General features: G+C 46.4%; 3 protein-coding genes and 1 long non-coding RNA gene across 5 annotated transcripts in view; 1 reads left to right on the top strand and 3 right to left on the bottom strand.

Moving 5' to 3' along the window:
• The window catches only part of CELSR2 (cadherin EGF LAG seven-pass G-type receptor 2), a 139329-nt gene extending 97454 nt beyond the window's left edge, over positions 1–41875 (bottom strand). The window contains exon 1 of the mRNA XM_029574255.1: positions 37334–41875. Coding sequence (XP_029430115.1) covers positions 37334–40961 — 3628 coding nt within the window. The 5' untranslated portion in view covers positions 40962–41875. The remainder of the gene's footprint in view (positions 1–37333) is intronic.
• Positions 41876–53619: 11744 nt separating this feature from the next.
• LOC115073688 (myosin-binding protein H-like) lies at positions 53620–87517 on the top strand. 2 transcript variants are annotated; one of them, XM_029572318.1, is made up of 11 exons: positions 53620–53986; positions 54387–54521; positions 61857–62024; positions 67464–67552; positions 69926–70121; positions 76010–76149; positions 77903–78062; positions 81020–81156; positions 84034–84220; positions 86018–86059; positions 87343–87517. In XM_029572318.1, the coding sequence occupies exons 1-10, from the start codon at positions 53635–53637 to the stop codon at positions 86026–86028; spliced, it is 1575 nt and encodes a 524-aa protein (XP_029428178.1). In that variant the 5' UTR covers positions 53620–53634; the 3' UTR covers positions 86029–86059; positions 87343–87517. The 2 variants fall into 2 exon arrangements, with proteins under 2 accessions (XP_029428178.1, XP_029428179.1); XM_029572319.1 differs by lacking the exons at positions 53620–53986; positions 54387–54521 and adding an exon at positions 58572–58754.
• LOC115073691 lies at positions 78059–90497 on the bottom strand. The gene is made up of 4 exons (XR_003852086.1): positions 90116–90497; positions 86683–86788; positions 85311–85520; positions 78059–80303 (listed from the first exon to the last, which is right to left on the bottom strand). It is a non-coding gene; the product is annotated as an uncharacterized LOC115073691 (long non-coding RNA).
• Positions 90498–95449: 4952 nt separating this feature from the next.
• ADORA1 (adenosine A1 receptor) lies at positions 95450–142309 on the bottom strand. Its single transcript, XM_029572320.1, has 2 exons — positions 141666–142309; positions 95450–96313 (listed from the first exon to the last, which is right to left on the bottom strand). The coding sequence occupies exons 1-2, from the start codon at positions 142004–142006 to the stop codon at positions 95656–95658; spliced, it is 999 nt and encodes a 332-aa protein (XP_029428180.1). The 5' UTR covers positions 142007–142309; the 3' UTR covers positions 95450–95655.
• Positions 142310–144179: the final 1870 nt, after the last annotated feature.

Below are 144179 nucleotides of genomic sequence, written 5' to 3'. Positions count from 1 at the left end.
GCTAAAGGTCTCCTAAATTTCACCTTTTGTTCAGTAAAGAGCTTTGTTTTGGGGGGCGGGGGGAGGTGAAATGGTGAAATCCATTACTCTTTAGGTTGGGAAAAATACTCCAGGGCTTCCCTCATTATTCCGGCATCCAGTGTTTCCCTCATTATTCCGGTATCCAGTGCTTCCCTCAATATTCCAGCATCCAGTGTTTCCCTCATTATTCCGGCATCCAGTGCTTCCCTCAATATTCCAGCATCCAGTGTTTCCCTCATTATTCCAGCATCATGTTTCCCTCATTATTCCGGCATCCAGTGCTTCCCTCAATATTCCAGCATCCAGGGTTTCTCTCATTATTCCGGCATCGTGTTTCCCTCATTATTCCGGCATCCAGTGTTGCTCTCATTATTCCGGCATCCAGTGTTTCCCTCATTATTCCGGCATCCAGTGTTTCCCTCATTATTCCGGCATCATGTTTCCCTCATTATTCCAGCATCCAATGTTGCTCTCTTTATTCCGGCATCGTGTTTCCCTCATTATTCCGGCATCCAATGTTGCTCTCTTTATTCCGGCATCGTGTTTCTCTCATTATTCCGGCATCCAGTGTTTCCCTCATTATTCCGGCATCGTGTTTCTCTCATTATTCCGGCATCCAGGGTTTCTCTCATTATTCCGGCATCGTGTTTCCCTCATTATTCCGGCATCCAGTGCTTCCCTCATTATTCCGGCATCGTGTTTCCCTCATTATTCCGGCATCCAGTGTTTCCCTCATTATTCCAGCATCGTGTTTCCCTCATTATTCCAGCATCGTGTTTCCCTCATTATTCCAGCATCCAGTATTTCCCTCATTATTCTGGCATCCAGTATTTCCCTCATTATTCCGGCATCCAGTGTTTCTCTCAATATTCCGGCATCCAGTGTTTCCCTCATTATTCCGGCATCGTGTTTCCCTCATTATTCCGGCATCATGTTTCCCTCATTATTCCAGCATCCAATGTTGCTCTCTTTATTCCGGCATCGTGTTTCCCTCATTATTCCGGCATCCAGTGTTGCTCTCATTATTCCGGCATCCAGTGCTTCCCTCAATATTCCAGCATCCAGTGTTGCTCTCTTTATTCCGGCATCGTGTTTCCCTCATTATTCCGGCATCGTGCTTCCCTCATTATTCCGGCATCCAGTGTTTCCCTCATTATTCCAGCATCCAGTGTTTCCCTCATTATTCCGGCATCCAGTGTTGCTCTCATTATTCCAGCATCCAGCGTTTCCCTCATTATTCCAGCATCCAGTGTTTCCCTCATTATTCCGGCATCGTGTTTCCCTCATTATTCCGGCATCATGTTTCCCTCATTATTCCGGCATCGTGTTTCCCTCATTATTCCGGCATCCAGTGTTTCCCTCTTTATACCGGTGAGTGCTCTCTGATATGTCTGTCCAGTGTAGCTGAGTGCCCTTCCGCGCCTGCCCGGGTCTCCTTCATCAGCCTGCCTGCCCGTTGTGCTTTCTTACAACACTGGGATATCGTTTGGGAGGGCTCTGGGAATTTCATACTCCTGATGAAGGGCCACAGCTTTGCTTCTTGCTTTCTTCCCCTCTCCCCTTTGAAAATGTCTTCAGAAAAGGTTACCTGCACTTCGGTTTGGTTTGGGTAATTTTTTTTTTTCCCAGCTAAGTATAAGCGGATATTTTTGAAAGTTGAAAGTGCACGTGGATGTGCAAGCTCCTCCCCGAGCCTTGCTGTTTCATCTAAGGTTGATTATTGTAACTCTCTGGCTCTGAGCATTACTGAAGTTAATCTGCACCGTATCCAGCAGCCAGACTTAATTCTGCAGCCTCTAACTACGCTCGTGTTACTCCCCTGCTCCGTGAACGCTGCTGGTTGCCCATTCGCTGTACAATCATCTTTAAATTAATTTGCTTAACATTTAAGGCGCTGTCTAAGGGTAAGACAGATAATCTTCCACAATCTTCTCTTGGCTTATGAACCAACTCGCACTTTAAGATCCTCACAAAAGGAATTGTTGAGGATCCCTTCTCTGCCAGAGATTATTCTCAAATGGGTCAGGGACGCCACTGTTCAGTATCATTACTCTTGTACACTGGAACGGAGAGCAATTTTATCACTTTTAAGGCCTATTCTGTGTCTATAGGAAAAGGCTTAGTCAATGAAGTCCTTAGAAAGCCAATTCCATCTTGGCTGCTTGTGCAGGTTTCTGAATGATCTGCATGATCTTGAATTTGTATTTAGGGATACTAGGATTCTAATTTGTTTTACTGTTGTATTTTTCTGTTTGTTTAGAGTAGGTTTGTCTATTTGCTGATTGTTTTTCATGTGTGTAAGTTACAGGCTTTTATTTCTTACAGAATGTTGGTTTGCATTTTATTGTAAACCATTTTGAAGATCTCAGAAATTGGTATAAAAAATAAACTTTACCATGTATCCCCCAGGACTAACTCTTTTCCCCTGTGGGTAAAGTAGCATGCACAGTGGCGCTACGGCGATACATTTACCCACTCTGAACGCTCTGAATGCTTCTGAAGAGGGTCGTCCTCAAAGCCTATGCCTGCATAAATCTGTTATTCTATAACAGGGTAGGGCAACTCCGGTCCTGGAGCACCATAAACAGGCCAGGTTTTCAGGATCTCCACAAATACACCTGAGATAAATCCCCATACAATGGAAGCAGCGCATGCCACTCTATCACATGAATATTCAATGTGGGTGTCCTGAATACTGGACCCATTTGCAGCACTCAAGCAGCAAAGCTGCTCACTCCTGGTCTTGAAGGTGCCACCTACCTGTGTCATTTTTAGGAGTAGCTAAGGATGTCTTACCTGAATATAGGTCTACAGCGGCAGCGAAGGGTTCCTTACCTGCACAGGTTTAAAGGGATAGCAAGGGTCGGATTCCCATTAGCAAAGCAGGCCCTTGCCTAAGGGTACTTAATGTTCGGAAGGCGACGTCCCATGGGAGAAAAGTCACCCACAGGAAAAGGTAACCCTTTGATTGAGGAGCATCTTCCCCGCTTCAGCAATTTCTCTCTCTTTTCTCCCACCCCCATCTTCTCCCACCCACTCAAGTACCTAAGGTCCCTCAAAAGATAAATCCAATCCCGGGGATTGCTAAGAGTTCTTACCTCTTCATATGTGACTAATTATTCTTATTGTAAAGGTTGAAAAGATTTGAAATCTAATCCCTGCAATATATATATATGCAGGATATTTTTAAACCTGTACAGGAAGAAATCTCTATCTTAGAAGGAATGTGCTGGGAACAAACAATTGTCTTTGTTACAAAAATAGCTGCTAATTAATGTTTTGATTTTCACCCGTCATGAGTCTGGCTGACTGGCTACCGCAGAGTTAGGCGATGGGGGTCCCCCTGCTGGTGAGGCTGGAATTCACACCCATCCCCGGTACACAAGGAGCCCCAAGTTCCACATTATGACTGCACATGCCTTGCATGTGCACATAATACTTTTATTCATTTTAACAGCTGAAAGTTACAGCCCTGGGGAGGGTGTGGAGGGAGTCTCAATGCCGGTGCAACAGCCACACCAAGTGACTGGATCTAGGGCTCTGTGATTGAAGGGTGCTTGGTGTGTGGCCCCCGCCGATGCCGAGATACTTGTACATTTAGATGTATATAAAAGTTTCATCTTTAACTTATAAAGATGAAAAGTTAACCGAATCCTGCTCAGAAGCACATGCTCTCTATTCATACAAAAAGGAGTAAAATCTTAGCAATTAATTTACAGCAAACCTGAAATATCCATCATACGCCTTCCCATTGTCCTTCTGCTGATGAGAGTCGCCGATAGCCAGCGGGTGTTCTGAGGTGTTTGCTCTGTGTCTGAGCAGAGAAGTACATCAGTGTCTGAGGATCGCCTGGGGCATCACTTGATGGTTCCCCAGCACGCAGGGGGCAAAGAGCATGAGCGCCATCCTTACAGCAGCAGTGCAACGAAGGCCGGGTCTACGAAGCAAAAACACAGCTCAGGCGTGGCGGGGATGAATGGCGTTCCCTCCAAGGAGGGGAGGGCGCACAATGAGCTGCCACATGGATTGGTCCTGGGTCTGGTTCCATTCTATATTTTCCTAAGTGACATTGCTTAGGTGCTAAAAGGGATGGCTTGTCATTGTTTGGTAGAGAACACTAAGATCCCTCCCAGACCCTCAGAAGTCCCTCTGTCCCACACTGAGAGGAGTCTCTCTCCCCTCTCATCTCTTGGGCTGGGATTGCTCCCTCCCTCCCCCTGCTAGGGCTCACATAAGGTGAGGATTGCTCCATCCCTCTCCTCTCCATGCACGAGTTGGAATGTGGTGGCCCGGGGGGCATCTCTTAGCCTCATCTGAATGGAATGTTCCTCCTTCTGATAACATCACAGAAACGCCAGCAGAAAAGCAGCTTTTGGAGTGAGCATTCCCAGTCTGCTTTTAAGTCGTGCCTTCTGCAGGTGTGGTGAAAGATCCCACATCATCTGAAGAGGTTACCAGCATGTGAGTCATTGCCAGTGCTTCTCCGCTTGAAGGGGGTGTTTTTCAGGACTAAAATCCAGCCCTTCCTTCTAGTTCAGACCGTGCAAGACCGGGCTCAGGAGTTGCTACTTTACCCAGGCACGTGGGGCAGCTGGGTTAAGGGTCAACCCTAACACGGCCAAAGAAAGCAAAGGCTTATTTGTCTGGGCTGGACAATTGTTTAGCCACAGTGGTTCTCCAGGAATCGTAGCCCGAAGGCGAGGCTGCACCTGCTGCAGGACGGCACTCACCCAGGCCGATTCGTCGCCTTCTCCCACTTTACCCCAGACGACTTTTATGTGCTCGGCTTTCCTCGTGTTCTCCTGCATCAAAGAAAGAGAGTTCTCCACGCTCCCCACCCAAAGGCCACACACGTAGGCCTCTTTTGGGATATATTGACCATGAATAGTCATCAGGCATATTTGCATGCATGTGGTCCGAGATCTCTTTATACAATTTGGTTATCTTGAAAAGCAGACCAGAAGTAAACCCCTCTTCACCCCCCCCCCCCCCCACCCAACATATTTACCAATTAAATCCTAGGATATCTACAAAATTGCCGGTGTGACCTCATTTGTGCAGGCGGTCAGTCCTACTGGGTGAAACCGCTAAGCGCCATTACCCCCTGCTCAGCAAGCAGCAGCTGATCTTCCGGCAATCCAAAGGGAGTGCCACAGGCCAACAGGACAGACAAAGAAGGTCCAGCCATGAAAACCTGACTAGCCAGGAAATAAGTTTCAAAAATATTTTTAAAAACCAGCAGCAGTCTACTGTAAGTATTGACCCCTGTGGGACCCCACGTGTCACCTTTTCCCCACTGGAATATGTGACATTAATAAGTGCCATTAAATTATGGCACTCACCCTGCGGTCAGTTCCTTCTCCACTCACACATAATATCCCCCACTCCTTCTCCTAATCTCAAAAGATCTGGCTGGCTTTTTTTTTTTTTTTTTGCAGACACCAAGCAGCACAAGCAATCAATGTCTGCCATCCCCCCCCTGAGACCTGACCTCAGGTGACATCTCCCCTGCCCTCTTCCTGAGAAATGATTTTTAACAGCTGCAGAAGGAAGCCTCGATTTCTTTCATGCAGGCTCTCAGCTCGGCGACCGTGTCCGAGGCCAGCTGTGATCCGCTCACCGAATCCGGCTCGTCCCGGCAGTAACTGGGATTTTACACGCCTGCGTGGCCTCCCGTCACCACGGCTAACGGCCGGATTGCTCTCCTGCCCTGACCCACACACATGAAAAGGCCAAGACGGCCTAGAGTGAAAGGTCACCCAAGGACAACTCACCAGGCTGCTGAGCCACGCTGCAGAACTCAAGATAACCCTTCTGCGGATCCTGGAGGATGGGACATTCATTAAATTAAAATTCGCCGTATAAAAAGAGAGAGTTTCAGTAGCCGCGCTTGCCCTTCACTTCCTTACCACTAAGGATCCTCCGCGCTTCTTCCAGGCCTTCCCGAATTATGTTACGGTCTGGACCTCTCCCACCGCCACTGGCAGACGGATCCATGGCTCTGCTACCCTTTTTAGGAAGATGCATTTCCAAATATTACGCCCCAGTCTATCCCTCTTGGAGACACTCAAAGTGACCTCTTGTGCTAGAACCTTCCGCAGAAAAATGCTCGAATTCTTCAGTATTATTTCTGCGTTTGAGGCCTTTGAATGGCCCTATCGTATCCCTCTTCCCCAATAAGCCAGAATCAAACCTCACAGGGCACCCTCTTCTGAGAGCCCTCGCCTGCTCCGATAGCACTCTCTGATCTTTTGGAGGTGCACCCTCCATAATGGGGCACCGTGCTCCAGGCGAGGTCTCGGCCATTATAGGAACAAAAAAGGGCTTATTGAGGCTACATGTACAAGGCCGTGCCAGCCAGGGGCAATTGCTACAACGTGTAGTTTGGGGGAGACCATTACTCGGTGGAGGGGGGGGGGGGGGTGATGGGGTGGGTGCATTGATTTTACTACGCACAGTTTACAGAATGGGGAAATAATATGGGGGTAAGGGAAGTAGGAAGTGGAAATATTTTGGAGAAGAGGAGGCACGCTTACTCCATTCTTAAGGCCATCCCTGCTGCCTGCTGGTCCCCTCCCTCCTCCAGTAATGCTTTAGTTTCCCACCAAGCTCAGCAGGGATGATTGGTGCTCCCCGCTGAACTGAACCAGATGAGTCTTAGTCCTGATCTCCTCCGAGGGCTCTCTGCAGGTCATGGCCGACACCCGTCCCGATTAGGGCACCCAGAGGTAACAAAGGAAACTCCGAAACAGGAGCATCTGAAAATAAAGTGACTCCCTCCTTTGGTGCTGGGAATCTGAACAGGAGCAAAGCAAGGGCAAGGGCCAGGAAGCAGAAGACAATGGAAAAAACAGGGGCAGAGAAAGAATAGACGTGCTCTGACAACTACGTCACCAATCCCATTCCACAATTACAGGAGTCGCTAGAGCAAACCAAGAGGGGAAAAAAAAAAAGAGAGGTTAAAGGCCTCCCTGTGCACAGATCCATGCACGCACCCACCCATTCTATAAGGGAGAGAGCTACCTGGCCTGCTCACCTGTCCAAAACTGGTTGTCAAAAACACACTATTTGTGTCTTCCCCCCGGCCCGTTCTGTCCAGCGAGCAACAAGTGCCATGCGGACACTGTGGATGTCAGGGAAAGCCATTAGATGCTGTAAATGATTAACCTCCTTAATCCCAGACATGGCAGGAATTTGGTCCTTGTGTGTTTTACTGAAATTGTTTCTCCTGCTGCCAGGCATGAGCGCACACTAAGAAATTCCTTCCTTCCTTCCCCCCTCCCTCCAGCCAATAATCCTCCACTCCCTGAAGCTAAGCATGGTCAAATATTTTCTCCCAGAGGCATTTCAAGACGTTTTAACAGACCACACAGCCAGCAACCACGATGGCGTAGACTGCAGAAAGAGACATCTGCCAGGCCACCAAGGGACACTGCCCGGCAATCCCGCTCTTCTCAGACCCTCCTTTCCCTAAGCATGCTGGGATTTTTTTTTTTTTGTCAGTTCTGCAGTTGTCAAGGGGGAAAAAAAAAAGGGCAGAACTACAAATCCCAGAATCCTCAGAGGCTTAAGCTATAAAAGCCAGGATTAGTCTGAAGCGATTAGGAAACAACTTTTGGGGGAAAGGAAACTTAAGTTAGAAAACTGCCCACTGGCTGCGAGGCACAAAGTTAGAGGCATGCACGCCCGACTAGACAGACAGACAGACAGAGAGCTGGCTGGGAGCGCCATGCTGAAAGGGATACCTCCTCCTCAGTTCCCGCTGGTACTTTCTCCCAAGCACCGTTCAAGCCTAAGCAGCCCATCAAACCCTCCACCCCCCCTCCCCTTAAAGGTACAAGGGCTTGTGGCCCTCAGGGCGATGCAGTATGGTGTCCCCAGCCTAGCGCACAGGTTTACTCGTGGTTGGGTGTGCAAGAACAGCGTCCGATGCAGTAAGGAGATAAGCGTGTAATCGATAGCGCCCGATGCGTGTAAAGTGCATGGAGACGAAGACATTATCTATTACTGCCCAATGAAGGAACGCCCGCCCAATGCACACTTTTTAAACGAAGGGAATTCAACTCCAGCCCCGGAGGTGGAGTAAAGTTAATTCGCAGTCAAAGGCTCATGAGAAACACTTAAAAATGTGGTCCCTCTGTGTTGTGATAAATGTGTCTGTGTCCTCCTTAGTATCATCCTGACTCTTGAATTTACTGCTTGCGGTGAAAAAAAAATAAATGCACATTGATTTAATCAAAAAGAAACACATCTTTCTTACGACTGCAAAAGTTGGATGCCTGTGGCATTGGGCACCTGATATAATAAATTTCAGCACTGAAATCAACAACTCGGCAAAATAATCAAAAAGAAGTGAGATGAAAGCAGACGCTCATATTGAGCACCCATTACAACTGTGGGTGCCCGGTGCAATAAACTCCCTTGAGTACCAGACACACACAATTCTCCCTTAGTGCACCCTTTTGTACCCGGCCCCGATTTCCCTCTCATTTAAATACTGTATCGGGCGCACAGGGGATGTAGCTGCACGTGTGTTGGGAAAACTGGCGCCCAATAAGAGCGCGCATCTTATTGCATCGGCGCGTCAAAGCCCTGTAAAACAGAATTGCTGATAGCCTACCCTGGCTACGTCATCAGTCTGTGCCAATCCTCGACTTGATGTCACTCCCCTGGCGACTCTCATCCCTTTGCATGTGGTTCAACTTTTTCCCCCAAAAAGAAAGCAGCTGACATGGCCTTCGGCACCCTGCACTGCCTCTGATGCGGCCTCTGCCCTTTTTCCCCCCAAGCAGCTGATGAGCCTGTGCTGAGCCCTCGCAGGCTTCCAGGCTGTTAACCCCAAAAGCTGCTGCATCTTCTGCTGCCGTTACGGTTCTTCCTTCCGTTCTCCGACACAACCCAGAAAACATGGCTGGACAGGGCTGCAGCTGCTCCTGCCCTCTATCCCAGTTCCCACTCTGAACCCTTCCAAGATCCGACTCTGGGTCCTTTCCACACGGCCTGCCTCTCTTGGACCCAAAGGGGCCACCTTTTGTTTTCAGTCCAAACAGAAAGCCAGTAACACAGATGGTAGAGCAAGAACCACAAAGATAGGAAACAGTAGGAATACATGGAGAGAGGTAAACAGTGGAGTGCCTCAGGGATCTATACTGGGACCAGCACTTTTTAATACATTTATAAATGATCTGGAAAAGGGAACCATGAGTGAGATGACTGGATTTTCAGAAGACACAAACTTATTCTGAGCTGTTAAATCACAAGCGGATTGAGAGGAACTTCAGATCCTTGTGAGTCTGGAAGACTGGGCATCCAAATGGCAGATGAAATTTAACTTGGACAAGCGCAAAGTGATGCAGTTAGGGAAGAGAAACCCACACAGTTGTTACACAATGTTAGGTTCCATATTAGGAGCTACCGCCCAGGAAAAGGATCTGGGCATCGCTGTGGATAATATTTTGAAATCCTCGGCTCAGTGACGGCAGTCAAAAAAAGCAAACAATGTTAAGAATTATTAGGAAAGGACTGGAGAATAAAATGGAGAATGTCATTAAAGCCTCTCTATCGCTCCATGGTGAGATCACACCTAGAACTGTGTGCATTTCTGGTCACTGCAGCTCAAAAAAGATATAGCTGAACTGGAAAAAATACAGAGAAGGGCAACCAAAATGGTAAATGGGATGGAATGACTTCATTGTGAGGAAAGGCTAAAGAAGTTAGGGCTGTTTAGCTTGGAGAAGAGACAGCTGAGGCAGGGGGGTTGGATATGATAGAAGCCTTTAAAATCATGAGTGAAATAGAACAAGTAAATGTAAATCAGTTATTTACTATTTCAAAAAATGCAAAGACTAGGGGACACCCCATGAAGCAGCACAATTAAAACAAATTGGAGAAAATTCTTTTTCACTCCATACACAATTAAGTTCTGGAATTCATTGCTAGAGGATGTTTTAAAGGCAGTTAGCATAGCTGGGTTTAAAAAAAGGTCTGGCAAGTTCCTGGAGAAGTCCATAAGCGGTTATTAACTAGATAGACTTGAGGGAATAGCCACTGCTCATCACTAGGCGTTAGCAGCAGGGGATCTATCTCTACTAGTTGGGATCTTGCCAGGTACTTGTGACCTGAACTGGCCACTGTTGGAAACAGGATAATGGGCTTAATGGACCCTCATTCTGACCCATGGTTCAACCTGTAAGGTCACAGCATGACCTAAGATAGTTATCAACAGGTTGCAAATCTGAACAAATTCATCGATCCAATACGTTTTCTTTCCTGTGACAGCGTCATACTTGCAAGTCATCGCTACTGCATTCCACCAAAACCAAAGCTGCTGTTTTGCTCCAGCTGCAGGATGCTGCTTCTTAAAGCAGCTGCAGCTCTTAAAATGGTATTCGAAGAAGCCAAGAAACCCCCAAATATTAGCCACATCTACACAAGAAATGTGATGGATGTTTCTATTTCTAGTTTGTGGTAAAAATGGGTTCTGTGCGCCGAGGGATGGTAAAAACCTACATTTCCACTGAGAGGACCCGGTAGGGATCCTGCTGGACAGGGGAGGGAAGGAGAGCGCCCGGAAGAGACTGCAAGCAATGGTGCAAGTGAAGCCAGTATTTTTCCCCAAAAGGGAGCGGAGGGGTCAATTTCCGTGCTCACACAGCTTGCTAATTAAGTCTATAGCTGGCCCCAAACACACACAACCCCTGGCATCGTTGGTGGCAGGCAGCCCGCCACATCTATGGAGAGCCACCCTCTTCCCCTTACTCCTGCGCCTAAGGGCCCTTAACAGGTAGATCGTGCCCTGTGTATAGACACAGTGACGTTAATATGAGCTTGCATGAAACATACCGAAAAAACCCCTAAAGGTTAGCAAAGGTAGCACCTGGCCAGAATTTCTTCTCTGGGCACCTCCCCTGTTAGCTCTCTAAGCCTCTCCATGTCCTACCAGGAGTCTGTATTCTGAGAGCTCAGATTTACAAATTATTTATTCCTGCAATTGTTTGCTGAAGCATCCACCATCCCTCCAGCAGGTCAGCAATCCCCTTCCCCCTATCTCTCTCCAACCAGGGTCTGCCTGTGGTATTGTTCCACTCACAATACGCCAGAGACCCGTTATCTGAGACCAGACATCACTTCACACTCCTCCTCCCAACCCTTATTAAAAAAAAAAAAAAATGCTCCATAAAGAGCTCCCCAATCCACTGGCCGGGATGGGGCTGGGAGTTACAGCCAGGGCCCAGTAGCTGTGGTGCTGTTCACAGGAGCTGCCATGCTGCCAGGGATGGCTCAGAAGTGTTCCCATGAATCCACGGAAAACACAGGAACAAAAAGTGCAGGAAGTGAGGCAGGAGGGTCAGGCATGAGGATGCAAAGCCCTGCTTATTTAATAACGCTCACTCATTTTCATCCTGCTGTCAGCTTTCGTAATGTAATATGCAAAGTCCAGGTAGAAAATGTAAGAATCATAAGAGCATAAAACCGTAATTCCTGGGAGGAGAAAAATCCTCTCAGGTAACCAGAACCTCTCAATGAAACATTTAAATTAGGCAATATAAATACCCCCAAGGTCTCCATGCAGAGGAGGGGAGGTTCTAGAGTGAAGGCTGATGGGATGAGGGTGAAAAGGGAGGGTAGTGGATGACACGGTCATTATCTAAATTCAGGAATGCATGGGGATAAACACAGGAGGATCTCCGAGGGACTGGTGGGGATTGTAACGCTGAATAGACAGTGTGGCTGGGCAGCCTAGATATGGTCTTTTCTTGCTGTAATGTTTCTAGGTCTGTGCTTTTAACAAAGTAACCCAGAGAGAAATGTAGCTATAAACTTAATCCTCCTTGTGCTGATTGCAAACTCTTCCTTAAGGAGTGGAATTCCTCAGAACATGGCCCTGACTGCTGTAACCCTTGGTGCTACTTACGTTGGAAATGCTAAGCGAAAGAGGCCCTGTAGCCTGTACGTCGGCTGAGGCGAGGAGTTCCAGAGGCGTGGCGCAATCACGGAGAAAGCCCTTTGCCTTGTTCCGCGGGGGCTGGCACCCTAAGAATGCGGGCAACGTGTAGAAACTCTCTGCGAAGAGCCTTGCTCAGCCACGGCGTCCACGACTTTTAACTAATGCACCTCAGTCCTGCCCTGCAGCACTCTGGCCCCTGCCACTCCATTCTGAGGACCCCACACACAGCTCTGCCAATCATAGGCACGGGGGAGGTGAGCACTACCTCCACCAAATGCTCCAGATACTAGTGCCGAACTAGGACCCCTTTTGTCACACACCCCCCCCCCTCCACATCCACTACCAATATGCCATCCCAAGGTAAACTACACCTGTTCTGCCAATGCATCGCGACCGAGACCCCCACCCACAGTTCTGCCAATGCACCTCAGTCCTGCCCTGCACTATCATGGCTTGCGCCACCCCTTCCTACACAGAGTGCCACTTGTATGACATGATACCATTTTCCATAAGGTTAAGTGTACCAAACCCATCACACAGCACCCATGAGTTACAGACATCCTCTACCCTCCCCCCCCCCCCCCCCCAAATAGAATAGCTGCTATTGATTTTTTCGTTACGCGTGCTGCGTGCCTGCATTTTTGGCTCGCTTTGCTGATAAGTTAGCTCCCTGTTTGGCCGAGCACCGGAGAAAACCTGTTACGCCGGCGAGACGCGTCCTTACGCCGAGGTTTGCCGGTGAAATGATCTCTGTGCACAGCGACTCGTGCTAACCCGGGATAAAAGCAGCACCCCAGGGCCCCTCACCGTTTTTGTTCCTGCTCGTGCTACACGCGTGCTGGAGACCACGCCTGCCGTTTCCCTCCGGCACCTCGCGCTGACCCGCAACCCTCCCCTCCCCCACCCGTGCACAGGGACCGAGGCCTATGAAGCATTTTCCAGTGCCCGACCGTCCTGTGCACAGCCATCACCACCACCGCGCCCCCCCCCCCCCCCCATCCCGTCCCTGCCCCGGAGAGCCTGCCGAGAGCCTACCCCCACCCAGTTATTGTTCCAGTAAAACTAAAACTGACCAGCGGTCATGCACCTACAGCTGTCAGCTGATGTCTGTCCTTAGCAACGTGGACTGGAATAACTGGGCAGACCGGATGGGTCGACTGTGTGACAGTGGGGGTGGGGGGGGGTGGGGTTCCACCATCTTGTTAGGATATTACAGAGCGAGAGTGACAGAAAATGACGGTGTCCTAAACTGAGAGGAGGTGCACGGGGCTCCCAGTTCTCTCTCCCCCCCCCCTCACCCTCGCCTACACCAGGACAAAGAGGGAGTTAACCCTGGCCCCCTCCTCCCCCATCCTGCTTTAGAGCCTGGCAGTTGCTACAGCAACAGCCTCCAAAAACAAAGCATTCCTTCAAACCATTTTATCCCCTTTCACTGGGTCCTGGGAGAGGGGGGAAGGAAGAAACGAAGATAAAGAGCCGGGTTGGGGAGGGGGCAGGTGTTGGGAGGCTTTGGCTGGCTTTGCTTGCCCTCGCCGATCCACACCGCCGGTCACTCAGACTGCCCGAGCCGGCTACCCCCATTTCTACCTCGGATTATTAATTAACCCTCCCCTCTCTATTAATGCACTTCATCTCTTTGGCCACTCCCTCTGCTAGGGTTGCCACCTTCCCCCCCCCCCCCCCCCCCCCCCAGAGGCAGATCCAGTCCTGCTTTTGTTCCATTGCATGCATGGAGTTGTAGTTCTGGTTTTCTAAGGCAACTCAATGGGAAAATCAGAATGATGAGCCCCGTGCGTAAACTGGATTCACCAGTTCAGTCGACCTCGGGGGGGCGGCAGCAACTTCTATTTCACACATTGGAGGCACTATTTCCTCCCCTCCCCCCTGGAATTTGATGACATCATCCTTTCTGCTATTATACAAGCTCCATTGTGGCTACTGACTGGCACGCACCTCACTCCTCCATGGGAGAACGGGGCGCAAAGCTCCGGATGGGCAATGCGGAGCTCACACGACCATACTGCTCCAGGAAAATCCTGGGTACTTGGCAGGCTGTGTTTATATATATCTATATCTCTCTATATATATCTATATATAATATACGCACACACACAGTTATAAGCTAAACATATCGTTTGCCTTTAACAAGGAAAACAATTCCATAATATAACCAAGAGGTAAAAAAAACCCCTCAAATACAAAATACTGTTAGCATCAAACCCTCAATACGATGAGGGAGAAAATGAAAACAACAAATATTAATAAAGAAAAGGAAATTTAAACTGCAACAGATGTCAAGGCCAAACAAAAGTTGAACCTGAAGTGGATCACAACAAAAACAGTACAATGATCAAACACAATGTCATCATAATAAAACAATACATCAATAAAATGCAAGGGCATTATATCGGACCAATATCAGAATTATCCAGGCGCACTCGCCCCCTTCAGTATGATACCTCTGAAGAAGGGATCCGTGTGGGCTGGAAAGCTCACCTGTACATTATTTTTGGATAATTCTTCTGTCAGTTCAGTACAAGATATCACAGCCTGCTCAGAATCGGAACTAATCATACAGCATTGGCTATTTGATGAGATCAACTTGAGAAAAAAAAACCCCACATCCTGCACTTCAGAATCCATTTCCTTTGTGCCACAGTCATTTATATTATTTTAAAAAAGGATTTGGATCTAACCTAGGTATCTATGTCAGAGCTGGTCTTTTTCTTGGAGCTTGACCTTGACATCTGTTGTAGTTTACATTTCTTTTTCTTTATTAATGTTCATTATTTTAGTTTGCTCCCTTTTCATATTGAGGGTTTGATGCTAACTGTTTTGTATTTGAGGGTTCACCCCCCACCCCTTTTTGGTTATATTATGGAATTTTTTTCATTGTTAAAGACAAAAGATATGTTGTTTAGCTTATTATTTCCAGTCAAGTTTGTATTCTTGACAATAACTGTATAAGTTAAATAAAACTTGCTTTCTAAAAATGATACAACTGAAAAAAATAAAAGAGCAAAAGTGAACAGATGGGAGCTGGGGAGTCACAAAGCATCCCCCAAAAATCTGAGTTTCACATAGTGGTGTCAATAGTCCGAGGAAGGTCACACACACTCAGTAGACTGCATGGGGCCAAAGCACTAGGACCACAAGCAACAGAACTCCAGGTAGGAGCTCACATCCTCTGCACCAATGGCTCTCTCTGTGACCTTTGGGCCTTGATCAGTCCAACTGAGATAGATTTTTCTCCCTTCCAGAAACTGAAGGAAATTTTAACTCCGTGGGCCAAAGACAGGCTATTTCTAGACTTGGGGGTGGGCATTTTGCAGTATTTAAAGCTCTAATTGCGATTGCTCTTTGAATCTGACCCTACAGCGAGGCTCCAGCGGCAAAAGGGAGTTTGCAGAATCCGGTCCTGTAAGTTGCCTCCGTGAGGATGTTCCAAGGTCCCGGCCGTGCCCGTCCTGGCTGCTTGTTACCAGCTGCACTTTTGGGTTTTCACTCATTCTGGCACTGCACAGTGGAAATGCTCCTCTGGGGTGGGTGGCAGCATATTTTTTTTGGCACCCGGCTGCAGGAAAGCTTCAAAAAGGTGTGTGCGTGGGATGGTAGTGAGGGAGCGAGGAGAATCTCCAAACCTTGTGCAGAAACCATTGGGGTAAACTGCCCTCCTTAAGGGTTATATTTAGGGACGGGTTTTCTGTACAGGATTTTGCTTGACCAAATGAATAAGGGCTCAATTGCTAATAAATCAGTTCCATTTCTCACCCCGGGTTTTTGCCAGCTGGACAACAGAGATGCTACTCCAGTCCGGCCTCTCTCACCCATACGCCTTTGTCCTGCAGGCCGGGTTGGGCTGATAGGAGATAGAAAGCCTTTTTACTTTTTTAATTTACCTCGCTGGCCTGAGCTAAGATAGTTAGCTGGACCCAGACGAGCACCAGCTACATCTGTGTCGTGAATAACTGAGAATCAGGAAGAATATCTGAGCAGCAGGAGTGAGGGAGGAAGGAAGGATCCACTGAGTGGAGAGAGGGGGGCAATAAAGAGAGAGAGGATGGGAGGCAGGCTGAGATACTACAGAGTGCGACCGATTTTACCACAGGAACCCAGAATATTCCTGCAAGAAAAAATTGTGAAGCAGGACCACAGCAACAGCTGGCCAAACAAGGGCCCTCGCCTGCCACTCCAGGATGCTTTTTGGAGGGTAAGGGGGCAGGGAGCAAACAGGTTCATATATTAAAATAAAAGTTATAATCATGGAACTTTAAACCTGTCGTCGCATCCATTTTGGCAGCTACACGTGAACCTCGCTGACTTTCTAGTACACGCGGGAAAGCGGAGAGTATGTGTGTGTCTCATTATTACATCTGCACACGTTCTCTCCGTTTTCCCGCGTGTACTAGAAAGTGGGCTTTTTGCCCCAGGGGTCAAAATGTCTGAATTCTGGAGCAAAAACATTTACGCCTCTGATCACCCCCACTACTAAAACTGCTGGGAAAGAAGCTTGAACAGCACTAGAAATATGAGAGTGGAGGACACAGACACACACACCCACACACACAAGCGCTAGCATGAAAAGGATGTCACATAATAGGTGGAAGAGCCGCAGCCTCTTCAAAGGGAGAGGGCAAATGTCAGCTCCCCCCACAAAACAGGGGCAGGCTGCACAAAAGGAGGAGAGAAAGAGCTGAAGACCCTCACTCTCTCATCTGGCTAATGGTAAATTAATGACAGATCCAGCATTCAAAAGCAAAGGCAGAGGAATGTCATCTCTGCTGGAGGTCCCTGCCAGTCCAGGAGCCTTCCATGCAAACGGCCCCCAACGCATGACGGGAGTCTGGGGCCCAGTACCACCAACCAGCAGAGATAGGATTAGCCAAGACAGTGCCAGAATTCAGTACGGCTGCAGATCACCTGCTTTTTGGGTTTTTGTTTGGGTTTTTTTTTAAAGAAATTCACATTGTCCTGCGTCCTGCTTAAGCAAGAGGAGGTTGCACGGTACTATCGGCAGAGCAGTGGCAGGCCAGCAGGGCAGGGACGTGGCGACTGTGCGCTCCCCGACCTCTCGTCCTCTCATCCGCTCTTTCACCTTAGTGCGCGCTTCCTTTGTAATCTGGACACATAAGAGTGGGGGGGGGGGGGGGGGGGGGGGAGAGACTGGAGGAGCAGCCACGGGGACAGGGAATGTGTGTTTATTGTGAAACCACCGTGCCAGCCCGCTGGGGAGGAGATGGGCGGGTGGGGAGAAAGAGTTGCTCTTTTAAATTCGGTAATGTTTGGTATTGCTCTCACCAAAGAGAGTGCGCATTGTGTTCTGGGGGCAGGGCGGCGGTAACCATCCTGGAATTCGGGAATGCTTGGGACAGATACAGGAGAGGGTGGTGGGTAGGAAGGGAGGGCGCTGACCACACATGAAGTAGAGTCTGCATTGGCACAGTAGGCAGGCTGCAACCGGGCTGACGGGGTGGGCTAAGAGGTCCTTACCTACTGACCAGAGCCGGTGCTTCCATTAGGCAAACTAGGAAGCCATCTGGAGTGCCAAACCTCGCTGGCAAAATTGCCAGTATAAGTCCTGAAGACGGGGAAAGCCCAGCGGGGCTGCCAGCAGAGTCTATTCACTGGTGGCTGAACAGGGAGGAGGCCTGGAGGGCGGGGGAGAGGAGAGGAGGGGGGGTGGGCAAGGCTGTAAGGGTCACCCAGGGTGCTTAATACCCTTACAGTGGCCCTGCTGCTCATTACTGCTGTGTTACTGTTACAACCTCCGAAGAGAGAACATGGCGAGGGGAGGGCAGGCCGCGCCCCAGAGTACGTATCCTTCCTGCTCTGAATCTCTGGAGGTAACCTAAAAGATTTCAAGTCTCCATCACCTCCAGAGAGTGTGCTGGAGTTGTTTTTGTTTCTTGTTTTCATTCAATTCATTAAATGAACTTTCACTGCTTACAGATGTTGATGTGCACTGCCCAGCCAATCCAAAATAACCTGGAGCCCAGGAGGTGGTAGGGACAAAGAACCAGCAGGTGTGATCGTAATTAAAGGGGCATGCCTTTCATTGCAAAGTAGCGTTTATAAACACAAAAGAAAATATTTGGGGGACACTCAACAAGGAAACGAGCACTAGGAAGAAGATCAAAAGAGGAGCTTGTAAAGCCATGAAACAGGCCAGTTGCTGTTTTGAATCGAGCCGGTATCTTAGCTTTAACCTCTGACAAAGCAGCTCTTCCGAACATTTTCGATTAATCCCTTACTGGAACTAGTTAAGACTGCGCTACATTGTAACAGTGCAGGACTGGACAATCTGTCACACAGGACCATAAACAAACCCCATCATCTGCATTTCTCTCCCCTGTGTTTGCTGCTGTCACCTACCATGGCTAAGCCAGTCTCTATGCTCCCACTCTCTCTCCCTACTGGGCAGACTGGGCTCCTTATTTACCGTTTTCTACTCTGTTACTAGGGGCAAGAGATACTGAAGAGTTTGTCCCATTTTGGGGTAAATGAGAAGAAAGCTTAGTACATCTGGAGCTGTGTTCCCCACTGTTCCCTGGTCCCTGTCCTGTCCTACTCGCTAGGAGGTCAATATTCAAAGGGTTTGTTCAGGTAACTTCTGCAGTTACCCGGATAAAACCAGAGATTAGCATATTTTTCCTCCCCTCCCCCCACCAACTAAATTTTGTCTGGGCAGCTCATCATCTGCACAAAACTTACTCGGCTCCATTCCCAGGGGACGGTTTCACTTTGTCCTAAATTCATCTGGGTAACTTTATCCGAGTATAATGCATTGAATACCAGCTTAGACTGAGTTACCTGAGTAACTTTATCCGAGTATGATGCACTGAATACCAGCTTAGACTGAGTTACCTGAGTAACTTTATCCGAGTATGATGCACTGAATACCAGCTTAGACTGAGTTACCTGAGTAACTTTATCCGAGTATGATGCACTGAATACCAGCTTAGACTGAGTTACCTGAGTAACTTTATCCGAGTATGATGCACTGAATACCAACTTAGACTGAGTTACCTGAGTAACTTTATCCGAGTATGATGCACTGAATACCAGCTTAGACTGAGTTATCTGAGTAACTTTATCCGAGTATGATGCACTGAATACCAGCTTAGATTGAGTTACCTGAGTAACTTTATCCGAGTATGATGCACTGAATACCAGCTTAGACTGAGTTACCTGAGTAACTTTATCCGAGTATGATGCACTGAATACCAGCTTAGATTGAGTTACCTGAGTAACTTTATCCGAGTATGATGCACTGAATACCAGCTTAGACCGAGTTATCTGAGTAACTTTATCAGAGTATGATGCACTGAATACCAGCTTAGACTGAGTTATCTGAGTAACTTTATCCGAGTATGATGCACTGAATACCAGCTTAGACTGAGTTATCTGAGTAACTTTATCCGAGTATAATGCACTGAATACCAGCTTAGACCGAGTTATCTGAGTAACTTTATCCGAGTATGATGCACTGAATACCAGCTTAGACTGAGTTATCTGAGTAACTTTATCCGAGTGTGATGCACCGAATACCAGCTTAGACTGAGTTATCTGAGTAACTTTTCCATTCCCCAGCTTTCCTCACTATAGACCCCTCTGTGTAACTTAGAACAATCAGTGAAACCTGAAAATACAGATCTGAATCCCACTAGTATGGATTTGCCAGAGAGTATGACACTATCAAAAGCCACTTACACATTCTTATTTCCATGGTTTTCTCTCTAAATTGAACCGCTCTGAAGGTAAAAATCTTTATTATTGCTATATTTCATCGAAAGCGTGGATGTTTCAAGATATGGCAGAGATCAGTGGGTCATGCGACGGATAACCCTTTGATGAACGGCAGTACCAACAGTGGCTCACAAAACAGCCAAGCATGAGAGACATCACGCTCCTGCTGTTCATCCCTCCCTCCCCACCCCCCATCAAGTCCGGGTTACTGCAGGTCCTGGCCTTGTTTGCCCAGAACACCTCAGCCCTGACCAGAGGCAGCGTCAAAGCACTTCAGAGCTGCCAGACACAGGCTCAGTAAACACTTCCCTCTGGAAGGCTGGGGCGAGCTCAGCGGCTTTGTCCGGGCATGATGCTTAGCCTGGGTCGGTGAAGGAAATGGTGGATCCAAGGAAGGCAGAGATGGGGGGAGGGATCATGGACGCAGAGGCGACATTCCTTGAAAGCTAAATTGGGTTTCCCTGTTAGCAGGAAAAAATTCCTGGGCCACGTAGCATAGAAATTAGTCAAGCATTGCTCCATCAAAAGTGTGAAAGGCATCTCTGGAAAATAACTGGTAGAGTGTTTTGTACAGTGAAAGCATTTCCAGAAAGGCAGTAGGACAGGCTACCAAAATGATGCAGGGTCTGCACCAAGGGCCAGAGGACAGAGACATTTAAATATCTGAAAGATATTATGCACAAGCAGCAAACCGTTTTCAGAAGAAAGAAGCTCGTGGGTAGAATTAGGAGAACATCAGGAAATATTTTTTCACAGAAAAGGGTGATGAATGCGTGGAAGAGCTTCCCAGGGGAGCTGATGGAGACAGAAGAAGTGATGAAGTCCAAGTCAGCCTGAGACAAGCACAGAGGACCCCTAGTTGTGAAGAACTGAAGGAAAACCAGAGATCAACTGGGGACTATGGTGTTGTATCAGAAAGTAAACTGGGTGGACTGGATGGGCCCTTCAGTCCTTCCTCATCGGCCATAAGAATCTATGTTTTGTATTGTTTTGAGAGAAAGAGAGGGGATCTGGGACATGTAGTCATAGTAAGTAGGCAACAATACCAGAACACGCAATGGGCATCACGTGCCGTCCAGCTCGCAAGCCTGTGTGTTGAAAGCCGGAGCAAATGGTCATCTCTTCACCTGTCTGACTGGTAGGTATTTTTCATATACTGATTATGCAAATGTTCCAAAACTGCAAAACTACATCCTACCACCACCCCATGGTGAAACCCTAGAGCCTCCTCTGGTTTGGGGTAGGTGAGGAAATGTGTAGGTGCTGTTCCCCAGATCAGAAACGTGGTGGTGGGTGGATACTATCTGGCAAGGTTACAGGTACCTAAGCAGCCAGGAGTTTGGGCTACAGCCTCACTGGCTTTTTATAGCTGTTTAGATTATTACAAAGCTGGGTGGTAAGACTTGGAGGGTGGGAGGGCCTGGGTGTTAGATTAAATATGGGAATGAAAGAACTACTTAAGATAGCAGGAACCACAGAGGAAGGCAACAAAACTGACTTGGATAAGGAATGATATCCTACACGTGATCAAGCTTCTGTGGCTAACAGCTGGGATATATCCTCAACAGCTTAGACAGGAACTATGGAACTAGTGCAGTACCTTAGGGATCTGTACTGGAACCTGCGCTGTTGAACATATTATCCATAAATGATCTAAAAAAAGGAAATGAGTGAAGTGATCAAATCTGCAGACCATGCAAAATTATTCAAAAAGAGCAGCAGATTATTAGAAACTGCAGAAGGACCTTGTGAGGTTGGGAGACTGGACATCTGAATTTCAGGTGAAAATTAAATGAGGAAAAGTGCAAATTGATGCACACAGGAAAAAATAATCCTCAAATTCAGGTAGACAATGCTGGGTTCTGTATGAGGAGTCACCAGCCAGGAAAAGGATCTTGGAGTCCTTGTGAACAATTCATTGAAATCCTCAGCTCAGTGTGCGGTGGTGGTGAAAAAAAGCAAACAGAATTAGGGATGTGCATTTGACAGATCCATTTTGGTGGGTACACAGATACCTCACCAACTTTCTAGTACACACGGAAAAGATAATAATGAGATACATGCATATGCTCCTTTTTCCCGCGTTGTACTAGAAAGTCGGCGAGGTTTGAGTGTACCTGCCAAAACAGATCATCCGAATGCACATCCCTAAACAGAATGCTAGGAATGATCCAAAAAAGAATGACAAATAAAATGGAATATATCATATTGCCTCTGTATTGAGCCTTGATGCGACTACACCTTGCATATAGAGGGCAACCAGATCTACAGACATAGTGAAACTAGAAGAGGTGCAGAGAAGGGCAACAAAAATGATAAAAGGAATGGAACTGCTTCCCAATGAAGAAATGTTAAAGAGGTGAGGACTGTTCAGCTTGGAGAAGAGACATAACAGAGGTTTATAAAATCATGAGTGGGATGGAACAGGTAAATACAATGACAGTTATTAGACCCTTTCCAACAATACTAAAATAACAGGACACTCCATGAAACTCATCAGATTTAAAACAAATCAAAGAAAGTTCCTTTTTCCCTTAATGCACAATCAAGCTGTGGAATCGGTTACCAGAGGATGTGGCCAAGATGACTGGCAGAGCAAGGTTTCACAAGTTGCTGGAGGAAAACTCCTTAAGGCATCATTAGCTGGGCAGACTACAGGAATGAGTAACAAGAAACAGAACTATGTTTTGGGATCTGCTGGGAACTTGAGACCTGGACTGGCCACTGTTGGAGACAGGATACTGGGCTCAATGGACAATAGTCTGACCCAGCCTTCTGATCTTCCTATAAATCCCACGTGGACAAAGTTCATCTTCTCCTGTCAGATGTGTGTATTACAAGCCTATTCACTGTCTGAGATGTTTCTCTTGGGTCTCATGAAGGGAAGTGGATGAGGGGACCTAGGTTGACTTCTTGGGTGGCGAGGGGTCTGTAAGCAGTACTAACGTAAGCCACGGATTAATTAGGGGCATAAGTGGAACCCGGATAACATTTGATCTGAGTTGGGAGGGAATGGATTCTCTTTCTTCTCCAGCAATGGCAACCACCCAAACTGGCCAATCCAATTTTTGTAGGATGGTGAGCAGACAACTCCGGGTCAACTGGAACAGGTTGGACCAGCTTGCACCTTTTGTCTTGTTTATCTACTCCCTGCATGCAAAGGGACAAAATCAGAACAGGTTCAGCCTGTACTGGATGATTTGAAGACATCCACAACCCTACCCTAAAATCCTATCCTATCCTATGAGTGCTTTAAGTTGTACCCCACTGGCCAACTTGACCACTGTTTATAAAACCAAGATGACCACTGAAGTGCTGCTGTGAAAATCCTCAAACTGTAAATAGGCCAAAATGCTAAACATTACAGGAATGAAGGAGACATATCTATATCTGGATTTAAATGGAGCTTTTCCATTTTGTAATTTGGAAAATCTCAGACACTTATCTCAATAAGATGTAGGGCGATTGAGTCACCTTTTCCTGCCATTTATTTCCTGCATGGTTAGCTTCGGTGCTCTAAATTCTCATTACAAAAGCAGCATGGGACACTTCCAGCAGAGAACAGGGTGAAACTGGAACTCCTGAGTGGGAGTACTGTGTCCAGTTCTGGAAGCCACAACTTCAGACAGACAATCTAGAAGCCACTGAAATGCTCAACATTAAAATATCACAAGATGAGGATGGGACTGACGGACCTAAGCGGGTAAATAATTTGAGGTGAAGAGGGAGAGTAGGGAATATGTTAAGAAACATTGAAATACCACCACCGGTATAAATAAGACAGAACTGCCAGGCAGGATGCAGCGGAAAAGACATTTTAGAGCAAGGGGTCATGATCTGAGGCTGCAGGATCACTGGTGGACGCATGGAACTCCCTGCCGAGGTAGGCAGTGGGGGCACAACAGAACCAGAATTCAAGAAATCCTGGGACAAGCACACAGGGGCCTTTGTGGCTGAGAAGCAAAGAGGTAAATCCCAGGATTGGGTAGGGGCTGTGGTACTGTGGTAGGAAGGGAGACTGAGCAGACAAGATTGGCCCTGTGGTTGGGTCATTATCTTCTGTCATATTCAACGTTTCTCTGTTTGTAGTATGCGTGGTCTCAAACGCTGCACGTGCAAGAACCGGTTTGGGGTAAATTAAAAAAGACGACACCATGGTTTGCACACGCCGTCCCTGTCCCGCATCTGCTGTTTTTCCTCGGTGGCGGATACCCCCGCATGCCACGCTGTGCAGGCTCAGACGTGCTGCCAAGCCTTCCACCCCCATTAGCATTTTGTTTCAGTTTAATTTTTTTGGTTGCACTGTAATCTCTGCTGCAGCAGGAGCAGAATCCACTGATGGATACCAGTGCTCTAGCACAGAGACCTCTAACTAACCCACCCTCAACACACAGCTCTGCCAATGCACCTTAGTCCTGCTCTGTAGCTGCTATTCTAGTACCGAGACCTCCCCCCGCACACATGCACAGCTCTGCTTATGTACCTCAGTTCTGACCCACAGCACCGCCTGCTATTCCCATACTGAGACCCCCTCCCCCCTCCACACACACACACACAGCTCTGCCAATGCACCTTGGTCCTGCTCTGTAACTGCTCTTCTAGTACAGAGACCTCCCCCCCCCCCCCCCCGCACAAACGCACACATGCACAGCTCTGCTTATGTACCTCAGTTCTGACCCACAGCACTGCCTGCTATTCCCATACTGAGACCCCCTCCCCCCTCCACACACACACACACAGCTCTGCCAATGCACCTTGGTCCTGCTCTGTAACTGCTCTTCTAGTACAGAGACCTCCCCCCCCCCCCCCCCCGCACAAAACGCACACATGCACAGCTCTGCTTATGTACCTCAGTTCTGACCCACAGCACTGCCTGCTATTCCCATACTGAGACCCCCTCCCCCCTCCACACACACACACACAGTTCTGCCAATGCACCTTGGTCCTGCTCTGTAGCTGCTCTTCTAGTACTGAGAGACACACATGCACAGCTCTGCTTATGTACCTCAGTTCTGACCCACAGCACTGCCTGCTATTCCCATACTGAGACCCCCTCCCCCCTCCACACACACACACAGCTCTGCCAATGCACCTTAGTCCTGCTCTGTAGCTGCTCTTCTAGTACTGAGAGACACACACATGCCCCTGCGAGTGCACCTCAGTGCTTGTTTCTAAAAGCTCAGAAAGCTGGCAGGTGAAATCATTTCATTCGACCAACCTAAAATATTTGTGACTAGCTTTGGAGCATTAAACTCCCCCCCGAGCAGGTGAACGTACAGCGAGCTAGGGCTGAGGAGGTCTGCATGCACCAGTTAATTGCTGGGTACTGTTACTGCGATACGCTCCAGCAAGGGAACATTTTCCAAACGGCGCTGACTGCTGGGTTTCAAACAGCACTTTAAAAACCTGACAGCTAAAATCAAGAGAGATTACCACAGGACCCCCACCTAATCGCTGTAGATTAGAGGCCAGGGCAGAGCAGGCTGGGGAGGGTTGAAAGCATTTAGCTAGTAGCACATTATCCAATAACTTGTTAGTGAAAAGAGGTCCGAGGAGGACACTCTGTCCCTTTCCCTGACTCCTCTCCAGCGACAGGGGGTGTCAGAAGAGGGGGAGGGGGGGATGGAATATTCTCATCCTGCAAAAAGGCGGGGGGATGGGGGAGGGGGATGAGGGGCTTCCAGCACAAAGGGATGGGAAGAAAGGTGCATTTGGCCCATAACAAAGGGGAAGGCTTGAAAAGCGGAGGGAGAGAGAGAGAGAGAGAGAGATCCTACCCTTCCCCCCACCCTGCTTGAATTCATCTCTTTCATCTCTGCCGACTGACAGCCGGGACAGACAGAACAGCTCTCACATCGCCTTTTCCAGCCTTCCCAATGCACGAGCTAATGATTTCTTTTAACCAGTCAACATTTTTACATCCCTGCAGAGGCCAAACCTTCTCAGCCCAGGCTGGCCAGAGACAAAGAATTTGCAACCAAAAGAAAGTGACAGAAAAGCGCTCTGGGCCATATACACCCCCCTGGCTGGAAGAGTGGCTGTTTTGCTTCCCTCGGCCTGGCATGTTGAGTGATAGTAATTGTAATCATTTCGAGATTTTTAACCTGCCGTTCCAAACAATGTTCAAGGCAGCTTACGACATGTTTAGAGTTCAGACACAAAGATGTTGCTTGTGAATGGGCCAATGGCTTTTTTTTTATGGTCTTTACAGCCTAAATTCCTGATCGTCTATGGCCGCAGAATCCAAGATTATGTTGGACAAATAATGCTTGTTCATGTTCAAGTATATTTACTGATATATGTATATAATGTATATTTATCATTTTATGTATGTTTTATGCTGTACATCACCTACGTTTTTTTTTAGGCACTTAATAAATTTAAATAAAAGATAAAAAAGATAAAGAATCCCCAAACCTGAATCTCAAGGGCCGCAACCTAGTGGGGTTTTTCAGGATTTCTACAACGAATATGCATGAGGTATATTTGCATGCCCTGCCTCCATTACATGCAAACAGATCTCATGCATATCCGTTGTGGAAATCCTGAATACCAGACTGGGTTGTGGTTCTCAAATATCGAGTCTGTGACTTCCTGGATTAAGGAAAACAAAAGTTTGTACCAGTTCAGCGGTGTCCAACTCTGGTCCATAAACTAATCTGGTTTTCAGGATATCCACAATGAATATGCATAAGAAAGATTTGCATTCAAGAGAGGGCAGGAAGGGGGAAAAGCTGAGAAATGAACATATGAAGATGATTTTAATTAAAAAAAAAAATCTAAAAAAATATATTATAACCTGAAACATCAAAAGCTGGAAGAAACTAAAATCTAGAGCTAGCATTTTCTTATTGCTTTTGGAAAGCTAAGTCAGGAATCTGGGATAACACAGAACTAGCAAGCAAGGAGCTACACTGGGAGAAACAGGCTACAGGTAACACGTGCAATAAGCTATTATTATTATCAATTGGATAAAGTAGGTAATACAGTGACACAGCAAGAGATGCCAACAGGAAGTACAAGTCCAAAGAGCATCTGCACAAAACTACTACTAAATTAACTTTGGTTTGACTAGAAGACCCTTCCCCATCCTTAATCTCAGATACTTTCATCAAAGAGTGCTCCTGCTAACCACCAGTGCTACCCTCTTCCCACCACCTCCCTCCCAAACACTGCCAGTACCACCTCCTTCCCACCACCACCACCACTACCAGGGCTACCCCCTCCCTACCACAGCATCACCCCTCCCCACCACCCAGCCTTATCCCTGCCTCAGCATCCATGCTACCCTCACCCCAGGGCTACTGCTACCTCCTCCCTGCACAGGTCATCCTGATAGCGAAGGCGAAATTCAGCAGCCACCTCCCGAACAGGGCAGGATCAATAAACGCTGGAGTGATTTAGAAGCATAATTAATGAGAGCTATTTGTGGGGAGAAGGGGATGGATGAAGGTTTGGCATCTCTCATTCTGCAAAGATCCGAACATTCACAGAGACAAACATGGCCGGACTCAGATACTCAGGTATCATTTCAGGAATTAATATCGCAAATGAAAGGGCAATATGACTTCTTTTCATAAAGTTTGGGATAAATTCTTTGCTTTTTAGGGGAATGACTAAAACCTTAATACATTTGTAACTGAATGATTTGTTTTATAACTAAACATGGCCAGTAAGATGATTGATTGTCTATTAAGAGCACTTTTTTTTTGGGGGGGGGGGGGTTAGGAGGGGGAGAGAAAGGGAAAAGGGATCAAGCTAGAAGGGGATTTAGAAGTGTTTTAATCTGTTGCTTTCCTAATCATGTTTTGCTGCATGAATTCATAACCAGTTCTGTATTTAATTAGTCAGATTTGGCTCTTGCCTTTTCATTGATAGCTCAAGGTGAGTTACATGCAGGTACTGTATCCCCAGAGGGCTCACAATCTTACAATTCTTGTATGGCCTGTCTTCCTAATGCTTCCCTTCAGGCTCTCGTCCGTGCTTCATGCACAACCTCTGCTGTTTTCCTTCATTCCTCCATAGGCACTGCTTCTAAAGGCCATGCAGTTCATGACAGGATCATTCTCGTCCAATCAGGAAAATAGAAAATCCCAGCACGGCATAACAAAGTTTGTCTTTTTGCGTGCAACGCTAAGATCTGCAGCGAAAACCTTTCAGGGAGTAGACAGAAATGAGACTTGATCTAAGAAGGCTCAAGGATTGATTGTGTGGCAGTTAAGAGTCAATGCAAAAAAAAAAAATTGCAGAAACGTGCATTTGGAGTTCTGCTACTCAAGGGGCGAGATAATGATGTGCTCTCACCAGGAGAGAGACCTCATGGTGATAGGATTTGATGACCTTGAGGTAGTGCAATAGTGGGGTAATGCTGTGGCCAGACCAAGAGAGAGATTCAGGTGCACAGGGAAAGTCATAAGCAGTAGAGAGTGCAGGTGATAATGCCTCTGTGCGGGTCGTTGGTGAAGCCTCGCCTATAAGATTGAGTCAGTTTCTTGAGGCTTCACCTCTGAAAGGATATAGAAAGGGCGGAGGTAGTCGAGAAAAGCTACCACAATGGTACAGGGTCTACATCAATTCTAAACTCAGTTCTGCATGGTAAAGAAAAACTTTGCACCTTTGTAGCTCCTGCAATAAAAACAGATTACAAAAAAAAAAAATCATAGTCAAAATCAACCTTTAGAAAACTAGATGCGCTCCTGAAATTTTCACCTAATGTCACGGTGCAGGCTACCAGACACAAGCAATCCACACTATCAGCATATCATACAACAGTGCATTGTTCTAGGAGCCATATTGGTCCTGGGCATCGTGCATGCTGTGATACTTTGCATTGGACCAGACTAGAGAAGATTTTGAGATCATCAAGCCCCTTCATCAGGTGGCAGTAGTCAGTGCTGTCATGGCCGAGCTGGTGGCACAGCGGTAGAACTGGGAACTGTCATGTGGAGGGTGCAACTCGTGGCCCAGGTCTTCCGCTCTGTAAGTCAGCAGGAGATGAGGATGCAGCAGAGGAAGTGAACCATCGCTCAGTGGCGACTTCCACAGTCTGTGCTTAGGGGGCCACATTAGCCAGGTGCCCAAGGAAGCTACAGTTTGTGGCCCCTGGCTGAGGATTATCACTGCAGTGCCTGGGCTAGAATTCGTCAGTTCAGCCAGCTAGTTTGGCCATTGCTAGCAAATATGTGCAGGGTGCAAAGTGAAAATGTGGCAGATAGAATAAATGCTAACACTAGGCTACGTTCTGTTTGGTTATCTTACTCTCCTGTGGCACACAATGAGCAGTAACAGATAGCCTTCCTCATCTTCCAGCATGCTTGCTCCTCATCCAATAGCTGCGGTTAACACGAGAATCCAGAATCTCCATCTCTTTTGCAGATGTGAGGCCTTTTACTGGAACTGGATGGAGCTTTTGTTACTGACCTTGGAATCCTCTGGCAGCCACCCCCTATCAGATTATCAGGAAGAGCAGAGCTCCCATTACCTTTCAGCTTGGCAGAGGATTGTTTAGCTGCACAGCTTAGTTTGCTTTCTGAAAAGCTGCTAATTATTTAAATAAATAAATATATATATATATATACATATACTTTAAACACTCTTTGCACTAGGCCACAGTCTGGGTTTATTGAGCATTTTTTTTAACAAACAGGGTTCTTGATAATGGTTTGGAATTTGGTACTTCAGAAACGCACATGGCCCAGCGGCTCTGCCGCTCACTGCCACATGGAGGAGCCCAGTGGGGGTCAGGTCTTCTGCTCCTCGGGTCGGCCAGGGCCGAGGATGCAGAACAGAACAGAATGCAGAGGTGGCGCTCAGAGTCACTTGGGGGAGGGGGAGGGAAAGAAGGAATGAAATCCCAGTCGGTGCACAATGACGACCTCCCGGGGCCAGATTTGGGGGTCCACGACTGCCGCGGTTCAACAGAATTAGGTTCCAACTGCTCTGGTAGCCCAAAGGGGGCAAAAGAGAACTGCTGGCTGGGGCGGGCAGCAACCTCCAAGATGGATGGCCTTGCAGTCCAAAGACCAGAGTAATAGTTTCAGCTTGGATATGGTGTCCCGCCCAGGGCAGCTTCCAATAAATATAAAAAAAATAAAGCAAGCGATACATAAATAATAGAAAATGAAGCAATGTTTAAAAAAAAAAAAAAAAAATCAAATTAAACAGAAATCAATGCACTACAAACTAACTCCACACCTCCAGAGAAGGACAAAAAATAACTGAAGCCACAAAGCCATGCATGGTGTTAGCACAGCGGGCAGGTAAGATAGGTGTCCTTTGATCTTGCCTCCCTGGGATGGGGCTTCTCCCCACTTCCACCCTCTCAGTTTATCTTGCATTCAGAGTGGCTTTACCCTACACGCATCATCCTTTCACTAGCAGCTTCCTTTTGACATCAGTTCCTTGGCGGCTGAGCTCTGCTGCTTTCTCCAGTCTCCCTTCCCCTATGGTGTTATTATTATTCTGCCTCTTGTTCCATTCTTCCCCGGGTCCTGCGCTGACAAAAGGGCTGGCTCGGCTCCCAGCTTCGGCTTTAAACGCCCTGCACACCGTGGCCGGCTGCTTTCTTCCTCCCGTCGCAGGCCCAGGGCCAGGAACTCGCGGCTAATCCTGACAATTTCCGCTGGCTCTCCTCCAGCGAGCTGCATCCTCGCTCTCCTGTCACCTCCGTCTCCTGCGGCCACCCCCCCCCCCCCCCCCCAAAACCCATCTTTTCATTTCTCAGCTTTTGGGGTTTTGTTTTTTTTCTTTTCTTTTGCTGCTAGACAAAATCCTCACATTTCCTCCCCTCCCCACCCCCCCCAGGTTCCTCCCAGCACGTGCGCCCGAGCAATTACAGACTGGGCCGCTTGTGCAACTGGCACATTAATAACACGCCAGCAACACGTTAGAACCCTGCACTCTGGCATGGAGGAGGCTTATTGTGCTTGCCCTGGCAGTTGCCAAGGAAGGATTTTGGCTGCAGTTTGAAACAAGGGAATGCAAGAGGGTTTCTTTTTTTTCTACCTATTGCCCTAGATTAGGTTTATGAAGGACGGCAAAGCTGATGGAACTGGAGTTCGGACTTATTCACAGAACAGAACCAACATGAGGAGGCGTAGTGCAAGCTCCGCCCCCTGCCTTCCACACACACAGCACGGGCTGCAGACGTGCAGGCCCCCCCCCCCCCCCCATACACCCACACTCTCCCTTAATGCCCCGCCACATCACAGTGATGTGGAGCAGTGTGAACTCAGCAGGGAACTCAGCAGCAGCAACTGCAAGAAGGAAAAAAATGACTTGGGCCCGTGACGCCCTGGCCCTGAAGGAAGGAGTTTGCGTGCACGTCTACCTTGTGGCTTCACGGAGGGCCCCTGGAAAACCAGAGCCGTGTGTCAGTCTTTAGCAGGGGAGAGGACCTTTGCCTGCTTCCTGCCTGTGAAATACCTTAGACTGATATAAGCGCATGGTACATACGGGGCTGGGTGGGGCGGCTGAAGTGACCCTTAACCTTTACATATGCTGTGGGCTTCTTTAAAGACCACACCCAATCCTTGGACTCCCTAGACTTTAATGGTGTCTGATTACAGACCCTGGGAAGAAGGGAACCCAAAATTCCTATTTGGTACCAAACCCATCTGGACTCGACCCACAGCAGGAGAGAATGCCGGACCCCTCTCTTCTCACCGGCTCCCTGAAAAACGAACCACAGGCACATAAACTATCACCTTTATGATGGCCTGGCCCAGTGTGCTTCAAACTTCAGCAGGCAAATCCCACACGCAATGCGGTCTTCACTGTTAGCTCTTCAGCTCAGCGACTGTAGCTTTAAGATCCCTCTAAATAAGAAGCTAGTGACACCTTCCTCGCAAACTGCAATTAACGACAGAGAGCACATATGCAATTGTCCAGGGGATACCCAGCTGCCAGTCCCATAATCACCTCTTCCATCCCCACCAGCAGACAGCTCTGTCTACCCTACTGCCCCCACCACCACTCCCCGCGCCGGGACGACTCCCAGCAGGTGCTGGGAGCAGGCCGCACGCTGAGATTTTAATTGGCAGGACTGGAGGACAGCTGCTCCTAGGATGGGTCCCAGCTTGCACAAACCTTCTCCAGATTGATCTGTCTTGGGAAGGAAAGTGTTGGTCTCTCCAGTTTAGAAGCACAGGGGGGGGGGGGGGGGCCCTGCCAGTCACCAGCAGCAGTGGGTGCTTTGAACATGAAATAAAAGGTGGAACAAATAAGCAGATCTTCACGAGAGCTTCAGTTCCACGTTTCTGTCCAAGGAGAATCTTCCCTTCCCTTCCCTTCCCATGGGGTCTCCAGTGCACGTGAGATTGAGCGAGGGAGACACAGTTTGTTGCTATAAATACGGTATCCATGGGTTTGTTTGTCCAAGTTGGGCTCCTTTGTACTGGAGGTAAACAACCGAAGGTTTGTAAACACAACTGACCTACAGAGACTGAAGGGGGCCCAATGGAAAACACACAGGACAGCACCGGCCTGTTTCGGGTACACTGAGATCCTCCTAAACAGCTCTACTCAATACTACTGGCCTGTTAAGAGTTTGTTTATTTGCTCAGCTTGTAGTCTGCTGATCTACAAATCTCAGCAGATAACACAGATACATAATCATAACACAAAAAAAACGAGACAATGCAGCAAACAAACAAATTATTTATAAAACCATAATTAACCAGCATAGCCTAGATCTAAGAGAACAAGCAAATACACTCAGCATGGAGGCTACATAGCCGACAACTCGCTGTGTGAAAGATCCACAGTTACACAAGCCAGAGCCTCCAGATTGAGTGGCAAACAGGAAATGCAAGAGTAAAAAGATGAGACTTAAGAAGTTTTCCGAATCAGAGAAGATCATTTTCCCCCGGGTAGATTATTCTATAGTCCAGGGCCAGCTGTACCAAAAATCTGTTCTCTGGATGCAAGCAGGCAAATACACTTTACAGATGGAATCTCACAGCAGCGAGTAGGATGCTATCCCCGCGCCTCAGAGGCAAGATCAGATTGTGATGACTAAAATCGGATGATCAATGCAGTCGTGAAAGGAAACAGCGAGAGGCATGAAGTGCAGGGGCGGAATCTTCCAGTTCCAGGCTGGGTCAGGGGACGGGGGCAGGGATACAGAGCCTGCCACCTCTACAGCTGCAGGGCTCGGGGGTACGGGCATAGGGCCTCTCGCCCCCTAGAGACGGCTGGAGGCCATGGACACAGATTCACGGAGCCTGTCACTTCTAAATTGCCAGATCAAATGAAGCCCCGCTCACTATTGACCTGTTTGGTTCCCATTTGGTAGTCGCTCATTGGCTTATCTGTAATAAATTGACACTGAACACTGTTGGGTTCCTTTCAGCATAATTTACTTTCAAAATGTCTCGGAACGAGCGGTGCCCACTTCACAGCGGCGCTCGCCCACGCCTTCAGCGCCCCCCTCTATTGGTGTGCATTATGAAAGCCATCGTACCATCTGAGGGGGGAGGGGCGGACCCACACACCGAGCTCGCTGCTGTCGGAGCGACGGATGAAAAGGAAGCCGCGTTTCCCATTGCCTGCAGTGTTGGACGTTTGGGCTGGTGTTGGGACAGCCGATCTCACAGCAGCTTTCGGACACACTGGTTTCTGCCCGGGCCAATGTCCAGGGGGTCAAGAGCAGAGTGGACAGGAACAATAGGCACATCACCTACGATATTACTCTGGGGTGGAAACATATTTCCAAAACTTAGGTGCCAGCCAGCCTTTTTCAGAGCCAAGGGAAACAATTTCTTGTAACCTTTTAATTATTTTTAATTTTTTTTTTTTGGTGCTTTTCCCTCCCTCACAGCATCTTTCCCCCCTTCCGCTTCCTTTAGCCTCTGTTAGCCACTTTTTCTCACCTCTTGAGTGGGCAGGGGGCAGCCTGGGTCATGGCAGGTTCTCAACAGGCCCAGGCCAGCAGCAGGCGACAATTTTCAGGAACTCGGGCGACCCAGGACCTGGGATTTTTCCATCCCTGATATTTACTCAGTCAAAATAAAAGATTTATAAACACAATTCCTGTGTCCAGGACACGGCACCGAGCTTTGTGTTGCAGGAGATCCGGATTTGAAGCTGCCATCCTTCGGGGGACCGGACAGGCCTGGGCGTGGCATGGAGGTGGTACGCAAAGGCCTGGAAGGAAACGCAGCTGCGGCTACGCTGGCGGTACGGAAGGTGCACCTGAAAGGACCCTCAGCTGCCCTCTCCACCTGAAGTTATTCCTGGCTCCTATGAGCAGGTCAGTGCATGGAGGGAGAGGCTATGGCAGGAGCTTAGCAGTACAGTTTTCTGGGTGGGGACATTCAGGTCACAGCGCTCCACGTACCACAGTTTCCATTAAATCCTCCGCCTCCTGCCATGCTCTACTGATGGTCTCCTTCAAGCCCTAGGCTTCCTGTGGCACCTGCTTGCTCACCCCCTTGTAAAGAGCTTCTCAACAGTCAGGACGTGGCTCAATGCGCCGCCTGACAACTCCTGGTCTTGTGAAGGAGCAGCACAGCAAGGGAGACTAGGGAGATGTGGAAAGTTTTTAAAACAAGAAATCCACCCGGCCTCGTGCATTGATCCAAGAAGGCTTAGATTTGGGGCCGGCTCTGTGACAAGCCCATGCGGAAGAAGACCCGTCCCCATTTCCGGAGCTGGTGGTCCCTGCTCCTCGGGGCCAGCTGGGGGCTGGGGACGCTGCAGAGGTAGCATTCACGCCACGCCCCCCCCCCACCCGCAGAAGAGGGCGTCCATGCCACTGCTCAGGAGAGACACCTACTGGCCGACTCGGGCGCATACGTTTACCAAATTCCAGCAGCACTGCCCGACGTGTCAGAGGTGTGGAGAGGGGATGGCAGAAGAAGGCAAAGGGAAATCCCCACGTTGCTGTAAAAAATGAGGGCTCCTGGTGCCAGATGCCAGCTGAGCCGGAAGCCCGAAGCAGCAGAAGAAAAATGCCATGTTAAAGAAAATTCAAGACCTTTTGCCTTAGGTATACTTTTTTAACAAATGAAATTCCCAAAGTCTCTTTTAGATTGTAAGCTCTACTGAACAGGGACTGTCTCTTTTTTTTTTTTGCCTTGTTACACCCACGAGATGCAGAAAGCTTAGGATTTAAGCAAAAAACCACACACACACATAAGGCCTCATTTACTAAGCATTTTTTCCATAGACACAGCGTGGGAGAAAGCCTTAGCAAATCGGGCCCATAATTTGGTAAGTGACAAAACCAACAGCTGTGGATCAATTTTTTTCTTTTAAAACAAGTGTTTTTTTGTTTGTTTGTTGTTTTTTTTAATAGAGATGGATGATAACAAAAATTGTGTTCAGATGCGATTATTCTAAGAAGGATTTGTGTTAAGCATTATCTACATTTAAAAACAAAAAAAGGGCAGATCTCAGATCGGCTGGAACAAATAATCTTAATGAAATGTCACTGGCTTGATAATTTGATTTGCACTTAAAAAAAGAAAAAATTGGCCAATAATGGAAGGTACATAACAGGTCTCCATCGCTCGCCCTGTATGCCTGTTTACCCCATTCTCTACTCAGTTTTTTACATGAATTTTGGTTTTTAAGCCAAAAAGCATTCTTCTAGATTATCTTATTTTTGTAAAAGGCCCTGATATTATGCATCTGTTCCCAAAATGAAAGCAAGCAAGAATGCATGCAGCCACCCCTAAAGTGCAACCTTTTAAAAACAATAACCTAATTCACAGATACTAAAATGAGAGCAGAAAGGAAGAACAGACTTGAACTGTCAGTTTCTCAGCGTCAAGCCCAAGGTACTTCAAGATCCCTCACAAGCAAAAAAAATATATATAGACTTCCAGGGTCCTTCTGCAAATGCTTCATTTAAACAGGTTTGTGTATCTCTGGGATGTCCTTACTCATTCTTAAATTTGCCCCAAGTGCAAATGCTATTTACTGCACGATTCCTCAAATAAAAGTTTGTACTATGGCCCAGGTATACACATGGTCTGCATATCTACAAGTATGCATTATTCAAACTGAAAATCTGCATGATTTATGAATCCTTGTATTGATAGCAAAATTACTTTGGACAACATCACATAACTGAAAGCAGAATGACCCATTATCCTCTGGTCATTCCCTATATCTGTTCTTATGCTCAGAGGAGAGGCCTTACAGGCATCATTCTGTGAAGAATGGTCAAAGCAATTTCCCCACATCAATCTCCATTGCTTGACCTGGCTACAAGTACATGCAGAGTTCCATTTTTAGCCGGACTGAGGGGCAGGGGGAGCAGTGATTTGTGCAGGATTGGAAAATTAAGCACGTAGACTGTATCTTCAAATCCACACACGTTATTCGCCTAGAAACTTTACTTACATAAAATAGCAGGAGTAAAACGTCAAGAGTACTTTGTAGCTGCGGGCAATTTTCAAAGGGATGGTATCTGTGAACTTTTGCACCTAGGTAGTTTGAAAATTTAATGCGAGGATCTGTATACAAAATGGATCTCACTTGCCATCACTGGAACATTTGTCATCACAGCACTCAAAAAAAGCAAACACACAACAACAAAACTAGAACAAAACCAACAACTTTACAAACTCTTCAGCTCTACCAAGGAAGCATGTACCCACCTTAAGTAGGTCCCTCAAGGGCAGCAAGCCGTAACAAATGATCTTCACCACATTAAAAAAAAAAAAAAATCAGCAGTCATCTTGGTCACAGCTAGTAGCCCACCCAGAACTTTCCCACATCCACACTCATCAGGCAACAGCACCCCATGGTTGTGATATCCAATGTCAAATCTTCCCAATCCCAACTGTCAATGTCTACACCAAAACAAAGAAGCTGATCAGCCACCTGCTCAGTCCCTGGTCTTCCCCATTTCATTTTCTGGTCGCCAGGCACTTAGTTCCACAGTTACATCACTAGTGTGCTGTTGATCTCATCTCCAGTCAACGTTATTTGGCCAACAGTACATTTACCTAGCAACAGCTATCGCACACAACTAAGAGCTGAATGTACATAATTCAGAAATGGTCCCAAAGCTGGAATTCGTGGATTGTAAACAAAATCTTCATCCCCCTTTTTTTGGAAGGAGTGATGAGGGAGTGGAGACAGAGGTTTGACCCGACAGTTTTCGCCTGCTCCTTTTGGGTTTACAGTACAATCAAAATCAGCCCCTACCGGAGCTATGCACCATAAACCTTCACTAGCAAATACTCGGGGTTTTAACCGCCCCCCCCCCCCACTCCATATTTAGCCTTCTTCTGCCCCCCAACCCACCAACTCTGAGCCATCAGGCCAACTCCATAACATTAGTTTGAAGTGAGTTGAACTTGATGCTATCAACTAGACTATGTAACAGTATAAACACTCTTTGAAAGCTGCTAATCATTGGTGGTTCTTTCCGAGGTAGATGAAGAGCAGGAAGTGAGAGGAAGTGAGGTTACTATAGTGTTACCAAAAAAAAAAAAAAAGAATACAAAATATGCTGAGCAACAGGGAACAAGAGGTCAATGCGGAAATAGCACCAATTCATGACTCACTCACTCAACTAAAAAAGAAACCCAAAAAAGACAGAATACTGGCAATCTAAAAGCTACATTTCTAACACTATCTTGAAAAAGCAGACAAAGACCTTACCTGAGACAGAGACCTTCATGACCGCCTCCAGAGGCCTGTTGTTATCCAGAGCCCGACTCAGCTTCAGCTCCCCAGTGGTGTTATTCAGAAGGACCAAATTCAGCTCATTTCCTTGTTCAAAGCTAAAGGACAATGTATCAGACACATCTGGATCATAGGCCGGGATCTTCCCAATGGACCCATTAGGAAAGCTGCTGGACTTATTGGTGATGTAGTTATTGAAGATTATCAAGAAGTTTTTCAAAACTGGGATGTTGTCATTTTTATCCAGTAGTCGGATGTGGACAGTAGCCCTACTCACCAAGGGAGCTGAAGTGGCTTGGACTACAATGACATATTCTGACTTCACTTCATAATCCAGGTCCATGAGTGCTGTCAGCTCACCAGAAAAGATGTCCAGCTGAAAGACCTCAGGAATGTTACCTTCAACTATTTGATACATGATCTGTGCATTGGTGCCTTCATCTGGGTCCATGGCTGTGATCCGGGCCACCACCAAGCCTATCGGGCTGTTTTCTTCTACAAAAATGTCAAACTCATCCAGTTCGAAAACAGGGGGGTTGTCATTCACATCTAGGACAGTGATCTGAATGTCAATGGGCATTTTTAAGGCTGGTATTCCCTTGTCCACAGCGAATGCCTTCAGCTCATAGAGTGGGACATTCTCTCTGTCCAGTCTCCTCAGGGTCCGGACAATGCCAGATGTTGATTCAATGAGGAAGTCTCCATCGCCATCATCTCCTCCCTGAAAAGTGTAGGAGACTCGTCCATTCAAACCAGAATCTCGATCAGTGGCTGAGACCTGAAGAACACTAGTGAAAGCTGGCACATCTTCATACACAGAACCCTGGTAACTGTCTCTGAGGAACTGAGGGGGATTGTCATTCACATCATTGACTAGGATCTCCAGGTATGTTGTGTCAGACTTTTGAGGAATGCCATTGTCTTTGGCAGTGATAGCCAATGTGTAAGATACCTGGTCCTCATAATCCAAATCCATCTGGGTGGTGACAGCACCAGTGTCTGCATCAATTTTAAACTGAGGGATGCTATCCTCCATGAAATAGGTGATTCGTGCATTCTCACCGGTATCCTCATCTGTGGCACTGATGATCACCACAACAGTACCCACGGGCCTGTCTTCATTGATATTAACTGTGTAGTGGGAACTCTGGAATACTGGACGGTGAGTGTTGGCATCTGTGACGTTAATAAATGCTTGGGCAGTGTCAGATCTTGTCCCATCTGAAGCTGTGATCATCAGTACATACTGTCTCTCCAGTTTGTAATCAAGAGGTAAGGCCAAGGTGATGAGACCTCCACCACTTTGGCTGGTAATGGAGAAACGATTTCTGGTATTGCCACTGGAAATCTGATAGGTAATCACGCTATTAATATCCCGGTCTATGGCAGAGACGGTTAAAACACTTGTCCCCACAGCTGCATCTTCATTCAGCCTCATATAATATTCTCTCTGTGTGAACTCAGGATTATTGTCATTGACATCCAAGATGGTGATACTGACACTGGCTGAGGAGGTCATTGGAAGGCTCCCATGATCCCTTGCTTCCACCCCAAAACTATAAAAATCCACTGTTTCTCTATCTAGTTCTGAAGTTACCACAATCCATCCATTGTTGCTGTTGATTGTGAAAGGGAAATTGGAACCTGTATCTACCAATTTGTAATCCAGGCGCGCATTCTCACCAGAATCGGCATCAATAGCTTGAATGTGTATAACAGAATAGCCTATGGGCACGTTCTCCAAAACAGTGGATTGGAAAGGGGTACTGACAAAGATAGGGGCATTGTCATTGACATCTAAGACTTGGACAGTCACTAGTCCGCTGATATTGGAGAGAGGTGGCCTTCCACCATCTTGTGCCCTAATCCTGATGGTGTATTCCTTGGTCATCTCATAATCCAACTGACTGACAACATCAATATTGCCAGATTGTGCATCAATATAGAATTGCCCACGGGTGTTACCACTCATAATACTATAGTGAACCACAGCATTGGTTCCTTTGTCCCGGTCGGTGGCAGTGACCTGTAAAATGCGAGTGTTGGGTGTCACATCCTCTGTCACCTGGACTGTATAACGTTTTTCACTAAATTGGGGACCATTATCATTGTCATCTTCCACAGTGATTTGGACAGTGGCAGTAGTGCTACGAGGTCCAGGATCTCTGCCTTGATCACTGGCTTCTACCAGTAACTGGTATGACTCAATGCTTTCTCTGTCTACCAAACCTTTGGTTCTGATGACCCCTGATCTTGGGTCAATTTCAAACACCTCATTCACTGTATCATTGTTAAGGATCTTGTACATAATGTTAGCATTGAGGCTGGCATCACCATCAGTAGCCCTGATTGTGAGCACTTCATACCCAATCTCTAGGTTCTCCCGCACACTCTCTTTGTATTCCTGTTGCTCAAACACAGGGTCGTGGTCATTCGTGTCACTAACCGTGATGGAAAGGGTGGCCATGGCAGTGCGTCTGGGGGAGCCATGGTCTGCAGCAGTAACTCGGAACACATGGGTGCTTTTGGTTTCTCTGTCCAGTTCCTCCACTGTGGTCACAACCCCAGTCTGAGGGTCAATGACAAAAAAGTTGTTGGACCTGCTATCAAATAGGGCATCCATAGAATAGTCCAGCCTGCCCGCTTCTCCCTCATCAGGATCAATGGCTTTCAGTAGGATGACAGGTGTGCCCGCTGGCTTGTTCTCTGGGACGGACACCTGATAAGTAGGGGGTTGAAACTGGGGGCTGCTATTTATGTTTCTTTTTCTCCTGCTCCCACCCCTTGTGCCCAGCCCCACAAATTTCTTAAGATGCGTTTCAAAAGCCACCATACCTGGGGAAATTAAACCCAATCTCCAGTGGATCTGAAAAGGACTGCTGTAGCCTGTTGGCCCCTCCCCTTGATTCCCTTGCCAGCCATGTTCCGGACATCGGTAGCAATGAAGTCTTAAGTGCCGGAGATCCTCCAGTGGGTTAAGGCAAAGCTCCTCGGCAGTGAACAACTTCCCATCCTGGTAAGAGAATTCAAGTGTCCCTAAAACTTTACAGCTTGGTTCACAGTCTCCCCATGGAGCTGGCACCAATCGGGGCAGGGGCACCAGAGGAACCCCCACTCCCAGGCACAATGTTTGCTCTGTCAGGCTGCTGTCTTTGGAGCCCAGCAAGGTGAGGATCTCTAGGTATCTAGGCTGGTGTGCCCTAGAGTGATGGCTGCACTGCGTCCTGCTCCTTGACACCATAAGCTGGGCAGATATAAAGCTACCAAGAACCACCAGGGATGAAGCTGGAAAGGCCTGCCCTTCCCAACAGCTCCAAGTCAGCAGGAGAAGGAAGGGTGGGGAAGAGCACTTGGCTTGCTGGCGGGGCACGGACCAGCGTCTATGTAGTCTCCTAGTGGAGTCCACAGAAGGCCCCTCTCTAAGTGGACCCAACAAACAAATCCCATTCCAAGAGGTGCTGGAGGGGGACAGAGGGGGTGCACTGGGCCACAGGATAAAGCTGTGCAAGGGGGGCACCAACAGAAACAGCAGTGCCCAAGACAAGGGCAGGACAACAGGCATGAAAGAGAGGCTTAGGTGGCACCTGAAGCCTGGGCGCAGCATCCCTTCCCACAGAGCCTGGCCGGCTTGGTCAGAGACAGCAATGGCAGCCTTTCTTCCTGGCCGAGGGCCTCCTCCTGTGCATGATGCCAGGAGAGCAGCACCCACTGCTGGGAGGTTCCTGGAGCCCTGGCCGCACTAGGGAGGAGGAGGATGTCCCAGAACAGAAGTGGGAGGCCAGGCAGATGATGCACCCAGCCCCCCTTTCATGTAGCCTTAGAGCCTCCCGGAGAATTCACTGCTTTGTGAGAACCTCCCAATGGATCAGAAGAACCTAACTGTACTCCTAGAAATCGCCCCTTGCCTTGTGCAGCACCTCGGAGCCCTGACCTCCTGCGGCACCGCGGAGCCACGCAGTGCCACGCAGTTCCTCTTCCCTGCACCCAGGACCCCCACACTTCCTGCAGCACCTGGGGGTCCCCCCCCCCTTGCAGCTCCTGGGACCCACGGCAACCTCTCTTCCCCGCACCTGCTCCGCTCCCGCTGCGTCTGTTGGGGCTGATCCGCAGCTTCCCTCTTTACATTGATCCGATCGGCTCCGGTCTCGGTGTATTTCCGGGAATTGCTCGGTCGTTCCTGCTGCCTTTATTCCGCCTACAGGTGCTCCGCTCCCGGTGTAGCTCCGGAGCTTGCTGCACGGTCCCTACTCCCGGTGTAGCTCCGGAGCTTGCTGCGCTGTCTCTGCTCCCGCTGTGTCTCTGAAGATTGCTCCGGTGTCCCTGCCCCGGGGTCCCTACTCCCGGTGTAGCTCTGGGGATTGCTCCGCTGTCTCTGCTCCCGGTATAGCTCTGAAGATTGCTCCGGTGTCCCTGCCCCGGGGTCCCTACTCCCGGTGTAGCTCTGGGGATTGCTCCGGAGCTTGCTGCGCCCTCCCGGTGTAGCTCCAGCACTGCTCTCCTTGCATTGATCCGCTCGGCCCCTGCACCAGCCCGCAGCCTGGAGCGTCTTAAAGCGGCAACGTCAGCGCAGGAGGGGCCCACGCTGAGCTGCAGGAGGCGCAGCCCATGCTTAGCTCAACTCTCTAGTCCACAGCACCCAAACGGATAAAGAAATTCCCCCGTTCGGCGTCAAAACGGCAATCGCGAGGATCGTTCCAAATGCTACAGTTTTGAAGTTTCAGACATTAAACGCTGTTTTATGTCAAACGCTGACTGCATGCATTCAAATCCTCCAAAACTGATTTAGCCTTGCTTTGTAAGCGGGGCACTGTCAAATCAACATTCAATGCTAATTCTGGGAGGAAAAAGAATAGTTTAGCCAAATTTAGAGGGTAGATCTCATGTACTGGCAAACCATAATATAATTCAAAAAAATAACATTTAAAGTTCAGTTACTTCCACCTCAAGTTTGTTTTGGAGGCTTGTAGAAGCAAAAAAAAAAAAAAAAAAAGCTAATTCCTATACAGGTATTTATAATAAACCTTGAATGTGAAAATTGGCAGGTTTCTTCTCTACATAATTTAGTTTTGGCAGCAAGAGAATGAAAGACAAGAGACATCTCACCATCAGTGTCTGCAACAATGTACAAGACACTTCACCTGTTTCATTTTTTGTGTAGGTTGATTTTCTCAATTTCATAGTCCATTTTGCAAAAAAATGTTGTTCGGGACAGAGAACAATTGCTTTCATGCCAGGGTCCCAGCACAGCATCTCCAGAAGACGGATAAGGTGGTGTAACCCGCCCACCCCACCACCTGCAGGAGGAGGGTGCCAGAGATGCCTTCCCCTGCGCTCTGGTGGGCCAGCTCCGGGCTCACCATTATAGCCACGAAGTGGTCACCCAAATCTCGCAGAGAAGCCCCGCAAACAGATCACGGGGGGGGGGGGGGGGTGAGAGGGGCACGGAGCTGGCAGCGTCCGCCCAGCAGGGCCCGTGCAAGAGGCCGCTCCAGCACAGCACCCATCTGGGCCTCTTGGTGGTGGCACAACAACATCCTGTGCCCCGTTGCTTTCCCTGTGATATGAGGTGACAGACAGACGGATAACTTTGTACAAGAATGCTTGGAAGGGGGGCTTGTTCTTGAACGTGTGCAAACTGGGCAACTCCCTGTGAAGCTTTTAGTTTTTATTTAGCCAGCAAGAGGATTCCCAGGCAATGGGGTTATCCGTGACCTTTCAGGCCTGCGTGGGCCCCTCCGCATTCTTCTGCCTTAGAATTAAAACCCGATTATACACAGTCCAAATGTCTATGACTTTACTGCTATTTGTAGCCAACAATAACTGCCTGGGCAGAATTAACACTACTAATGATTTTTTGTTCTCTTTGGAAACTCGGATGGCTTGAAATATGCCGGAGACAGGTTAAAAGCCCAAATCAAAGCGACGAGCGTTCTCATGTCACATCCTAGAGGCCAGGACAGGTTGCCTTGCTGGTCGTGGAGGTTTCTCCTGCCCTGTTCTGGGTTCCCAGTTAGGTTCCAGCCTCTTGGCTTTTGTTTTTTTTTGGAAGCAAGAACCTGCCTTGCACCCTTCCATGGGTCTGAGCAGAAAGGCCGAGGTCTTAAAGGGGCACTGCCGCCGCTGGAGCCTGCCAGACAAGGCAGCCTGAAACCTTGGCACTGGCTGGGGCGACAGAAGAATCTCTTACAAAAGGCGGGTTTCACATTTGCATTTGAATTGGGAAGCAGAAGGCCCCAGAACGTGTCTGAAAGGGACGGTGCTCTGGCGAGGGAGTCTTTTTCTGAAGCCGAGTGTCTGATGGGTTCAGCCAAATTCCAGAGCCTACTAATTTCTGGGGGAGGGGTCGTGAAGACCTTTGAAGCAAACAAAAAAAAAAAAACCACATAAAACATATAAACACAAAACATATATAAATGTAAATATATATGTGTATGTAATTATGTATATATGTAAATCAGGCTGGCAGAGCACTGCCAACATGCAGTGCCAGGAATTTCTTTGCCCTCACTATGCTATTTGCTCCTTCTCCCTTTCATGATAGACTGAGCCCTTCCTAAGCACTGTTACTCCCCTCCCCCTATTTACAGTCCTCCCTGACAAAAGAAATGGACTTTTATTTTAAATGTACAGAGAAAAATATTTGGGGGAGAGGTGAGTGGGACCAGGTTTGTAGAGGTGGGGACAGGGTGCATGTTGTATAGGGGTGGGCAGGGAGGGGCAGGAAGGGCACCTTTACCTCCCCCGCCCCCCTCTCATGGGGTTGCCAACTGGCTCCAGATTTTCAGGACAGGTTCTTCCGGTTCTGGTCTTACCCCATTGCATGCTGGGATTTGGGCCTTACTTTTCTAAGGAATTACAATAGGGAAATTAGAACTATAATTCCCTGCATGCAATGGAGTAAAACCAGGACTGGATCAATCTGTCCTGAAAATCTGGAGCCAGTTGGCAACCCCCCCCCCCCCTCCCCCCCCCCTTTGCTGCTGGGTTCCTCTTTTGAACAGCACAGCAGCAGTCCTGCAAGCTTCCCTCTCAGCAGTGTTGTGAATTTGGTTTGATAATAAAAAAGTTGGCTGACTTGCTGTAAGCCGTGCTCTTTTATGATAAGAGTTCCTTTTACAGGAGATGTTTTACCTTCCAGTCTTCCTCTGGGGGCACACCAAAACTCCCACTCACATACTCAGGATGTTACAGAGGCCTCCTTTAAACTATTTTTAAAAGCCTCTAAAATTCGATTTATGGTCTATTTTTCAGCGCTTCAAAGTGAATTACATTCAGGTACTGTAGGTATTTCCCTGTCCCTAGCGGGCTCACAACCAAACAGGCCGATGCAGTATCATGCGCTCAGGCTAGCACACAGGTTAACCCGTGGTTGGACGCACTAGGCTAACACCCGATGCAATAAGGGGATTAGCGCATCCAAGACACACGTCCAAACCAACTGCTATTAATCAAATTGACTTAGGGAATAGCCACTGCTATTAATTGCATCAGTAGCATGGGATCTTCTTAGTTTTTGGGTACTTGCCAGGTTCTTATGGCCTGGATTGGCCTCTGTTGGAAAGAGGATGCTGGGCCTAATGGACCCTTGGTCTGACCCAGTATGGCAATTTCTTATGTTCTTGTGTTCTAATATCGCTCATCATATGTAAATGCCATGTTGATGAGGCTATTAGTTACTACCCCGATGTTAAAAAAAACCAACAAAACGTGCACCCAATGCACACATTTTAACCCTCAAAAATTAATGTTGTTCAGGATAGAGCTGGTGCTGGAGCTGGCATTAAGTCTTGAGACGTCCCAAAACCTGAACAAAAAAGCAGAAAATTCTGCTTTTCTGTGGTTCCTCTGACTTAATATTGTTGTGATGCTAAGTAAGAGGAACCATAGAAAGCAGCAACATGGAAGGAAAAAAAATTCTTCATGGCGGTCAGGTTAGGAAAACAGACGCTCGTAAAACTGAGCGTTCATTTTCCTAACCCGCACACAGCCACCTCTCCGGGGCACCCAATGGCGAGGATGCGCTAGGGATGCACAATTTATTCCTAGCACGTCCATTTTCGTATTGCATCAAGCGCCCAAGAGAGGTAATTGTGCGCACGGTAAAAAAACGTGCACCCAGTTTAGATGCACTTTCTTTTTTTTTTTAACTTTATTGAATTTCATTCGACACGGTGAACCATACCACCCTTCTAAAACGACTTTCGGACATCGGGATAACAGGTACAGCTTTCAAATGGTTCGACTCTTTTCTCACGAACAGAGGTTACAAAGTAAAGATCAACAACAAGGAATCTCCGCTCATCAACACTACAAGAGGTGTTCCTCAGGGCTCTTCTCTGTCTCCTACACTATTCAACCTATACCTTCTCCCCCTTTGCCAGCTGCTTACGAATCTTAAACTCAAACACTATCTCTACGTCGACGATGTCCAAATCCTGATCCCTATAACCGAATCCCTTACAAAAACACTGAAATTCTGGAACAACTGCCTCAAAGAAATCAATGACCTCCTGACTACCTTAAACCTTGTACTCAACACGTCCAAGACAGAAATGCTCCTTATATCCCTCAACCACAAAGATAGCCTATTCACAAGTCACAACAACACCCTGGTCAACCAAGCAAGAGACCTAGGAGTTATAATCGATAACCAACTAAATCTAAAAAAATTCATCACCAACACAACCAAAGACTGCTTCTTCAAGCTGCAGGTATTAAAAAGACTCAAACCACTACTGTATTTTCAAGACTTCAGATCGGTACTCCAGGCCATTATATTCTCCAAATTGGATTACTGCAATTCCATTCTGCTAGGCCTCCCCGCCTCTTCCACCAAACCACTACAGATGCTACAAAACTCGGCTGCCAGAATTTTAACAAACTCCAATAGAAGAGACCACATCACACCTATCCTGAAAAACCTACATTGGCTCCCAGTAAACTTCAGAATTCTACACAAATGTCTCACCATCATCCATAAAGCTATATACAACAGTACACCCATCGACTTACACAACCCTCTCACGCTGCACTTCTCTACCAGACCCATCAGAGAAGCATACAAAGGTACGCTACACCCCCCCCCCCCCCCCAGCCAAATTCACACACCTTTCATCCACTAAAGATCGAGCCTTCTCGGCAGCAGCACCAACCATCTGGAACAACATGCCCACAGACCTTAGACAGGAACCTTGCACACAAACTTTCAGAAAGAAACTCAAGACATGGCTATTTCTACAAGCCTTCCCCGATCTATGACATCCCCTACTGCTACAACTAGGTATAGGATACCATGTATAGTGGATTACATTCAGTCCTGAATACTAGAGTCTATTATAGCCTTATGTATATATCTGTATATTATTTATTTCTGAGACTAAATACTACCTATTTCTATGCTAGCCACTACTCTGGCTTTTCCTCCTCCCAGTTCAAGTACCCCTGTTTATTGTAACTTTTCACTCTCTCCCTCTCTCCTAGCCTATTGTTCACGAAGTTGTTAATTTTAATGTTATTGCACCACTGTTTATTGTAAACCGATACGATATGATTGGTATCATGAGTGTCGGTATAAAAAAAGACCTAAATAATAATAAATAATCTAGACAGCAAAAAATAAACTTGTCACTGCAATCAGGGCAGATACAGAAATAAAAGTTATAGTATTCAAGAAATTATTATCATGAAGAAAAACAAAAAAAGAAAACCAATACCATAGACTCAAGCACAAAGAAATAAGAGAGAACCAAGGATCTATGAGCGCTCAATAAGAAGCAATAAGAGAACAGGAAAGACCAAGGAACAGAAAACAAAAACAACAGATATCCTTCAATACGGGAGCCAAGTTAGCAAGCAGCGTTCCCAGCTACAGTACATGAATCACGGGAAAACCTCAGCTGAGATGGTTCACTGTATGCAATGCATATCTCACATTGTTCATTTAGTGGATTATTATCTGGGCTCCTAGCTGCCGGCTTCTTGACACGTTTGCAAGAAGCTTCTTCCCACGTTGTTGAGTAGACCTGGTAATGTCAGGATACATCCATATCTTTGATCATAATACTGCGTTTCCTATTTCTCAGAATTAGCCTTACAATGAAATCACGATCAGAGGGAAAAACAAAACTAGCAAATAAAGTACCACGGCGTGCAACTTGATCATTTCCAGTGGTTTCCAAGAAAGCTGAAGGGTCAGGAACTGCAGTGGCCAGCGCTTGCTTTTCCGGATCCCTGTCTTCTTTTTTCTCAACAGAGGTGTAATACATTTTGGAAATAGGTGGAATTACGTCCAAAGACATTTTTAAGACATCTTGAAGATACTTTTTAAACTGATCCCGAGGGGATATAAGATTGATATGAGGAAAATTCAGAACTCTTAGATTAAAATATCTGAGAGCATTTTCCAAATTCTCCAACCTTTTAGCATTCACCACTTTGAACTGACTGCAGCTGGGTTATCCGATGATCCAAAACCCTCAGTCTTAGAAGTATGAGAAGAAACTAAGGGGTCCAAAGTATGAATATGATGAGTATATCAGACGTTACTGGGGCCAACAAGGAAATAGATTTTTCTAAGGATACTAGGGCATTCCAGACTGAGTCAAGAGTAACTGGAGGCTTGACCAATTCAGATTTGTAAATGCCGCTTACCAAACTTTCCTGGTGGAAAACTTTCATATTCCCATGGAACCCCAGCCAGTTCCTCTCGTCCAACAGGACAAGAAGACAAAGCTAAAAGCCACGATGTTCCGCTTCTTCCGCCAAAACCTGTTGGTCCAATGGCGGCAGCACAGAACCTGCAAATCTGGCATCTTCGGTATTCATGGCGCCAGGAGAGGAATCCTCCCCATCAACAGACAGATCCGAAGCTGATCCCATCCATCGTAGCGGCGGCCCCAATCCCAAAATCGTGACATGCAAAGGAGGAGAGGGAGTTACCGGTGCTCAGGGATGTTTGCATGTCCAGCGGTGCTGGGATGTGCTCTGCTCGAGCACCGCAGAGGACCCAACTCCTGGAGATAACCCATCCGTTGGGATGAAGAAACCCTCTATTCGCTGCTGCATAGTCCGGGTAAGGAGGAGGCTGAGGTACTCTCCCTTATCCTCCCTTTTCGCTTAGTGTGGGGCATTCTCCAAGAAAATTATTAAGGCAGCGAACGGAGCTTCACACACCGCGTCCTTCCCTTAAGGTGCCATCTTGGTTCTCCCGTCCTTGGATGCACATTTTTATGTGCCCTTTATTGTACCGGCCTGTAAGTATGTACCTGAGGCAATGGAGGGTAAAGTTACTTTCCTAAGATCACAAGGAGTGGCAGTGGGATTTGTACCCTTGTTCAGGGGCGGATTGGCCTATTGGGGGATCGGGCATCCCCCGGTGGGCCGGTCGCTCTGGTCATGTGGTCTGCCGAGCGTGGCCGCGACAGAGCCGCGCTTGGCAGACCACAGGGTAGCTCTTGAGCCGGCCTGGGCGGAAAATCCCTGGGCCGATCTTTACCCGGAATCCGCCCCTGCCCTTGTTTGCCACCCACTACTCTAACCACTAGGCTACTCCTCCACTCCTCCATGATTTCCTTAAATATTTTTTCTTTTCAAAATACCAGCATGCTGTTGGAAGTGGTAATAATGTGCCTTGTGAAAACCGAGGCATCAGATGCAGGGGACATCTGAAGTATGGGATATTTTCTGAAGCCGTACACACATAATTGATAAAAACCTTTCTAAATGTGGCAGAAAAGTACAGACTGTGCCTGATCTGGACTATGTCAGAATTGCCCCTGATGTGTCCTATTCCTGCTGCAGCTTTCCATGAAAAGTCACCTCCACACCGGCACTGCCGCCTCAGGGGACTCTCAGCATCTCTGAGGTTTGGGAGAGGAGGGAGTCCAGATCATCACGAAGGGTGACACCTGGTGGCTGCATTTAGAGTTCATGCAACAGGGTTCCCGGAGGAGGGACTGCCAGAGCTATTCCATGGCTGATGTTTGTGAATTTGTCACGATAAGCCAAAGCAGGTCTGTTTTTCAGCATTTCCTTCTTGGCTGCATATCTCAGGACACTGGCAGGCCAATGCAATAAGACGCACATAAGAAAACTGGGCGCCTGTTTTTTTTAACGTGCAGAGGCTCGTCTCCTGGGCACCCAATGCAATAGTTAAATGAGCTGCTGCATTAAAAAAAGACGCGCCAGGAAAGATTTGTGCGTCCACAATTGCAAAGGGCGCTCAACATGAGGGTCTGTTTTATCCCGCCTCAGTTGATTTTTGCTCATTATACATGCACAATATACACACCTGGAATGTGTATATTGTGTATCCAGATTCATTTCTTCGAGATCAGGTTGTTACATTATTCCTTCAATCTTGAACACCACAAGCAGTAGATCTAAGTATCCTGATACTTAGAAGGAGGAACCACACAGAACAGTATTTTTGCTTCAGGAGCCCTTGACTGGCAGAATGCTTAACGCCAGCTCCAGAGCTGGAGTTAAATTTGCTGCATTAAAAAGTGTGTGTTGGGCACCCAGCGATTTCCTGCATCGGGGATAATAATGAATAGCCTCATCTACATGGAATTTACACGTGTTGGGCACTATCGACTACGCAGTTGTTTGGGCGCGCATTTTGGACGTGCTGACCTCCTTATTGCATCAGGTGCTAGTCTAGTGTGTCCAAAATGTATGTCCAACCGCTCTTTAACCTGAGCACTAGAATCCCTCTCCCCTGTGAGAGGGATTCACCCTTCCAGGCTGAGCTGGGTCTGCTTTCATATAAAAGTGCAAACGTGGATGGAATGGGAACATTCAGAATCTCATGGCTCCATCTTGTGGTTATCAAAGAGAATGCAGTTCCTTGTCACCTGTCATTATTCCTCTGAGTTTCCCATTCCTAGTTGAAAAAAAAATTAAATTATAGGAACAGCGAGGATAATTATGCCTACCCTGTTTAATTACAGAGTAAGTTACCTATCTCATGGAAACCCTAATGAGTCAGATATTCATACAGAATTGAATGTCACAGAAATGCATGGGATATCGGCAGGAAAACGAGGTGTTGACGCCCCTGTGCAGATCATTGGCCAGACCTCACCTGAAGTGCTGTGTTCACGTCAGATGGCTGCACCTCTGGAGGAACAGAGATGAAGTCGTAGGGTCATCCCAGAGGAGGGCAGGGCTTCCAAAACGGTGCAGGTTTTGCATTATATAAGCCTTACAAAGAGAAACTTAGAACCATATTTAAAGGACTGAGCAAAAGCAGGAGAAGACTAGAGTCAGTTCCCTGTGAGGGCTCAGCACCCCGAAGAGGTCCACAGTGCCACAGCCTATTCTCCAGCTGGGGAACTTGGGGGATGAACCTCCTCGGGATGTGCATTCACTTACAGTAGAAATCCAACACGAATGCTGGTATTAAGTAATACAGTCCCAATACTTCATTCAGGTATATAAATGTAAAGTCTCATTTATTCGAAAATTGGCAACTCCATTGTTATAAAGCGCAATCTTTCATACACACGGGGTCCCCCGACACGGTCCCGTGTTTCGCCAGCGGCTGCGTCGGGAGGGATGCCCACAAACTCAAACAGGAAAATCTAAAATTTAAATTACAAAGGACTGTATAAGAAATGGCGATGGTACAGAATCAATACAAGTTAGTGCACGCATACATTTTACCTTAGACAGATTTCTTAAGTTCCAGGCATGGAGTGCGTGTGTATGAAAGATTGCGCTTTATAACAATGGAGTTGCCAATTTTCGAATAAATGAGACTTTACATTTATATACCTGAATGAAGTATTGGGACTGTATTACGTAATACCAGCATTCGTGTTGGATTTCTACATTACTGGTTTGAATGCTGGCCATAGCTCGGTTTGCTTGTGGTTCATTCACTTACAGTGACATCTGTTGTTTTCTTTAACTTCTAATCTGAAACAAAGGCAAAACCACATTTTAATTTATTTCAGTTTTATATTTTAGCATGTGCTAAAACACAGAATGAAACAAAACAACAAAACCTCTCTTATACAGGTCTCTAGAATCTACCACCCCCAGGTCCTGTATCACTGAGCTCAGCCCCTCCCTGCCCCCATCTGAGCTTAGGCACATCCAATCTACTTCAGCCAAATAGCTCATGTCCCTCCCTTTATAAATCTGCCCTGTGGAACCTGCACCATGTTTAAATGGCGCATTATTGCCCAAGGGTTTAATTTTTTATTTATTTTTTTTTTGCAACTTTTGGAAAAGAAAAGATTCTGCCCAAAAGGCAGTGCCAGATTTAGGGATGTGGGCTAAATTTGTTAAATGCTTTTACAGTCGGTTTTGCATGGAATGTTTTCCCTACAAAACTCTTAAAACTAAGTAAGGCTCCTCTGAGGGTGATGCATCAGACATGCTGCTGTCCCCCCACCCTCATCCTCCAAATCTCAGGGCTATAGATGTATTGAGTTGGTCCAATAAGAAGGTATATCCTAGAATTTGTTTGTCGACCTTTATTTCTACATATTCAAGTGGATTAACACAGCAGTGCAATACTTTGCTCAGTTTGCTCAAGAAAAGAAAACGCTCAGTCAAATCAAACCCAGAATGATTTGGCAGGGGTATCTTGAGCACATACAGAGGTGGTCAAACATTACACGGAACCCATTCCCAACAGAAGCATTACAGAAACCAGAGTCAGTACAGCAGTCCGTACGCCACGGTAAGATCTAAAGCTGGGTCCCAGGTCAGTATGCCTGGTGGTCAGTCCAAGAGGCACAGGAGCATAGTAATTACAGCATATAGAGGCATTCAGAATCGCTCCCTGAGCAAGGACCCAGTGCTTGCAGCTTCCCAGGCTCCTGGGTCCTGACACCCAGCCCACTTACCTTCAGGAGGTTACTCATTTGGTTGATATTCCTGGCTGCTTTCAGTTATCCATCCTCACATTCACCCTAATTGCCAAATTACTGTCAGGCCAATACAGTAAACAACGTGGGAGAGCTCTCCCGGCGCGCACACAGGATACTCTCCTGTGCGCGCGATACAGTAAAAAAAATTATTTAAATTAGGCCCGGCGGTAAAAAGAGGCGCTAGGGACACTAGCACGTCCCTAGCGCCTCTTTTCGGACAGGAGCGGCGGCTGTCAGCGGGTTTGACAGCTGACGCTCAATTTTGCCGGCATCGGTTCTCGAGCCCACTGACAGCCAAGGGTTCGGAAACCAGACGCCATGATATTAAGTCGAAGGGTGCACACTTCCCCGGCACTGGCAGAAATTAACGCCTACGTTTGGGTAGGCGCTAGTTTCTGAAAGCAAAATGTGTGGCTTGGCTGCACATTTTATTTAATGAATCACGCGGGAATAACTAATAGGGCCATCAATATGCATTTGCATGTTGCGGGCACTATTAGGTTCGGGGGGGTTGGACGTGCGTTTTGGATGCGCTATTACCCCTTACTGAATAAGGGGTAAAGCTAGCGCGTCGAAAACGTGTGTCCAAATGCCAGTATTGCAGTTAATATTCCTGGCTGCTTTCAGTTATCCATCCTCACATTCACCCTCATTGCCAAATTACTGTCAGGCCGATACAGTAAAAAACGCATGTTGCAGGCAGTGAGGGCAGTGAGGAGAAGCAGAAGGAATGATTAACCCAGGTTTATTCAGGAATGATTAACCCAAGTTTATTCAGGAATTCAAGACCTACCCATGTTGTTTACATAGACGCAAAGATCATGCAGCAGAGCAGAAAGAAAAAGATAGATGATGCTTTCAGCCAGAATACATTTTGACACTCTCTACTGGAGCTAAAATATATATGGAATGCTAGATGCAGTGAAAGAGCAGCCATTATGTACTTGGAGTTGGCCACAGATCAAAAGAGAGCACTATGTTTAAAGGCTATACTTCTGGAGTTTATGAAGGAGGGTGTCAGTGATTACTGTCTTGCTCTCTACAAGTAAAATATTAATATTTGCATGCAAAATTATCCTGTTACCACCAGATGGCATCTTATATTCTAAAATTCAGTCAAGACAGTAAAGATCATGGTTCCTCTTCCACATACAACTGAGCCTTTGCTCACAATTCACATGTACTTTGCGGAAACCTTCTCCCAGCTCCCATTCAGATTGTTTCATTCCCTACTATTAGTCTTAAAACCCGAGCAGCTTCAGGCTTTGATGGAATCAAGACCTGGAGTTGGAAATAGGCCAACAAGCCCCTTACAGGAACCTGGCCACTGAGCTATTTGTAGCTCAGCCTGTGCTCTAGGACTGGAATAGACCTTGAGGGAGGAACAGCTGAGAAATGTGCCTGCGGAGATCATATAAATACCAGCCTGGGAGCCCCAGCACAGTCCTGCTCCAGAGAGGAGAGAACCCAAGCCAAGGCATCATGCCTGTCAAAGCTCCCATCAAGAAAGCTCCAGGCAAGACGTTACCCACCAAGCCAGCCAAAGAACCGGAGGCCGTGGTGGCTCCTGTAGAGCCACAAACACCTTTGGGCCCAGTTACAGAACCAGCTCCAAAAGTTACAACTGAAGCTCCTGCTCCGGAAGCACCAGCTGAAAATGCCCCAGCAGAGGCTGCGGCTCTAGCTGGACCCCAGGCACCCACCACGGCTCCAGCTCCAGCTCCAGCTCCTGAGATTCCCAAAGAGGGTGAGGAAACTGGGGACTGCAGGTTGGAGAGTGCAAAGGGGGGGCAAGAAGTCTTGGGGGGGGGGAGAGTGAGGCTGTGCAGAGGGTTGAGATGGGCGCAAAAGGATTCTGTGGATCACAGGGAAAGGTCAAATTTGGGTTTCAGGGTAACTAAAAATATAGAAATAAACTTGGATCAGAACATGAGCAGATAGGGTTTGAGAACCAGACCTGCACTGGGGATCTCGAGGACTAGAGAGGAGAACCCTGGAGATATGGGGAGATAAGAGAGGGAGCGCAGGGTGAGAGGAAGTGCTAGGAGCTAGGAGCAGAGAAGGGCTCTGTGGGACCTTTGCACTCCCGGAGCAGCATGGATTTCTCCGAGGCCTGTAACCTGCAACCACCATCCCTATTGTTGCAGATCCTCCCAGCCAACCAGTGAATCTGTCAGTGGAGGAAGTGACCGATAGCTCCATGGCCCTAAAATGGAAAGCCCCAGAGAAGGTTGGAGCTGCAGGCCTGGACGGCTACCTCCTGGAGTACAGCAAGGAAGGAAGTATGGCTTTTTTAGTTTCTTATTCTGCCTGTCTGCATGTCTCTAGGATTGCTCCTCAGCAGCAGAATCCGCAGTGAGGCTGCCCTTGCTGGCCATTGTCCTTATTAGCCAGTCAGAAGGCCGGATTCCGTGGCCACCACAAACCTTAGCGCTCAGAACCGGTGAAGCTTTTTGAAAAGCAGGGTCCTGCGGGTTAACGGTAAACGTTGTCATCACTGACTTAGGCTAAGGCTTTCAAACCGAAGGGGCAGCAAGCTCTGTGTGTGTGCGGTCTAGTGAAAGTGGCGGGAATAGACCTTACCCACCGCTGTCGTCAGGGGCCCTCTGCTCCCTCTCCTTCCTCCAATGTATGTTTCCTCGCCCTTCCCCTTCTCCATTCCCTTCCTCCTTCATGTGTTTTACTTCCCTCCCCACCTCTCCTTCCCTGCAGAGAGGGGGCTATGGTAGTGTCTCTTCCCCCTCCCCTTCCAGCACTTTTCTGTCCTTCTTACCCTGGCCCATGGCGTCTCTTATTCCTCCACTTCTCTTTCCACATCCACCTCCCCTTTCCTCCGCATGCATTTCTGCTTCTCCCCCTTCCCCACACAGCTACATTTTCCAGTGTGTCTACTCTCTCCCATTCCCAAGCAGGCATCTCTTCTCCCTACTCTTCCCCACAGAGCGTGTCTCTTCCTCCTCCCCTTTCCCCTAGCATGTGCCTCTTCTCCTTCCCCCTACTCCCGGAGTTTCTCTCTTCTCCCTTCTTTTTTCCCTTCCCCTCTCTACTCAGTGCTCAGATTTCTGTGCTGGCAGAGGAGAAGATCCAGTCCTGCATTTTCCTCACTTGTATGCACATCTAATGCCTATTCAGACTGGCCTTTCTCTTATGAGCAGGCTCTCAGCCCAGGGACCTGGTCTGTGCTCAGACGGTACAGCCATTAATTCGGCCATGCTGCTTCCTTTCCTTTGTGCTTGACAGAGGAGAATCTGGAATTTTACGGCAATCAGAAATCTCAATGGTCTTCAGCATTTACTTTACTTTGGTTTAAGTCATTTTTACAGGACAGGAAACATCGAGTCCTTGCGGGGAAGGCATACATGTTCCCAATGGAGGAATTTGCAATGTGGAGTCTCCCACAGTTCCACCCTTTTGGTGGTTTTATCCAAGATTTATTTGCACCCATTAGGTGAGATTTTTAGATCTCTGAATCTTACAATTTTTCATTCCATGTTCTAAGGTTGAAGACAACCTAGAGGCTTGGTTTTTGAGGAGTTTGGCTGAGATTAATGGTTTGCGGCAATGGCTCTGAATGTATCAGAGACAACTCTTGTGTGGCTTGGTCAATGTGAACCATTAAATGCTTGATGAAATGTGAAATATCAAGGGCCATCTCTCCTTATAGCGTTTGAAGCAAGGAACCTGGGGGTAATGTTAGATTCTTGATTAATTGTTCACGCTGCCTTCTTTAAGTTAAGATTGTTGCAGTCCTCAAGAACTTACTATCCCAAGAATTACGTTGTTCAATATTGCAAGTTCTGTTGTACGGGCAGTTGGACTACTGCAGTGCTCTGCAAGGGGTTTACCTAAAACACAAGTGAGAGCATTGCAGGTAATTCCTAATGCCGCCGTAAGGTTACTGTTGGGTACACATTACTCCCATGTTGGTTGGCTTTCATTGGCTCCCAATTAAACAGTGAGCACAATTTAAATTGTTAATAATTATTCATAAATGACTGCATGGTAGTTCTTCATGTAGCTTAAGCCATATCTCCCAGTTAGGATACGACGTCCTTCTGGGTCAAATATGCTCAGCCTACGCCCATTGTATGATTTTAGATTACAAAGTACAGGTCTCAAGGATTTCTCTTATATGGGGCCAACTTTGTGGAATGCTCTCCCAGGTGAGCTGTGGGAGGAACAGGATGTAAAACGTTTTAGAAAGAAAATCTTCTATATTAACAAGGTTTACAAGTTATTTTATTTCCCTTTGTTGTTATATGTTTATTATGTTGCATTTTGTGATCAGCTGCGCAATATTGCTTGCAGGATTGTGCAGCCTATAAGTTTGTGTTAATAAATCAATAATACTCATGGCATTCCAGTTTGGGTAGCTTCTTCTCCACAATTGGAATGGTTTTGCCTAAGCAATCTGACAGCTCAGGAGACAGATTTATGGCCTGCAACCCTGAGTCAGCTTTTCCTGAACATGCTTACCCGACGGTTTTTAGATCCTTGGCGAGGAACGTGCAAATTCTGAATTTGCTAAGAGCAAATACAGCTGAGTCTGTCAGCTGTATTTCCCAGCTACAGTTGTCACTACAACACACTGTCAGGAAACACAGGGACACAGCGTTGACCCTAAGTTTCTAATCAGAGATTTCTCAGGGCGCACGGATGCAGCCTCATCTCAGGCTTCCTGTCATTTGGGATATTACCTGTCCCAGAAGATCTGGGAGGAACGGAAAAATGGTAGTCATTAAGCCAAAGATAAAATCCGTACACCCAGCCCAGTGGCAAAGAGTGACAAGGGGGCACGGTTGGCTCCTGTATGGATCTCAACCCTATGAGCAGCAGGTGGCTGTCCAGGCAGGTCTCCCACACTAATGCTGGGTCAACAGGTGGCCCAAGCTGCTCCCGCCAAACTACAGCGAAAATAGATCCCTGCTGATTCCACAATTCTCAGCGGACAGGCCCTCAAACCTGGCCATCTTCTCTATGACTGATATATAACCGCCATCCAAAACTCTAGCATTCCCTTGTCAGAAAATATGGGAAAACGGGGCTGAGGTTAACAGGTCACACTGGAAGGCAGGAGGGGGTAGGGAGGCTTGGTTGATTTTTTTTTCTGTGATTTTGCCATGTGGTGACTACATGATTCAGAAATCCCCGACCCCAGTATTACCAGGATATCCAGATTTTGGGTGGAGCTTTAGAACCGAAATAATGATTCTGCCTGTCTTGAGTTGGGGCAGGGAGCAGCCGTGCGCCACTGCTTGTGTTTGTGCATGTTTTCACTCGGACTGATTTTCTAACCCATAAACAAGGCCGTTTTGTTTGCAGCTTGTAATAGAGGATCAGAGTGCTAAGCCCTTCTAGCCTGCCAAATTACAAAAAAAGAAAGAAATATATACATATATATATGGTACTGTTTGAGAACCATTTCAAGATCCTTTTTGTCCTTGTAGGAACCTCAGCCCTTCTAGATTAGATCTGAAGTTGGAGCTGTCCTGATCAGAGGTCACAAGTTAGCTGGCTAAATACTGACTTTTCAATATTTCAGCATCTTATCCATTTACATTTTAGTCAGATAACTCATTATCAGGGTTAAAATTTAGCTGGATAACACAGGGGCAGTCCAGGGTGGGGTTAAGTCAGCCAGATAACGTCAATATTCAGAGCAATCCTATAATTAGCTGGATAAACGTATCCAGATAACCTTAAGATGGTCAGGTATATTCAGTGCGATGGCTGCACCACTGAATATCCTGCCAAAGTTAGCTGGATAAGTTTATTTAGCTAACTTTGCAAGCCAGCCAGCCAGCCGCTGAATATTATCCCCTTAGTTTCTATCTGTAGGGAAATTGTACTGAGAAAAAAAACCCTCAGAATTCAGCAGGGATGGTGCTATAGAAATCACTCTGAAAGGGTCCGAAAAAATCGAGATCTGCTCAGCAGATGTATCTTTCACGACTTCTGTCCTTAGCTCCTCCAGACCCTGGCGGTAACGGCTGCTGAGAAGCAGTCAGCATCCATCCTGATGTGTGAGAAGCCTTCTGCATTTCTTTACAATGAAACAAACACCTCCATATAATCCTTTACAATACAGAAAAGTTGTAAAATTAAGTTATGCCCTCTCCCGCCTCTGCTCCCAGCCCCCTAAACTTCTTCCTGCATTCCTGAACATCCTGGTCTGTTGCCATACCCTTGGAATATTTTCATTCTTCAAGAGCTGACGGCCTGTGAGCTCCTCTGTGAGAAGTTCAGAAACTGGGAGTGCCCCACCCAGAAGAAGTCAGCAGGAAAGAGCTGCTTGGTCCGCCCAATCTGCCCATGCTGAGCTGGCACAGGTCTTACTCGGTCCCTGGTCCCCCTCCCACCCTTGTCCTGTCTCCAAGGTCCATCTCTCCACAGGGCTTCATGTGTGGGGGAAATGCCTGGAACAGAATCCCACCTCCTTCATTTCAAACTGAAGAGGCAGATCAGCCTCCCCCTCCTCCACTCCCGGCAGCCTACAAGGAAGAAGATGAGAGAGGGTGAGCGCTGGTGGGTGAAGAACGGCTGGGCGTTGAGCACTGGTGGGGATGGGCATGGAGGATCACCGGGATAAGGAGGAGGAAGAGTGTGTTCACGTATGTGTTTATGAGTGGGAGAGAGGTTGTCTGAGGGGCATCCCAGTATGAAGGTCGCTGTTTGACAGCTGCCTGACGTTGTCCCTGAATGGCCATTGCACTATGAGAGCTGAGGGTGCTGCTCTGAATCTGCAGACCTCCACAAACTCCAGCTCAGCAGCAGATTGTAAAGCTCGCTGAAGACTGAGAACGCGCCACGGGGAAGGACAGCCTGTCGTTGGATCCTCAGGTGCTACTGAGATGCATTGAGACATTTGTCTCTGCTCCAGCACATACAGCTCCTTAGCACAGTGTGGAAACGAATCCTAATTGACAGGCAGTGCTCATAACCTAATATTTGCAGAGGAGAGAGGTTCTCTGGTAGATCACCCACTTTTATCAAGCCAGTAGATCCGATCAAGCGCTGTCCCCTGCATGTCTCCTTGTAAGTTCTTTGTCAACCTGTTCCAATGTATTCTGCCCCTGAGGCCACAGTTCAGTTCCATGTAAACCGGTGTGATATGTATTGTATACAGGAGCATCGGTATATAAAAATTAAAAATAAATAAATAAATAAATAAATGTCAGGTTTTGCAACCACCTAGAATAATTTTTTTTCCTACCATAGACACCGTGGTGGCAAAAAGGAGCCCGGAAAGTGATGCTCATTTTGTTACGGACTCTTGATCTGATAGATCTGGTGGTGTTAGCTCCACATTCAAGACATTTGGTTGTGTCACTCCAGATTCGGATTCACCCTTGAATGTTAGAACAGCATTGAGCCCAGGGATTGCACCCGTGGTCCTCATCACTGCAGACAGGGCGGTCTTTAGGCTGGAGTGGGGCCTGGAGCAGTGGTGAAATGCAAGGACTTCGTACCGTCCAGGGCCTGGTCACACAATACTTCACACATGCACAAACTTACTCTGAAATACAAGAACTCCAGCAAGAGGAAAGTGGGAAAGAGAGACTGCGATCAAAACTATTAGAAAGATAAAATGCCCAGACAAAGGTAGAAGAAAAGCTTTTTCAGTTTTTAGTGATTAGAATATGTCCATTTTGGGAATGTGCATTTCTTATACCCTTGTATTTTGCTCACTGTACATCAGAACTGAGTGAGGCATGAGAGGTCAGGTCTGGGCTGCCGACCTTTGAGGCAAGGGTCCAAGTCCTAGGGGCAAGGCCCAGCCAGCAGCACAGCTGGGATAAGGCATCCAGGCAGGAACAGGAATAGGACCAGGGTCAGGAGGTCCGGGCACAGGAAACAGCAGGGTTAGTTTCAGGTAAAGGCAAAACCAACCAGGACACCAGGCCATCAATGGAGAATGAAAATTCCTAGGAGCTGAGCTGTGCCAGCAAAGAACTTGAGCATGTGTGGGATTTAAGTAAAGGCCTGCATCCTTATCCTGGCCGATCACCATTGGCCAGTGGCATGGCCTGTGCTCGCCTGGCGTTGGCCAACTTATTACTGCAGGCTCTTCTGTTTCGCTGACCCTCCTGGCTCTTCACTCGGAAAGCTGCTTCAAGTCCCAGAGGATGTTGCTTTAGGGCCCGGTGTGTAATTATCTTTCCCATTCTCCAGCATTGCTACACTGCTTAGAGTCTTGGCTTTGCCTTATCACTTGTCCCTGCTCGATTTTGTTTCTGATTTGTTGTCCCCTGTTTTGTATTAGGTAAGAGTCCGTCTGTGTTCTCGTTGCATGACTGAGGTGAGGGATTTTGTTAGCGTGCCGTGCCTGTGTAGGGATCTACAGCAGTCTGGAATTTTCTCTTTTTCCAATAGATGTATTGGTGTTCTAGGGTCTGCAGTAATATTCGCAGTGCTCCCCTTTCATAGGAAGGTTCTTACCTGAGTTCTGAGTATCTTTTTTGCTGAATTTTGTGTTACTTCACAAAGTATCTGGCAGTGGAGGGAATCTGTGTTGCTGTTGCTGAGGGGGCACCTGAATTTGAATATTTTTTTGTACGGTTATTGTAAGACAAGGGAGGGCTGGGGGCAGGAAGCTGAAGGCTGTTCTCTGCTACCTGAGATTTTGGGGAGCACCGTCCAATAGAGCTGGGGTTCAAGCACCATGAGCCCATGCCTGGCAATGCCCTTCCTCTCTTCCCCCACCCCCCACTACTGGACTGCTTTCCAAGATAAGTAGCCCCAGTTTGGAGAAGCCCTGAAGGGAAACTCCGAGATCTCCTTGGGCAGACTAGACGGGGCCTTACAATCCTTATCTGTCATCACTGCCTCTGTTTCTCTGTTTAATCTTTCAGCATGCAGAAGCCATTGTGTCTCTTTTATGGATTTTGGAGATCCTCTTTTGAGGACGGATGTCCCTAACTCAACCCAAATATATTCCAAATGTGGTTTGGCAAACACTTCATACAGGGGTAGGATTGGGCCTGGCAAAAATCTGTAGGGGCAGCAAGCCAGCTGAAGATTTGCTGTCTTCCGGCTGTGCCGAATCTTACTCAGCAGAGAACAGCCTTTTGCTTCCTGCTGGAGACCTTCCCCTCTCGGTGCAGAGAACAGGGGGGGAGGCTGGAAGGGGCAGAGCTAAAATAAACTGCCCTACTCTTTGTTGCACCCCCTCCCCTCCTATTCAGTGCAGGGAACTGGAGGAGAGAGGCCAGGCCAGAGAAAGCCACTCTGCTCCCTAAACCAGCCCCTCTCCTCCTGCCATTCAGGGTCATGATGGGAGGAGATGAGCCTGGAGCAAAGAAGGGTCACTGGGTCCTCCGTCCCTCCTCCTACCCCTGCTTACTGCATGCACACACTGTTGCCTGGCTATATACACCCCTTGCCAGTTTGTTATCAGCTAATGTCTCCAGATCATTTTCCTGGTTAGTGTTAACATTTATTAGGTCTGCACATTATCCCAACTACACTGCCTCACCCTTGAGTTTAAACTTCATCAGCATTCCCTTTGTAGCCTAACTGTAAAATGGTTTTGCTAGAAAAGACATGCCCAAGCCTGAAACATAATTGTACAAGTCTGTCACTCTAATCTGCCGAATGCACTGTGTTTACTTCCTCAGCTGACACTTGGGTACCTGTTAATCAAGAGCCAATCCTTACCACTCGCTACAAGATCCAGAACCTGACCACTGGTGATAAAGTCCTTGTCCGGGTTAAGGCCACGAACCGCGGAGGAGTCAGCAACCCCGCTGTGCTTACCCAACCTGTCCAAATTAAGGAGATAGTAGGTAAATAAGTCTTTTAAGGATGCATTTTCTGTCTCACGATGGAGGGAATCGTACAGGTGAATGTATGTTGCAATCCTCTTAATACACTGCTTTGTCCCTTGATGACTTAGAGCACGGGTTGTCCTGGGAATTTTTCTGGTGTTTAGATTACTGTACCGGTCCATGGTATACGCCAGAGTGATGAGCTCATTCAGAAATGGCAGTTCCTGATCAACCACCCCAGTTTGGCAGCAAAAGGGATCGTTGCTATGATCCTGGTTCATGATGAAGGCAAAACAATGTTTGTTTTAACTTGAAGGTTGTGGAACTGAGTGTTCCTGATGCAGGAAACAGAAACAGAACACTTCCTAGTTCACAGAAAAAAAGTCAACAAACAAGTTATAGGCAACTCTGGTCCTTGAGTGCACAAAGCTGGTCAGGTTTTCAGGATATACACAATTGCAATGGGCGCTCAATACGAGCGTCCGTTTTTATGCCGCTTCTGGCCAGTTTTGCTAAGGACGCCAGTAGCTAAGCATCCCTTGCTATGGGCGTCTAAATTGTGCGGCCATAAGATTTTTTTTTTTTTTTAAATCAAGCCATTATATATTTATTTTTCAACACCACAAGCAGTAAATTTAAGTGTCACAAAACGATACTAAGTAGGAGGAACCATACAGAACAGTATTTTTTAAAATTTCTCATGAGTCCTTGACTTGGGAATTGACTTTCTGCCACCTTTGGGTCTGGAGTAAAATTTGCCACATTAAAAAATTTGCGTTGGGCACCCAGCGATTTTCTGGATCGGGGGATAATAGCTGATAGCCTCATCTACACAGAATTTACATGTGATGGGCGCTATCAGCTATGCATTAGTTTGGGCGCATGTTTTCTCCTTATTGCATCAGATGCTAGTCTAGCACGTCCAACCACGTATAAACCTGGGCACTAGGCTGGGCGCATTTTCTTACATCAGCTCCATTCTGTTTCCTATCTTTTAACCAGTTGGCAATCCACAATAGGACTCTGCCCCCTATCCCATGACTTTTTAATTTCCTAAGAAGTCTCTCACGAGGGACTTTGGCAAATGCTTTCTGGAAATCCAGATATACTATATCAGCGGGCTCGCCTTTATCCACGTTTATTTATGTCCTCCAAAAAGTGTAGCAAATATGTGAGGCAAGACTTTCCTTAGCTAAATCCATGTTGGTTTTGCCCTATTAAACTATGCTTACCTATATGTTCAGCAATTTTGCTCTTTATGATAATTTCTGCCTCTTTGCCTGGCACAGACATCAGACTCACTGGTCTGTAATTTCCTGGATTAGCCCTTGATCCCTTTTAAAAAAAATAGACATTAAATTGGCAACCCTCCAGTCTTCATGTACTATAGACGATGTTACTTATAGTTTCAAATTTCCAATAGCAGGTCCACAATTTCATTTCTCAGTTCTTTCAGCACTCTGGGATGTATACCATCTGGTCCAGGTGATTTGCTTCTCTTTAGTTTGTCAGTTTGCCTTAGTACATCTTCCAGGTTTACTGAGATTTGCTTCAGTTCCTCTGAATCATCACCTTTGAATATCATTTCTACATATCATGGAACAATGATCACTTTTCACTAAATGCATGTCTTCAATGAACAGACTTCTGCACAGAGTGCATTAATGGACTGCTATAATCTAGTGCAGAGGCACCAACTCCAGTCCTCCAGAGCAGCAAACAGGCCTGGTTTTCAGGATATACACAATGAATATGAATGAGACATAGTTGCATGCTCTGCCTCCATTGTATGTAAATCTATCTCATGCATATTCATTATGGATAACCTGAAAACCTAGCCTGTTTGCTGCTCTTGAGGATTGAAGTTGGCCACGATTGATCTAAAGGGCAATTTTCAACCTTTCCGCATGGGAATAAAAACTGGATGCACTTTTCCCATGGGGGCTTTGCACCAATTTTCAAAGAGAAATCTGTGCAGACTTTGGCTTTGAAACTTGCCATGGGTACAATGTGCGATCACTTGTACTGTCTCTTCTTTTTCTTTTGCTGGAAAAGTCAGCACATGTGCACCTTTCCTCCCTCAACCTAGACCCACCCACCCTGGAAATGCCTCCTCTCAATCTGCCTAGCAGCATGCCCCGTTGCTCCACAAGGCATGCACTTTCAGCCAAGAGAAAGGAACTGTTGGAGAGACCATGAACACTTTTTATGTTTCAAAGTCTTTATTAAATTTTTCATTTTCAACCATGATAACAGCATAACCGACATTGGTGTGCTCTTCACAGAGTCAACTATAAGAACCAACATAAATCACTTTCAGAATTGTCCGCAGAGGGGGGGCAATGATCAGACGGTCTGCCTCGGTGCACCAACATGTGCTCTCTGCACCTGCAAAGAAGGATACGACCATCCCATGCCCATCAATCAAACCAGTGCCTTAATCATTTAGGAGTGGACTGTGAAACGGATCTTGTAAATGCTTCCCTCTTCCTAAAATACCCCAAGGCTGTTGAGTTAATTGATAAAGCATGCCTCCCGCTATCAAAATGTGCTTTTGGTGCTCTGTCAAATTGAGAAAAAAAAATAGCCTTGGGCAGCAGATTAAGTTTCAGAGATTCCCCAAATAACCTTAAACACATTTTGAATCCATCAACTATTTCTGGAGTTGTTCCACCAAGCTGTCTACAGCAAACGTCCCAGCAGGCTGGAATAACGAAACACACATCCTAAGAGGAATCATCCTGTCTCAGTGCACAGTGACTGCTTAAACAGTGGAAAGATTAGTGTGAGTGTGTGGGCATAACGATAAGGGAAGGAGCCCAGGCACTAAGGAGTGTCGGGTTTCTGGATTTCTCCGAGACTGATAAGAACAAGTGTTTACATCAGAAAGCGAATGCCAGGACCTGGTTTTTGCTGTGACAGGAGACAGCATTCTAGGTCTGGGGGACGACTGTTCCTTCCCGCCCACCCTGCCTGGTACACTTATTGCCCCTGTGGCAAAATGTAATCCGGCTTAGAGCCAGGGATGGAAGGTGCTGCACGAGTCTGGCATTCCATTGCCTCTGGCCTTTGCTTTACAAGGTACCAAGAGAGCAGGGGGCATTTGCATGTGCTAAATAATTGTGACTCCTAAATTTGTAAGGCTTTGACAGGTATATAATTGCTATGCAGTGTGTCACTGTTTGCAGGGTGTATGATCATTGACAGAATTTGATGGCGGACAAGGACCCTAAGCCCCCCCCCCCCCCTAACATGCTCAAACTACTTCCTGGGTACAGCAGTTGATCTATGTGTGTCAGTGTTAGGATTATATTCTCAGAGGATCCCCTGGGATGGAAACTGCACCCCTTGGAGCTGCTAAACATACATTCATTGTGGGTTATAGTTATTCCATCACTTCAATGTGTCAGAATTTGTGGGGTACATTATCACTGCAAAGTACTGCATATAATCTTTCTGTGCTGATGCAGTGCAGGGTGCACTATCACTGCAGTGCGTAGACTCTTTCTGTGCTGTGGCAGTGTAGGGTTCACTATCACTACAGTGCGTAAACTCTTTCTGTGCTGTGGCAGTGTAGGGTGCACTATCACTGCAGTGCATAGAATATGCCATTTCTATAGTGTTAATATAGGGTGCACTATCACTGCAGTGCATAGAGTATGCTGTTTCTATATCGTGTCAGTATAGGGTGCACTATCACTGCAGTGTGTAAACTCTTTCTGTGCTGTGGCAGTGTAGGGTGCACTATCACTGCAGTGCATAGAATATGCCATTTCTATAGTGTTAATATAGTGTGCACTATCACTGCAGTGCATAGAGTATGCTGTTTCTATATCGTGTCAGTATAGGATGCACTATCACTGCAGTGTGTAAACTCTTTCTGTGCTGTGGCAGTGTAGGGTGCACTATCACTGCAGTGCATAGAATATGCCATTTGTATAGTGTTAGTGTAGTGTGCACTATCACTGCAGTGTGTAGAGTATGCTCTTTCTGTACCGTATCAATATAGAGTGTGCTATCACTGCACAGTGTCTCACTTTTAGCAAGGGTATAATATCACTGTGCAGTGTCAGTGTTTACAAAATATAGTATTGCTGTAGTATAACAGTAACAGTGTACACAGCCTAAGCTGATAAGCCAAACATACAATGCAAAACCTAACATTGTTTGCCTCTGATCTGTTTTTGTAATTCAGAGCAGTTCCCTTGTGAGCCTCATACATGGATCTAGGTGCATCATGTTCCCAGTCTCTCTCTCTCTCTCACTCAGACATACACAACCCTTCCTAAGTGCAGCTAACAGTATGCATGGTTAACACCCTGTGGAATCCCAGTATGCTTTCAGCCACACTGAGGGAGTGGGGGTTTCCAATAGCTGGTCTGCAGGTGTAAGTTGCTATTTCCCCAACTGGATGGTTTTGAAAAGTCCAGTGACTGATGCTATTTGTAGCACAGGTGACCTGACCCTAGCTGGAAACATCACAACAGCCAATGGACCCGGTGAAGCCAAACTGTTATATTTTAGTTTAACATTTTTGACATTTTCTCCACAGAGTTACACACAAGGAGGCCTCTAGTCATCGCGTGTTTTGCATAGAAAAATCTAAACCCTACCCCCCCCCCCCCCCACTACACACACACACAAAGCAGGTGCAAATGTCCATGAATATTTTATACATGCAGAAAGTTTCAAAGTGAATGTATTCACATAAATTGTCCAAAAGCAGACAGTTTAAAAATTGGCCACAGGATGTACCTAGCAAAGTCTGAGGCTTTTATTTTAGTAAAAAAATAGCTATGGGGCCATCTTCCAGTACCTATGCCCGTAGGCTGCATCTGCACACAGGTGAGAAGAAGGGAAGTGTAGCAGCTATCGCAGTGATCTGATTGGCTGCACCTATCGCCATAATAAACCCCAACTTTATTGCTGTGAGCAAAGGGGTCAGTTGTGAAATCAATTGCATAGAAAAAGCACAATTGTTGGGGATTTTATTTTTTTGAGAAGGAAATCTAAGCCTCCTGCTGAGGCAATGGTCTCCCCAATAGGGTCATGTGACAGGAGGTTAATTCCCTTCCCCCTCCTCCCCCCAATATGGTACTAGTTCTCAGCCTAATGGTCGGCAAAGCTCCCCATCTTCAGCTCATGTCCCAGGCCCTGCATTTGGATCTTAGCCAAAGAAGAACCAAAACGTTATCAGTGCTACTTCCATTAAAAAGTAAAACCCTCATCTCCCAAGGATGTAAAAGGGCACAGGCTCAGCTAATTACGATTGCGGTGTTTTCCTCTTTTGCAACTTGTGATGGCTGTATTGGCTCGCCGTGGAAGTTATCCAAAGATGCCGCTGTCCATGAGTTTACGAGATTGCCCACAGGTCCCTCCGGTGACGTGAAGTGCTGAGGGTCCTGTTTTGTTGAAGCTCTTTTAATAGAAGCTCCTGCATTTCTGTCGTTTGTCCAGATCGCCCCAAAATTCGTCTGCCCCGTCATCTGAGGGAAACCCTCGTTTGTGTGGGTGGAGAAGCCATCAATCTGCTTATTCCTTTCCAGGTAGGTGGGAACAGTTTATGTCAATAAAAGAGGTGAATTTAAGTGTAGCATCAGCAACAGTTTAAATTTGCCTTGTTTTTTGACTCCCGCTCAAATGTGTTTATATTTAATGAAATTCTTCATGGAATCAGGGCAACTTACATGACCAGGCTGAGAAAAGACCCTTAGCTCTCATCTGTCACTTGGTGGACTCTGCACCCAGGGCCATTGCTTCTATTATAGGCACTCACCTAGAGCACCAAAATTTTGAGAGTGGCAGAATCCTGCCAGCAAGATGCCCAGGGGGTGCTGTGCCAGAGCCAAGGGGAGTTCTGTGCTGGAGCTACTGACACTGGTAGGAGGGAATTCTCCTCCGGAGCTGCCGCCAGTAGGTAAGTTGGGAGTGGAGGGTGCATGAGCATAGGTTTGCCTAAGGCGCCAAATACTCTTGCACTGGCCCTGCCCACAATTCATCCATGAAATAATACTTTTGGCAAGCAGTCACGGAGAAAAAAACCCAGAAAACAGACCCACTTGGAGAAAAAAAAAAAAAAGCAGGTTAGATGCTGAATAAAGTTGCCGAATAGCATCAGTGGAGCTCAGTAAGCACATCTCAAGTGCACATTGAAAAGGACACAGCGCTTGGCAGAGAAGGTGTAATCACAGCAGACCTCAGATGTGGCCAGTGTTTATAACAACATTAATAGCGCCAGAGGGCACCCCTGCTATAACTCAGAGGTAAACTCATCTTCTGTGTGCCCAGCAGATTTCATTTCTTAGCCCATAAAATGTCAGTGGGTAAGGAAGTAAAGTTTATTTTAGAATAAAGATTTGCAGAGCGGATCAGTCAGTGTGGTTAGAGTGGACACGGATGCATTCTCAGAATACAGAGTACACGCTGGGTGAAAGCCGTACCAAATATTGCCGGTAGCATACGGACACACCACAAGTGTCAGCGGATGCTCCTTCTCCCATTCCTATTGTTGAGCACTAAATCACTCTTAAAGGTGCTGCCCCATGAACACAAAGGTACCATACCAAATTTAGTAAAAACAAATTTAAATTTATTATTGCATATCAATAAGCAATGCGGGTACCTTTGGGAGGAACAGAGGGACCGGACCTCTCCAGCCGTACATTAGTAAAGTCTTCTTTTTATAGATAACACAGACAGTCTCAATCCCCAAATGGCATGAATCTATGGGAGGATCATGTACAATGTTTCTTGTGTAAAAACAAGATAAATTAAACCTAAGTTACCCTGCTCCCCCTCCCAAATTGAGGCCCGCTTGCCTGATGTTCACATCAATCTTCTGCTAGTCCTTTGTCCTGTCAGGTTTTCCCTCAGGGAGATTTCCAAGACTCTGGTTTCGCTGGTACCACTTTAGCTGGAACATTAGCCTGTGAGAGTCTAACCTTTTCCTTCTGCTTTTCCGTGACATCATAAGTTTTTGACATCTCCTGCTGCAGTCCAGATGTCTCCTGTAGTTTCTCCAAATCAGGGTCAATAGGGCATTTAAGGTTCCCCTGGCCAGAACTGCAAGCAGGCCAAGGCAGCAAAGGATTCTGGGTGAGCCATAGTCTCCATGTTGGTTTCAGACTAAGGCACACATATCACTATGATTCCTGATTATTCACCCTGAGGGAAGAGTCACCTAGGGGTCAGGGAGCATGCGAGCACCATGGCCAGGCCCTGCTGACTCTGCTCATAGTATTGTGCCTGAAGAAAATTAGAGAAACCTGAAAGAGAGGTTGGGAAGGCAGAGAGGAACCTGGAAGTGGCAGGTTAGAGAGTTATCTGAGGATGAAGGGGGAGGGGGGAGAGATCAAGAAGATCCTAAAGAAAGGAAGGGAGAGAGAGGAAGAGAAACCTGTGGGTGCCTAAGAAGATGGGATGAGCGGGAGGAGATGGAGATGAATTTAAGGAGGAGAGGAGGGGAGACAGAGAAGAACATGGGAGAGTAGGGAAAGAGAAAAATGGGAGGGGTAGTTAGAAAGGAACCTGTGGTGGATGGGGAGGGGGATATGGAGAGATGGGGAGGGAGAGAAAGCGCAGAAGGGAAGATGTGTGTTAAAGGTGGGAATGGGAAAGGAGTAGATGATGATGCACTCCCTGTTACAAAATCCTAGATCTGCCCGTGTGTGTCAGATATGAAATTCACTGAAATTTCTTTTTCCGTGTGTGGCCAGATTGCAAAACAGATCATTTTGTGTCCTGTTCTAGCTTAAAAAGGACAAAGAACAATTTCTTAAGAAACAAAGCTCTCCTGTAGAGTGCACTGCCCCCCGAAACACGCACACAAATAAAGTATTTGCCGTCCAACCGAAGCCCGTGGTTTCTTTTAAGGAGCCACACTCAGCTTTCAGACTAATTGTGCTTGCAATGATTTTCAGGGCAAGCCACGACCTCAGGTCAGCTGGTCAAAGAATGGTCAGCCGCTGGATCCTAAACAGGTCAGCATCCGGAACGGCGACAAGGACACAATCCTATTCATTCGCAAGGCGGAAAGGACGGATTCTGGCAAATACGAAGTGACAGTACAGATTGACAGTCTGCAGGACAAAGCCACCTTTGAAATCCAAGTTATAGGTAAGGAAGGACCGGACAGCGCTGTGGACCGACAGCTTTGCACATTTTGTACTTTAGTAAGTCTTATTCGAGGAAACCTTGACCACAGCCAGATCTCCCAGCAGCAGCACGCAGGATGATTTCTGCACGTTATGTGCTACAGATTGGGCCTGCAAGACAATTTTCAAAGGGATCTCCCCGTGAAGAATATCCCGTTCGAAATCCCGTGGGGGGGCCGATGCCACAGGAAATCCTTTTCCCGTGGAGTAGAGAACTCGAACGGCATTTCAAAATGCAATCCCTGCCGGCGTGTTCCCAGGCCCTCCCTATCTCCATCCCTTTTCCCTGAACTGGGGAGAGCAATTTTTAAAAGGGGGTTTTGCAAAGGAAATCCCCTTGAAATTTACTCCTAAATCCTTGGACAAAAGATGCACAATTTCAAAATTAGGAACATAATCTGATTTGTGCAGGATGGGGGGAGGAAGGCAGGTGCAGGAGTCGCGCCATTTTTGGTCTTACTTTTTCTCAAAATTTAAATCTTCCCTTACATCCTTTGGGCAGAAAATGCCATAACCATGGACATTTTCTTTGATGCCCACAGTGTTAGCTGCTAGCTCAGTCTATAATCTCACAGAAGGCAATAGCTACTTCACAACTGCACGATCAATCTACTGTAATTTTCGGTTGCAAGATTGTTATGGCATGTGTCACGGTGCACGTAATCCCACTCCGAGCTGGTGGTGGTGACGTTTCTGCAGTTTCTTCTGGAAAGTTCAAGAATTCCAGCAAATCTGCCTGTGTCACAGGTCACTGCCCGCCAATGCCAGGGGCTCTAGCTGGCCAAGATATTCATCAGCAGAGCAGGAGAAAAGACACCAGGTTGAAGCTTGGCTCAGGAGTTAGATTCAGGAGCCAGACCTCTCTCTGCATTGTATCCATGGGGCTTTGAACAGTACAAGCCAACTGGGCATAGCGCAGACCTGGGAATGAAATCTGTGTCGCTACGCCTCGACAGTTCTAACTGATAACCTTGTGCTGAATGTTCCAGAAACGTTGAGAAGAAGCGAGTCATTACTCTTGGGAAGGCCTATGGTTAATATCTTGGGAACCTCTGTGCATTTCATACATATCTAAAGGACCATACGGGTATCACACTGAACGTGTGATGTAGGTTACTGGACTGCAGCCAGTGAGAGGTTTAACCTTCAGATCCATCTAATATGAATCAGTGCGGGGTGGCTAGGGAGTCAGGTAATGATATTAGGAGGAAGACGGGGCCAGTGCAAGGGTTCTAGGCACCCTAGGTGAATCTCCAGCCTTATGCCCACCCAACCTCCTCTCATTAAATTTTCAGGCTCTTAGGTCAAAACCAGCGCCCACTGAGAGTTTGATAATTAAACTCAGCAATCACAATGACCCCCACCACCACCCCTCCCAGAGCAATCCTGTCAAAAAAAAACCCAACAAAACTGCCCAAAAGGACAATTTTCATAAGCCATTTCTGATTTTCCCAGCTAGGTAAAGGGGCTTTTCTGAAAACAACTCACCCGAAAAACCTGTGAAAGGGAGAAAGTATGAGGTGAGAATTGGTAGCCATGACTTTGCACCAGAAATGTAAAGTTTTGAAAACTGCAGTTAAATTCATTTCATTTATCCATGAACCCCATTCAAGCTATTTCTTTGGCCACACAACAGCTGAGTTAATGGGAAAAGACAAAGCCTGCCAGTCTGATTTCCCTCTGATGTTTCCCTCCTGCCACCCCGTGAGTGCATCGGAAATCAGACTCCCCCAAGTCGAGTCCCGGGCATTGGTTTGGACCGTGAGTGGGTTCTGATTTTGAACGGACTCAGGGCCCAGATTTGCTGGGGCTTTCCTTCCACTCTGTGTCTCTGGGGGGGGGGGGGGGGGAAAGCTTAGTAACTCGGGTCCTTAGCATCCGGTAATCCGACATTCAAATCTTAAATGTGAATGAGCGCGAGATGAGCTATAAATCATTGCTTTGGAGGTGGTCCAGGGAAGCTCAGGGGAGGAAACAGAAAAGTCATTTAATACTCTTCACCCTCTCGGAGTCCTGGTGGACCTTGCATTGGCTCCTCTGGTGATAACTGTTAACGACAAACTTGAAAATATTTCCGGGCGCCTGTGAGAGAGGTTTTGCTTATTTGATTCTAACAGATATTTACTGGTTTTGGTGGCTTCTTGTACTGCATCTATAAGGTAGTGTTCGCTGTGTAGGATGTAGCCAGCTTTTTCTTTTTAAAATATGCATTCATAACTCTATCATTTTGATGATGTAATTTACAGAAACGCCGCAGTGAGGGATTGTAATGTCATCTCCTGACAAGGCATTGGGTGGGGTGCGTTGCGCTGCTCTTGACACCTTACGGATGATTCAGAGTCGGCAATTCCAGGCATCCCTTATCCTGTCACTATCTGCTCTGAGCCTCCCTCCATCCAATTTCATATCAAAACCTGTTGTCCTTGAGTTTAATTTTATGGGAAATGCTATCTCCTTGTTCTTTATTGAAGTCTGATAGTTCAAAGATGGGTGATAAGAAATGGAGCAGCAAGCTCAAGTCTCTCCCATTGGAAACAGAGGACCTTGTTCAGGCAGAATAGATATTTGGCCTCAAAAATGTATTTATACAAATCTGTACAGTCACTTCAAATGAGTGTACAGATTTACATATTGATAAGCTGGGCTTTTAACCATGTAATCCATTCTAAAATATAGATATTTGTGTCTTTTTGGAATTCCTAGTTTTCTTTAATTTTGGGGGGAGGGTGTTGAGTGGTTCCTTTTTTGGAGTCTACCCTGTTGTCTTATAACGCACCTGCAGAACTGGTGAGTCCAGGCAGAGGGGCGCATCAGTGCATTACAGGTTGACCTCCTCACCATTGCTAATTGGACGCACGTCGACATCCTTAGAATTGTAAGTGTACATTCCTAGCCAGGGAATGAACACACACACAGAGAAAGATTTAGACACTGTGAGATGGACTGAGGTGCACAGAATGTCAATAGATTTGGGGAGGGGATTTAAGCCATTGCAAGGAGTTATGCTATGCAAGCGGCAGTGAAGAGGGTGTTGGTTTACCAGATGAGTTCCAGGAGCCTGCAAGTCCATGACCTTGTGGGCTCCTAGCATGATTTTTTTACACTGAAAATCTTTGCAGGCTTCACTAACCTTGCATTGGGCCAACGTCAACATTATACAAAGGTGGCCATGAGCTTTGAAGGCCATATCTGAAGAAGGGGGTCTACATAAGCACCAGCTCGTGTACAACACCATCTTCGGATAATGCTTTGCCCAATGAATCACCACCTGCAAATAGTGCAGTTTTCTTTAGGATTAACAAGCTACAACAAGGGAATCCAAAAGGCTAGCCTGCTAAAAGAGAATTATAGATGTCATCTCTAATTGCAGTCGCTAGGCGTGGACACTTCGGACTGTGGACTGTTATTCGCTTATCACACCTGTGGGGCTTCTATGAAAACATTTGGATAATTATAATAACTTCCTAGTGCTTAGATAAGTTTTTTATTAAGATTTAATTTGAAAGACATTGTTTTTGAAACAAGATTATATCGTGGAGCTGTATGAGCTAATTTTGATGCCTTTCCAGCAGCGTGCATGATACCACGTGTTAGGGATGTGCATTTGTTACATCCGTTTCGGCGGGTGCACATGCACCTCCCCGACTTTCTAGCGCATGCAGGAAACGGAGAGTATACGTGTATTCACAATAATGAGATACACGCATACTATCCATTTTTCCACGTGTACTACAAAGTCAGTGAGGTTTGTGCGTACCTACCGAAACGAATGTAGAGAATGCACATCCCTACCACTTGTTGCTTCAATAAGAATCTAGTTACAACATTTCTCATCTTTTTGGTGTATTTGTAGCCTGCTAAAATGTCAAGAAATAATCCTGCGGGATCAGATCAATAGCCGGGAATGGTCCCTTATTTGTGACTTCTGCACAATGTGCATTGAATTGAAAAGATCTGTTTTCCAGGAAAGACTCAATAACTAGGCCTGTGGCAATTTACAGAACATAGCTTACAAACATATTTAACATTACTCTTCTTCTCTCCTGCTGGAGGCTACGGGTTATGCTTAAGATTTGCCAGCATTATAATTATTTGGACTCCATATTTAGCCACGGTGAGGCTCTGACAGTCAGCCGGATAAACTTATGTAGCTAACTAATGCTCTATGTTCAGTGGTGCAGCTGCACTGCTGAATATTCCTGGTTATCCTAAAGTTGCCACATAAGTTATCCAGTTGACTTCAGAACAACTCTACAGAATGACCAGAGTTAGCCGGATAACTCCCCGCTATGCCTCTAGTCCACCCCTCACTATCCAGCCAAATTCGAGCTGGACAAATAGTTATCAGGCTAGAATTTAATCAGATAAGTGGCAACATTTTCATTTAGCTGCATAACTTCTTAGTTATCTGGCTTAATGCATTTGAATATGGGCATCAGATTTTTAACACTTTTTATTGTATAATATTTAAACTTTTGGCAAAATAGGAATGCTGCAAAATAAAGAGCCCTAATTATGATACAAAAGGTACGTTTTGAAAGTCTTAGACAGCTTTTACATAGTCCGGATAGAGTTAACCTGCCTAACTCATCCATACTCCAGTTGTGAATTTTTAGTCACCTGAAAGTAGGCATGTACGATTGGCTGAATTAAGGATGTGCATTCGTTTCCCCCGATTCAGTGGTATGCACGTACCTCGCTGATTTTATAGTACATGCGAGAAAACAGAGAGTATGCGTGAATCTCATTATCAAAACTACACGCATACTATCCATTTTCCTGCATGAACTATAAAGTCAGCGAGGTACACGCACAATTAAACTCTGGAATTTGTTGCCAGAGGATGTGGTCAGTGCAGTTAGTATAGCTGTGTTTAAAAAAGGATTGGATAAGTTCTTGGAGGAGAAGTCCATTACCTGCTATTAAGTTGACTTAGATAATAACCACCGCTATTACTAGCAACGGTAACATGGAATAGACTTAGTTTTTGGGTACTTGCCAGGTTCTTATGGCCTGGATTGGCCTCTGTTGGAAACAGGATGCTGGGCTTGATGGACCCTTGGTCTGACCCAGTATGGCATTTTCTTATGTTCTTATGTACCGCCGAATTGGGGGAAACGAATGCATATCCCTATAATGCTATATAGAATAGAGGCATTCTGGGGGCACTTCAAAGATACATTTGAAAGCTACATGCACATATTTCAATATCAATATTTCCCTTGTGGATACTGCAGACTGATTCCATTTCCTCTGCAGTTAACGTGGCGTAATGCACGCGGCTGTTTAGTGCAGGTAACAGGCAGCCGCGTGCTAATGCTGACCCGAATGTGACGAAACACGAAGGCCGAGCAACACTAATGGTGCTGCATCTTAAAGCTTCCAACCGGCGCATTCGACTAACTCTCTCAGACTGTTCCATTTTCACTTTCACCACAATCCGGTTGCTGGCTTTTCTGCTGACAATAGGTCACTGACAGACTGATGGATGGACACAATCCCCCATTGGGCATTCTTTTTTTTACTTTGTAAACTAATGCCTAAAAAAAAAAAATCTATACCCACCTCATGGGCCTGCCATTAATCTGTATATTTTACACTTTCTGAAGGGATGCATACACACTTCTGATCATATTAACAACCCACTATTGAAACACAATGTGCCCGCGAACCTTCTGCAGACTTAAACATACATGCGTACTTTTGATGTTAGGCGCCCTATTGAAAGAAATGTACCCCAGTGTGTGCATGGGTTAAGTTATATTTAATGGCCACAGAGACAGCGCATGTGAAAGAGAGGAGCAAGGCTCACTTTCCTGATATTCTGCTTTTTTTTTCTGGTCTTTGAAGAGAGACCTGGAGCCCCCCAGGGCATTAAGCTGGTTGATGTGTGGGGATTTAATGTCGCTCTGGAGTGGACGCCACCAAAAGACAACGGGAACAGTGACATAAAGGGCTTCACAGTGCAGAAACTGGACAAGAAGACCGGGGTAAGTTCTCAGCTTGCACATTATAGTAAAATTCATGTAAAAAGTTGAGGAGCGTAGAGTTGAAGACATCCCCATTTTGGCACTGTCGTCGGGCATATTACTGGGAGGGGCCACGCCCAGTGAACTCCAGACTTGGACCTGTGGGTGTGGGGACAGGGCTGTGAGCAGCAGATGGCCTAGGCTTGCATTTTCAAAGTTCATCCCTTTCAAAAATCTGAGTCTGCGATTTACGCTGGGATCACGCGGGCGATGTGCGTGTGCCAAGAGACTGCTGACGGACATCTGGCTTAGGGCAAAAGCAGAAGCAAATGTGATGCCAAGGGAAGGAAAGTGTAGGACAGGAGCAGGGGAAACCTGAGCAGGCTTAGCAGGCAGCCGGTGTGAGTTCTATTAACAGCTCGGAGCAGCTTAAGCCATTTCTTTCTCTGGAATTGCATTCACTTAAAGCTTTTACAGAGAATGCATTTATTGCTTCTCCTATTTTTATTGTAATGGTCTGGAGCGCCAAGAGCATCCTGACAGGGTATTTTACTTTTGGGCGCTATGTAAACATTCACCTTCTGGAACGTCTTGTGGCGAGTTGTTTCTTTGTGAAACATTGTTAATGAAGGCGCACTTTGCCTTAATATTGACAATTAAAACAGGGGAAGTGGAAATAATAAAATAAAATCGAACAAAGCTAGTTTGACGAGTTATGTCTGGGGTATGTTCAACGGAAGCCTACAGGATCCTAAAGCAAGCCCTGGCCTTTTGCAGGAAAAAAAAACAAACCCTTTTCATTTGAAAACTAAGTTTTTTCTCCCGAGGAGTTTCTAGCACTCCACCTCATAAGAGAGCCTTTTCTGCCTAGCGGCTGCGGGCTGGGTGGTACTGAACGTGCATTTCCTTACGCGTGCTGTTCTGGGAGGTCTCTGCGTTGATCCTGGCCGCGTCAGCGCGGGAGTCTTCTGTGACCTGGATTGGGGCCCACAACGAAGAGCGCCCCTAAAAGGATTAAAGTAATTTGTTAACTGAGAAGTCCCGGAGGCAGGGAGTAACCACACCGAGAGTCCCTCTCTGAACCTTATTCCAATGTTTTAGTCACTCATCATAAATACAGCGAAGAGCACTGGTTTTCAGATACATCCAAGATATCCAAAGCCGCCCGCTTCTTGGATGGGGGGGTGGCCAGCTGGCTCCATTGTTTTCAAGGCGAGCTAATCCAGTCCTTGTTTTGCCCCATTGCATGCGTGAAGATGTTGTTCCTGCTTTTCTTAGGGAAATCAGAAATACAATATAACTCCATGCATGCTAGGGGATAAAACCAGGACTGGCTAACAAAAAAAAACCTGAGTCAGCTGGCAGCCCTCCTCTTGGATTAAATATAATTTATAACTATATCTCATGAATATGCCTTGGGGACAGCAGGTGCTGCCAGCCAGTCAGATTGCTGGATAGAGCGCAGCAGGCCAGCACTGAGCAGCTGTGAATGCATGCAGGTCCGAGGGCCGCCAGAGGTGAAGGGAAGGCATCTAAGGGCCGGTAGCAATGCAGTGTGGACTCCTCCTCCTCCTCTTCTTCTGTACTCCAGATATCTTTATGAGGACATCTTGAACAGCTTCCTCTTTTTTTTTTTGTTTTCTTGCCGGTTATCTGGAGCTGTTCAGGTGGAGGTGGACAGGGGGTTTGGATATTCGCGCCCTCCAGAGGCCGCAGAGGTGTTGGTTGCATGGCGCCTGCGGCTTCCCTAATCTCCGGCTGGTTTCTCTTTCAGGAGTGGTTCACCGCGCTGGAGCACTGCCACCTGACTAACTGCACCGTCTCCGACCTTGTCATGGGCAACTCCTATTACTTCCGGGTCCTTGCGGAAAACCAGTGCGGCCTCAGTGAGAACGGGGCAGTGACGAAGGACTGTGCGCACATCAAGAAGACAGGTGCGTGGCGAGAGGGGGAGGCTGCTTCCCGGCAGCACCTTTTCCCCAGGGGCGTGCTGGGCTGTCAGAAAGATTGACCTTGACAGGTAGAACCTGTTGCCCGGTTTCTTAGACAATGAGCATTTACCAAATATGAAATAAAGTAGAAAGAAATGTCCTCACTAGGTAGCAAAATGAGTTGAACCTTCACCTGTGCAGAGATGTCATTCTTGCTTTGCAAATTCCTGGACTTTTTCTGCTGTACTATGTACTCTTTTGCAAAAACAGTGGTTTCTTTTCTTACAGAGCATATATTGGCATTGATATTTTTAGGAAGTGTGCATCATTTCAAAAACTCTTGAATGAGGAAAGCAACTAAACTTAGAGGCCAATCTGATGGCAGCGCTGTTTGCTGCCAGGTAGGAGAACCTGCATTTGATTCCTGAGGCCCGCTGGCTCTTCTGGGGCCTGGGCTGCTGCAGAGGCAGTGCTGACGAGCTCTTTGGGAGGGAGTCCCCGCCCTCACACAAAAACGGATGTCCCTTAAATTCTAGACTCATGGGTTGGCCCGATGTCCCAGCGGAGGACCTGTGTTCCCCTTCCAAGGTCCACAGTCCCTGGGGGAGGAAGTCTCAGCCATTGCTCAGTAGTGACACCTGCTGGTTAGATTTAGGAATGGCGCTCCACAGGTAGGAGCGATCTCCAGCACCTGGTCAAGGATGGTCACTGCAATGGCTGAGCTACGTGAGTGGGTGAATTATAAAAAAAAATAGAGGGGACCCCCAGTTAATGGTGAATGAAAGCTCACAGCACCATAGCCCATTAGTCCGATGGAGCTGGAAACCTATGGAGGTAGGAGGAAAACCACCAGGCCAAAAAAACAATAAGAACAAATTCTAAGTTTGCATCGCAGAAATGCAATGCTCCTTTTTTAACATTAAGCAGGCAATTTTTGCAAGTCTGCAACCCTTTGAACACGCATTAGCAAGATAAATCTTCAAACAGCCAGCATAGGCTGAAGCCAGAGAATACTCTTTCACCCGCATTTTCTGTGTGCATAACTCCTCTTTGAAAATCCGCATGCGTGAGCAGAACCGTCGTCCACCTACACACGTGTATCACGTGTACGTAAACCCTGGTTCTGCAGGCGCATGTAAATGCACGTGCATCTATACGCCCAAGTCCCCACCTCAGCTCTGCCTCCGGAACGCCTTCCTGTTTCGCGGAGAAAAGTGCGCATGAAATCACTGTTCTGCATTCTTTCACGTGCACTGACGCCCTCCTCCGCCTGGCTAATTTTGAAAAAGGCCGTTTAGGTGTACACTTGCATGCAGTTTGATGAGGGCTGTGATTTTTCTTGGTCCTGTTCAGCTTTACGGCTTTATCCTCACCGCTAGTGCGAAAGGGAAGGAGCTCCCATGGATAACCAGTCATTTATTCTTCGTATACGCCCCCATAATATGCTCGTCGAGTTTGGTTTGGTCAGTAAGTGCTGCTGTTGATGAACTTCCCGATCATCCTCCCTCACCTCCCCCTTTCTTCTCTACCTTCACTAGCCAGGAGCAGCTGCCAGCCCAAGGGGATGAGGCAGGATTTGGCGTCACAAGAAGTGAATCGTTGACCTGTGGCCACCCTGGGATAAATCAGTTCTAGTTCATGCATCTTCAGAAAGTAAAACTATAAATGTCAGCGGGACGGTTACTTTGGTATAGCAGACGTGCCACGCAGCGAGAGAAAAAGGAGGGAGGGAGAGAGAGAGTGTGAGAATGAAAGATAAGACAAATTCATTTCTCATTTAAATGCATCATCATTTCTGTATTGTGGGACTTCACATGGGAACCTTAAGTCAGTAAAATGTCCTTTCCAACACAGGATTTTCTGTAATTTGAAGTGTTGCTCAAGATGAGACTTATTAAGTCTGCACTTATACACCTTCATTCCAACTGGAACGTACTCAGGAGAGACGGGAGACGTCACTAGGACAGAGTAACATGGTAAATGATGGCCAATAACCGTCCATACAGTCTGTCCCAGTGCCACTCCATGAGGGTAAACCCAATGCGTTCCTGGAAGCAGAAAGCAGTCGCATCACTCACTGCGGATATGGGCTGAACCGCCATTCTGTGCAGGTTACCCACTGCTTCATTAGCATCTTGTGCCTCCGGGGATCCTCTGTGTTTATCCCACTCTTCTTTTTAATTCCATACTGGTTCTGTCTTCACCAACTCCTCCGGAAGAGCAGTCCAGGCATCTACCACCCTTCTGTGAAGAAAACATTGTTTCTGAGTCTATCCCTTCGCTGCCTCACGTCATGACAGTGAATTTTCCAATTTCCTTTCCACTGAAAAAGATTTGCTTCTTGTGAATTAACATCTTTCAGGTACTTAATTGGCAGAACGCGCATACCTCACCAACTTATAGTACATGTGGGAGATGTATAGTTTTAATAATGAATTATACGCATAATATCCTTTTTTTTTTTTTAAGTGTACTAGAAAGTCAGTCAGGTGTGTACGTACCGCCGAAATGAATGCACATCCCGGATATTTAAATGTCTATATCATATCCCCCGTCTCTCCTCACTTCTGAGGTCCTTCAGTCTCATCTCATAGGGCTTTTGGTGGAGCCTCTTCACCATTTTGATTGTCTTTCTCTGAACTGTCTCGGGCCTCTCTATGTCCTTTCGGACCTGAACACAGTATTATTTATTTTAAAACTTTTCTATACCGTCATTCAGTAAATTGACCATCACAATGTTTACATAAAGTACTCCAGCTGTGACCTTGCTAATGACCTATAAAGAGGAATTATCACCTCTTTTGTTCCCTACGGGCTATGCCTGTTAGTAGGATCTTCTTATTCTGAATCTTTGGCACGTGTGGATACAGGAAAGCAGTCAGTGACTCAATTGCTTTTCAGATGGAAATAAAAGCATGGGGTTTCTTGACGCAGGTTGACCTTTTGGTTTGTTTCACCAGGTATCATGTACAAACCTTTGGCGTACCCAGAGCATGACTTCTCAGAGGCTCCCAAGTTTACGCATGCTCTGAATGACAGAAGCACTACTACTGGGTACAGCACTAAGCTGTTCTGCTCTGTCCGTGGGACTCCTAAGGTGAGCAGGGATGGATGGGAATGCTTTATCTGTTGTAGGATGAGAATGTGGAGCTATACCATGCACTGTGCTTCTCACAAGCCCATTGAACTCTTTTGTTAGTGGGACGCCTCTCTCTAAAAATAGGCCTTCAGCAAGGTCTTGAAAGTGGTTGGGGGAGGTGCTGGAGCCTGCTGAGGGGGAATGAATTCTAGCGGTAGGAATGGAGCATGAAGGGGTGTGAGGTGAGAACAAGAAGATGGGACTCTTTAGAAGAGCGTAGAGAGGGCTTGGAACAAGAGATGAGTGGTGGGATATAGAAAATAATGCAAGGCCTTGAAGGGAAAAAAAAAGTAAAATCTTAGGGCTTGATATTCAAGCATAGCCAGATAAGCAAGTTAGCCAGATAAAACTTATCTGGATAACTTACAAAGAATATTTCAGTAGCACACTGAATAGCCCAGTAAACGTTGCTAATTAACTGAAGAAGTCTTATTTGGCTAACTTTAGACATGCAGTTGAGCAGATCTAACTAATCCAGTTAACTTGTCTGGTAAGTCTGAATATGGGGACTTTCGTGGCTTGTTAACTGGAGAAATAGCTCCTCCCTGATCCGCCTACATCCTGCCCACCACTTATCTGGTTAACTACTTAAGTAGTGCTGAATATTGGCCTCTAAGAGGCCAATGGAATAAAGTGCGCATAAAAAATGTGCGGCCAAACTAGGCACCTGTTTATTAATGCGTGCATGTTAACCTCTCTTAGGCGCCCGATGCAATATGTAAATGAGTTGTCATGCTAAGACGGACACGCTAAGGATAAATTGTGCATCCCTAGCACGTCCTTGGCATTGAGCGCCCAGGAGACATGTCTGTGTGCAGGTTACCAAAATGAATGCTCAATTTTTTGTTTTTAAAGTAGACCCCTTGACACATGGCAAGAGACTTTATGCCTGCTCCGGGACAGGCGTAAAAATTGACGGGTTAAAAAGTGCGCCTTGGGAGCATAGTGATTTTTTGCATTGCAGGGTAATAGCTAATAGCCTCATCTGCATGGCATTTACACGTGATGAGCACTATCAGCTATGCCTTTGTTTGGACGCACGTTTTGGAGGTGCTGATCCCCTTACTGCATCGGGGGTTATGGATGCGTGTCCAAAACGTACATCCAACTGCTCATTAACCCGTGCACTTTACTGCATCAGGGAGGAGAAAATGGGTTCTCTGCGAGAGAGCCAGAGACAGAAGAGGGGCAAGAAAGAACAGTTGGAGAGAGAGAAGCCATTCAACAAGTGTCATTTTCAAGATTGACATGGCCTCTTCATTTGTGAAAGTTTAGGAGGGAGAGGAGAAGACATTGAAGCGGCAGATGAGGGTGGAAATGATGATCCAGTAGAGAGAAAGGAGGAGGAAGGGAGGGCGAAGATTTTAACTTCCTTGTTAGGATGTGATAGTTGGCTTTATAAGGAGAGTGCATGAGACGAAAGGGTAGCAAGTGCAATGTCTTTGCAAATGGTATACGTCCGATTCCTGGTTTATGAAGAAAGAGGAACCTAAAGGCAGAAAACATGTGTAGCAGCTGAAAATGTGGATGATGTCAAGGAGAGAAACATAGGATTGTTTGTAATGGAGAGAGCAGAGGAGGAGGAGAGTAGGAATTTGAAATGAGGGTGTGAGAATTCCTCTGGATTTGTTTAGAAGCACAAGCCAAGGAAGTATCTGTTGTGCTCGGCCAGCTGCAGAACGGGCCCACGATCGGCCGCGCTTGCCCGAGACGCAGGACTAGCGGAAGGACTGCCGGCACCGCGAGGGTGCCCCGACCGCAGGCGCTGCAGGCAGTCGCGCCGATAGGCCACACTGCGCATGGAACGCTGCTCTGCCAGGGGAGCATCCCTTGGGGCACACGCACGCGACTGAGGCCAATTTAAATTGCCCGTGGGGCTCTCACCAGCTTTCTCCCACTCAGTGAGGCATGCCTCATTTCCATAAAATAATTTAAGAAAGGGCTCCTAGAAACCCCAGCACGGGGCTGTGCAACCAAAAAAAAAAAGTATCGTTTTTTTCGTTTCATCTGTTATTTTTTGTTTTTTTTCTCATTTCGTTTCATTTTTAGTCCACACTAAAAATGAAACTGAAAAACTACTGCACATCCCTACCCAGCAGCAAATCACCGGGAGTGTGTGGGGGGACTCAGTCAATTGTCAAGTTAAGGTTAGAATTGTAAGCAAAGAGTACTTAGAAACTGAACACTACAAATAATCTTGATGCATTTGCAGACAAATGCAAAAAATAAGCGATAATTCTAGTAATGAAAAGGTTACATGCTGACTGCATGTCGCTGGCAAATGAGTTCTAATATAGATAAATGTAACGTGATGCACCTCGGTAGTGGTGATAAATGTGCTGTGCGTAAGATGGATGGGAAGCAAATTATTACTCGCACAAATGAAAAGTTATCTCATTGTGGCCAGCAATGAATGCCTACAGTGCTGTGGGGTATACGGGGAGAAATAAATATGAAGAATGACTAAATGTCAGCTCATCATCGAGCTGCAACAAGTGAGCCACCAAGTATGTTCAACGGCATAAAAAAAAAAAAAAAAAAAAGACATGCAGACGTTATGCTGTTGTCTTACAACTCTTTAAAGGTCCCCAGAGAAGCTGTAAGAAGCAGATTAGAGATCCACCAGTGTCCAACCTTCTTCCAAAACTGGCCGTGTTATACATTATATTGCATTGTATTACGTCTATACAAAATTGCATTTTAAGCATCATAATCAGTATTTTAGAAACCTTTAGAGGGTTACAGCAATTGCACAGATCATTTTAAAAAAAAATTTCATTTGAAAGTGTGGGGAAAAGAACCCTAGCATAAATCTATCCTTTATCTTTATTTCAGCCAAAAATTGTTTGGCTGAAGAATCAGATGGAGATTAGAGAGGATCCCAAGTATCGGGCACTCACCAACCAAGGCATCTGCTCCCTGGAAATCCGGAAGCCCTCTCCCTTTGATGGTGGCGTCTACACCTGCAAAGCCATTAACTCGCTGGGCGAAGCTTCTGTGGTCTGCAAGCTGGATGTGAAAGGTAGGCCACGGGCGGTTTCATTAAGAACACAGGATCGGGCCGGGGGAGGCAGAGGTCTCAGGTCCACGTCAGCGCAAGAACTGCTCCGGTTCTGGGGATATTTTCACCAATAGATCCGGAGCAAAACATGAACACGTCTGCCTCAGGATCTGTCTCATTTCTCCTTTAATGTTTTTTTTTTTCAGAGCAGAGTTTTGCTCCATCGTTCCTTGTGTTTTCTGGGTTCTCTCTCTTTCCTAAAAAAGCAAACTTGCCCGGTTCTCACGGAAACACAAAAGAATTGCTTGGCTTACCAAGTCTGCCCATTGCTACCTGCCTACTGCGCTCTTACTTGAGCTGTGGTCTTCTCCTTCACTCTGGCACCAAGGTCCTTTTGGGTTTATCCCCTGAATGCTTGAATTCTGCCACTATTTAAACTCCGTTGGAAGTCTGTTCTAGGTGTCCAGCACATTCAGAATGAAAAAGAGGTGATCAATGCTAACGTTAAGTGGTGCTGATCGGCCAGCGCTCTGCTTCCACAGTTTGTTCTAGGTCTGCTCCTAATTTAGCCCATTCATAAGCGATCTGCTAACAATTTAGTCATTTTTGTTTATATTGGCATGACAGGTCACCGACCTGGCTCCAGACCTCTGCAGGATCACCTGAAACAAACACTCAGCCAAGTACTTTGCAGAAAATAGTGCACTAATTTCCTCACAGACCACACACACACACACACAACTCAACATCTCCGAAGCAGCAGAACCTTCCAGACCTGTACAGCCATGTGCAGGGCTGAACTTAGGAGGGTGCGGGGCCCAGGGCAAACCAATCGCAGCAGGATCCTGGAGCACTGAAATTAAAGTGCTGGGGACGGAGCTACTATAGCAGTGTGGGGGGGGGGGGGGGCAGGGGGGGAACGTCCACAGGGCAGTGCCCAAGGTTGTTGCCTCTGCTCGCCCTCTCTCCCAAGGACAGCCTTGAGCAGGTGTTTGAACACAGGTTGGATTGTTACTCCATGCGGCAACCAAAAAACACTCTTCTGTTTAGCATTAGGCTGATGAAATCTCAGCAGGCAGCTTATCCAGCCTTCTCACGTGGATCTACTCACCTAGGTGGTAGCCCTGGGCTTATTCTGGCCTCAGTCAGGAGGTCGCGCAGGATTTGGGACCCACGACTGCAGGGTTCTAGAAGGGGTCCCGGTGCATGGTCCCAGCCAAGAGCGGTCGCTGCAGGAATGGGGCTGCCTGAGTTGGTTGAGGGGACTTCAAAGGAAAATTCCTGGGGAGTTACCAGCCCCACTTCCAACTGAGCTGAGAGCCTGAAGGAGCAAGAGAAAAGTGCCAGGCCAGAAAAAAAAAGAATTCAAAAAACAAAAACAAAACACATCACATCCAAAAAAGCATGAAACAGATTTCACTATCGTTGATTTTCTTACTTTTGTATGATGCAACTATAGAAAGTTTCCCCGGCTTGGCCCTTGTTGGGGACAGATTTTTCTAAAGGCTCGAGGCAGAGCAGCGCGTAGAGACAGAAATACCAGGGGAGAAAACCGCGCGCCTGTGCTGGGTTTTCCAGTACTCGCTCATAACTTTTCCTGCGTAAGTCACGAAGCAGAAATCACTGGTGCATGGATTTGCAAGTCCTTTGGGCCAGAGTAGCTTTAAGGCTGATTTTCAATCAGAAACTAACTGGGCCTGTGTCATCGCTAATCACCTTCTCCGAAAGGTACCCAAGAGTGGCTGACAATGCACTTTACGTACAGTTCCTATTTGACCGCTTTGTACGAGTGAATCTTTTCTATTTACATTTTTACAGTGCCTCAATAAGGACAGCGATATAGGGATAAAGAACCGAAAGGTAAGCGTGGGGAGAAATCTTGATAGATTCGGACCTGTCTCGCTTTTCATTACGTGGCTTCTTTGCAGGCTGAGATTCCCCATTGGTGGAATAAGATGGGAGAGAGGAGATTTGAACAAGGGCTGCGGTCTCCACAGCTCACGCACGGAAACCTCTTTGGACAGGGGCCAGCGTTGGACCGGCGCCAGCGGAGCGACTGAGCCGGGACCCTCAGCTGGAGAGATCCGGCGGCGTTTGCGCCTGCGCAGGGCTAGAGATGGGAAGGAGGGAAGCTAGGACCAAACCAGCTCCCACGTGGGACCACCGGCGGGGACAGCCGCTGGAGCCGACGCAGGCACCGCGGTCTCTTCCCTTTGGGACTGCAGCGGCCCCTGGAGCTGGCAGGAAGCACTGCTGAGCTCAGATGCAGGAGCTGCGAAAGCAGCAGCAGCAGCCTAGCGAGGCGTTAGGACAAGGGAAGGGGGGGTCTGAGCAATGGGAACTGCGAGAGCAAGGCGAGAGGCCACGGAGGGGGTGCAGCAGAGAGCAAGAGGGGGGAGTGAAGTTAGAGCAATGGGTGAGGGGAATGGTGAAAGCAGGGGGGAGGGAGAGACACACCTGATGCAGTAATGATGGGTCCATACCTCATTAGCATCCACGGTCCTGCTTCAGCCTAATGATGATTTGTAATGGATAAGTTCTATGTAGCTGTAGTTAAAGGTGCCGCAGCATGCAAATAATCTCCAACCTCTGTTAAAAAAAAAAAAAAGAAAACAGGTTAAACTGAATAATAATGCAGGTGTGCGTGAATACATCTTGGTCACAACTAAGATGACAGTTTGGAAACGGATCTAGGAGTGTTAAAATGACGCAGCACGGCTAGATGGGGCTATTTTAAACTTGTCCCCCCGATGCAGGTAAAAGTACGGTGCCATGTCCCATGCGTGCACTTTCACCTGTGCTGAGAAGGGGTGGAGGAAGGGTTTTCGTCTTGTGTCCTTATATTGTTAAGCAGCTGCAAATCCTGTGAGCACTTTTGGACCCATGGTCCATGCTCCAGCCCACGTTTTCATGCACTTGTAAGGGGGGGGGCAGAGGTAATTTAGGGATGAGCTCCATGGCGCTGATATTCCTACCCTCCCAAAAGTTTAATGTGCACTGTATGTATCCTTTTTGGGGTCTGATTATAGCAATATTTGTTCTGCTCCAAAAATACTCGATTCGGTTCAGTAGCCTTTATGTGTTTGATTTTGGAGGGCTCTCTTCTGTTAAACCTGCTTTGCCTCTTATTTTTCCTTCTCTAGATTGAGTCTTCAATAAGAAATCATTGACTTCCCTTCCTGAAGAAGCGCCAGCCTTCAGCAAATGTCCCATGTCGGCTACAGCCCTGCACTACTCCTTCCAAATCTATCAGCGGCCTATTTAAAGGGAAAGTACCCTTGAGCACAAATCATACAAATAAAAAGTCCTTATCCTCTCTTTCAGGTCTCTCAGGTGATTTTAGTATTTGCTAAAAGAGAAAAAAAAAGTTCCTTTGGCAGAGGGAGGGCGGTCAAGTCGTTCGCACGAAGGCTAGTGCAGGTGATGATGCCCGAGTGCTTAGAGTTGGAGCAGGCAGACATGAAAGTCAGGCACAGAGAGAGAGAGAGAGAGAGAGAGGCAGAGCGCAGTGGAGATGCTGATAATTGCATTGTATTAAAAAAAACCTGTTGAAATTATAGAAATGGACACCCGGGGGTGCCTGCTAAGATAAGGAAAAGGATTACACAGCTAAGAAACTCTGTGATGTTGAACAAGCGTCCACTTAGGGTTGCCAACCTAAAATGAAACACCACCCACGCGCTCCTCCCCCCTTCCCTGTGGACCCTTCCTTTTCACAGCAGGGGCCGATGGCAGGCCTGATTGTTGCATGGGCGGCAGCAGTAGCTCATCCTGAAGGCGCTGGGGCAGGAGGCTGAACCAACTCGTGCTCCACTCCCAGGCCCTGCCTCCTATACAGGAAGCCAGCAGGGAGCGGGACTATTGAGGGACCTGGGGGCAGAGCACGTGCCGGTACAGTCTCTGGTCCCTCACCAACCTTAACAATAAGCTGCTGCAGCAATCTGACACAAGGACATAAATTACCATCGTGGGTCAGACTGAGGGTCCATCAAGCCCAGCATCCTGTTTCCAACAGTGGCCAATCCAGGTTACAAGTACCTGGCAAGCACCCAAACATTAGAGTCATGCTGCTAATAAGTAATGGCTATTCCTTAAGTCAGCTTGGTTAATAGCAGTTTATGGACTTCGCTTCCAGGATCTTGCCCAAACCTGTTTTAAACTCAGCTATGTTAACTGTCTTAAACACATCCTTCGGCAATGAATTCTACAGTTTAATTGTGAATTGACTGAAAAATAATTTTCTCCAATTTGTCTTAACTGTGCTACTTACTAACTTCTTGGAGTGCCCCCTAGCCTTTGTATTACCTGAAAACAATAACTGATTAACATTTACCCTCTCATGATTTTATAGACCTCTATCATATCCCCCCTCAGCCGTCTCTTCTCCAAGCTGAACAGCTCTAACCTCTTTAGCCTTTCCACATAGAGGAGCTGTTCCATTCCCCTTTATCATTTTGGTCACCCTTCTCTGTACCTTTTCCAGTGTAACTATATCTTTTTTTAGATGCAGCACGCAGAACTGCACACAGTTGTGGAGCAATGTAAAGGTATTATGACATTCTCAGTTTTATTCACCCATTCCTTTTCAAATAATTCCTAACATTTTGTTTGCTTTTTTGACTGCCACTGCACAGTGAGCCAAGGATTTCAATGTATTGTTAAATGCCTAGATCTTTTTTCTGTGTGGTAACTCCTATTATGGAACCCAACATCATGTTAACTACAGTGTGTGCTACTTTTCCCTATGTGCATCATCTTTCACTTGTCCACACTGGATTGGACAATCCTGTGAAAAGGAAACATCCACAAAGGATGGGAGGAGGGTCTTCCAGTCTGGTGACTGCTAGTTGACAGAAGACTAGCACTTACATTGACTGATTTTTCTGGTCGTGTTGTTCACTGGCCTCCCTTAAAGAAAACTGGTCATGTTGGCAACCCTAATTCCACTCTAACGGTTATCAACCAAAATCTATGTATTCGTGAGGCATGACGAGTGGTTGACAATCCTACAAAATCAAACGCTGGGACATCATCAAAAGGAGCCCATTACCCACAATGTCCTAGTTCACAGATGGAACCTGATTTGCGGAGATGCTGGAAAGCTATAATGAATCAGCTACATCGGGTGAAATTTCCAGAAAAAAAAAAAAAAATGATTAATTTCATAGGATGCAGAAGATACGGAAAACAGAAGGAAGCAATTTTGTGGAACTTTAAAATGGTTGTTCTCTATCCCTGTCAAAGATTTCTGATGTATTTTTTTTTGTTTGATTAGGGAAAGCCTGCTGTATTTCAAGCTATAATAAATCCATTACATTGTTTGTAGGGGATAAATATGTCTCTGTTTTTACTTTTGGAAAGATTAAATAAGTGAGGATCTGACTGACTATTACTAATGAGCGTTTATTTTCTTCCATCAAAACGTGGATAATAAAAGAAATCCCCTTATTTCATGCCAGCAAAGTACAGCCTGGATGTAGACATAATCTATATCTGTCCTTTTTCTAAATTTTAATTTAGGAAATTGTTAGCAAAAATTCTGCCTTCTAATTGGCTAAGAACAGATCACAGCTGAGGTAATCACCTGGTATAGCATCAAGGAGGTCACTTTCAAAAGGATTTACGCATGTAAAACTGGACTTTGCGCACTCAAACAGGCTTATGAAAATTGCTACTTTTACCCACGTAACTCCTTAGAAAATTACCTCCATAGGGCTGAATTGTCAAAAGGTTTTAAGCAGGTAAATGGGATTTTGAAAATTGCCTCGATATATTCTACTTTTGCGTGCCTAAGTCCTTTGAAAATTACTTTATAAGTTATCAATCAAGTCTGCAAATTTGCAATGTCCTACCTAGATTCCTCCATGCCCAAAAACATACGCAAGTTCCCAAGCAAAGGGAAGCGTATACACTTACCGTGTATGTTCAGTGGTTTAATGAAGCGGTTATGTCACAGAGATGATTCTCTGGCCTTCAGTCTCTCGCTGATCCTCCTCCACATGGTCCTCAGCTGGGATCCTGGTCAGTGGGGTAGCCAGGCAAGGCCCGAGGTGGAGAGAGGTGCGAAAAGGAGAAGAAGAACTCTCTCTCATACACACACACAGTTCCACTTTTTTTGCCCCTTGCCCAAACACCAGCATCCCCCCTTCCACACACACACAAACCTATCGTTGGCACTCTTCTACTTCTAAGATTGGCTAAAGGTTGTTCATCAAATTTTACTGCATGAAGACGGAAGGGTGAATGAAAATACAAACATTTACCTGCTTCAGTTATTTGAAATTAAAAAAAAGAGGTCCTTAATTATTAAAAAAGACGACTATCATTCATTTCCCATCTACCCTGGCCTCCTACAAGACTAGAAGAACTAAGGAAGGGGAGACGCTGCTACTTTAAATGAAATCTAAGTGCCAAGCAAGTAAAGGACACCTGCCCAGACTGCTTGCGGGCCTCCCCTGTCATGAAATCAGTCTCTTCCCAGGGTCTCTGGTCGCTCCGCTACCAGATTTCAGGAGAGAAACGGTGAAGGCCCAGACCCGCTTTGGATCTCATACACTTGTCCTTGAGCTGTCCCTGGCCACCTTGATACCGCTTGGTATTAATGCCTGGTCCAGGCATTAATACCAAGCGGTATCAAGGTGGGAGGACTGAGCACGCTGCAAGAGACCCCTGGGAGAGGGAATGGCGAGACATCCAGAGCCTGAAGCACAGCGGCCATTTACTGCTTCGCATTGCCTATCTTAATTGCAATCTGTCTGGGCTGGGGTGTCCCCTGTAACACTGCAGTTCTACAGAGGAAGAAACAGAAGAGTACTGAGGAGAGCCAGAAGCCACTGCTCCTTCCTTCTTCCAGCTTGCGTGGTCCCAGGCCCACCTGTGGCTATGCCCCCCACCCCAGTCCTAGTTCTGAGCTTAGGTTTGCAGTATATTTCCAGGATTTACCTTGTTCCTGAATTGGTGGCGCAGTGTTAGGAAGTCTCAGGTCCAAACATCTGAAGGGCTTCCTGTGTGGAGATTGAATATGAGCAGTTTCTCTTGGCAGACAATGCTGCTGATGCTCACTGACCTCTTGGCTCTGGGTACAGGAAGTCCTTGGGGTGGTCTGACCTGCAACTTCTCCCTCCAGCCTTTCCACCAACTCAGAGACAACTCCAGGCATAAGGCAAACACCTGAGTCTGCGATCAGAGGGAGAAGACGTAAGATCAGAACTTTGCTTAAAAGCATTTCACCCTGGAAAAAACACATCCCGGGGGGGACGGGGAGGCTGAGGTACAAACCAAAAGGATCAACACCTTGAACTCGGGGTACAAAGCTGAAAAAGTAAATATGATTGAAACCACTTACGTGGCCCAAAGAATATGGAAAGGTAACCGAAGAATAGAAATTATTCATGCCTGGTGGGGAAAATCCTGCCACAAGTAGAAGGAAGTTAAAACCTGATTATATAGGAGTTAAGAAAAGTTCATGTCCATTAAAAACAAAAACAAAAGAAAACGTAAAAGAAATTCTCTCTCAAACCTTCTGGCACGCTTTTTCTCGTCCTCACTGTCATGTCAGCACCACTGAACAATAAGGAGAAAATCTCGCCAGTGATATATGTGCATATGGTAATTAGCGTGCATGACGTTGCACCACCTAGCAGGGCTGCCTCTCTTCCTCCATCCCCTCACCATTCATCTCCCCCTTGTGTTCCTCCAGCCTGCCTTCCCCTGGCCCTCTCCCTGCCACCCCTTTCAGAGCCCTCCATCTATGGCTCCTTCAGATGTGACTGCAGAGCCAGAGAAGGAAGAGGTGCAGTCGCATGTGAAGAGGAGGCCAGTGTGCTCTCAAAAATCCAGGTACTAACATATTTAGTTTATAAAAAAAAATTTCTACACTTCACACTTCCTTTAAGGGACAATTTTCAAATTTCCCACCTAGGTGCAAAGACCCAGGGACCTTGCACCTAATTTTCAAAGGGAAAGCCAGTGTATCCTTTTCCTTTGAATATCACCATGGGTACAAAGCAGCTATGGGTTTTGTACCTGCCTTTCATGCGGGTAAAATTTCCGTGGCAAATACAATTTATTCTACGCGCATTGCTTTCCAATCCTGGCCTAGGGAACACCTCCCCTAAATACGGCTAAAAGGATGCGCGTTGTGAAAGAATGCACATACATTTAGCTGCTTAGCGGGGTACGGCAACTGTCCGCATCCATTTTCCCCCAGGTAAATCGCTATTTACCCCTTCCATGGTTTCCAAAAAAACCTCCAATTTCTCCAGGTCCGATGCAACTGATAGAACTCTGCACTGCTGTAAGAGTCTCTTAAGGCCTGTTTCGATTTTCAAAAGCACGTTTCACGGGTAGCAGCAGGAACACATTTCAGAGCATCATTGCTCGGCTGCATGACGTACCCGTTTGTAAGATGCACCCAAAGCATACGGGCAGCCTCTTGGGATACAGAATGCCCTGTGCCAGGTATTTTTACTTCGTTACAGGGCATGGCGAGAAGAATCCTATTGCTGCCGCACTTTTCATCAAGGGAAAAATCAGAAATGAAAATCCACTGGGTGAAAAGCGGCAAACCTGGAGCCAGCTGGTAACCTTAAATTGTCAAGAGGATGTGGGCCTCCTCTGGGGAGGCAATTCCAATGGCAAGGTCTATTCCCCTGCTCCCATCACTCATTCACTCTGGCAGCTTTTGGGCACATCAGCTGCGGGAGCAGATGGTCTGGTATCGCTCGGCGCGTTCGCTGGCTGCATCAGGTTAAAATTATGCAGGCCCAAGGCTGCTCCGAGCTGGCTCGCGAATGCCTTAGAGATGTTGAATATGGAAACATTCTCTCTTCTGTGACTCTTGCTTACCGCAAGAAATAAACCGTTTCCAGTGGCTTATGTTCACGCCATGTCTTATTTGATTAAAATGTAATTCTAGGAAGCATCTTCTCGCCTCCAGAAAAGACAAAAACAAGCCTTTGCCAGTGAGCCCATTTGCTCCTCTGATACCTTCTCTTAGGTTCCCTCGTCAAAGCCAGGGCCATGGAAGGGCGATGCAGCTTGTCCCAGGTGTGCACTTGCGTCTCTGCCACCTGCGCATCGCTTGCCGAAATTCACACGGGACTTCGAGGCTGATGGACAAAGCCGTGCGATTTTGTAACTTTCTGCATTGGTGCAAAGACCGCAGGGAGCTTTATCCATGTAGAGTTTACCCTAATTCTTGAAGTGAAATTATGCAGTCTCTTTCACTTTCAAAATTTCTAACTGCTAACTTGTTGGTAGGGTTCCCCCCCCCCAATTGCAAATATATGCATAGCTTTAGAAATTCAAAATGTATGTGCATTAATGCGAACCCTCTCTCCCCTCGGCAACGCCTCTGTTGCATTCAACAGTCTGCAGGGCAGGCCCGTGGATCGCCCGCCCTTACCTCTAGCCCAGAACCAGCTGTGAAGCTTCCTGATGCAAGGGCAGCCTCCCCGGAAGAGCGCGCAGCAGGCCGCTGCACTTCAGCCGGCTCTGATGCGCTGCAGGAGAGACATCTCTGAACCCAACAGTTCCTTGCCTTCTTCCTGAGCTCTTCATCTCTGTCCCGTGGTCAGTCATCAGTCCTTCAGTGTCTTCTCCTGCCTGCCTGTGCTGTTCCTCACCTCGCTGCCTGCCTATCCATCCCATCTTCCCTCTGACACATCTCTGGCTTTGACTTTGGCCTGCTTGACCCTTGACTACGATTGACATCCACCTGCCACTGACCACTGCCCGACTCTCGACTGCGCCTGAACGCTGCCTGTCTCCTACCACATCTGTACCTATCCTGCCCCAAACCCTGGCCTGTGACTTGCCCATCTCCATAGACTTCCACCTCGCCAACAGAGACCAGCGTCCAAGTCCTGCCGGCCCCGGCACCTGAGGGCTCAACCTAAAGGGAACGAGGACTGGTACAGGTGAAGCTCCAGCTGGGCCTCTGCCACAGCGGGGACCTGCAGTGCTCTTCCCTTCAAGCTGCAATAATTCCACCTCAATCCAAGGGTCCATGTCTGCAACAGCCTCTTCTCACCTTAGCCAAACGTCTATGTGTAGTGGACCTGCCTGCACACGAGGAGGACAATTAGGGAATACACTTCTACCCACAGAAATAGCTTTGAACATTTCCCGCTACAATGGCAAATAGTGCAGGTAAATCATGTTTTCATTTTAAATTTTGTGCATCCTATTTGTTATTAGCGAGGGTAATCAATGCCCACGAAGATGTAAATATGTGCCTGCGGATTTATGTGCATACTTTTGAAAATCTAAAGTACCCAGCTCCATCCCTAGGAATTTCTCTTTGCAATGCACATAAAAAGTATGAGATTCCATGACCAACAATATTTTTTGCACAATGGTTTCATTCCCCAATTTGTCCCAGTTTCTTGAACTTTCCTCGTCGTCGGCATGCCCTGCTGAGTTGGGTTGCCTCCCTAACCAAAGGTAGGAGGGGAAGTTTCCTCCGAGATGGAACTTGCAGTGCCCCGTCCTGTGCCAACAGTAACCACCCCTCTGAAGTTTGAGCTCCCTCCTATCCAAGCCCTCAGCCACAGGCCCGGACTTAGATAGCTCTCCTAGGGGCTCTGTTTACTGGGGCGCAGATAAGGCATAATAATGAGTGCTACTTACTGCAGCAACTCTTAGTTCTACTAGGGCCTATTCATTAACAGCAAGTAATAGCACATGACACGCCGTAGTAAATAGGCCTCTAATAAATCAGACATATCCAGTCAAATTCTGCTGACCTCAATCGTCAATGAGCTCTTCCAGCAGCCTTCCTCCACTCTGCTGCCCAAATGCTTATCTGCTAATGAAAAAAAAAAGTGACCCACATTGAGAAACACAGGCTCTGCTCCTTTTTTAAAGCGGTGAATGCGTTCAGTAGCGCTATGGAAATGATGAGCAGTAAATAGGGGAAAGATTCCTAGTTGGGATGAATGAGAGCTCAAGGCGCTGTAGCCCAAGGGAGGAAATGTTGCGATTGAGCTAGAAGCTCAAAAGCAGCAGAAGCAACCTGCCCGGCCAGGAATAAAAAAAGTCTTCTCTTATTAGCAGAGGAAAGAGGAGCCACAGGTAGGAAAGGGAAGGCCGTTGCCTAGGGTTTTTTACTCCGTGATAAACAAAACTGCAGAGGAAGTTCTCCCTTCACATTCACCCACGTTCTTATAATATTCCTACCCACGTTCTTATAATATTCTCTTTCCAGTTTTGTTTCAGAAAGAAAAAAATATGGAAACAAAAGGGAAATTTAGGAATAAATAATACTATTTTATTTGCAGCTCAGATCATCTACGTTTTGGACAGGATGTCCTTTCGGTTTAAGGTCCAAAGCCCTCGGGGCTGCTTCAGATCCTTCAAAGCTGGAATGCCTTAAATATGAGGATTAAATACAGAGGAGAGCGAGAGGCTGCATGAGAGATGTCCGTGAGAGGCACAGAGGAGCAGGTGTTCGGTCAGACAACCACCCTGGACTCCACATTGACCAGTGACATATTGTTCCCGTTGTTTATAATCTTGTTCTCTTTGCAGCAGAAATAGTGTTTCCAGATCTGCAGAAACGTGGTCCTGAATTTCTCGATTCTGAAGGCATAGACTATTGGATTCATTGCTGAGTTGCCGTGAGTTAGGAAGATGGCAATGTAAGTGATGGTCATCGGCGTCTGACAGGTCGGGCAGAACAAGGTGATGCAGTTCAGCATGTGCAAGGGCAGCCAGCTCAGAGCAAACAGTAAGAGGATAAGAGCTAAGGATTTGGCAATTTTCAGTTCCTTCCCATAGTACTTCTGGGGGTCTTTTGAGCTGGAGGAGATTTTCTTGTTCAGCTGTTTCTGGATGAGGTTAAAGACCTCCAGGTAGATCACCAGCATCAGGAACAGTGGAGGCAGGACCCAGATGAAAAAGTTGAAATAAACCATGTACTCCATGCTGATCACAGTCTCAAACTGGCAAGAGATGATATAGTCGGATTGACTGGAGTTCGGCTCCTCGCCCTTCTTGATTTTGTGGAGGTTATTCCATCCGAACATTGGGGTCAGTCCCACCATGAAGGCCAATGTCCAGCAGGCAACGATGGCAACCACAGCTCGCTTTGCAGTGACGACCCTCTTGTAGCTGCAATAAGAAAGAGAAAAAGATTCGGGTATTAAAATTTCTTCAGTGTTCCAGACTTATATATGACGGATGTTCTAGATCAAGTAGTCTGTCAACCTCTTTCCCCATGAGCCGCAAGTGGGTCTCGGCAGGAAGATAACCCATCAACCTGGTTCACAGGTCATATATGTGCAAACATATCCCATGAATATTAATTCTATAGATATTCATCCATAGGTGCAATGGGTGACAACTGAGACTGGCTCAGCCTGTCCCTTATGACCTGGATCTTGTTGGCTAAGCCTAGAAGGAGCATTGTAAAACAGATCAACCTCACAGAGATGCAAGTTTCTATACAACATGGATCTTTATTTAGACAATGCGGGACATCATGATAGTGATTACATTTATCCAGACGTCAATTACATTACAGAACAAAGTGGTGTCATGTCATGGTGACCGTGGCAGTCATAATTCAACAGTTCTCGTATTTTCCGCATCTGTTTAATGCCATAATGTTATCCTAACATAGTTTTCTCAGTAAATTTAATCTACCCTGTGCTCTAGCTGTAAGTGATGAATGAAAATGATGCTAACTGTTCAGGCCTGCTTTGACTGTTATAATTATTACTTAACACTATTCATCTTTGAGACGCAAAGACCAACATACTTAAGGCTGTTCTTTACAACTCATTTTAGATAAAACTGAATTTTTCACAACTGTTTAAACGATGAATTTGCAGGCAATGCTTCAGACATGTCAGTGTTAATACAGAAGCCCAAATACATTCAAAATATTCAATATAATTGGCAATATGTAGTAAGTAATTCTTAATAAAAAGTAATATGATTGGAAAACAACGCAATACTTATTTGTCATCTCAACTTGTAATCCCTTTATATCCCCTTCAGTTCTCTTAGTGCAGAGGTTCCTAGATCTGATCCTCAAGAACTTCCAACAAGACTGGTTTTCAGGCTATATGCAATGAATATTCATGATATTTGTTTGCATACATGTGCCTTGTGCCCCGGGCTAATTTGCATAGGGTGATTAGCCTGAAAACTAGACCTGACAGAGTCCCGAAAACAAACATGAGAAACCCTTGGTGAGTATCTGTGTGGATTTTGCATATGTAGCTCTATGTTGGGATCTATAGCAGTCCAGCTTGTTCTGTGTCTCAGTAGGAGTGCACTGAGAATTAATCTAGGGCCTAGTGTAATATTTGCAGTGCTGCCTTTTTATTGGTAGGGCTGTTGCTTTTAGAATTTTGGAAGTTAGTGCTGTTTTGGTATGGCAGGTTTGTTATGTTATGTATGAGTGTGTTTTGTGCAGGATTTTCAAGAATTGTTTTAATTGACTTAACATACACAATATGCTCCCTCTCATACATACATACATACATGCTTGGTGAGAGACAGAGGGAGCATGTGTATGTGTAAGAGAGACACACAAACACTTTCTCTGTACCTCTCTCACACAGACATGCTTCCTCCATCTCTGTCACATGCTAACACACACACACACACACATACACACACAAAAACTGAATTGGAAAGTACAAGCCAGATTCTGTATGCAGTGCAAAAGTGGAAAAGCAGAAAATCACTATTCCTCAACACAATACAATCAAGAAGTATAAATCAAAATAGTAAAACCATGCTAAAAAAATATACATTTCAAAACTGCTGATAAATAAAATATTCAATAATTAGAAGCTCCTAAACACAATTTTTAAAATTTCCTAAACATTGATAACATATTTCAACACAGCAGACATCAAACACCCAGTAATTAAAACTAAAAGATTTTAAAAATCCCCCACTCCATCCCTGTCACCCTGAGATTGTTGTGAACTAGGGGTATACACACACACAGAGAAACAAAATATGCTCCCTCTGACACATACACATGCACGCTTGGTGAGAGACAGAAGGAGCTTGAGTGTGTGAGTGTGAAAGAGACACACATGTTTCCTCCATCTCTCTCACACACACACACACACACACTTCCTCTCTCTCACCCCCACCTCCACCCCGCACACAGGCACCCTCTCATACACCTACACACCTCTCATACACATACACCTTACTCTCACAGGGCCAGTCTTCCTTCTTTGGCGCTGGCTGCACCACAGGGCCTCGTCTTCAGCCATTGGCCTCTTCTTCCGCAGAAGCCCCACCAGCAAGTCACTGCTCCACGCCGCCGCGGGACCTTCCTGCTGGCGACATTACCACCCCCTCCCCCTGTTGTCACCTGGGGCAGGCTGCCCCCCTCACCACACCACTGAGTGTGGCAATTTGACAGATTGGTGCTAACCTTCAACACTTGGGCTGTTTTGGGGCCTGTTTAAGATCTTGGACTGGGATATTTTGCTAAACCGCAGCGCAGTATCAAAGAGAAAGTGTGGAAAAGTGACGTGCCTCAGGCCGCGAGCAAAATGGGAGACAAAGTGGTTGTGGTCATGTTGGAGGAGATGCTTCAACAGATAACGAAAGTGGTAGTAGCCACCCTGGATGACCGCTTGATTAAATTACAGACCGGCATGGATAAAATGAAAGGAAATTGTGAGGCCCAGAATCATGGACGTGGCCAAGCAAAGAATATCTGGGCAAGATGACATTTGCAGCAGGCGGAACAGCAAAATTGCTGCTCTGCAAAAATCAACATAAGCGCTTGGAAGACCAATCAGGAAAATCACGACCACAGGAACAATATACGTTTAATTGGATTGCCGGAATCTGTCAAAGACGCAGAGCTTGCAGAGGTGTTGGGAATATGGCTGCCACGCGAACTGGGCCTTGCTCGGCCACGAAAGCTCAGACTCTATGCGAGAGAATCGGCTTGCAAAAAGAAGAACATGCAAGACTGCGCCCAGTTATCGCTCGCATACTTAATTGGACTCAAAGTCAAGTGGGCGCAAGCTTACAGCAAGAAAGGAGTGTTGGAACGAGATGGCCATAAACTGCTCCTTTTCAACAATTTTCCTCAGTCTGAGGTGGCGGCACGGAAGGAAATGGCGCAGATCTGCTGGACTACTCTTCGGAAAGGCATACGCTTTGCTGCACTCTGCCAAATTAAGGCTGTGTGCAGATGTTCTTGGTTAAAGCGGCGGCCGAGTCCTTCCTGCAGCAAATTCACGCGGCTGACGGAACGGATAAGGAGCAGCTTGCGGCCTGCATGTTTTTGTGCTTCTGGCGATTAACGGCAGAGGAGGTTACATAGCCGGAGAGTGTTTTTACCTTTTTGATAGTGAAGAGCTTTTGCGATGGTTGGCTCCAAGCAAAACGTTTGCTTATTAATTTGCTTTCTGGAGGCTAGATGCATTTAAGTGGATGGTTATCAGAGGAAACACAGCCTATGAAGTGTTTGGATGGTTAGGAAGCCTTGTTTTACTCTAGCTGGCCTAATGTTTCACTGCTGATATGTAAGAACATAAGAAATTGCCATGCTGGGTCAGACCAAGGGTCCATCAAACCCAGCATCCTGTTTCCAACGTGTGTGCTAAGTATTCTTTTAGAGTTAAATGAATTAATTCAATGTCATGAACCCTAATTAAACTGTTTTGACTTTCTAGAATGCCTTTTTAGATGTAGTTTATTAGTTTTAATTGTTTTAGATGTAATGTTTTTATTTGAAATATTATAACTGTTTTAATTGGTGTTTCTTATTATGTATGTTTATATACTTGTAAACCGCTTAGCCAGACAGATACTGTTTAATTTGCGGTATATAAATTCTTTTAAATAAAAATAAATAAATAAATAAAATAAGTATTCGCTCATGGGGGGGGGGGGGGGGGGAGCAACCCTGGCACACCCTAGGAGGAAGAATGTTGTTAAGGGGTGTGGTCCCTTGGGGAGCACAGAGGAATAATGGGATTTCTAAGAGGGGAGAAGCAGGGGGAGTGAACGGTGTATGACTTGAGTGTGTATGTTGATGTTGTGGACTCTGAGTGTACAAGGAGGTTTGCAGGTATATATGTTTGGGAAAAGGGGAGAGACTGGCCACATAGGAATGGAGTCCCATTGGGATTTTGCTAGGTGTCGAAGCTGGGCAGCACTTGGGCATTACTTTTGGTGCATCACTTTCTCCGTGATAGCGGGAACTGGTGTCATTCTATGCTATTTAGTCAAATATGGCTGAAGTAAATATATATATGATAAATGTGATTGGGATCCATTCCCCAGTTAAGTGGAAGAAGCTGCTTGATATATTTAAGAGCACAAAGCAATAGGTTCACCCTGCAAAATCATTACCAATAAAGAGAGTACTACCCTTTGGCCTAACAGCAGCACTGGGCGTTTTCACCAAATGTTCAGAAGTAGTAGTTCACCTCAGGAAAGAAAAATTGCTAGTTTTTCCATACTTAGGCTGGCTACTATCAAGTAAGAGCTCTATAAGGGATTGAAATGGAGTAGTAAATGTGATGCACAAACTAGAATTGTGATACATTTCAAAAAGTCCAACATGGTACATCTCCAATACTAGAAGTCAGAGGCAACACTGGATATAACAGTGCACGGAATTCTTTTTCACTCAACGCACAATTAAACTCTGGAATTTGTTGCCAGAGGATGTGGTTAGAGCAGTTAGTGTAGCTGTGTTTAAAAAAGGATTGGATAAGTTCTTGGAGGAGAAGTCCATTACCTGCTATTAATTGACTTAGAAAATAGTAGGGATGTGAATCGTTTTTTGACGATTTAAAATATCGTCCGATATATTTTAAATCGTCAAAAAAATCATTAGGGCCACGATACAATACCAATTCCCCCGATTTATCGTTAAAAAATCGTAAATCGGGGGAAGGGGGAGGGCAGGAAAACCGGCACACTAAAACCCCCTAAAACCCACCCCCGACCCTTTAAATTAAATCCCCCACCCTCCCGAACCCCCCCCCAATGCTTTAAATTACCTGGGGATCCGGCGGTGGTCCAGAACGGCGGCGGTCCGGAACGGCCCCCTCAATAGAATCGTGTTGTCTTCAGCCGGCGCCATTTTTCAAAATGGCCGCCGCAAAATGGCAGCGGCCATAGACAAAAACGATTCGTCGGAGGAGGTCGTTCCGGACCCCCGTTGGACTTTTGGCAAGTCTTGTGGGGGTCAGGAGGCCCCCCCAAGCTGGCCAAAAGTTTCCTGGGAGTCCAGCGGGGTTCCGGGAGCGATTTCTTGCCGCGAATCGTTTTCGTACGGAAAATGAAAACGATTCGCGGCAAGAAATCGCTCCCGGAACCCCGCTGGACTCCCAGGAAACTTTTGGCCAGCTTGGGGGGGCCTCCTGACCCCCACAAGACTTGCCAAAAGTCCAGCGGGGGTCCGGAACGACCTCCTCCGACGAATCGTTTTTGTCTATGGCCGCTGCCATTTTGCGGCGGCCATTTTGAAAAATGGCGCCGGCTGAAGACAACACGATTCTATTGAGGGGGCCGTTCCGGACCGCCGCCGTTCTGGACCACCGCCGGATCCCCAGGTAATTTAAAGCATTTGGGGGGGGGTTCGGGAGGGTGGGGGATTTAATTTAAAGGGTCGGGGTGGGTTTTAGGGGGGTTTAGTGTGCCGGCTCACGATTTTAACGATTTTTCACGATAGTTTACACACCCAAACGGCAACAATACGATTCCCTCCCCCTCCCAGCCGAAATCGATCGTTAAGACGATCGAGGACACGATTCACATCTCTAGAAAATAGCCACTGCTATTACTAGCAACGGTAACATGGAATAGACTTAGGTTTTGGGTATTTGCCAGGTTCTTATGGCCTGGTTTGGCCTCTGGTGGAAACAGGATGCTGGGCTTGATGGACCCTTGGTCTGACCCAGTATGGCATTTTCTTATGTTCTTATAGGATGCCGGGCTCGATGGACCCTCGGTCTGACCCAGTATGACATGTTCTTATTGTTATGCTGCAAAAAATGCACCTAAGTAAAGAAGAACCTGTTAAGCTGAAACGTGATTGGGTAGCACAGTGTTATTTGTCATTGTACATGCGTAGACAAAGTGTGGCGATTCTAGAACACAAGCAAAACACCTTTTCAACTGGAACACCAGATCATGGATGAGGAAGGCAGATGTTATGATATTTGGAACAAAATTTGGGTTTCTGTAATTAGTATGCCCCCGATATTTACACTCACACCTTTTCTGAAGAGCTGATTTCTGTTTTGCTTCGATACACTGATTATAAATTAATAGTGGGGGGGGAGGGATATTTTGACACAGTTGTGGATGCAAGAATTAATTGTAATGCAGCAAAAGAACATAAACAGGCTCATGATGCAGTGAACTTTATGAATGCAGAATTGTCAATGGTGGTCCTTTGGCGTACACTTCATCCTGGAGAGTATGACTTCACGTTTTACTCCAACTCCCATAAAAGCTTTGGATTATTTACTGATCTCAGAGGAGCTTTTTTCATTGGTAACTGACTCTAAAATAGGGGCATATGCCTCTCGTCCATGCTCCACTGATGGTTGGCCTAAAACTTGGCGAAGAGCAATGAACTGGAAGAGGAGTCCTAGTTGTATTAAGATCAAAAATTCCAGGACTATCTAAGAGCAAGATGGAAATAGTATGCAGACTTCAACGATAATGGGCAGACAGGTAAGGCAGTGGTGTGGGAAGCTAGTAAAGTGATAATGAGAGAGCATATTATTGCATAAGTTTCTAAACAAAATAAAATTAGGAATGCAGAAATTCTTAGATTGTCTCGGTTAGTCCAACCATCACAAGGTAAATAACTAGAATTGCTATGTGAGGACAATAAGAAAGACTATGGGAACAAGCTCGGATGGCCCTGAAAAGCTAGTAAATTACTTGCCAACTAGTAAAAAGTGAAACAGCAAAGGTCAGTGGTTACCAGAATAAAATATGAGCCTGGTCAGCTGAGGAGTGATTCACAAGGGACACAGAGGAGTTTTAGGTAATTTCTTTCAGATGTTATATAGCTCGCAAGCAGTAGATGAGGGGATCCAGCAGGAATTTTTCTCTAGTTTTGAGTGGCCAAAATTATCCATGCCCCAATCTGAAGCTTTAAATAACCCTATAATGGAGATTGAAGTAGCTATGGCTATCCATAGACTGAAATTGAGTAAAGCAGCTGGCCTTAATGGGTTGGGCTCTGAATACTATAAAATTCTTCAGGATGGGGTATTGAAAACACTGGTAAAATTTTATAACTGTATATGGCCTCAGGGAGCATTGCCTCCAATATGAATGAATCGCTAATAATAGCACTCCCTAAAAAAGGTAAAGATCCCTGTGCTGTTAAATCTTATAGGCTGATCTCGTTAATTAATGTTGATCTTAGACTGATGGCTTTGATTTTACCACCACGTAGTGGAGCACTATACAAATGTTAAATTGCAGTAGTAGCAGTAGGTTCAGACAGGGTTCGTGCAAGGGAGGCATGGTGTGGAAAATGTCCGTAAGCTGATAGCGGCCATACAAGATCCAGTTAAACAGGCTCTTATATTAAGCATAGATACAGAAAAAGCTTTTGATTCATTGGATTTGGGAATATATGTTTTGGGCTCTGGAGACTTTTTGGCTTACAGGGGCTGTCGTAAAATAGTTAAGGGCATTGTATAGTAACCCTTAGACTAGAATTCTTATCAATGGATCAGTTTCTGGGAGTTTCCAACTTGGAAGGGGGGTGGAGGTGGGGTGAGATAGGGCTGCCCTCTATCACCCTTACCATTTGTATTAGCTAAAGAGCCTATAGCTTTAAAGTTAAGGAAGGCACCTGGATTCCAGGGGGATCAGAATAGGTGGGAAGGAGTTCAAAATCTCAATATTTGCTGATGATATCTTATTTGTTAGCAACACATATAAAAGTGTGTCAAAAATACAGGAGCTGTTTCAACAATTTCAAAAGTTTGCTGGTTTGAAAATCAATTGTGAAAAAAATCTGAAGCACTGACATTGGATGAGACATTAAAAAAGGAATGGCCTGGAAGCTTCCCCTTTCAATGGGCGGAGGGTAGGATTAAATTTTTAGGGGTTTGGATACCTCGGGATCTCGCTAAATTATGATGTAAACATAGAGAACATACTAGCAATACAGAATCAAATTAAAATGTGGTTTAATCTGCCTCTTTCGCTTATGGGGCATGGTGCCTTCTTGAAAACGACGATCTGGTCTTTGTTGCTATATAGATTATATATGTTGCCGTGCTGGCTGCGTAAGTTGGATTTAGTGTTGATCAAATCCATGTTTGTTAAGTTTCTATGGAGGGGTAAGAAAGCCAGAATAAGCTTTCAAAAGTTGATGAATAGTAAGAAGGGAAGAAAGGCCTCCCCCATTTTCAAATTTATAATGCAGCTTGTCAACTGCTATTCATTGGGGAATGGATTATTGGCAAATATAAGTTTTGTGAAAAAGACAGGTTGACGTTGATGTTGAAACCCTGCTCTCCTTTATATGCTCTTCACGATTCGGAAATCAATATGAGAAAATTGGCAAATAGCAATGTCTTGCTCTGGGTAATCATAATGGCCTGGCGATGGATTAGAAAATGAGAAGACAATGCTCAGTCAGTGTCTCTATTGTTGTCTATTTTAGGGAATAAAGCTTTCAAGCCTGGACTGAAATATAGAAATACCTTTCATTGTTGGACTAAAGCAAACTGCACAACATTGGCACATGTAAGAGATGAAGAGAAGCCTTCAAGATTTGCAACTTCAGTTTGGTTTGCCACGAACACAATTTTTTGCATTTTTACAAATACATCACTATTGGGAATATTGTAAATGGACACGGTGAACTTGCATTTGCAGCTTCTATCCAAGCTATAGGAGAATCAAAGAATCCTGTCCCACAATGGACTGTATTGTGCAAACGACAACAGAGCGCTGAGTTAACAAAGCTAAGTAGATTTTGGAGTGCAAAGTTACAAAGTGTTCTCACAGTTGAAGTGATAGGGAAAAGTTGTGGTTCTATTCATAAGCTGTAAACAGATATGGTGTTAGGTGAAATGAGATTTAAGATCTTACATGATGTCTATTGGGCTGAATTAAGGAGATATCATATGAAGCTATTTCTTCATCTGTATGTAAAAGAAGCCAAACTGAAAATGGGTCTATGATCCATGGTTTCTTGACCTGTTGTACAATGAAAACGTTTTGGGATCAAGTTCGCCATGTGGTTTATAACTGCATGGGGATAATAATACTTACACTGAGTGGGCAAATGTCCTTTTTTTGGGGGGGGGGGGGGGAGTCTTTTTATGTATCTAGGCAGGAAGGGAGTTGGGTCAATGTCCTGCTTTAGCACTGGTGGTGGCGGCTTGTGAAAGTCTTGGAGGAGAAGTCCATTAATGGCTATTAATCAATTATACTTAGGGAATAGCCACTGCTATTAATTGCATCAGTAGCATGGGATCTTCTTAGTGTTTGGGTAATTGCCAACAGTGTTTGGGTAATTTGCCAACAGTGACCAACAGTGTTTGGGTAATTTGCCAACAGTGGCCTGGTTTTGGCCACTGTTGGAAACAGGATGCTGGGCTTGATGGACCCTTGGTCTGACCCAGCATAGCAATTTCTTATGTCTCTTGATTCAACGGATGGAGGAAACACTGCGCTATAACAAACGTAAAGTGGATGAGGAGCCTTTTTCTGCATGGTCTAACTTCTTTCTGTTGCTGCCAGATAAGTTAAAAGCCCCAACCATAGCTCAAGGTTATACAGTCGATTGGCAAGCATGATAAAGTGGCCAGGGGCGTTAGAAAATGTGCCAGATGGGGGATTGGCAGGAGAGTCTGCAGTGTGTGAGTATGTGAGGTAGTTTGAGTGTAAAGTAAGGTCAGGGCCGGTGCAAGGGTATTAGGTGTCCTAGGCAAATCTTCTGCCTTGCACCCACCCCTGCCCCTCCCCCCCCACTCTCGGTCCAGGCCCCGGCTCCAGCCCAGACCTCATTCAGTCAGACAGGCCCCCTCTCTTACACACACTTAGGTTCCTTGCCTCCTTCACACAGGCTCCCTCCCCTCTCACTAATACCATTGCTCTATTGTATACACACAATCCCTCTCACTCACATAAACAGAGGCGCCGCTCGCGGCCCACCCAGATTCTGCTTCTCTCGGCAGCGAGCAGGATAGGCTCCACTCACGGCTCCACATGGCTGCTCTTTGCCGCCCCCTAATGGCTGGCACCCTAGGCGACCTCCTAGCTCGCCTATTGGGATGCGCCAGCCCTGAGTATGGTGTGGGGAGGTTTGTGTTGGTGGGTGACTGGATAAGTGGGAGGGTAGTTCTGAAGGAGGCGGCAGGAGAAGTAGGTCCATCCAAAGAAGGGGTGGTTAATATTGGTGGCAATATTATTACATAAATACAATGGAAAAATCTCGGCAATGATGTATGAGGAGGTGAAGTGCCATTGGGGGATTATGAAAAGGAGGTTTTACTATTGTTGCTCTCTCTTATTCATCTTCCCATGCACAGAAGTGGACATGTACCATATTGTGTGTTCTGTTCTTTCCTTTTTTGGTGTATTATATTGTTCTGGTTAATGGCATTACGATATGTATTGCTAAATAAAAATCATTTTCAAAAGAAAATTTACCTCATAATGATATATCCAACTCTTGTGAAGATAACCGTTAATTAGAAGAGTCCTAGCCCCGTGGAAGGGACCTCTCTCCTTTATAGGAATACTTAAACCTTGTTTGGAAAGCGGTTCATTCACGGGTGCAGCCTTTAGCGCTGTCCCGTTTTAGTTTGATGTAAGTAGAACCCAGTATTCCAGTTACCCTCCTTTTAGAGAGTTATAGACCTGAAGGACAGTGTCTGTTTAGTGTACAGGATGAAGAATGAAGGTAATTTATGCAGCATTTAATTCTGCTATTGTTTTGTTCCATAAAAATCTATGGAGGGGGGGAGGCAATTATGACATTGCCCTGCTTGGCTGCAAAGCCCTGGGGTACTTTTTACCTGTGGTCTTCGAACCAATTTTGAAAGTGAAAGAACATCCGTATTTTTGTTTTGAAAATTGCCTAAAGAGAAAGACATTTGCTCCGGCTTTTTCTCACCAAATACAACAGTGCGCGTGTTGTTTCAATCCCCCCCCCCCCCCCCGGAATGCCTGTGCCAAATGCGGGAAGACGAACAGGCATAGTGGGATTCCGTGCACACGTTTAGACGCCCAGAGGAAGTCCAAAGCACCTTAATCATATTACTTACAAGTTCTAAAAGTCTGGTGTTCCCTCCTCTTTTCTCTTTTGAGTGCATGAGAAATTACATTTTCCCCTCTGCAAGCTTTTCGGTGATTCCTACAGTAGAAGTGCATTCTCCCAAACGTATCTATTCTTCTTTGAAATAAAAGATCTCCATTTGCTATTTGGAGCAGAATAGGGGAAATGTTGATCTCTTCCAGTAAATGGATGAGGTCTCCAGCCCCATGGAAAGGATTCCTTGAAGACCCAGACCAGAGTTTTAGTGGGCTGGGCACCTTCCACTAGCCCAACATGAAATGATTTCGTCCATGAACCACGGAGACCATCCAGATATCTTATTCTTCTGACCTGTGTGGTCTCGAAATCCCTTGCACGTCAACGTCTTTTTATGTGGCTCCAATTAAGAGTATTACAGGCTACTAAAAGGGCAATTCCTGTTAGCTATTTATCTGGGTAAATAAATACCTATTTACCCAGTAAACCTGGTGGTCCAAAAACTGCTCAGCCTCTACCCAGCTAAAAAAGGTATACAGGGGATCTGGGGAGGCGTATTTAGTTCAGGAGAAGGAAATAATGTATGCAGATGACATTTTCAGATCTACGCAGGTTATTTTGCACAGACTGAGGTCAACATTCAAAGCCATTTAGATGGATAATTCACAAGTTATTCATTTAAAAGTTTAGTTTTTTAATATTGACATTAAAAAGTACCCATCTATAAAGCTGGTGTACTTCTCTGCGGGTGTTTTTTCCTAGGGAAGTTTTCAAAGGGAAAGTATATATGAGTGCTTTTATCTATGGTTCAATGCACCCGGGCACCCAGTTGTGAAAATTGCACCCTAAGATTTCAGTTTTCTTCAGGATCAGTGGATAGCGCTCTACACCCCAGGCTGCTGCTGTGTAAGGGTGAGAGCGGCTGTGTTTGAATCAGACAAAAACACTGTTGTAGGGAGCCAGGCTTCATGTACGTGATAAATACATCACTTCTCATTCTCTGCCTATGGAAAAATATCTTTAGTGAATAAAGCTCTCGTCAGAATGCAAAGGTCTTCAAAATACTGCTGAACAACAACGATAATCCTAAATTGTCCAGGTCTTCCCCAGATTTATTGCATGAAGCAACGCGAATCTGTAGAAATTAAGGTTAATTGAACGCCCCCCCCAGTACGTTTCTGGCCAGCTTTGGGTTAACGCAATCTTTGTCCATTCGAAATTAGAATGCTCGGACCCTTCAAAAGGAACACGGAAGGGACTTCTTAATAGGGACATAGGCCTCGTCATCCATTACTGAACGTGTCTTCTCGCCGCTCTGCTAACACATCACCCCCAACCTTTCTCCGAGCCCCCTTTTCACACCACCATAACCTGTGCAACAATATTTCTATATGCAAACAGCATCCTGTGCTTTTAACTACTTTTTCTTTTGATCAGATGAAGGGGTACAGCTGCCAAAAGCTAGCCAGGTAGGGGGGTCAGCAGCTTACATAGGTGCACAATACTTTTTACTGTTGCGGGTACTTTGTAGGTGATTTTCAAGAGGGAAATTCTGCAGATTATTTTTCTGAACAAGCCGGCATAACGTCCGCGGGTGCAAGGTGCCTGTGTACTCCAGACACGCTACAGGGCAAGGATGTGGTGGGAGAGTGCATCTAGCTTTAAAAATGCCAAGCACAGGAGATGGTTTACTCTCTGGAGCTAAACACGCCCCCTTTAATTAATTCATTATGTTTATCTTATGCTTTTTGAGGCTCAAGGTACCCATGTCTGGACCGCTCCCACTCCCACACACTTTTTAATTTGCCCGAGGAGAGTAATTTTCAGACAGACCAGTTTACCCTGTAAACAGGTTTGAAAATGTGTCCTCCAAATGTCTTAACTTAGTCCCATAAAAGGGTATTGCCTAATGGCTCTGCCTTTCTAATTGACCTTTATCTCCACACACTTGTTTTAGACAGGTGAGCTCCTTGGTCGGCTCAGCGCCACAGGAGCTAAGGATCAAATGTCACAGAGTAAGGAGGATGACTTATCCGGATTAACACTGACTAACATTAGAGACGATTAAAGATATTTCACTCTATTGGATCAATATTTATGCAAGGACTGAGAAAATGGGTAGCCTGGCACAAATGATTCAATTTTCAGCCAAGAAAAGCTGTGTCCAGGTTTGCTCTTTGCCTGGACAATATGAAATGAACAATTTATGCCTCGGAGGTCTGGACGCTGCCTGGTGGCAGACCATGTACAGGAGGAGTTTGCCATATTTTGTGGCTAAGGCTAAGCCTACGGGGCTCAGGCCATCCCTAAATTCCTTTTGGCTTCCTAGGGTCAAAGAGATCCAAAACCCCTAACAGCAACCTCTCATGAAAGACGACATTTAACAAAAAGGAAGGTGCTCCTCCTGCCCTTTAAAAAGGTATTTGAGGCATCAAGGAGGAAACGACACCATAGATTTTCCATTAACACCCACGGACCAGCCAACAACCAACCATTCACCCAGATACAACCGAGCCATTTATTCACTTTCTGCATCCCTCAGAACCAAATCTATTTACTCGTGTCTGTCTGACAGCTTAGAGCTCCCAAGACTTCCTAGGAGAGAGATTTTGGCTCCTCGCGTAGGCACAAACAGTAAATTCTGCTTCCACAAACTGTTTTCTTTTAGAAAGGTGCTAAAAGCAATGGAAATAGCTTTCCTTTGTTTGTAATCACTGACTAAAGTCACTTTTAAGGGGCCAGTGCTGCTTTTCCCCCACCAGGACTGTGGGACTTTGGATGCACAGAATTGTAGGGATTTTGGAGGATATATTGGCAAGCAGGATCCATTCAGTCATATTGACTGCTTATAGCACTAGGTATGGTAGCACTACTACCTAGAGTCACTTCTCAATCATAAAAGATCCAGCTACTGTAAACAACTTCCCCATCCAAAATTACAGATGTCAGATATTACAACTAAAATTAAACAAAATATATAGATTAAGATATGCATAGAAAATAATTTAAGAGACCTCCCAAAGTCACATAATCACATATTTAAATGGAAATTAAAAATAAAATGCCTTTGCCTTTTTCTCTCCTCATCTTGCTCTCTCTCCTCTGCTTTCATTTTCTGGCTTCTCCTGGCTCCTTTCCCTGTTTTCTTTCCATTTTCCTTTTTTCTCTAGCTTCCCTCCCTTCCAGCTGACCCTGTTTCTTTCCCTGTCATTTCTCCCATCTCTCTCCTCTGTCTTCCATCCACATCTCTCATTCTTTTGTATTTCATCTATTTTTTTTTTAATGCAAATCTTCATAGCCTGGAGGAAGAAAATAGAAGAGACAAAGCAGAGAAATGAAAAGGGGCAGTGGAGGGAAAAACGGACTTGGAAAGGGTTAAAAAGAGTGCAGGGGAGTCCTGGTCAAAAGGAGACCAAGCCATTGGAAATGAAAGCGGGGTTAGAGGGTCATGGGGAGGAAGTGATAAACATGGTTAAGTGGGCCAGGCTACTCAGCCGTCAAAGCAATCCATAAGGCAAAAGAGAACCACTGTACTAGATACAGAGCATTGGACAGGTCCTTGTTGAACATCCTCTGGATTTCCATTAAAATTCATAAACGGGAATTGAAAAAATTAACCAGATTGCAAACATCTAAATTGCTGCCTTAGCCCAGAAGTATATACAAAATAAAATCTGGATAAGTGATGGGGGCTTTGTGACAAACACAGATGCCTCTCTCTGGCTACATTGGATACAGCCTGGACCTCCCTGCCCCATGTGTTGCTGGATTAGTCAACCTCTAACTTCTTTTGAGCCAGGATAAATACATGAACGTGATCACAAGTCACCTGCATTGATCAATACCCTGCCTCCAGTAACAGACCCAACATGAATAAAAATAGCTCAGTGATGCTAGGAAATGCTCTCTCACAAGAAGAAGTCATCAGGCAGTGAGCAGTAATGTTCACAGTCTGTAAATAATGCAGATTCTAACTAAACGAGTTTGCAGTCCAATCTCCTGTGGTTACCACAGACATGCGATAGCTGGATCTGGAAACGTTGTGTCACAAACAGCCAGAGCAATTGGAAACTGTGCAAAATACATTTCAAATGCAATGCTCAGCTCAACAGATTGGGCCCGTAGGGCAGCCAGGTGCTATAGAATGTTGTGCCAACACCATACATACACCCTCTTCCAGAATCGAAGGGACTCAAGAAGTTAAATGATCATGAACAATTACTTCATCTGAGGTACTGTGTCCAACTCTGGAGGATCTAGACAGCGTGGAGGTGGAACAAAAAAGGGCTACCAAAGTGGCGCAGTCTGTAGCAAAAACCCTGTGAGGTTGACATAAAGACCTAGGTATGTTCTGCATGCCCTAAAAGAGAAGAGCAAGAAGCGGGATGTGATTCAAGAACCTTAAAGGCATAAACAATGCATAAGAAACAAACCTTGTCCATTGGATACGATGTTCTAGAACAAGACGTCATACCTGATATGAAGTTCTAGGGAGTTAACTCAAGAATAACAGAAATTACTTCATGGAGAGGGTGAGAGACGCATGGAACAGCCATGGGTTGATTAAGAAGGTCTCGAGTCACAAAGAAGTGAAGGAAAGCCTGAAATTCCCTGAGATGAACAGCATGCTACAAGAAGTAATCTGGGCAGACTAGATGGACTCTAGGGTCCCCAACTGTCCTCATGTTCTATGTTTACAGGATGCATTTGTCTCAGATTTGAGAACCCTTCCAATCTACTTCCCTCCTACTCCCCCCCCCCCCCCCCCGCAACAATTTGGCCACCCATACTCTCCAATCTCATTCTTCCTGCCAGGGTGGCTGGCAGTCATGATGCTAGAAGTGGATTATGCCTGGAGGTCCTCGTACATCCTTCTTTGTGTGTGCGTGGGTGGGGGAATGGGAGTTAGCACAATTTCTGTGTACAAAGTAGCTCAATGTCTTCAAGACAAAATTATTAAACAGTATTTGCAGAATGTAAACGACTGAGATGTGATTGCGCTGACAGTTGAGCTCTAAATGCCTCTGGTGCAACGGCGGATTCCTGATGAAGACCGGCCCGGGGATTCGCCGCCCAGGCCGTGGTCTGCCGAGTGCGGCTCTGTCACGGCCGCGCTCGGCAGTCCAAGTGACTAGCACAACCGGCCCACCGAGGGATGCCTGATCCCCCCGATAGGCCAATCCGCCCTTGCTCTGGCGCAAAGATGTGGGGTTCTGTTCTACCTTCCAGCCTTGTACTTCCTTGTCTCCCTGATACTAGAAGTATCAGACAAGCCATTTCCCTACCCTGGGACCAAGGCCTGTGCTTCCATTAGGCAAACAAGGTGGTTGCCCAGAGCACCAAAATGTTGGGGGCGGAAAAATCCCACCAGCAAGAGGCCCAGAAGGGGAAAGCTAACGCTTCCAAAGAAGGGAGCCCTGTGCTGGAGCTGCCGCCAGTAGGTAAGTTGGGGGGGGGGGGGGGGGAAGCATGACCAAAGGTTCATCCAGGGCACCTGTTTGGGGCAGCACCGGTGTTTCCTGATCTGAGACCAAGTCACTTGCCTGTTAACATTGTGTGGCCTTCACAAGTGGCGCTAGAAGTTAAGTAGATTAAATGATCTTCCTGCAAGATACACCAGACCATGTTCACGATCAGCAACCACTGCCCATGAAGGAAAAAAAAGGTTTAAGCCACTTTCACAAGGGGATGGTATTACGTAGAGGAGTGCCAAGCCTATGCATACGTGTTGGCGTGCTCATGCCTGTGTGAAAAAAGCCTCATTCTCCCACATCAATGTGGGAGAATGAGGCTTTGTATTCGTAAGTTGTAAATGCTGTCGACGTCCTCTCTTTATACAAGAGAGCAAAAGTCAAAGATAAGGAGAGAATGGTAAGGCACGTTGTAAGAGTCTTCAATTTCAATTAACTTTGCTTTCCGCACTAGCAGCACTGTACAACGTACACAGCAGTGCACTAATTATAATGAAGGAAGTCAAATATGGTCTTTGCCTCTCTTCATCCAGCCTTTTGCAGTTGAGTCGTTCAGATGTGAAAGCTGAACCTCCCTGACTCAGCCGTGCTGCACACGTAAGACAGGAAAGCATCTTGGATACATACTTAAGTAATATTAATAGTTAATGACCCAGGCTTGAATACAATGTTTGAGATGAATAAATAAGGACCCTGGGGAGAGGATACTTATAATGTTAGAGTGAGCTCTCTCGTCTCTTCCTCATGAAACACTCAGGGGCTATGCTGGGATGGCCTGGCAAAATGGTATCTGCTTTACATTCCACAGGAATAGTCCGTGCACCTCTCCTGAGGGTGGGGGTGCAGACAAGCGGCAAGAGCTGTTATATCATACAAACTCTTCAGAGGGATAGTTTGGTATAGCAAAAATGACAAGAGACAAGTGGCACCTTATAGACTCTGTCCTTGAAAGCTTGTGCCTCAATAACGGGCCGATACAGTAAAAACGCGGGAGAGCGGGCGAGTGCCCGCTCTCCCGGTGCATGCACAGGCCACTCTCCTGTGCGCGCAATACAGTATTTTAATTTATTTTAATTAGGGCCAGCAGTAAAAATAGGCGCTAGGGACACTAGTGCGTCCCTAGCGCCTCTTTTTTGAAAGGAGCGGCAGCTGTCAGCGGGTCTAACAGCCGACACACAATTTTGCCGGCGTCTGTTCTCAAGCCTGCTGACAGCCACGGGTTCAGAAACCGGACGCCGGCAAAATTGAGTGTCGGTTTTTGACCCGTGAGCCTATTTCAAATTTTTTTTTTATATATTTTTTTTTTTAACTTTTGGGACTTCTGACTTAATATCGCCATGATATTAAGTCGGAGGGTGCACAGAAAAGCAGTTTTTACTGCTTTTCTGTGCACTTTCCCAGTGCCCGGAGAAATTAGCACCTACCTTTGGGTAGGCGCTAATTTCTGAAAGTAAAATGTGTGGCTTGGCTGCACATTTTGCTTTCTGTATCGCGTGGGAATACCTAATAGGGCCATCAACATGCATTTGCATGTTGCGGGCGCTATTAGGTTCGGGGTGGTTGGACGCACATTTTGGACACGCTATTACCCCATACTGAATAAGGGGTAAAGCTAGCACGTCCAAAACGTGCGTCCAATCGCGGGTTAACAGTATGCTCCGCCGGAGCACACTGTACTGTATTGGCCCGTAAATTTGTTAGTCTATAAGATGACACTCTACTCTTGTAATTTTTGCTATACTGTACAAGGCAGCCCCCTGCAGGCTGTTCTGAGAAACATGACTTGTACCTCCTCTGTTCATTCATGCCGTGTCCTATGTTTACTAGCCCATGAAAGTGGGTTTGGAATGGAATCCTCTACAGAGAACTTCCATTTTAGGATATTCTATACATTGATTGATGGATACAATGGACAGACAGGACAGATAGATAAGACAGCTAGCTAGGATAAGGTGGAAGAAGAAAAGGCTTGGTGGACAATGAAGAAGTCAAACTTAGAAATGCTGGAAACTTGGAGCAGGATAAATCAAGATCTAAGGGGAATGATTTAAATACGGTAACAAACCAAACTCATGTAGATGCATTTATCGCAAAAAGGAATAAATAGTGTAGAGTCCTGGAGAAGACTAGATTCTTTCCATATTACGATATATTTTATTTATTCAAAGTTGCTATTTATGAGCTTAGGAATCCATATAGGTATCTTCTTCATACATCAATAATGATGTCAACCCAACAGATCTTATGTACTTTACAATGGCTTTAGATAATCCTACAGACAGCTACATAGGTTTCACAGCCCACAGAGAATCCAAAAAACAATATGAAAACTGAGAAAGATTGTATGGTGAAAGACAAGTGATGTAAGAACAGGGATGAGTATAAAGAGATTAGTATTAATATGAAATCTACTTCCAACTTTTTAAAGCAAAACACTGATTGAGAAATCAAACACACACAACATCATCCTTGGCTCACTTTACTCTGAGTTGATGAAGGGAGTTTAAATTAGGACAGCTAGTCACAAGTGTGGTTATTCTAGAAAAGAAAAAGTATCATCCTACTTCATACAAGTCACTGACAGAAATTTAAGGCGGAGCTTGTCTCAGTTGGGAAAGCAAGCTGAAGGTCCTCCTCAAACCAGGTACTTCCTATCAATACTGAAGAGAAAGATGTGTGTGAAGGAGGAGGTAATGTGTGGATCCTCAAGTTAGGCAGGAAGAGAAGGGAAACATCTCCCAGATAAAATGTGAATGAGGCTGTGGGGAGAGGTGGGCAGGTCAGGATATGTATAGCATGGAAGCCCCCAGCCCAAGCACATGTTCAAAAAGAATCGTTACCAACTGCTCCTCATCAACCTGGGATGGCAAACCCATAAGGATAGTCACAAGACTCTTACTAGTCAATATTTTCATGGATGACTTGAAGGAACAAGAGCAAATTTGCAGGAGATACCGAGTTGGGAGAAGTTGCCAGATGAGAGTTTACAATGATCTTGATAAATTGGAGAAACAGAAATATCTGCAATTAAAGTCAACAAAAACAAATGCAATGCAGAAATGCAAAATGGGGGCCTAAGTGTGACTGTGTGTGTGTGACAGAGTGTGTGTGTGTGACAGGCTAGATTAGTGTAAGTCTGAGTGTTCCCATGTGTGACAGTGACTGGGTGAGCTTTTGCCTATGAATGAATGTGTGCGTCTCTGTGTGACATAAGCTGAGTTAGCTTGCTGACTTTCTCCATTTACACAACAGAGCAGGTAGAGCTGAAAGTGTGGCCGCTGGTAAATCACTTTCCTTCTCAGCAATAACAATCCTGTACCACATCACACATGGAAGAAGCTGCAAATACATTTCTAGTTTGCATTAATTTGCACTTTTCCCTTTATAAATTGCTTTGGACCATACTAAGTCATCTTTTCTTGCTGACGTCACAGGCTATTAGTCATCCTCAGACATCTCTTGCTATAAATGTTGGTGGCAATAATTGAAACAGCATGAACAACAATTAGCCCACTAAACGAGAACACAAGCCTTTAACACAATGCCAGGGTAGAAAGAAATTTCCCTAGGTACCTTTCTTGTTTGGAACTGAGAAATGAGCCTTCTGGCTTGCAGTAATTCAGAGCCCTCTAAGTAAAGTCTGTGGTCCACCTCATAAGAACATAAGATTTGCCTTACTGGATCAGACCAAAAGTCCATCAAGCCCAGTATCCTGTTTCCAACAGCAGCCAATCCAGATCACAAGTACCTGGCAGGATCCCAAAAAGGTTGATAAGATTCCATTCTGCTTATTCCAGTAATAAGCTGTAGATTTCCCTAAGTCCACCCTAATAATGGTTTATGGACTTCTCTTCCAGGAACTTGTCCAAACCTTTTTTAAACCAATTACTGTTATGATCCTGGAAGTGGACCCTTGGTCCGAGGAAGGGTTAGTGCTACCTAGGAGAGAGAGTGAACCCTTGTAGGTCCCTACCACCGGAAGGCAAGGCCGGGTGTAGCAGAAGTTAAGCTGATGCTTCGCCACTGGAAGTCCTTGGTCCCCCCAGGAGGAGCCCGTAGGAACCCGGACCACTGGGACTTAGGTGAATCGCTGGAGAGGTCTGGATGCAGGCACCTCCTGCAGGTCATGGTTTCCAGACTGCTGGCGCCTCCAGCAGGTCATAAGTCAGTCCCGTAGTAGAGGCCAAAGAATGGTCAGAAGCCTGTCCAAGGTCCAAGCCAGAAGAAGGGTCGGAAGCCAGTTCAGAAGTCAATCCAAAAGAATCAGTGCAACAAGGGAGGAGAGCAGAAGCAGGATGAAGAATAAGAACCAGGAACACGGAGCACAGGAACCAGCCAACCAAGAAGCCTCAATACCAAGGCAAGGTCTGAGGAGCAGACCTTGCCTTAAATACCTGAGCTGAGGGAAATCTTCAGGAAGGAACCACGACAACTTCCTGTCGTGGCCCCTTTAACTATAATCTTCAGCCGCAGGTGTGGCTCTAAACAGCTCAGAGGGGGAGGAGTCAGCCCGGTATCGCAGGACCATGCGGCCGGGTTTAGTAGCGGCAGCGTCCGCGCGGAGAACGTCGGAGGGAGCAGCCTGCTCCCGTAGGAGCCTCGGAGGCGGCCCGACGCTGTGGAAAGGTACTTGGCCCCTGTCGCAGACCACCACGGCCGGCGGCCATGACAGTGCGGACCAGCCCCGTTCATGGGATGCCGCGGCCATAACAATTACATTAACAGATTTTACTACATCCTCTGGCAACAAATTCCAGAGTTTAATTATGCACTGAGTACAAAAATATTTTCTCCTATTAAATGTATCATATAGTAACTTCATTGTGTGTCTCCTAACCTTTGCACTTTCTGAAAGAGTAAAACCACCAATTCACATTTACCTGTTCCATTCCACTCATTATTTTACAGACCTCTATTACATCTCCGCGGCTTCAGCCATCTCTTCTCCAAGCTGAAGAGCCCTAACCTCTTTAGCCTTTCCTCAAAGGAATTGCTCCATCTCCTTTATTATTTTGGTCTCCCATCTTTGAACCTCTTCTAATTTTGCTATATATTTTATTTTATTTTTTTTTTTACCAGATCTGCTCAATACTCAAGGTACAGTCTCACCATGGAATAATATAAGGGCATTATGATCTCAACCTTCTGTCTTATTCTCCATTCCTTTCCTAATTGTTGTTAACATTATATTTGATTTCTTGGCTGCTACCACATACTGAGCAGATGATTTCAACATATCCATGCTGATGCTTTGATCCTTTTCCTGGGTGGAGACTCCTAATATGGAGCCTTGCCTTGTGTAGCTATAATTTAGGTTGCTCTTGTCTGCCTTAAATGTCATCTGCCATTTGGAGTCCCAGTCTCACAAGGTCCTCCTACAGTTTCCCATAGTCCTCTTGTGTTTTAACAACTTTGAATAATTTTGTATCAGCAAATTTGGTTCTCATTTGTTGATCATTTATAAATGTTAAAAAAAAAAAAAAAAGGGAGTGGTCCCAGTACCCTCACCATAAAATTGACCATTTAGTCCTACTGTCTATTTTCTATCTTTTAACCAGTTCTAAAAGAACTATCCCATGACTTTTTAATTTCCTCAAGAGTCTCATGAGGTACTTTGTCAAACGCTTTCTGAAAATCCAGAAACACTATATCAATTGGCTCACTTGTATCCACATGTTTATTCACACCTTTAAAAAATGTAGCAGATTGGTGAAGCAAGATTTACCTTGCCTAAATCCATGCTGACTTTGTCTCATTAAACTATGACTATCTATATGTTCAGTAATTTTGTTCTTCATAATAGTTTCAACTATTTATTTCTGGTAGTAACATCAGGCTTACCAGTCTGAGGTTTACTGGATCACCCCAGAACCCTTTTTAAGAATTGGATTATGTTGTCCACCCTCCAATCTTCTGCTGCAGCAGCTGATTTTAATGATTTTTTTTTTTTACAGATCAGTCTACAATTTTATTTTTCAGTTCTTTCAGCACTTTTGGATGTATACCATCTAGTCCAGGTGATTTGCTACATTTTAGTTTCTCAATTTGCCCTATTACATCTTCCAGATTCGTTGAGCTTTAATTTTAGTTCCTCTGAACCATCATCTTTAAATATCACTTTGACATGGGTACTTGCCTTACAACTTCTTCAGTAAAGACCAAAGCAAATAATTAATTTCATCTCTCTGCTATGGCCTTGTCCTCCCTTGGTGTACCCTTTTCAGGTACATTTTGCTTCAAATGTACCTGAAAAAGGTTTTATGAGTTTTTGCTTCCATAGAAAGCTTCTTTCCAAATTCTGCCTTTGCCTTCCATTTCAATGCTTTGCATCTGGCTTGCTAGTTCTTATGCTGTTTCCTATTTTCTTAATTTGGATACCTTTTCCATTTTTTGAAAGATGTTCTTTTGGCTGGAATAGCTCCTCACACCTTATTTTTAAATACTGGCAGTCGTTTGGCCTTCCTTCCACCTTTTTTAATGCATGGAATACATCATATACGGGCTTCCAAGATTGTTTAAAAATACGCTGTCCATGCTGATGTAAATTGTTCTTTTCAGTTTTTTCCTAACCATTTTTCTAATTTTATCATTGTCTCCCTTTTGAGAGTTAAATGCTATTATAGTAGATTTCATTAGTGCCCTTCCTCCAGTTACCAAGTCAAATTTGATCATGTTATGATCACTATTACCAAGTGACTCCAACACCATTACCTCTTGCACCAAATCATGTGTTCCTTCCAGTAAAGCATAGGTTTAAAATAGTTCCTCATCTTGTCAGTTCTTGTACCAGCTGCTCCATGAAGCAGTGGTTTATTTAATCTAGAAATCTGACTGCCTTAGCCTGTCCTGATGTGAGGTTTACCCAGTCAATACAGTGTTGCTGATTTTGTTAGCTTTCCTAATTTCTGTTAGCATTTCATCGTCTGTCTCTTCACACTGGCCAGGTGGATGGTAGTACACCCCCATTGATATTCTAATTCCCCTTTTCACATGGAATTTCTAGCCATAAAGATTCTACGGTGCATGTTTCCTGCAGAACTTGTATCCTGTTTGACTCTATGCCCTCTTTAACATAGAGCATCACCCCTCCACTACTTTGATCCATCCTTAAAAAAAAAAAAATGCACGTTCAGATGACATTGTAAACAGCAATTAGCTGAATGATCAAATGTGAATGAGGACTGGTCGTTGACTGGAAAGAAAGACCTCTTTGATCTTATTCCTTGTGCCCTTATTAATAATCAGAGATAAAGTGTGAAGCAGAATTCATATATCTGAAAGACATGTCTGGGGCTTTGGCTACCAGAAGTGGACGGAGATGAGCAGCTCATTTCACATAGTCTAAGCTGAATATGAACCACTAATCTAGGAGTGAAAGGCTTTGTAACTTCATGACAGCTCCCTCCCGCCATCCAATTCCCTATCCCCCACCTCCACCCCTCCCAATTTGCTAAGCAAAGGTAAGTCTCTGGCTAAAGTAATCAGGGCAGAATTTACCAAAGTGAAGTGTGGGTGAGAGAAACAAAAGTTCAGAAGCTCCAAGTCCTTTAACTTGTACATTCACACAGGAGGCAAAGTGCATTTTTGCACAGTGCTAGAGGCCACGGCTCCAGGCGCGACACGCGCAGTACAGCCTATGACAGATCATCCCTAGGGAATACTGCAATACAGGTGACGCACACAGTACAGTCTGTGACCCGCAACACTGTACAGTGAGAGCCGGGGGGATACAGCGCAATGCATGCAACACATGGAGTAAAGCGTGTGACACCACACAGCGATAGGAGCCGGAACACTAGGACAGAGGTGACGCATGCAGTACAATCCGTGACCTGTGACACCAAGCAGTGAGAACTGGCGGCACACACAGTACAGACTGTGACCTGCAGCTCTGCTCGCAGCACATTACGTGATCAGCGGTAGTGGATGTTTTAAGATAGAAAGGCGCCGATTAATCCCGTTATTCTCTCTCCTGCAGCTGTAATAAGAGAGGCCATTCATCATTTAGGAAGGTTTCACTTCTGATCATGAAGATGCCGGCAAAGAGAATGCAGATGTTGAGAATTGATATGAAAATAAAAGTGAGGTGCAGGATGGCTTTCCATTACCAGAGGAGATTTAGAAACTTGCTCTACCTTGAGAAAAAGCTGTCATGATAAAATACCATGGGGCTCTCTAACGCCAGTGATAAAACTTTTGGACACGAACACTGGAATGACGCTGATTTTAATACAAGGTTTCCCAGCTTCCTCCAGCTCTTTCAGCCTCTTCCTTTGGGCTTTACCTAGGGATGTGGTTCCTTGAGAAGTGGTTAACAGCTGCAAGTGTGCGTTTGTGGGGGAGGGGGCGAGAAGTTCTCAATTTGGTTTTCCATCTCTTCCCCCTCCCGGCCATTGCAGCAAGAAGTCTTCGGCTGCGAGGCCCAGACGGATCCCCTCGGATCCTGGTACCAGTGCTCTCGACTCTGGAGGCAGCCCAGTCAGTCTCGCTGCTGTGCAGTGAGAGGTTTTCCCTGTGCGAAGTCTGCACAGCATCCGCAGCCCAGAGCCAGCCTGAGGAGCGGGACTCGGGCACCGAGCCTGCGTTTACAGCACAGCAGTGCACTGCACACCACTGCCACCGAGGCAACCCTAATGACAATGCTGGGCTTATGGGCTTGCGGTTTTATCTGACCAGCAACATTTCCTGTTAACTGCCTGCACAGCTGCTCATTCAGCCGATAGGGAACTGTGGGAAGGAGAAGAGCAGGGGGGATGGCAAGAGACATAAGAAAGAAAGGAATGAGGGGAGACGGACAACTGATACAAATAATCTGGGTCCCAGGGTATTTTGTTATAAGACCAGCATACGAATTATCCGAAGATACTGTGCATGAGCTTCTGAGCCTACATTAGGAACAGAGAGAGAGGAGAAGGGGGGGGGGGGAGAATTCTGTTGGGAGATCAGCTGCTTCCATCTAATAGAAGAGAAGAGACCAGCACAGTCTCCTGCCCTATCTCTGAGCAAACCCACTGAAATCTGAAGAGCATAAAGAACAGGCCGTACTGGGTCAGACTAAGAGTCCATCAAGCCCAGCTTCCTGTTTCCAACAGGGTCCAAACCAGGCCACAAGAACCTGGCAATTACCCAAACACTAAGAAGATCCCATGCTACTGATGCCAGTAATAGCAGAGGCCACTCCCTAAGTAAACTTGATTAATAGCAGCTAATGAATTTCTCCTCCAAGAACTTATCCAAACCTTTTTTGAACCCAGCTACACTAACTGCACTAACCACATCCTCTGGCAACAAATTCCAGAGCTTTATTGTGTGCTGCGTGAAAAAGAATTTTCTCCGATTAGTCTTAAATGTGCTACTTGCTAACTTCATGGAATGCCCCCTAATCCTTCTATTATTCGAAAGTGTAAATAACCGAGTCACATCTACTCATTCAAGGCCTCTCATGATCTTAAAGACCTCTATCATATCCTCCCTCAGCCGTCTCTTCTCCAAGCTGAACAGCCCTAGCCTCTTCAGCCTTTCCTCATAGGGGAGCTGTTCCATCCTCTTTATCAGCAGTCTAGAGACAATTCATCTGCACTTAAGATACAGCTATAAAATTCAGGTATTAGGATAGGTGGTAACAATGGGAAGAATTTGGTGTAGTAGAAATATAGTAACATGGACTGTTACTGACCAGAAGTCAGGCAGATTTTGCCAGGGCCACACACATACACATCTCTCAGGTACTCCAGCCTTTCACACTCATCCACAGACATATAGATCCCTGAGACTGCAGTGCTACGTTAGCAATCAGGACTCATCCACCCCTGACTACTCAGTGTAGACATAACACTTCTACAGTATATAAAATTATTATCAAACATACAAGTTGCTATATCCATACTGCATATGACACACAGTCTTCTTTCACACCACACATACATCACCTCCATTTACAGGTCCTTACTTATATATGTTCTGCTATAGGAAGGGTAATTTTATAACTGTGCAGGATGGGGTAAAGTTTTGTGTAACTTTTATATACAGACTTAAATTTGCTGTGAAAATGTGAAGTAATGTGCATAAGTCAAACACAAAAAAAGTCTCTATGTGTATACATCGCACAATTTAGGATCAGTTTTCAAAGACCCACTGAGCATGCAAGATAACTGGTTAATTTTGAGTTGGGTATCTTTAGGAAAACTTTCAGCTCAGCCTAACCTACTTGGTTTTTGACTAGCTAGATAAAGAACAGGTAGTAGTACAGCTGCGAGTGGGACTACTTGGCTCAACTTAGCCGGATAGGGCTGAAAATCAGTATTAGCTATCTAAGTCATAAACCTGCCCCAAGAATGCCAGAAAGCTACTCCGTTTTGGCTAAACTTGCAAAGGTAGGGAGTTACATTTTTCCAATCAGAAGGGTTACATTTTTTAAAGCAGTGGTTTAACTAACTCCTGGAGGTATCAGTTAAAAATTTTGAAGATCTACTTCTATGCGCGCACATGCGTGTGTGTGTGCGCGAGTGAGAATACTCTACGCTCTGTATTATGCACTGTATATTCTGTAAGTTACATATTTTGTACTGTACTGTGTGAATACACTTTGAGGTCCTCTGTGCAGCTCTGCTAGTTAGTCGGATACATTTATTCAGCTAACTTAGCTTCTCCCTGGAATGCCCCTCACTTTTCTGACCAAATTCTAGCCGGACAAATAGTCATCCAGCTAGAATTTAGCCAGAAAGGTGGCCAAATTCTCATTTAGCTGAGTTATCCAGGTGCACATATATTATGTCAGCTCACGACAAAGGGTGCGGCTATATTATACCATACATGCATATATGTGAATGATATAAAACAGACTGTCCAGGCATACATGTGCGCAGGATTTTCTATGGATGCATGCAAGTGAGTGCATATGGCACCTCTACCGCTTCAGTAGAGATAATGGTGCAAGGAATAAGGATTCAGTTTAGTAAGGAACTGGGGAACCTTTTGGGGAAGGGGGGGGGGTGGGGGAGTCTTTTCAGAAGGGATGGGCTCCACCTTAACCAGGGTGGAACCAGGCTGCTGGCGCTAACCTTTAAAAGCTGCTCTCTCTCCTTTTTAAAACTAGAACAAAGAGGAAAGCAGACAGTCACTCAGCAGCGCATGGTTCGGAGGGAGGCATCTTCAAAGGATACTAATGAAGCATTAGTTCGTTACCAGTTTGCCCTGGTAAAGGATAGGACTTCCTAACCCCTTCCTACCCTGTTAGCTCCTACTCTTAAATCTCCACTAATTAGCCTAGTTTTTTTGTTTTAGGACTCACACACCATCCACAGCAGAAGTAAAGTTATGGGACAGGGGACCCCAGAGCTCACTTGGGCGTGTAAGTCTTTACACGCTGGTTTCATTAATAAATCCATGCCCCACCCTTCTCTTTCTGTGTGCATACCAGGAAATACACACGGACGCCAGCGCCTTCTAAGATCCGCGCGGTGCATGCCGGCCCGACTTCTGCACGGTATCTCCCAGCCTTGGGGTGCGCCGGGCTTTTAAAATTCACCCCTGTGTGTTCCCTGTTCTTTACTTGCCTCGGACAGGTGCAAAAATAGGACCTATCCAAATCTTTCATTCTATGGCTAAAATCTGAGAAGTTCTGCAGAGTTCTGGCCCACACCTCAAGCAGTGCTAGGACCTGCGTGTCTGAGACTTGATCCATTACTATCCTTCTGTCCAAAGATTTAGAACATATTTTGGCTGCACGGGATTTAACTAGGACTTTTACGCAATGCTCCACTCTCCAGAGTCTCTCAATCACTGTTTTCACACTGGCCAGGCCAAAGGAAAAAAACACAACTAATGTTTCAGGAAGTACAGCTGAAATTTTCTTTGGAAGAGAAAGTCAAGCAACAACATCACTGAACTATGAATAAGGTATAATGGGTGTCTACAGCGGTCAGAGCCCATGAAACACTCGTCCACCTCCATCACTAGCAGATGCCTGCAAATACCCCTCGGCTTTGTTTAACTGCAAACATGCTTTTGCTCTGCAGGCTGAAGATTAAAAAAGGCAGATTTCCCATGCTCCAGAAAGTGTCAGAGCTAAACTGCAAGGAAGGAAAACAAGTGACTTACAGACAAGAAAGGAACTACCTAAGGAGGCCATGTTTTCTCATATCCTGCAGGGATGTTTGTTTGGTTTTAGTTTAGTTGTTTCTATGGATTTTTTGTTGGGTTTTTTTTTTTTGCTTGTAATCCACTGAGAGTAGAATCTACCAATTGTAAGATAAATAAAAGCTTCAGATGGATAACTGTAGTTCCTGCCCTGGATATCACACCCTGGAAAGACGTCTCCTAGGATCCCAGCAGTGACCTGAGGCAACAAGGGCTACGAAGAGAACGTTTTGAAAAAGAAGTTAATTTGGCAGCTGATTTTAATGAAAACCCTTGTCAAACTTTTCTGTGTCTAATGCGGACAACAGGACCTTACTGAGTTGGGTCTGTATGGGGAAGGATCGGCAGAGGGTGCTGTTACCCAAGGGTGAGCAGCGTAGCTCTATTTGGATTCTTAGGCATTCCTGACACCTTTTATTGAACCAAAATAAAATTTATCCATAGATCATGTTCTCTGTGACCTTTTCAGATGTACTGATCCCTTCTTCGGATTCAGATATCACAATGGAAAGAAGGGGCCTATATGCACACCTGGGAACCCTCAAGGTTTCACCTGGAGCCTCCAGGATTTAGTACACAGAAATCTCTGGGTGCTGTGGGCCCAGAGCCAGTACTATCATTAAATGAATTATGCTGTTGCCTAGATCAGGAGGGCTCAACTGGTCCTTGGGGACACCTCTCCCCCACCCCCACACACCTCAGCCAATCAGGTTTTCAGGATCTCTCTTACAAATATGCATGAGATTTATTTGCATGCACTACTTCCTATGTATGCAAATATTTCTTGTGCATATGCATTAGGGATATCGTGAAAACTCAACTGGCTGGAGGAGGGGGGTAAGCGATGGGAACTGGCTTGAGAACCTCTGGCCTAGTGTGAAGCCCAGGACTGCGGGTGGATCCCATCCCACCAGCGGCCAACGAACAGGAAGAAGCCAGAACTGCCATATTCAGAGGGAAGAGTGAGGGGGACTTGAATGCTGGGTGGAGGATGATTTACTGAGGTAATGGACTGGAAAGTGGGTGGAGGCTGGAGAGAGAGAGAGCTGAGCAGGTGGTGGGGCAGAGAAAGTAAGAAGGTGCTGAGTGGGTGGGGATGGAAATAAGAGGAGGCACTAGGCAGACAGAGTGGGATGGAAAGAGAGAAAATGCTGGCATGCCAGACACAGAGAGCAGAAGAGAGGAAAATACTATGGTGAGGGAAGAAGAAAAGGTGCAGGACAGGGGGAGAGAGAAGGTATGCTGGGCAGAGGGTAAGGGGGGGGGGTCCCTCTGCCAGAGAAGGGAGCGCTGTGCTGGAGTCAACGCAACTGGTAAGAGGGAGTGCTGTGCTGGAGCTGCCACCAGTAAGTCAGGAGGGAGGCACGGCAAGACCAAAGGTCCACCTAGGGTGCCTGATACCCTCGCGCTGGCACTGTGTGGACCAGAAGGAGGAGGCTGGGACATCTTTGGATCAGACAGAGGAAGAGGCAGTATCAGCTCTCCTGGGCTGGGGATCATTTATTTATTTAAAGCTTTTTTATACAGACGTTCGTTTGCACATCACATCGGTTTACATGGAACAGGTAGTAAAACAATAATAAACAAGCAAGGGAAGAAGGAGAAAAACATCTCAATTCCTTGAATGGGGTTTACAAAATTCAACAAAGTTAATAATTAAATAAAGTGTGTAAAAGCAAAGGGGGGAACAAAAAAACAACCAACAGGAAGGAATGAGCAAAGTAAGAGATTTGAGCAGGAAGACTGTATAAGATATTGGGGAAAGGACGATGGAGAAGGGGAAGGGGAGTTATGTCAATGCCTGTTTGAAGAGCCAGGTTTTTAGGGTTTTTTTAAATTTTCTGAGTGCATAGCTCCAGACGGAGGTCAGGGGGCACTGAGTTCCAGTTTGAGGGTCCTGCAATAGATAGTGCGCGATCTCTCGTGGAAGTGAGATGGGTAAGTTTAGATGAGGGTAAGTGTATGGTTCCATGGGAGGCAGATCCGGTGGGTCTATTAGAGGAATGGGAGTCGTTTAGCCAGTGTACAAGTGCGAGACTCTTATAGAGAATTGTGAAAGAGACTGGGAGCCAGTGGAGAAAAAGGCAGTGCGTCAACCTGCATATGCAGGAAGAAATGGGGATGGGGGGAGCGAATGTGCGAGAGAGAGAGAGAGAGAGAATCTAGGGGAGTGGGGAAAAGATGTTGCACTCTCCACACTAACACACATGAATCTGAGTCTGGAGGAAAGGAGAAAATCCCCATCCCCCCCCCCCCCTTTAAATCATGCCCATCTCGAGTTGGGAGAGGGGAAAGAAAGTTCACATCGGCCCTACCCTGGCTAATTCATGGAAACTGAGTCAGTCTGGGGGTGGTGGGAGACATTTTGCACATTCCCATCCTCTCCCCCTCCCCCCACCTGCCTTTCTGCTAATCAATGCTAGTTTCAGGGTGGCCAGCGCTGTGAAGCAGCTAAGGGTGCTCTTGTGGTTTTGAAATGGCCTCAGAAGCTGCAGGGAATCTAAACAAAAGTGGTTTCTCTGCATAAAAAAAAAAAAAAAGATGGGGAAACATTTTCCACTCACTTTACTGACCTTATACTGAACCTCAGCCATTACTGTACAGCTCACGTATTGTGGCACGAGTGAGAACAGAAAGTGACCTTTCCACAAAACAGTAATGCAATTTTAAAAATACAAAATGAACATGGAAGGACATTTTTTAATATTGTCTTTCATTATTAATGGGGAAAATAATGCACTAAACGTAGCATCTAGGGACCTCAGTTGTTATTTTTCCTGGGAATTTCTCAGGGTTTATTAAGACAAGAACAAAAACAGGATAATTCATTGGGAAAAATATGGCTCAGCTTTTTTTCCAGGTAAATATAAATGTTTTGTTGTAATGCACACTGATAAATCCCTGGGGAAAATGAAATGAAAGGGGAAAGCGAAGATCCCTGCGTCGCAGCACAGTACATTGGCTATGCCTTAGGGTGGTTGTGGATCAGGTCTCCACAAACCAAGAGGGAGAGTAAGGAGGAGCCGGAAGAGCTCTTTAAAAAAAATACATGCCTTGTTAAACTGGAAAGGGAGCCAAAACGTTTACATTATAAAAACAAATAATGCAATACATCAAAACAGCTTAATATAACAAATACAATAATAATTAAAAATCCCTAATACAGCCCTGTTCTAGGTGGGCTGTAACATCTGCAAGCCAGTCACATACAGGGGAGAAGTGATAGGCCCATTATGCAAAATGTGAGTGGTTGGCTGCAGTGGCGTCCTAAGGGGGGGGGGGGGGGGGGGGGGGGGGGGGGTGCCAGCCGGGAAGTCTGCGGCCGCGAGTGGAGCCCATCCTGCTCGCGCTACAAGAAGAGGGAGGCCTCCAGGCCGTGAGCGGTGGGAGCACTGGGCGGCCACCTAGAGCAACCACGGTTCTGGAGCCGGCAACTGCATAGCCTTTTCTTCTTCCCGCCCTCCGCGGCCCAGAAGAGGAAGTGGTGGGTCGGCGCGGGCGGGAAAAAGGAAAAGGTCATGCGGTCGTGGCCCGAAGCAGGAAATCAGAGGGTGTCGTGGGTCGCAGCAACAGCGCTGCCCACCGCAAGTGCAGGAGGCAGAGCCGCACCAGCCTCAAGAAAAATGAAGGACCCCCCCCCCCTGTCTGTGGCGGGGGGGCTGAAGGAGGAAGCTGCTGCTGGGCATCTGATAGGGAGCGGGCTAGGAAGTAAGAGAGAGAGAGAGAGAGAGATGGAGCCTGTATGAAGGAGAGGGGAACCAGCAATCACTGGGGGAGGGGAGGGAGATGGAGAACTGAACCTGTGGGGTGGGTGCCAAAGAAAGTATCCACCCCAGGTGCCAAATACTTTAGGTACCCCACTGGTTGGATGTTCTAACGTGACATGTTGAGACCATAGTGGGTAATAAAAAACGTAATAGTCAGGGGGGAGGCAGGTGCATTTTGGGGCACCCCACATTGCCACGTTAGTTCCACTCCCTGTCAAAATTTCCCTAAACCGCACAATAGTCTTCATGTCCACTTTAGCTTCTCCCTTTCAGAGAGCACCACACTCCCCCACGTCCTTAACAGAAAACATCGGGGTAGCCTGCACGGAGCAGAGGTTACTACTAAAAGTCACTTGCTGGGCTGACTGGAGGGACCTTTTGGTCTTTATCTGCCGTCATGATGGTTCTATAAGTTCCCAGCAAGCCAGGAGCTGATGCAGCCCCTAGCAGGGAACACTCCCCCCCTCTCTCCCTTGATCTTCATCCTGGGAGGGAGGGGGCCCAGGGGCCTGATCTGGGTGATTTGCCCCAACACCTGCATCCCACACCCTGCACCCCCCTGGGGTTAGCCCCAGTCATCAGTGACTTCTTTGGGATTGGACTCTAATGAAAGGCTGGAGATTTATTTTTATTTATTTTTAGCACTTTTGCTCCTCTGTGTTTCTCACATTCTTTCAGTGAAATGTGCGTGGTAGATATTTTATTTATGGCGTCACCTTCCATATGTTAAAAATGTGGAAAATATGAAGAGGGATGCTGCACTGGCAAAACAGTCTAGAAGTGAAAGACGAAAATAAGCTCACCCCGATAAAATGACACATCCAAGAAGAGCAAGGCGGCAGCTCCGAGGGAGTGGGGAGGGACCACTGCATCAATCGTATGATCAGGCTACTAAAAGGTAAATTCCCAACAATCCAGGGATTCATGACATTTGAAGTTAAACTGATCAAACTTCCAGACCTGGGGTTTTTTGGGTTTTTTTTTTAACTCACAACCAAAAATAATTCTACCATCTCTGTCACCTTATCGCACCACACCCTCCTTCCCCTTTCAGACTGCCATTGTGTAATGTAGTTCATCATTCTTGGGGGGGGGGGGGGGGGTTCTTGCAATCTCATCTCTTGTTCTATCCTATTTAATCAATTTGGACAGAGGACCTGAGTCTTTGTTAACTATTATTTCTGTTAAAAGAAACTGCCCATACCTAGGCTGAGATTCAAAAGATCTAGGGCTCTAACCTAAAGAGTTGAGTGCCTAAACTGAAAATGCCCACAGCTGAGAGCCGAAGTTTAGGCACCTTAAAAGTGGGCATGGCCCGGGGGTAAGGTCAGGTCAAGGGTGGGAGATGAAGTTAGGTGCAGTGATCATGTCCATTACTGGGCACCTAACTTGGGTTGCCAAATCTAGAGCAGCCCTAAATCTGGCAATCCAGATCATTCCTCCCACCCACGCAATGTGGGTCAAGGGGACCTGGAACCCTCCACCACCACCTATGGAAATCTTTACAAGTCTGGATTCCATCTCTGCCTTATAATTTCAGCTATTTTTCACTTAGAAGTACAATTAACCCTTTCAGACCTGTAAGGATTCCTACACCACCAATCCAATTTAAAAGAAAGGTAGCAGGTTGAGCGTGCCCTCCCACAGCTGATTCTCTTCACAACCCCCACTCCAGGAGTTTGGACTTCCATCAGGTTCATCGCAGCACGATGAGCTGCCAAGAGGTGTGGACAGCTCTGGAGTCAGTAAATGGTTCTGTCCGCGAACGCAAACATTGCAGTGCATGATAATGGAGTTGGGCTCTAGAGGAAAAATGCTGATCCGATTGTCATATTAAGAAGGGTTTTTTTCCCCTACTGCTGCAGAGTTAGCTACTGATGCACTTACACTCTCCCCTGGACTACCTCAAAGAGCTGGTAGGTAATGAGAGACAGGGGGTTAGGCTCGATGAATCTCTGGTCTTTGTTCAGCTAAAGACTGAAACTATGCATGACCTGGAACCCTCGCTCACCTTGGCTATGCAAAAGATGGATCTGTTGTCTACCTAGATTGCAAGGGGGTTTCCAGCACTACATATATGCAGCACAATATGTATCTGCAACATTTAAAGACCACAGCCTCCTCAAAGATGGAGAAGTGACATGGATCGCAAAAACCTGACCCTGTTTGAAATCATTTTATCCAGAACAGAGTAGGGTGTAAGCAACTTGCAATCTCCACGATCCACAGATTTCGATTTGGCAGGCTACTACCTGCATTTTATCCCTAACAGGCCGATACAGTATCAGCTGCAGGTATTGACCTGGGGAATCTTATTCTGTACCAAGACCCCTCTCTAGGGAGGGTAACCTAGGACAGACATCCTTCAGTATTGCTTAAAAGAAGGACTTGGCTGAGAGGCTTCCAGCTCCACATGTTCTGCTGATGAAAAACTAGTGCATGCCACATCAGGATTTGATATTCTACTAAGTTTAGGGTTAAATTCATACAGGTTGGCCTGAAATTTCCCTTGCATCCTCTCATTATTTTTTCAGCACCCATGAGGAGAATTATCCTGCTGGGATAACAGCTGGTTCGCCAAGGATGGAGTGGTTAGCTAAAAAGAGCTTTGTGCTATTGTGCCAGTTGCACTACAGCCCTAGCTCCTCCAGATGGCAGAAGCGGGGCACCTAGATAGATTTCTGAATAAAGCTGCAGTGCCATGATCTGGTGAAGGGCTGTGGGGCATGCATGGAAAGTGGAAGAGATGTTCAGCTGCTCCATCGGCCCAGTTTACAGACTGACCAGCAGGGTCAGTGGAACATACCAATGGGATATAGGAAGAGAGCAATAGTGCCACAAACGTTGACCATCAATTTGTCCTAGGGGGTGATATTTCAGCACTGATATTTTGGATGATCTATTTGTCCACTGAGGTTGCCGCAGTACTTTCATTATTAACAAGAAGTTTAATTGGTGTCCAGTCTGAAAACGGAGGCCATTTGTCATATCCCAGCCCACCCCATATCACTCAGAAGCCAGCACAAAAATGCAGCATAACAACAAAAAGCTTTGGCAAACGCTGAAAGCCCACAAGTCCTAGTGATTGTGCTTCAAACAGACATCGCAGCACTTCCTTAAAAATTTTAGGGCAGTAATAATGACACCCTCCTAAATGCTTGGAAGGAACCTTAAACATCCACTTGAATAATCACCAATCTTCTCTATCAATATAGAGGTAGAATCTTCTCGATATCAAAATGTGACGGTCAGTTCCATGTGGTGAGACGAGGAGGCTTCTCAAAGGGTAAATACACTGGATGGATGGCAGCTGCACCGCTGGAGGTATTTCACAGCAGGTCAGACTTGTCTCTCTGGGATGGTTTAGGGACAGGGGATCCTGCTGGGAGACGGGGGGGGGGGGGGGGGGGGGGCTGGCCTCTTGATAGCCCTTCCAGCCCTGCTCTCTGGGACTCTTATGACTCCATGACTACAGCACAGGGCAGAAAAATACGAGAATTACCACACAATGATCAAAAGATCCCCGTCTGACCACAAAAGGTTTGGGCTTTGCTCTCCTTTTTAGTTAGCAGATGGGATGGGTCCAGTTTGTTTACACTATCTGCTGTTAAGTTGAACGGTCAACTGACAGATTACGTCTGCACGAGAAACGCTGCCCCATGGTGGAGTCTGTAATGATGGTGGCAGGATCCAGTGGCTGGGAGAAGCAATGCCACAGATCAGTTCAAGCAGGCACGGACAAGAAGTGAGAAACAGATCTCCCTGCATAGAGGTCATTGCTTGGGGTTATCATGCATGAACCCGAGAGAAACAAGGGGTAGGTTCTTGTGAAGGGGAGGTCAATAGCAGAAAGGCTGCTATTATAGCTTTTGTACCTTTGAGAAGGCCTGAGCTTCCCATGAGGCTTAAGGGTGCAAATTTGCCCCTCATAAAGCCCTGCCACTCCTTCAGCATAACCTCCTGTGCACCACCACTCTTATCACCCCATTCCCTGCCTGTTCATCTTATGTCACTGGACCTAGCTCAGTCTCCACTGATGGACCATCCTCCTGCACAGGCCTCCTGAGGTCACCACGAGGATTCTGAGCCCACGCCGTGGCACTGCCCCTGTGCTGAGGAGGCAGGCAGTAGTTCGAATTGCCGGTTTAAACACCCAGCTGGCTGACAGCCTCCCCTAATGAAATCCAACTATATCAACCAAATGCCAGTTGGAAGCCCTAGGGAGGCTCCAGGAAATTACAGCAAGCTCACTCTACTGCTGTTAATTATATCTGAATTTCATTATTGAAAGCCCTGGCCCTTCTTCCTAACTAATATAACCACAGCACCAAAATAAAGACTATTCCACTGCAAGGATCACCTTACCAAGAGCATCAATAGAAAAACAACATTCCAATTCTGTATACTGGAAAACAGCACTCCCTGTGACACCCCACAATGAGACATCCCAACCCTACTCACTTTCACCCAACACACCTTGAGACACCCCCACAAGCCTCCCCCAATCCCACATGCTGTCTTTCATAGTCCCTGTGATACCCCCAACCTTGCACACTGCCAAGCACTCCCTGTGACACCCCACAATGAGACCGCCCTTCCCCACTACTCCCTGTAACACCCTTACAAAAAAAAAAAAAAAGACACCTAACCCCACACACTACTACTGATACCACTACTATTTATAATTTCTACAGCATTACTAAACATACAGAGCACTGTACAGTATGCATAAAAGACAGTCCCTGCTCTATGGAGCTTACAATCTAGTCAAAACAAACATACATGGCAAACAGGAGTGTATGGAAAGTGTGCAGCATTTACTGTAAAAGTGCTTAGGATTTAAAAGGAGCCTTACAAAGGGGGAGCTTTCAGACTGCCAGAGAGGGAGCATGATGCACCAACCTAGAAAGTCTATCCCAGGCCTCAGCACAGCAAGGAGGAAAGCGTGTTGTTGGGAATTGGAGGTGGAGGAGAGGGTCCCAGATAAGAGCGTTCTGTCCGATGAATGAAGTTCATGACGCAGGATGTAGGGAGAGAGAAGAGAAGAGAAGTAATGAGCAGCTGCAGAGTGAATGCATTTGAAGGTGAGTAGGAGAAGCTTGAAATGGACATGGAGCCAATTTAGTGACTCGAGAAGAAAGATTACAAGATCATAATGACACTGAAGGGGGATAAGTCATGCCGCTGAATTTTGAGTAGTTTGCAGTGGAGAAAGATGTTCAGTGGGGAGCCCTTGAAAAGCAAGTTGCAGAGTCTAAGCAGAAGATAAGAGAGTGGATGAGCATTTTGGTAGCATGCTTGGAAAGGAAGAGGTAGATAATTAGCAATGGTACAGATGAAGAAATGGCAAGATGAGGCAGTGTTTTGGATATGTGTAGAGATGAAGAGAGGTATCAAAGACTCACTGTCATCCAGCCCTCCCTGTGACTCCCCCAGAGTGAGACATCCTACCCCTACTGACTTTCATCCAACCCCCCCCCTTTCCAACACCAGCACTCCATGTGACACCCCACCCCACAGACTACCCATCCAGCCCTCCCTGTGACACTCCCAGAGTGAAACCTTTTTAATCCCACACACTGACACCTACAGTTCTCCATGACACTCCACAATGAGACCTCCCAACCTCACATCCTGACATCCCACACTCCCTGTGACACCCTCCAGGGTGAGATCTCCCAGCACTAATGATTGCCATCTACAGTTCACGGTAAGACTCCTACAACGAGACCCTGGAGCTGGGAGTCTGTTTTTCCTATAGGGCACTACATGGTTTTACTGCCTGCCTTGGTCTTGGAGAAAACCAAATCCATTGGCATTTGGGAACTCTTATTGCTGAATTTGTGCTTTATGAATCTAGAAAGGGAGGATCTGGCAATCACAACGTTACCTTGCAGCTACTGGCCTCTGGTATTAAAATCATCACAGTCAAACTGCTTTCTTGTAATAGGTTTTAAATGATATTTCTGGGGGAATTGTATGCCCTGTGCTCCAGTCAGATTTCTTGGAATCTGACTCTGTATAAATCCTTGGTTTATTTATTAATATTATTATTCTAATTATTTTTTTTTTTTATCATGATGGATGTTTTGTGCCTTTTACGGTTTAGAATGTGCATTGCACTTGCAGAGTGTCATAATGACAGCCTTTCATGTAGTATATGGGAGTCTGTCATCCCTGCTTGGGTTCCAGCTTCCTCAGTGCAGGATTCTCCATCCGGCTGCAGTTCTGGGAAATTCTAGCACATGATGGGTCCATGCAGTGCATCTGAGCCTCCAGAAGAGTCAGGAAACTCCTATCAAGAGTTTATGGCCATCGGCAGCTTAGCTATGAAAATCCCCTGCAAGATGTTTTGTCAGGGGATGAATGCACAGGTCATCCCCTGATGTATGGGTCAGGGAATGCACAGGTCATGACCCTGATGTATGGGTCAGAGGTAGGCTTCTGGCAAAAAAAATAAAACAGGTGAAAAGCAGGCAAATCAGCTGGCCCACATGGCCTCTAAATAGCCTCTCTTATGCCCAAAAGGATTTACATTTCCTGCAAGTTCCAGAGCTGTCAAGGTTACACGGTTCAAGGAGGGAGATTTCCGACAACCCCCATTCTAGTGCATTCTGGTACTTGCAGCACTGAGTTGACAAGGCAGAAGTAGGGACTGCAAATACCACAATGCACTGGGATGTAGGTTCAAGAACCAGGATTGGACAAAAAGCTTTCCTCCTTGAACTGGGTCACTTAGCAACTCAGTTCTGAAAGGGAAAAAAAATTCCACAGGGGTGAAATAAAAAAAAAAGCAAACAATGAAAAACTTTCCCAGGGTTGCCAGATAAAACCCAGTTAAATCTGGCCTGTCCTGGTTTTTTGAACTTGTGGTATGGTTTAGTTCTCCTGCCTTCACCAGATGAAGGCAGCACAGCAGGTACCAGAATGCATCAGAATGGGAGGGAATGAACAGAAATCCGGGACTTCCTTAAAATCTCCTGCTTGAATTGTGTCACTGAGTATAAGGCACTGGAGTGGGAGAGGATATAAAACTGAATCCATTAAGATAAAGTGCCACAGGGTTTTGTTGCAGTATTTTTTTTTTTTAAGTGTATGGGTTTCCCTTCCTGAAGTTGTAGGAAATTAAATCTTTCCAATAATGATGGCACGGGCTAGTTTAACATTGTAAAAGCAAAATAACTTACAGGTTTTATGCAAGAAGTCTTGGACTAATTTTTCCCAAAACTTAAATTTGACCCCCTTTTTTTTAATTGAAAACAGCACAAACCGTGCAGTGTGCTGACAAGCTGGTGATTTCAATGGAAATGTAATCGGTCCCAGGAGGTTTGCCACCTCCCCAATCAGCTCCAGGTTGTGTCGCACTGCATTCATGCAGGTATAATTCCTGCTCTGCTTAGGAACCTCAGAACTAATCTCGATGCATTCAATGAGGCAGAACTAGTACTGAACCAGCTTCTTTGGGTTAACCTAGGCAAGGTGGCAACCCTAAGCCATTGGCCCTCAACCCGGTTCTCAGGACACACCTAGCCAATCTGGGTTTCAGGATATCCACAAGGGATATGCATGAGATAGAGGAACATACAACAGAAATGATGCATGCGAATCTACCTCATGCATATTCGTTTTGGATGTCCTGAAAACCCAACTGGCGATCCATGGGGCTCACAAGGACAGCAGGGTTGGGAAACTCTGCTCATGAGAATATACAGCTGTGCTGCAGTCTGCGCTGCATCCTCACAATGAACTAGAGAAGGGAGGTTAAAAATAAGTAGCTGGCACCGAGAGAAAATATAACACCTTCAGGGACATATTTACACATAACCTAACACTTAAACTGATTACGCAGAGATACCATATGACCCAGTTCTGACTCCTGAAAAACCTGGTACATTCCAGAACCTGCGGAACTGGATTCAAAGGGGAGAAGCAGGGACTGCAAATACCAGAATGCTTTGCAGTGCAAGCTCAAAAGCCAGGGCAGGGTGGGTCCCCTCCAGGGACTGGGTCACCTGGCAGCTCTGGACTATACAGTTAACCTAGAATTTGATACTCCATGTCATGCGTGTCTGTTTCATTTAGAAGGATATGTTGAGCTTCACACAGTAGAAGAGCAGCATGAATCCTAGGAACGGTGTGGGGCAGCGAAGACAGAGGTTAGAAATGAAGAACTTCCTAACGGGGAAGGGTAAGCGGGCGCGGACGTGTTACCCCCGGGGAAATGGCGGAATCTCCGCGACTGAGGACTGATTGGACAAGCCCATGTCTTGAGGTGATACAGGCAAAGGGGATCCCACCTGGAAGTCCGGGATGGACTAGATGGGCACACAAGGTCCTTTCCAATCTTTTTATACTTCCACAAGTGGTGGAAGCTGACACCGATGTCTTGTTAGAGCAGAGGCAGGCCTCGCTCCTGGCCCCCTGGTCCTGGCGAGAGGGATAGCCCTTCCTTTTCATGCTGGAGAGCCTGCTGGTGGCTCACAGTGGTCAGGATCTGTGGTTGTACTGGGGTAATGATACATCAGAGGGCAGCAGGAGTGATGGAGGTTGCATCATCCACAGCATGCTTCTGTCAATACCAGCCTTGTTCATTAAAGATTTATTCCATAGGCACTGGATGGGAGGGGAGGCGTCTCGATGTGCTGATGCATAGATTAAGGAGATGAAACAAAAGGATTTGGGAATTAATAACCATGAGGTTTAATACTGTCCACAAATAATAGAGGGGCCTATCAAGAAGCAGGAAGCAAACCTTGCTGACATTTTCCAGATCAATCATTCTGCAGACCACAGCCATGCCAACGCCGCTGTCTGCACAACACCTGTACAAAAAAGGTTGGCAGGTGGGAGGGTTTAGGTCCTTTTCTAGCTTTTAAAATGACCTTGCTTTATTCTCTCATATCATCTGCTCCCGTTCTTTCAGTTGCAAATTCACTTGCACACTGCAAAGTGCTTGGTTGTATCTTTTTGCACTCTGCATAATCTCAAAAAGGCTCAGGTGAAAATTACATCTCTGGCTCATCCTTACCTTGAGCCACTAAAAAAAAAGTCTCATATTCTTCCATAAATCCTGACCAGTCCGGTGCTTTTTGAGTTTGGCTGAGTGGGAAACAGAACAGGCCTGGCAGAGGTAAGCTTGAGGCAAACATAAACCAGGGCAGAGCTATTGGAATGCTGCCCCCATCCAAAGCAGGACTCCCCCCTCAGGCCTCCACATTCCACAGTGGACAGACACACCTCCCTTGGATTACCACACAGACAGGGCTCTTGAGCAATCAGAAGTACCTGGGATTCCATGGATGTCTGGTCCCCCCATCAACCTAATGTAAGAAACTATGTACCTCCTCCTCTTCCAACATAGTGCAAGAGAGGTGAGCGTGTGCTCTCTGTGCCAGGGCAGGAAGGGGAAGGATGCTCTCTGTGCCAGCACTGGGGGAGGGGCGCTTTCATAATTTTCTGTAGCAAAGCTGAGAGAGAGAAGGGGAACCTTTCGTACCAATGCTATGGAGGGGAGAGGTGGTCCAGTGCTGGGGGGAAGGGGGGTCTCTCTTTAGCAAAGGTTGATTTCTAAACACAGAAGTGCAGGTATTGGAAATACACGACGGGCTACTTTGGTGTCATAGGCGTCACCATGGACATGCAAGTGACACCCCCAAACAAAATGGCTTGCCACCCCAGTTTTAGACATTGAATCAGACAGGGGTAACCCAAACCCCCACCTGATTCAATGCAGTGCAATCAGACCCCGCTGATCCTCCTTCTTACTACCCCCGCTCCCCGCCTCCCTCAAGCTGGCGATAGGAGCATCACTTGAGCGCCTGTCAGCTCCTGCTGCCGCGGGGCCGGTCTCACAGTAGGAGCAGCGCAGATCAGGCCCCGCGGCGGCAGGAGAGGATGTTCACTTTGATACTGCTCCCGAGGCGCTTGGCCTTGCCCAGACTCGGCAAGAGGAGCCCGTGCTGCTGTCCCCGCCGCTCCTCTAGAGGTCTGTTCAAGCCTCACTGACCGGCACATCGTACAGACGGATCTCGCGATAAACGAGATCGGTCTGCAGAAGTGCAGCCCGGGAGTTTTCAGCATCCTTGCCCAGCTCTCACAGACCGGGAGGACCACAACAACCCTGGCCAGCAGATAAGTATCAGCCCACAAATGGCCCGGCGGCAGCTGTGCCAGCCAGAAGAAAGTAGCAATAAGGGGAGAGGGAGAAAGACACTGATGGGGCTGGGGGAGAGGGAGAAGAAAAATGGTGGGAGAAAAGCATCAAGGGAGAGAGAAGATGTGAGAAGGTGAAGAGCCTCTGGAGGAAGGGAAAGGGTGAGGGAGTGAGAAGGGGTAGAGCCTTTGAAGGAGAGAATGAGTGGGAGAGAAGAGCTTTTGGAAAGAGGGAGGGAGGTGGTGAGAAAGGAGAAAAATGTCTGGTGGGAAGGGGTTAGAAGAGAGAATGAATGTCTGGAGGGAGGGAGGGAGGAGTGGAGAGGTGGTGAGAAAGGCCTGAGGGGCAGGGAAAGGGCTGACAGACAAAGTAAAGAGCACAGGGCAGATTGGCCTATCGGGGTATCGGGCATGCCCCCGGTGGGCCGGTCGCGCTAGTCACGTGGTCTGCCGAGCGAGGCCGTGACAGAGCCATGCTCGACAGACCACGTGGAAGCCCCGGGCCGGTCTTCATCGGGAATCCGCCACTGAAAGAGCAGGACTATGGAGGGGGGTGAGAGAGGAAAGGGACAGGTCAGGGAAGGGGAGGAGAGGAGAGGGTGTGGAAATGGGATTGGGGAATGAGAAGCTGGGTAGTGAGTGATAGGAGGGGGGATGAGCGACAGTAAAGGAGGTGAAAAAATGAAAGCCAGGGAAAGGAAGCTGGGGAGGGGGAGGGGGTGGAAACGGGGAACTAAAGAACGGGTGAAAGGCAAGGGGAATAGGAGGCCGTGGGAGGGATGAGGGGGCTGAGGAGGATATGAGCCTGAGAGATGGGGAAAAAGGAGACAAAGGGAGAGGAAGAGAGAAATGCAGAGACAAATGAAAGGGAACGATCAGTGTCAGACAGATGCAAAGAAAGAAGGGAAGACGACAGGAGGAGTGAGAAGTGACAAATGGATAGGTAAAAGAAGAGAACACCAGAAAAGTGGAAAAACCCAATTAGAAAATCCTGCCCAGACAAAAGATGTAGAAAAGGACATTTTATTTTTAGTTTCTTGAGACTGGAATATTTCAGCTTTGAGAAATGTGCGTCTCTCCTGTTTCTGTATTTTGCAAAATACAGGATGCGATGCATTTCTGTTTCTCCAGTATTGCGCGGTTCACAGAGTCTGGCTTTGTGGGGTTCTGATTTTAGCTTTTGTCTGCATTTTTCTCATTCTAATTTGTGGTCCTTTATTCTGCATTAGGCGAGGGTCTGTCCATATTTCCTGTGTGCGTCCCCAAGGTGAGGCATTCTAGGGTGTGTACAGATCTGTAGCAATCCGATAGGAGGTGTATCGGTGTTCTAAGGCCCGGTGTAATATTTAGTATTGTGTTTTAAAAGGCAGGGCTGTTGCTGTTTGAGTTCTTGGAGTTAGTGCTGTTACTGTATGATAGGTTTGTAATATATAGGGTCTTCTGAGTGTCTTTTTGCAGGGTTTTGTGTCATTTTAGGAAGTGTCTGGCAGTAGAAGGTGTTTGTATTACTGTTAATGAGATGACAACAGAATTTGAATATTTTTTTTTTTTTATGGTAAGTAGTAAGCATCAGCATCCTAGGTTCACTGTAGGGGATTTCTGTGGATGCAGAGGTGCAGGATTTATATTGAGATTCCTGTTTATACTTCAGACTTCACTCTCATATCCGTATAGAACTGGTGCTATCAAATAATTTTAATGGCAGTTTACTGGGAAATTAAAACTGTCCAGGGTTTTGTTTTTTTAATTGTACAGGAACACTTTGGAACTTTTTCATATTTTATCTTTTATAGACATCTTAAAGGAAGGGGGCAATGCTAGGGGGCTGAGAGTTTTGTGTGGAAATGCCACTTTGACTGGCCTCCCTATGGCCCCCCAAACCTCAAATAATTTTGTCTAGAGAGAGGCCACTGTTTGGTGTTCGGGCAGAAAGGAGGGACATTCTGCAGTGGATAATCTGAAAGCAAGAGACTGAGGCACTCTAAAAACAGTGATACCAGCAGCAGGTCTTTAAATCTGTAACATCTCACCGGAGGGTTCACAAGTGCTGCGACGCTTACTGTCAGCCAAAGGCTGCCGGCTGTGGCATGGGCAGAGCAATGCGGGAGACTCACTGCAGAGAGGCACTGCAGCAGCCTCCGGCCACCCTGGCATCATCAGACCTGTCCGTCCGTCCGTCCTCTCTGTCCCTGGTGCAAGAAAGCCCTCCCTGGGCGCCCCACCGGAGATCAGGGCCACGGACAGAGGCTGTGCCCTTGCAGTGCCCTGTGCACGGAAATGACCTTGGTAGGGAGACGGCGGGCACAGCAGCCCGGACCGGCAGAAGGTCGCCTTTTACTCCGAGACGCTGCATTAAGCTCCAGGGCTGCCAATCAGTGCCTCAGCCCCTGTCCCTTCCCCCCCTCCCGGCCGAGCAGGGATGCGTTAGCAATTTCTAACCAAAGAGGGGCTCCTTGGCACGGGGGAGCCTCTGCCGTTTTCTTAAAATATGTCAGAGAGAGAGAGAGCCCCGCTTCGGAACCTCAATGCAGAATTTACCTTTACTCTCTCTTCCAAAAAAAAGGTCTTCCCATGCGAGCCAAATTCCTGCAACCTCCCGGGCCATTAAGTGGAGGAGAGGTAGCCTGGGGGGCTCCGAGGGGCTCTGTGACAGGCGCGGAGCCCCGGCCCGCGGGCCGCCCCCTTACCTGGTGGGGATCCTCACCCGCAGGTAGCGGTCGGCGGCGATGGCCAGCAGGGCCAGGATGGAGCTCTGGGTCAGGATGAGCACGCTGCAGGCCACCATCAGGCAGCTGTAGAAGGCCGTCTGCAGCCCGATGCTGATGAGGATGGCCAGCGGGATGACCAGGGCGCCCACGGCGATGTCGGCCACGGCCAGGGAGACGATGAAGCAGCAGGTGGTGTCCCGCAGCGCCGGGTTGACGGCCACGGCCCAGATCACCAGCACGTTGCCGCAGACGGAGACCAGGGCGATCAGCCCCTCCACGCCCATGTAGACCGCCTGGGGGGTGGAGATGCCCGGCGGCATGCTGCCGGCCCAGTCCCGGCGCGCGCTCAGGGGGCGAGCGGCTCGCCCCTGCCCCCGGCCCGGCCGGCGCCTCTCCCCTGCCAGGCGCCCCGCATGCCCTCCCCGGGGGGCTCCGCGGCTGGCTCTGGCGCCCGCCCCGCAGGAGGGCTCATGTCGGATTGCAGCGGGACGCTCCGCTCTGCTCTGCACCTCCTCTCCTCTCCTCCCCCCTCCCCAGCTCGGAAGCGGCTCTCAGGCAATCGCAGAAATCACATGGTCCCGGCCCCTGCCGCCGATTTAAAGGGCGAGCCGTGCGAGCTGCCCTTCTGCACGTGCGCGCCGGGGCGGCACTGTGACCCCCCCCCCCTCCCTCCTGGAGGAGCTGCCCACAGACGGGGGGCGGGGGAAAACGGGCACCGAATCCGTCACTGGCGGAACTGCTGGCAAATAAAGCCCGGGGGTGGGGAGCGGCGCCTGGATCGGGGGTGGGAGGGCGCCGTTCCATTAGGGGGGCTGCAACGAGAGGGGGCATCGGGGGCCTGCGAAGGGGTGCGATTGAAGGCTTTTGGGCAGAGGTGCATGCTTCCTTTAAAGGGGAGGGAGAATAACCGAGTCTAGTCTGAGCTGCCTTTTTCAAACAAAGGCTGTGATTATTAATTTTATGATCGTTTCCAGTCTCTTCCCAGTAGAGAAGGATAGAAGAGGTCTGGAGAAGCGTTTTCTGCACTGCGATCGCAGGTGCTAGCGATTTACCTCCAGCTTGAACTGCCACCGTAGTCTTAAATTCCTGCCGGCGATTATTTTTGTAAATAACTTTAAGTTGAGAGAAAAACTCGAAAGAAAGAAGTTACATCGCGCCCATTGGGGCTCTGTTAAGCTATTGCTCTGTTGGCTTGAGGTTGCCCTTACACTGATAACATTTGTACAGCTCTAACCAAATCCTGAACCTTAAACCACCGACAGTGCACAGCTTACCTACCTGGACTAGCAAATAAACTCTGCACAGTACAACGTATAAGGTATCTATAGAGTCGATGCTACCTTCAACTATTGACCTCAAGGAAAGTTAAGCTGTCAGATCAAGGGGTTGGAAATGCTTATTTAGAAGCTTAAATGCACAGGTGGTCAATAACAATAAAGTGCTCAGTGATGAATGCCTGCTCTCCCAACAGGCGTCCAGCCACCTCTCCTGGGCGTGCGATCCTGTATATAAATAAGGGGTCGCACTAAAAAGGATCCGCTAGGACACTAGTGCTCCCCTAGCACCTCCTCAGCAGCGGAAGCCCAGGAGAGGTGGCTGGCACGGGTTTGGAAAACGGACGCTCAATTTTATGAGCTACAGTTTTCCTAACCTATGCACAGCCAGCATTTTCTGTACTTTTTTCAGGCGCTAATTTCCGAAGTGAAATGTGCAGATTGGACGCACTTTTTTTTCTGTCTCCCGGGCGCATAACTAATAACCTCATCAACATGCATTTGCACGTGATGAGCACTATGACACGAGTCCAAATTGCATGTCCAACTGCAGGTTAAACACTGTGCTCGACTGTGTGCACTGTTTGCATCGGCCCCCTTGTGTGAAGGTAATTCAGAATGGTGCATGGCCTGTACCATAAGCCATATAGGTGCTTGTATTTAGGGTAGGATTAGACCTAGGATTATAAAGTTGTCTATAGGGCAGAAAGTAGGCTGCTGCTGAGAAAATAAGCCTTTCAAATGGACAACTAAAAGCAGGGCTGGATTTAAGATTGTGTTGCCCTAAGGCAGTGGTCTGGGAGTAGGGGCGGTAAGGGGGACTCCTAGTTTTTGGGCACCTTGAAAATTTGGCACGCTAGGCACATGCCTATGTTGCCTCTGCCTAAATCCGGCTCTGGCTGAAAGGCAGATAGGAGCTAAATATCACTTTAGAGATTCCTTTGCTAACTGGGAGGCAACTAGTAGAGTTTGCTCTCTGTGGCCGGATGTAATAAGACAGGAGTAAATAATGCATGCTGTTTTTCAGCATACATTTTCTTCACACACTCCTGATGCAGTAAGCTAATAGCATGCAAATGTACCTGGCGTTTAAAAAAACAAAGCATGAAAACCTAAAAAAGTGTACAAAAATGAATAACGCGCATTAATCATATTTAATGCACACAAACCATGGTTTATGCTGATAAAATGTGATTTATACATGCAAACCTTAATTTGT

This window comes from Rhinatrema bivittatum, chromosome 12, assembly GCF_901001135.1.
Source record: "Rhinatrema bivittatum chromosome 12, aRhiBiv1.1, whole genome shotgun sequence".
Taxonomy (NCBI): domain Eukaryota; kingdom Metazoa; phylum Chordata; class Amphibia; order Gymnophiona; family Rhinatrematidae; genus Rhinatrema; species Rhinatrema bivittatum.
Note: the sequence above shows the minus strand (reverse complement) of the source record. Positions and strands in the feature narration are given on the sequence as shown.

Excerpts from the sequence above, each read along its gene's own strand:
- LOC115073688 (XM_029572318.1), top strand. The coding sequence starts at position 53,635 with ATGTGCCTGCGGAGATCATATAAATACCAGCCTGGGAGCCCCAGCACA. Across the intron at positions 62,025-67,463 it reads CCAAATTAAGGAGATAGTAG|ATCGCCCCAAAATTCGTCTG; the intron begins GTAAATAAGTCT and ends TCGTTTGTCCAG. Across the intron at positions 81,157-84,033 it reads CTGTCCGTGGGACTCCTAAG|CCAAAAATTGTTTGGCTGAA; the intron begins GTGAGCAGGGAT and ends TCTTTATTTCAG.
- ADORA1 (XM_029572320.1), bottom strand. The coding sequence starts at position 142,006 with ATGCCGCCGGGCATCTCCACCCCCCAGGCGGTCTACATGGGCGTGGAG. Across the intron at positions 96,314-141,665 it reads CGGGTGAGGATCCCCACCAG|CTACAAGAGGGTCGTCACTG; the intron begins GTAAGGGGGCGG and ends TTCTTATTGCAG.